A 144179-nucleotide genomic window follows, 5' to 3' on the forward strand; every position below is an offset into this window, starting at 1 on the left:
ATGCGTCTCCAGATCTGGAAATGACTGTTTCTACATTCTCCAAATAAAGGGTTTCTGAACTTCTGCAAACACACATCAGTTTAACTCTGAAAGTTGAATACACTCATTGACAACCATTCTGCTAGATACCTTCGTTTTGGTTTTAGAGCAAGGTATTTCTCTTTACAGCCTGTTCTTCCACCCACTCTGGAATGTCCAAACGCAGCTTTTAGAAGAAACGTGTTTCTACCTCGCTGAATCTAAACGTAAATGCAACTTCCTAAAAGGAACCAACACACAGAAGATCAGTTTGAAGGAAGCGGGTCTTCTATGTTTTAAACGCATTCTTACTGCTAACACTTATATGCGTCTCTAGGGCTGGAAATGACTGTTTCTACATTCTCCAAATAAAGTGTTTCTGAACTGCTGCAAACACACATCAGTTTAACTCTGGAAGTTGAAAACACACATTGACAACCATTCTGCTAGATACCTTCGTTTTGGTTTTAGAGCAAGGTATTTCTCTTTACAGCCTCTTCTCCCATCCACTCTGGAATGTCCAAACGCAGCTTTTAGAAGAAACGTGTTTCTAACTCGCTGAATCTAAACATAGATGCAACTTCCTAAAAGGAACCAACACACAGAAGATCAGTTTGTAGGAAGCGCGTATTCTGTGTTTTAAACTCATTCTTACTGCTAACTCTTATATGAGTCTCTAGATCTGGAAACGACTGTTTCTACATTCTCCAAAGAAAGGGTTTCTGAACTGCTGCAAACTCACATCAGTTTAACTCTGGAAGTTGAATACACACATTGACAACCATTCTGCTAGATAGCTCCGTTTTTTTTTTAGAGCAAGTTATTTTTCTTTACAGCCTGTTTTCCCATCCACTCTGGAATGTCGAAACGCAGCTTTTAGAAAAAACGTGTTTCGACATCGCTGAATCTAAACGTAGATGGAACTTCCTGAAAGAAACCAACACACAGAAGATCAGTTTGTAGGAAGCGGGTCTTCTGTGTTTTAAACGCATTCTTACTCCTAACTCTTATATGTGTCTCCAGATCTGGAAACGACTGTTTCTACATTCTCCAAAGAAAGGGTTTCTGAACTGCTGCAAACAAACATCAGTTTAACTCTGGAAGTTGAATACACACATTGACAACCATTCTGCTAGATAGCTCCGTTTTGGTTTTAGAGCAAGAAATTTCTCTTTACAGCCTTTTCTCCCATCCACTCTGGAATGTCCAAACGCAGCTTTTAGAAGAAACGTGTTTCTACCTCGCTGAATCTAAACGTAGAAGCAACTTCCTAAAAGGAACCAACACACAGAAGATCAGTTTGTAGGAAGCGGTCTTCTGTGTTTAAAGGCATTCTTACTGCTAACTCTTATATGCGTCTCTAGATCGGGAAATGTCTGTTTCTACATTCTCAAAAAGGGTTTCTGAACTGCTGCAAACACACGTCAGTTTAGCTCTGGAATTTGAATACACACATTGACAACCATTCTGCTTGATAGCTCCGTTTTTGTTTTAGAGCAAGGTATTTCTCTTTACAGCCTGTTCTACCATCCACTCTGGAATCCCCAAACGCAGCTTTTAGACGAAACGTGTTTCTACCTCGCTGAATCTAAATATAGATGCAACTTCCTAAAAGGAACCAACACACAGCTGATCAGTTTGTAGGAAGCGGGTCTTCTGTGTTTTAAACACATTCTTACTGCTAACTCTTATAAGCCTCTCTAGATCTGGAAATGACTGTTTCTACATTCTCCAAAGAAAGGGTTTCTGAACTACTGCAAACACACATCAGTTTAACTCCGGAAGGTGAATACACCCATTGACAACCATTCTGATAGATAGCTCCGTTTTGCTTTTAGAGCCTGGTATTTCTCTATACACTGTTCTCCCATCCACTCTGGAATATCCAAACGCAGCTTTTAGAAGAAACGTGTTTCTACCTCCCTGAATCTAAACATAGATGCAACTTCCTAAAAGGTACCAACACACAGAAAATCAGTTTGTAGGAAGCGGGTTTTCTGTGTTTTAAACGCATTCTTAATGCTAACTCTTATATGCGTCTCTAGATCTGGAAATGACTGTTTCTACATTCTCCAAAGAAAGGGTTTCTAAACTGCTGCAAACACACATCAGTTTAACTTCAGAAGTTGAAAACACACATTGACAACCATTCTGCTAGATAGCTCCGTTTTGGTTTTAGAGCAAGATATTTCTCTTTACAGCCTGTTCTCTTTTCCACTCTGGAATGTCCAAACGCAGCTTTTAGAAGAAACGTGTTTCTACCGTGGTGAATCTAAACATAGATGCAACTTCCTGAAGGGAACCAACACACAGAAGATCAGTTTGTAGGAAGCGGGTCTTCTGTGTTTAAACGCATTCTTACTGCTAACTCTTATATGCGTCTCTAGGGCTGGAAATGACTGTTTCTACATTCTCCAGAGAAAGGGTTTCTGAACTGCTGCAAACACACATCAGTTTAACTCTGGAAGTTGAAAACACACATTGACAACCATTATGCTAGATAGCTCCGTTTTGGTTTTAGAGCAAGATATTTCTCTTTACACACTGTTCTCCCTTCCACTCTGGAATGTCCAAACGCAGCTTTTAGAAGAAACGTGTTTCTACCTTGGTAAATCTAAACATAGATGCAACTTCCTAAAGGGAACCAACACACAGAATATCAGTTTGTAGGAAGCCGGTCTTCTGTGTTTTAAACGCATTCTTACTGCTAACTCTTATATGTGTCTCTAGATCTGGAAATGACTGTTTCTACATTCTCCAAAGAAAGGGTTTCTGAACTGCTGCAAACACACATCAGTTTACCTCTGGAATTTGAAAATACACATTGACAACCATTCTGCTAGATAGCTCCGTTTTGGTTTTAGAGCAAGGTATTTCTCTTTACAGCCTGTTCTCCCTTAAACTCTGGAATGTCCAAACGAAGTTTTTAGAGTAAACGTGTTTCTCCCTCGATGAATCTAATCATAGATGCAACTTCCTAAAAGGTACCAACACACAGAAAATCAGTTTGTAGGAAGCGGTTTTCTGTGTTTTAAACGCATTCTTAATGCTAACTCTTATATGCGTCTCTAGATCTGGAAATGACTGTTTCTACATTCTCCAAAGAAAGGGTTTCTAAACTGCTGCAAACACACATCAGTTTAACTCTAGAAGTTGAAAATACACATTGAAACTCATTCTGCTAGATAGCTCCCTTTTGGTTTTAGAGCAAGGTATTTCTCTTTACAGCCTGTTCTCCCTTAAACTCTGGAATGTCCAAACGCAGCTTTTAGAAGAAACGTATTTCTACCTCATTGAATCTAAACATATATGCAACTTCCTAAAAGGTACCAACACACAGAAAATCAGTTTGTAGGAAGCGGGTTTTCTGTGTTTTAAACGCATTCTTACTGCTAACTCTTATATGCGTCTCTAGATCTAGAAATGATTGTTTCTACATTCTCCAAAGAAAGGGTTTCTAAACTGCTGCAAACACACATCAGTTTAACTCTAGAAGTTGAAAACACACATTGACAACCATTCTGCTAGATAGCTCCGTTTTGGTTTTTGAGCAAGATATTTCTCTTTACAGCCTGTTCTCTTTTCCACTCTGGAATGTCCAAACGCAGCTTTTAGAAGAAACGTGTTTCTACCTTGGTGAATCTAAACATAGATGCAACTTCCTAAAGGGAACCAACACACAGAAGATCAGTTTGTAGGAAGAGGTTTTCTGTGTTTTAAACGCATTCCTACTGCTAACTCTTATATGCGTCTCTAGATCTGGAAATGATTCTTTCTACATTCTCCAAAGAAAGGGTTTCTAAACTGCTGCAAACACACATCAGTTGAACTCTGGAAGTTGAAAACACACATTGACAACCATTCTGCTAGATAGCTCCGTTTTGGTTTTCGAGCAAGATATTTCTCTTTATAGCCTGTTCTCTTTTCCACTCTGGGATGTCCAAACGCAGCTTTTAGAAGAAACGTGTTTCTACCTCGCTGCATCTAAACATAGATGCAACTTCCTAAAGGGAACCAACACACAGAAGATCAGTTTGTAGGAAGCGGGTCTTCTGTGTTTTAAACGCATTCTTACTGCTAACTCTTATATGCGTCTCTTGATCTGGAAATGATTGCTTCTAAATTCTCCAAAGAAAGGGTTTCTGAACTGCTGCAAACACACATCAGTTTAACTCTGGAAGTTGAATACACACATTGACAACCATTCTTCTAGATAGCTCCATTTTGGTTTTAGAGCAAGATATTTCTCTTTACAGCCTATTCTCTTTTCCACTCTGGAATGTCCAAACGCAGCTTTTAGAAGAAACGTGTTTCTACCTTGGTGAATCTAAACATAGATGCAACTTCCTAAAGGGAACCAACACACAGAAGATCAGTTTGTAGGAAGCGGGTCTTCTGTGTTTTAAACGCATTCTTACTGCTAACTCTTATATGTGTCTCTAGATCTGGAAATGACTGTTTCTACATTCTCCAAAGAAAGGGTTTCTGAACTGCTGAAAACACACATCAGTTTACCTCTGGAATTTGAAAACACACATTGACAACCATTGTGCTAGATGGCTCCGTTTTGGTTTTAGAGCTAGATATTTCTCTTTACAGCCTGTTCTCCCATCCACTCTGGAATGTCCAAACGCAGCTTATAGAAGAAACCTGTTTCTAACTCGCTGAATCTAAACATAGATGCAACTTCCTAAAAGGTACCAACACACAGAAAATCAGTTTGTAGGAAGCGGGTTTTCTGTGTTTTAAACGCATTCTTACTGCTAACTCTTATATGCGTCTCTATCTGGAAATGACTCTTTCTACATTCTCCAAAGAAAGGGTTTCTAAACTGCTGCAAACACACATCAGTTTAACTCTAGAAGTTGAAAACACACATTGACAACCATTCTGCTAGATAGCTCCGTTTTGGTTTTAGAGCAAGATATTTCTCTTTACAGCCTGTTTTCTTTTCCACTCTGGAATGTCCAAACGCAGCTTTTAGAAGAAACGTGTTTCTACCTTGGTGAATCTAAACATAGATGCAACTTCCTAAAGGGAACCAACACACAGAAGATCAGTTTGTAGGAAGCGGGTCTTCTGTGTTTTAAACGCATTCTTACTGCTAACTCTTATATGCGTCTCTAGATTTGGAAATGACTGTTTCTACATTCTCCAAAGAAAGGGTTTCTGAACTGTTGCAAACACACATCAGTTTAACTCTGGAATTTGAAAACAAACGATGAAAACCTTTCTGCTAGATAGCTCCGTTATGGTTTTAGAGCAAGGTATTTCTCTTTACAGCCTGTTCTCCCATCCACTCTGGAATGTCCAAACGCAGCTTTTATAAGAAACGTGTTTCTACCTCGCTGACTGTAAACATAGATGCAACTTCCTAAAAGGTACCAACAGACAGAAAATCAGTTTGTAGGAAGCGGGTTTTTTCTGTTTTAAACGCATTCTTACTGCTAACTCTTATATTCGTCTCTAAATCTGGAAATGACTGTTTCAACATTCTCCAAAGAAAGGGTTTCTAAACTGCTGTAACCACACATCAGTTTATCTCTGGATGTTGAAAACACACATTGACAACCATTCTGCTAGATAGCTCCGTTTTGGTTTTAGAGCTAGATATTTCTCTTTACAGCCTGTTCTCCCATCCACTCTGGAATGTCCAAATGCAGCTTATAGAAGAAACCTGTTTCTAACTCGCTGAATCGAAACATAGATGCAACTTCCTAAAAGGTACCAACACACAGAAAATCAGTTTGTAGGAAGCGGGTTTTTTGTGTTTTAAACGCATTCTTACTACTAACTCTTATATGTGTCTCTAGATCTGGAAATGACTGTTTCTACATTCTCCAAAGAAAGGGTTTCTGAACTGCTGCAAACACACATCAGTTTAACTCTGGAAGATGAATACACACGTTGACAACCATACTGCTAGATAGCTCCGTTTTGGTTTTAGAGCAAGATATTTCTCTTTACAGCCTGTTCTCCCTTAAACTCTGGAATGTCCAAACGCAGCTTTTAGAAGAAACGTGTTTCTACCTTGGTGAATCTAAACATAGATGCAACTTCCTAAAGGGAACCAACACACAGAAGATCAGTTTGTAGGAAGCGGGTTTTTTTTGTTTTAAACGCATTCTTACTGCTAACACTTATATGCGTCTCTAGGACTGGAAATGACTTTTTCTACATTCTCCAAAGAAAGGGTTTCTGAACTGCTGCAAACACACATCAGTTTAACTCTAGAAGTTGAAAACACACATTGACAACCATTCTGCTAGATAGCTCCGTTTTGGTTTTAGAGCAAGATATTTCTCTTCACAGCCTGTTCTCTTTTCCACTCTGGAATGTCCAAACGCAGCTTTTAGAAGAAACGTGTTTCTACCTTGGTGAATCTAAACATAGATGCAACTTCCTAAAGGGAATCAACACACAGAAGATCAGTATGTAGGAAGCGGTTTTCTGTGTTTTAAACGCATTCCTACTGCTAACTCTTACATGCGTCTCTAGATCTGGAAATGATTGTTTCTACATTCTCCAAGGAAAGGGTTTCGAAACTGCTGCAAACACACATCAGTTGAACTCTGGAAGTTGAAAACACACATTGACAACCATTCTGCTAGATAGCTCCGTTTTGGTTTTCGAGCAAGATATTTCTTTTTATAGCCTGTTCTCTTTTCCACTCTGGAATGTCCAAACGCAGCTTTTAGAAGAATCGTGTTTCTACCTTGGTGAATCTAAACATAGATGCAACTTCCTAAAGGGAACCAACACACAGAATATCAATTTGTAGGAAGCGGGTCTTCTGTGTTTAAACGCATTCTTACTGCTAACTCTTATATGCGTCCCTAGATCTGGAAATTACTGCTTCTACATTCTCCAAAGAAAGGGTTTCTGAACTGCTGCAAACACACATCAGTTTAACTCTGGAAGTTGAATACACAAATTGACAACCATTCTTCTAGATAGCTCCGTTTTGGTTTTAGAGCAAGGTATTTCTCTTTACAGCATGTTCTCCCATGCACTCTGGAATGTCCAAACGCAGCTTTCAGATGAAACGTGTTTCTACCTCGCTGAATGTAAACATAGATGCAACTTCCTAAAAGTAACCAATACACAGACGATTAGTTTGTAGGAAGCGGGTTTTTTGTGTTTTAAACGCATTCTTACTGCTAACACTTATATGCGTCTCTTGGGCTGGAAATGACTGTTTCTACATTCTCCAAAGAAAGGGTTTCTAAACTGCTGCAAACACACATCAGTTTATCTCTGGATGTTGAAAACACACATTGACAACCATTGTGCTAGATAGCTCCGTTTTGGTTTTAGAGCTAGATATTTCTCTTTTCAGCCTGTTCTCCCATCCACTCTGGAATATCCAAACGCAGCTTATAGAAGAAACCTGTTTCTAACTCGCTGAATCTAAACATAGATGCAACTTCCTAAAAGGTACCAACACACAGAAAATCAGTTTGTAGGAAGCGGGTTTTTTGTGTTTTAAACGCATTCTTACTGCTAACACTTATATGCGTCTCTAGATCTGGAAATGACTGTTTCTACATTCTCCAAAGAAAGGATTTCTAAACTGCTGTAAACACACATCAGTTTAACTGTAGAAGTTGAAAACACACATTGACAACCATTCTGCTAGATAGCTCCCTTTTGGTTTTAGAGCAAGATATTTCTGTTTACAGCCTGTTCTCCCATCCACTCTGGAATGTCCAAACGCAGCTTTTCAAGAAACGTGTTTCTACCTCGCTGAATCTAAACATAGATGAAACTCCCTAAAAGGTACCAACACACAGAAAATCAGTTTGTAGGAAGCGGGGTTTCTTGGTTTTAAACGCATTCTTACTGCTAACTCTTATATGCGTCTCTAGGGCTGGAAATGACTATTTCTACATTCTCCAGAGAAAGGGATTCTGAACTGCTGCAAACACACATCAGTTTAACTCTTGAAGTTGAAAACACACATTGACAAGCACTCTGCTAGATAGCTCCGTTTTGGTTTTAGAGCAAGATATTTCACTTTACAGCCTGTTCTCCCTTAAACTCTGGATTGTCCAAACGCAGCTTTTAGAAGAAACGTGTTTCTACCTTTGTGAATCTAAACATAGATGCAACTTCCTAAACGGAACCAACACACAGAAGATCAGTTTGTAGGAAGCGGGTCTTCTGTGTTTTAAACGCATTCTTACTGCTAACTCTTATATGTGTCTCTAGATCTGGAAATGACTGTTTCTACATTCTCCAAAGAAAGGGTTTCTGAACTGCTGCAAACACACATCAGTTTACCTCTGGAATTTGAAAATACACATTGACACTCATTCTGCTAGATAGCTCCGTTTTGGTTTTAGAGCAAGGTATTTCTCTTTACAGCCTGTTCTCCCTTAAACTCTGGAATGTACAAACGCAGCTTTTAGAAGAAACGTGTTTCTACCTCGCTGCATCTAAACTTAGATGCAACTTCCTAAAAGGTACCAACACACAGAAAATCAGTTTGTAGGAAGCGGGTTTTCTGTGTTTTAAACGCATTCTTACTGCTAACTCTTATATGCGTCTCTAGATCTGGAAATGACTGTTTCTACATTCTCCAAAGAAAGGGTTTCTAAACTGCTGCAGACACACATCAGTTAAACTCTAGAAGTTGAAAACACACATTGACAACCATTCTGCTAGAATGCTCCGTTTTGGTTTTAGAGCAAGATATTTCTCTTTACAGCCTGTTCTCTTTTCCACTCTGGAATGTCCAAACGCAGCTTTTAGAAGAAACGTGTTTCTACCTTGGTGAATCTAAACATAGATGCAACTTCCTAAAGGGAACCAACACACAGAAGATCAGTTTGTAGGAAGCGGGTTTTCTGTGTTTTAAACGCATTCCTACTGCTAACTCTTATATGCGTCTCTAGATCTGGAAATGATTGTTTCTACATTCTCCAAAGAAAGGGTTTCTAAACTGCTTCAAACACACATCAGTTAAACTCTGGAAGTTGAAAACACACATTGACAACCATTCTGCTAGATAGCTCCGTTTTGGTTTTAGAGCAAGGTATTTCTCTTTACAGCCTGTTCTCCCATGCACTCTGGAATGTCCAAACGCAGCTTTTAGAAGAAACCTGTTTCTCCCTTGGTGAATGTAAACATAGATGCAACTTCCTAAAAGGAACCAAAACACAGACGATCAGTTTGTAGGAAGCGGGTCTTCTGTGTTTTAAACGCATTCTTCCTGCTAACTCTTATATGCGTCTCTAGTGCTGGAAATGACTGTTTCTACATTCTCCAAAGAAAGGGTTTCTAAACTGCTGCAAACACAAATCAGTTTAACTCTGGAAGTTGAAAACACACATTGACAACCATTCTGCTAGATAGCTCCGTTTTGGGTTTAGAGCTAGATATTTCTCTTTACAGCCTGTTTTCTTTTCCACTCTGGAATGTCCAAACACATCTTTCAGAAGAAACGTGTTTCTGCCTTGGTGAATCTAACCATAGATGCAACTTCCTAAAGGGAACCAACACACAGAAGATCAGATTGTAGGAAGCGGGTCTTCTGTGTTTTAAACGCATTCCTACTGCTAACTCTTATATGCGTCTCTACATCTGGAAATGACTTTTTCTACATTCTCCAAAGAAAGGGTTTCTAAACTGCTGCAAACACACATCAGTTTAACTCTGGAAGTTGAATACACACGTTGACGACCATTCTGCTAGATAGCTCCGTTTTGGTTTTAGAACAATGTATTTCTCTTTACACTGTATTCCCATCCACTCTGGAATGTCCAAACGCAGCTTTTAGAAGAAATGTGTTTCTACCTTGGTGAATCTAAACATAGATGCAACTTCCTAAAGGGAACCAACACACAGAAGATCAGTTTGTAGGAAGAGGGTCTTCCATGTTTAAAACGCATTCTTACTGCTAACTCTTATATGCGTCTCTAGATCTGGAAATGACTGTTCCTACATTCTCCAAAGAAAGGGTTTCTAAACTGCTGCAAACACACATCAGTTTAACTCTGGACGTTGAAAACACACATTGACAACCATTCTGCTAGATAGCTCCGTTTTGGTTTTAGAGCAAGATATTTCTCTTTACAGCCTGTTCTACCATCCACTCTGGAATGTCCAAACGCAGCTTTTAGAAGAAACGTGTTTCTAACTCGCTGAATCTAAACTTAGATGCAACTTCCTAAAAGATACAAACAGACAGAATATCAGTTTGTAGGAAGCGGGTTTTTGTGTTTTAAACGCATTCTTACTACTAACTCTTATATGCGTCTCTAGATCTGTAAATGACTGTTTCTACATTCTCCAAAGAAAGGGTTTCTGAACTGCTGCAAACCCACATCAGTTTAACTCTGGAAGTTGAAAACACACATTGACAACCATTCTGCTAGATAGCTCCGTTTTGATTTTAGAGCAAGGTATTTCTCTTTACAGCCTGTTCTCCCATCCACTCTGGAATGTCCAAATGCAGCTTTTAGAAGAAACGTGTTTCTACCTCGCTTAATGTAAACATAGATGCAACTTCCTAAAAGGAACCAATACACAGAAGATCCGTTTGTAGGAAGCGGGTTTTTTGTGTTTTAAACGCATTCTTACTGCTAAGACTTATTTGCGTCTATAGGGCTGGAAATGACTGTTTCTACATTCTCCAAAGAAAGGGTTTCTAATCTGCTGCAAACACACATCAGTTTAACTCTGGAAGTTGAAAACACCCATTGACAGCCATTCTGCTAGATAGCTCCGTTTTTGGTTTTAGAGCAAAATATTTCTCTTTACACCCTGTTCTCCCTTCACTCTGGAATGTCCAAACGCAGCTTTTAGAAGAAACGAGTTTCTACCTTGGTGAATCTAAACATAGATGCAACTTCCTAAAGGGAACCAACACACAGAAGATCAGTTCATAGGAAGCGGGTCTTCTGTGTTTTAAACGCTTTCTTACTGCTAACTCTTATATGTGTCTGTAGATCTGGAAATGACTGTTTCTACATTCTCCAAAGAAAGGGTTTCTAAACTGCTGCAAACACTCCGCAGTTTAACTCTAGAAGTTGAAAACACACATTGACAACCATTCGGCTAGATAGCTCCGTTTTGGTTTTAGAGCAAGAAATTTCTCTTTACAGCCAGTTCTCTTTTCCACTCTGGAATGTCCAAACGCAGCTTTTAGAAGAAACGTGTTTCTACCTTGGTGAATCTAAAAATAGATGCAACTTCCTAAAGGGAACCAACACAAAGAAGATCAGTTTGTAGGAAGCGGGTCTTCTGTGTTATAATCGCATTCTTACTGCTAACTCTTATATGCGCCTCTAGATCTGGAAATGACTGCTTCTACATTCTCCAAAGAAAGGGTTTCTGAACTGCTGCAAACACACATCAGTTTAACTCTGGAAGTTGAATACACACGTTGACAACCATTCTGCTAGACAGCTCCGTTTTGGTTTTAGAGCAAGGTATTTCTCTTTACAGCCTGTTCTCCCATCCACTCTGGAATGTCCAAACGCAGCTTTTAGAAGAAACGTGTTTCTACGTCGCTGAATCTAAACATAGATGAAACTCCCTAAAAGGTACCAACACACAGAAAATAAGTTTGTAGGAAGCGGGTTTTCTTGGTTTTAAACGCATTCTTACTGCTAACTCTTATATGCGTCTCTGGGGCTGGAAATGACTGTTTCTACATTCTCCAGAGAAAGGGTTTTTGAACTGCTGCAAACACACATCAGTTTAACCCTTAAAGTTGAAAACACACATTGACAATCACTCTGCTAGATAGCTCCGTTATGGTTTTAGAGCAATATATTTCACTTTACAACCTGTTCTCCCTTAAACTCTGGATTGTCCAAACGCAGCTTTTAGAAGAAACGTGTTTCTACCTTTGTGAATCTAAACATAGATGTAACTTCCCAAACGGAACCAACACACAGAAGATCAGTTTGTACGAAGCGGGTCTTCTGTGTTTTAAACGCATTCTTACTGCTAACTCTTATATGCATCTCTAGGGCTGGAAATGACTGTTTCTACATTCTCCAGAGAAAGGGTTTCTGAACTGCTACAAACACACATCAGTTAAACTCTGGAAGTAGAAAACACACATTGACAACCATTCTACTAGATAGCTCTGTTTTCGTTTTAGAGCAAGGTATTTCTCTTTACAGCCTGTTCTCCCATCCACTCTGGAATGTCTGAACGCAGCTTTTAGAAGAAACGTGGTTCTACCTCTCTGAATCTAAACATAGATGAAACTCCCTAAAAGGTACCAACACACAGAAAATCAGTTTGTAGGAAGCGGGTTTTTTGTGTTTTAAACGCATTCTTACTACTAACTCTTATATGCGTCTCTAGATCTGGAAATGACTGTTTCTACATTCTCCAAAGAAAGGGTTTCTGAACTGCTGCAAACCCACATCAGTTTAACTCTGGAAGTTGAAAACAGACATTGACAACCATTCTGCTAGATAGCTCCGTTTTGATTTTAGAGCAAGGTATTTCTCTTTACAGCCTGTTCTCCCATCCACTCTGGAATGTCCAAATGCAGCTTTTAGAAGAAACGTGTTTCTACCTCGCTTAATGTAAACATAGATGCAACTTCCTAAAAGGAACCAATACACAGAAGATCAGTTTGTAGGAAGCGGGTTTTTTGTGTTTCAAACGCATTCTTACTGCTAAGACTTATTTGCGTCTCTAGGGCTGGAAATGACTGTTTCTACATTCTCCAAAGAAAGGGTTTCTAATCTGCTGCAAACACACATGAGTTTAACTCTGGAAGTTGAAAACACCCATTGACAGCCATTCTGCTAGATAGCTCCGTTTTTGGTTTTAGAGCAAAATATTTCTCTTTACACCCTGTTCTCCCTTCACTCTGGAATGTCCAAACGCAGCTTTTAGAAGAAACGAGTTTCTACCTTGGTGAATCTAAACATAGATGCAACTTCCTAAAGGGAACCAACACACAGAAGATCAGTTCGTAGGAAGCGGGTCTTCTGTGTTTTAAACGCTTTCTTACTGCTAACTCTTATATGTGTCTCTAGATCTGGAAATGACTGTTTCTACATTCTCCAAAGAAAGGGTTTCTAAACTGCTGCAAACACTCCTCAGTTTAACTCTAGAAGTTGAAAACACACATTGACAACCATTCTCCTAAATAGCTCCGTTTTGGTTTTAGAGCAAGAAATTTCTCTTTACAGCCAGTTTTCTTTTCCACTCTGGAATGTCCAAACGCAGCTTTTAGAAGAAACGTGTTTCTACCTTGGTGAATCTAAAAATAGATGCAATTTCCTAAAGGGAACCAACACAAAGAAGATCAGTTTGTAGGAAGCGGGTCTTCTGTGTTTTAATCGCATTCTTACTGCTAACTCTTATATGCGCCTCTAGATCTGGAAATGACTGTTTCTACATTCTCCAAAGAAAGGGTTTCTGAACTGCTGCAAACACACATCACTTTAACTCTGGAAGTTGAATACACACGTTGACAACCATTCTGCTAGATATCTCCGTTTTGGTTTTAGAGCAAGGTATTTCTCTTTACAGCCTCTTCTCCCATCCACACTGGAATGTCCAAACGCAGCTTTTAGAAGAAACGTGTTTCTACCTCGCTGAATCTAAACATAGATGAAACTCCCTAAAAGGTACCAAAACACAGAAAATAAGTTTGTAGGAAGCGGGTTTTCTTGGTTTTAAACGCATTCTTACTGCTAACTCTTATATGCGTCTCTGGGGCTGGAAATGACTGTTTCTACATTCTCCAGAGAAAGGGTTTCTGAACTGCTGCAAACACACATCAGTTTAACTCTGGAAGTTGAATACACACATTGACAACCATTCTGCTAGATAGCTTTGTTTTGGTTTTAGAGCAAGGTAATTCTCTTTACATCCTGTTCTCCCATCCACTCTGGAATGTCCAAACGCAGCTTTTAGAAGAAACGTGTTTCTACCTCACTGAATGTAAACATAGATGCAACTTCCTAAAAGGAACCAATACACAGAAGATCAGTTTGTAGGAAGCGGGTTTTTTGTGTTTTAATCGCATTCTTACTGCTAACACTTATATGCGTCTCTAGGGCGGTAAATGACTGTTTCTACATTCTCCAAAGAAAGGGTTTCTAAACTGCTGCAAACACACATCAGTTTAACTCTGGAAGTTGAATACACACGTTGACAACCATTATGCTATATAGCTCCGTTTTGGTTTTAGAGCTAGATGATTCTCTTTACACCCTGTTCTCCCATCCACCCTGGAATGTCCAAACGCAGCTTTTAGAAGAAACGTGTTTCTAACTCGCTGAATCTAAACTTAGATGCAACTTCCTAAAAGGTACCAACACACAGAAAATCACTTTGTAGGAAGCGGGTTTTTTGTGTTTTAAACGCATTCTTACTACTAACTCTTATATGCGTCTCTATATCTGGAAATGACTGTTTCTACATTCTCCAAAGAAAGAGTTTCTGAACTGCTGCAATCACACATCAGTTTAACTCTGGAAGTTGAAAACACACATTGACAATCATTCTGCTAGATAGCTCCGTTTTGGTTTTAAAGCAAGATATTTCTTTTTACATCCTGTTCTCCCTTCCACTCTGGAATGTCCAAACGCAGCTTTTAGAAGATACGTGTTTCTACCTTGGTGAATCTAAACATAGATGAAACTTCCTAAAGGGAACCAACACACAGAAGATCAGTTTGTAGGAAGCGGGTCTTCTGTGTTTTAAACGCATTCTTACTGCTAACTCTTATATGCATCTCTAGGGCTGGAAATGACTGTTTCTACATTCTCCAGAGAAAGGGTTTCTGAACTGCTACAAACACACATCAGTTAAACTCTGGAAGTAGAAAACACACATTGACAACCATTCTGCTAGATAGCTCTGTTTTGGTTTTACAGCAAGGTATTTCTCTTTACAGCCTGTTCTCCCATCCACTCTGGAATGTCTAAACGCAGCTTTTAGAAGAAACGTGTTTCTACCTCTCTGAATCTAAACATAGATGAAACTCCCTAAAAGGTACCAACACACAGAAAATCAGTTTGTAGGAAGCGGGTTTTCTGTGTTTTAAACGCATTCTTACTGCTAACACTTATATGCGTCTCTAGATCTGGAAATGACTGTTTCTACATTCTCCAAAGAAAGGGTTTCTGAACTGCTGCAAACACACATCAGTTTAACTCTGGAAGTTGAATAAACACAATGACAACCATTCTGCCAGATAGCTCCGTTTTGGTTTTAGAACAATGTATTTCTCTTTACACTGTATTCCCATCCACTCTGGAATGTCCAAACGCAGCTTTTAGAAGAAACGTGTTTCTACCTTGGTGAATCTAAACACAGATGCAACTTCCTAAAGGGAACCAACACACAGAAGATCAGTTTGTAGGAAGCGGGTCTTCCATGTTTTAAACGCATTCTTACTGCTAACTCTTATATGCGTCTCTAGATCTGGAAATGACTGTTTCTACATTCTCCAAAGAAAGGGTTTCTGAACTGCTGCAAACACACATCAGTTTAACTCTGGACGTTGAAAACACACATTGACAACCATTCTGCTAGATAGCTCCGTTTTGGTTTTAGAGCAAGATATTTCTCTTTACAGCCTGTTCTACCATCCACTCTGGAATGTCCAAACGCAGCTTTTAGAAGAAAGGTGTTTCTAACTCGCTGAATCTAAACTTAGATGCAACTTCCTAAAAGGTGCAAACACACAGAATATCAGTTTGTAGGAAGCGGGTTTTTGTGTTTTAAACGCATTCTTACTACTAACTCTTATATGCGTCTCTAGATCTGGAAATGACTGTTTCTACATTCTCTAAAGAAAGGGTTTCTGAACTGCTGCAAACACACATCAGTTTAACTCTAGAAGTTGAAAACACACATTGACAACCATTCTGCTAGATAGCTCCGTTTTTGTTTTAGAGCAAGATATTTCTCTTTACAGCCTGTTCTCTTTTCCACTCTGGAATGTCCAAACGCAGCTTTTAGAAGAAACGTGTTTCTACCTTGGTGAATCTAAACATAGATGCAACTTCCTAAAGGGAACCAACACACAGAAGATCAGTTGGTAGGAAGCGGGTCTTCTCTGTTTTAAACGCATTCTTACTGCTAACTATTATATGCATCTCTAGGGCTGGAAATAACTCTTTCTACATTCTCCAGAGAAAGGATTTCTGAACTGCTGCAAACACACATCAGTTAAGCTCTGGAAGTAGAAAACACACATTGAAAACCATTCTGCTAGGTAGCTCCGTTTTGGTTTTAGAGCAAGGTATTTCTCTTTACAGCCTGTTCTCCCATCCACTCTGGAATGTCTAAACGCAGCTTTTAGAAGAATCGTGTTTCTACCTCGCTGAATCTAAACATAAATGCAACTTCCTAAAAAGTACCAACGCACAGAAAATCAATTTGTAGGAAGCGGGTTTTCTGTGTTTTAAACGCATTCTTACTACTAACTCTTATATGCGTCTCTAGATCTGGAAATGACTGTTTCTACATTCTCCAAAGAAAGGGTTTCTGAACTGCTGCAAACACACATCAGTTTAACTCTAGAAGTTGAAAACACACATTGACAACCATTCTGCTGGATAGCTCCGTTTTTGTTTTAGAGCAAGATATTTCTCTTTACAGCCTGTTCTCTTTTCCACTCTGGATGTCCAAAAGCAGCTTTTAGAAGAAACGTGTTTCTACCTTGGTGAATCTAAACATAGATGCAACTTACTAAAGAGAACCAACACACAGAAGATCAGTTTGTAGGAAGCGGGTTTTCTTTGTTTTAAACGCATTCCTACTGCTAACTCTTATATGCGTCTCTAGATCTGGAAATGACTGTTTCTACATTCTCCAAAGAAAGGGTTTCTAAACTGCTGCAAACACACATCAGTTTAACTCTGGAAGTTGAATACACACGTTGACGACCATTCTGCTAGATAGCTCCGTTTTGGTTTTAGAGCAAGGTATTTCTCTTTACAGCCTGTTCTCCCATCCACTCTGGAATGTCCAAACGCAGCTTTTAGAAGAAACGTGTTTCTACCTCGCTGAATCTAAACATAGATGCAACTTCCTAAAAGGTACCAACACACAGAAAATCAGTTTGTAGGAAGCGGGTTTTCTGTGTTTTAAACGCATTCCTACTGCTAACTCTTACATGCGTCTCTAGATCTGGAAATGACTGTTTCTACATTCTCCAAAGAAAGGGTTTCTGAACTGCTACAAACACACATCAGTTTAACTCTGGAAGTTGAAATCAGACATTGAAAACCATTATGCTAGATAGCTCCGTTTTGGTTTTAGAGCTAGATAATTCTCTTTACAGCTTGTTTTCCCATCTACTGTGGAATGTCCAAATGCAGCATTTAGAAGAAACGTGTTTCTACCTCGCTTAATGTAAACATAGATGCAATTTACTAAAAGGAACCAATATACAGAAGAGCAGTTTGTAGGAAGCGGGTTTTTTGAGTTTTAAACGCATTATTTCTACTAACTCTTATAAGCCTCTCTAGATCTGGAAATGACTGATTCTACATTCTCCAAAGAAAGGGTTTCTAAACTGCTGCAAACACACATCAGTTTAACTCTGGAAGTTGAAAACACACATTGACAACCATTCTGCTAGATAGCTCCGTTTTGATTTTAGAGCAAGATATTTCTCTTTACACCCTGTTCTCCCTTCAACTCTAGAATGTCCAAACGCAGCTTTTAGAAGAAACGTGTTTCTTCCTTGGTGAATCTAAACATAGATGCAACTTCCTAAAGGGAACCAACACACAGAAGATCAGTTTGTAGGAAGCGGGTCTTCTGTTTTTAATACGCATTCTTACTGCTAACTCTTATATGCATCTCTAGGGCGGGAAATGACTCTTTCTACATTCTCCAGAGAAAGGGTTTCTGAACTGCTGCAAACACACATCAGTTAAGCTCTGGAAGTAGAAAACACACATTGACAACCATTATGCTAGATAGCTCCGTTTTGGTTTTAGAGCTAGATATTTCTCTTTACAGCTTGTTTTCCCATCCACTAGGAATGTCCAAACGCAGCTTTTAGAAGAAACGTGTTTCTACCTCGCTTAATGTAAACATAGATGCAATTTCCTAAAAGAAACCAATACACAGAAGATCAGTGGGTTGGAAGCGGTTTTTTGTGTTTTAAACGCATTCTTACTGCTAACTATTATATGCTTCTCTAGATCTGGAAATGACTGTTTCTACATTCTCCAAAGAAAGAATTTCTAAACTGCTGCAAACACACATCAGTTTAACTCTGAAAGTTGAAAAAACACATTGACAACCATTCTGCTAGATAGCTCCGTTTTGGTTTTAGAGCAAGATATTTCTCTTTACACCCTGTTCTCCCTTCCACTCTGGATGTCCAAACGCAGCTTTTAGAAGAAACGTGTTTCTACCTTGGTGAATCTAAACATAGATGCAACTTCCTAAAGGGAACCAACACACAGAAGATCAGTTTGTAGGAAGCGGATCTTCTGTGTTTTAAACGCATTCTTACTGCGAACTCTTATATGCATCTCTAGGGCTGGAAATGACTCTTTCTACATTCTCCAGAGAAAGGGTTTCTGAACTGCTGCAAACACACATCAGTTAAGCTCTGGAAGTAGAAAACACACATTGACAACCATTCTGCTAGGTAGCTCCGTTTTGGTTTTAGAGCAAGGTATTTCTCTTTACAGCCTGTTCTCCCATCACTCTGGAATGTCTAAACGCAGCTTTTAGAAGAAACGTGTTTCTACCTCGCTGAATCTAAACATAGATGAAACTCCCTAAAAGGTACCAACACACAGAAAATCAGTTTGTAGGAAGCGGGTTTTTTGTGTTTTAAACGCATTCTTACTACTAACTCTTATATGCGTCTCTAGATATGGAAATGACTATTGTCTACATTCTCCAAAGAAAGGGTTTCTGAACTGCTGCAAACACACATCAGTTTAACTCTGGAAGTAGAAAAAACACATTGACAACCATTCTGCTAGATAGCTCCGTTTTGGTTTTAGAGCAAGATATTTCTCTTTACACCCTGTTCTCCCTTCCACTCTGGATGTCCAAACGCAGCTTTTAGAAGAAACGTGTTTCTACCTTGGTGAATCTCAACATAGATGCAACTTCCTAAAGGGAACCAACACACAGAAGATCAGTTTGTAGGAAGTGGGTTTTCTGTGTATTAAACGCATTCCTACTGCTAACTCTTATATGCGTCTCTAGATCTGGAAATGACTGTTTCTATATTCTCCAGAGAAAGGGTTTCTAAACTGCTGCATACACACATCAGTTTAACTCTGGCAGTTGAAATCACACGTTGACAACCATTCTGCTAGATAGCTCCGTTTTGGTTTTAGAGCAAGGTATTTCTCTTTACAGCCTGTTCTCCCATCCACCCTGGAATGTCCAAGCACAGCTTTTAGAAGAAACGTGTTTCTACCTCGCTGAATCTAAACATAGATGCAACTTCCTAAAAGGTACCAACACACAGAAAATTAGTTTGTAGGAAGCGGATTTTCTGTGTTTTAAACGCATTCCTACTGCTAACTCTTTTATGCGTCTCTGGATCTGGAAATGACTGTTTCTACATTCTCCAAAGAAAGGGTTTCTAAACTGCTGCAAACGCACATCAGTTTAACTCTGGAAGTTGAAAACACACATTGACAACCATTCTGCTAGATAGCTCCGTTTTGGTTTTAGAAGAAGGTATTTCTCTTTACAGCCTGTTCTCCCTTAAACTCTGGAATGTCCAAACGCAGCTTTTAGAAGAAAAGTGTTTCTACCTCGCTGAATGTAAACATAGATGCGACTTCCTGAAAGGAACCAATACACGGAAGATCAGTTTGTAGGAAACGGGTTTTTTGTGTTTTAAACGCATTCTTACTGCTAACACTTATATGCGTCTCTAGGGCTGGAAATGACTGTTTCTACATTTTCCAAAGAAAGGGTTTCTGAACTGCTGCAAACACACATCAGTTTACCTCTGGAAGTTGAATAGACACGTTGACAACCATACTGCTAGATAGCTCCATTTTGGTTTAAGAGCAAGGTATTTCTCTTTAAAGCCTGTTCTCCCATCCACTCTGGAATGTCCAAACGCAGCTTTTAGAAGAAACGTGTTTCTACCTCGCTAAATCTAAACTTAGATGCAACTTCCTAAAAGGAACCAATACACAGAAGATCAGTTTGTAGGAAGCGGGTTTTCTGTGTTTTAAACGCATTCTTACTGCTAACACTTATATGCCTCTCTAGGGCTCGAAATGACTGTTTCTACATTCTCCAAAGAAAGGGTTTCTGAACTGCTGCAAACACACATCAGTTTAACTCTGGAAGTTGAATACACACATTGACAAACATTCTGCTAGATAGCTCCGTTTTGGTTTTAGAGCTAGATATTTCCCTTTACAGCCTGTTCTCCCATCCACTCTGGAATGTCCAAACGCAGCTTTTAGAAGAATCGTGTTTCTACCTCGCTGAATCTAAACATAAATGCATCTGCCTAAAAAGTACCAACACACAGAAAATCAATTTGTAGGAAGCGGGTTTTCTGTGTTTTAAACGCATTCCAACTGCTAACTCTTATATGCATCTCTGGATCTGGAAATGACTGTTTCTACATTCTCCAAAGAAAGGGTTTCTAAACTGCTGCAAACACACATCAGTTTAACTCTGGAAGTTGAAAACACACATTGACAACCATTCGGCTAGATAGCTCAGTTTTGGTTTTAGAACAAGGTATTTCTCTTTACAGCCTGTTCTCCGTTAAACTCTGGAATGTCCAAACGCAGCTTTTAGAAGAAAAGTGATTCTACCTCGTTGAATGTAAACATAGATGCAACTTCCTAAAGGGAACCAACACACAGAAGATCAGTTTGTAGGAAGCGGGTTTTTTTTGTTTTAAACGCATTCTTACTGCTAACACTTATATGCGTCTCTAGGGCTGTAAATGACTTTTTCTACATTCTCCAAAGAAAGGGTTTCTGAACTGCTGCAAACACACATCAGTTTAACTCTGGAAATTGAAAACACACATTGACAATCATTCTGCTAGACAGCTCCGTTTTGGTTTTAAAGCAAGATATTTCTCTTTAGAGCCTGTTCTCCCTTAAATTCTGGAATGTCCAAACGCAGCTTTTAGAAGAAACGTGTTTGTACCTTGGTGAATCTAAAAATAGATGCAACTTCCTAAAGGGAACCAACACAAAGAAGATCAGTTTGTAGGAAGCGGGTCTTCTGTGTTTTAAACGCATTCTTACTGCTAACTCTTATATGCGTCTCTAGATCTGGAAATGACTGTTTCTACATTCTCCAAAGAAAGGGTTTCTGAACTGCTGCAAACACACATCAGTTTAACTCTGGAAGTTGAATAAACACCTTGACAACCATTCTGCCATATAGCTCCGTTTTGGTTTTAGAACAAGGTTTTTCTCTTTACACTGTTCTCCCATCCACTCTGGAATGTCCAAACGCAGCTTTTAGAAGAAACGTGTTTCTCCCTTGGTGAATCTAAACATAGATGCAACTTCCTAAATGGAACCAAAACACAGACGATCAGTTTGTAGGAAGCGGGTCTTCTGTGTTTTAAACGCATTCTTCCTGCTAACTCTTATATGCGTCTCTAGTGCTGGAAATGACTGTTTCTACATTCTCCAAAGAAAGGGTTTCTAAACTGCTGCAAACACAAATCAGTTTAACTCTGGAAGTTGAAAACACACATTGACAACCATTCTGCTAGATAGCTCCGTTTTGGGTTTAGAGCTAGATATTTCTCTTTATAGCCTGTTTTCTTTTCCACTCTGGAATGTCCAAACACATCTTTCAGAAGAAACGTGTTTCTGCCTTGGTGAATCTAACCATAGATGCAACTTCCTAAAGGGAACCAACACACAGAAGATCAGATTGTAGGAAGCGGGTCTTCTGTGTTTTAAACGCATTCCTACTGCTAACTCTTATATGCGTCTCTACATCAGAAAAGGACTTTTTCTACATTCTTCAAAGAAAGGGTTTCTAAACTGCTGCAAACAAACATCAGTTTAACTCTGGAAGTTGAATACACACGTTGACGACCATTCTGCTAGATAGCTCAGTTTTGGTTTTAGAACAAGGTATTTCTTTTTACAGCCTGTTCTCCCATCCACTCTGGAATGTCCAAACGCAGCTTTTAGAAGAAACGTGTTTCTACCTTGGTGAATCTAAAGATAGATGCAACTTCCTAAAGGGAACCAACACACAGAAGATCATTTTGTAGGAAGCGGGTTTTCTGTGTTTTAAACGCATTCCTACTGCTCACTCTTATATTCGTCTCTAGATCTGGAAATCACTGTTTCTACATTCTCCAAAGAAATGGTTTCTAAACTGCTGCAAACACACATCAGTTTAACTCTGGAAGTTGAATACACACGTTGACGACCATTCTGCAAGATAGCCCCGTTTTGGTTTTAGAGCAAGGTATTTCTCTTTACAGCCTGTTCTCCCATCCACTCTGGAATGTCCAAACGCAGCTTTTAGAAGAAACGTGTTTCTACCTCGCTGAATCTAAACATAGATGCAACTTCTTAAAGGTACCAACACACAGAAAATCAGTTTGTAGGAAGAGGGTTTTCTGTGTTTTAAACGCATTCCTACTGCTAACTCTTATATGCGTCTCTAGATCTGGAAATGACTGTTTCTACATTCTCCAAAGAAAGGGTTTCTGAACTGCTGCAAACACACATCAGTTTAACTCTGGAAGTTGAATACACACATTGACAACCATTCTGCTAGATAGCTCCGTTTTGGTTTTAGAGCAAGGTAATTCTCTTTACAGCCTGTTCTCCCATCCACTCTGGAATGTCCAAACGCAGCTTTTAGAAGAAACGTGTTTCTACCTCACGGAATGTAAACATAGATGCAACTTCCTAAAAGGAACCAATACACAGAAGATCAGTTTGTAGGAAGCGGGTTTTTTGTGTTTTAATCGCATTCTTACTGCTAACACTTATATGCGTCTCTAGGGCGGGAAATGACTGTTTCTACATTCTCCAAAGAAAGGGTTTCTAAACTTCTGCAAACACACATCAGTTTAACTCTGGAAGTTGAATACACACGTTGACAACCATTATGCTATATAGCTCCGTTTTGGTTTTAGAGCTAGATGTTTCTCTTTACACCCTGTTCTCCCATCCACCCTGGAATGTCCAAACGCAGCTTTTAGAAGAAACGTGTTTCTAACTCGCTGAATCTAAACATAGATGCAACTTCCTAAAAGGTACCAACACACAGAAAATCAGTTTGTAGGAAGCGGGTTTTTTGTGTTTTAAACGCATTCTTACTACTAACTCTTATATGCGTCTCTAGATCTGGAAATGACTGTTTCTACATTATCCAAAGAAAGGGTTTCTGAACTGCTGCAAACACACATCAGTTTAACTCTGGAAGTTGAAAACACACATTGACAATCATTCTGCTAGATAGCTCCGTTTTGGTTTTAGAGCAAGATATTTCTTTTTACATCCTGTTCTAACTTCCACTCTGGAATGTCCAAACGCAGCTTTTAGAAGAAACATGTTTCTACCTTGGTGAATCTAAACATAGATGCAACTTCCTAAAGGGAACCAACACACAGAAGATCAGTTTGTAGGAAGCGGGTCTTCTGTGTTTTAAACGCATTCTTACTGCTACCTCTTATATGCATCTCTAGGGCTGGAAATGACTGTTTCTACATTCTCCAGAGAAAGGGTTTCTGAACTGCTACAAACACACATCAGTTAAACTCTGGAAGTAGAAAACACACATTGACAACCATTCTGCTAGATAGCTCTGTTTTCGTTTTAGAGCAAGGTATTTCTCTTTACAGCCTGTTCTCCCATCCACTCTGGAATGTCTAAACGCAGCTTTTAGAAGAAACGTGTTTCTACCTCTCTGAATCTAAACATAGATGAAACTCCCTAAAAGGTACCAACACACAGAAAATCTGTTTGTAGGAAGCGGGTTTTTTGTGTTTTAAACGCATTCTTACTGCTAACACTTATATGCGTCTCTAGATCTGGAAATGACTGTTTCTACATTCTCCAAAGAAAGGGTTTCTGAACTGCTGCAAACCCACATCAGTTTAACTCTGGAAGATGAATAAACACATTGACAACCATTCTGCCAGATAGCTCCGTTTTGGTTTTAGAACAATGTATTTCTCTTTACACTGTATTCCCATCCACTCTGGAATGTCCAAACGCAGCTTTTAGAAGAAACGTGTTTCTGCCTTGGTGAATATAAACATAGACGCAACTTCCTAAAGGGAACCAACACACAGAAGATCAGTTTGTAGGAAGCGGGTCTTCAGTGTTTTAAACGCATTCTTCTGCTAACTCTTATATGCGTCTCTAGATCTGGAAATGACTGTTCCTACATTCTCCAAAGAAAGGGTTTCTAAACTGCTGCAAACACACATCAGTTTAACTCTGGACGTTGAAAACACACATTGACAACCATTCTGCTAGATAGCTCCGTTTTGGTTTTAGAGCAAGATGTTTCTCTTTACAGCCTGTTCTACCATCCACTCTGGAATGTCCAAACGCAGCTTTTAGAAGAAACGTGTTTCTAACTCGCTGAATCTAAACTTAGATGCAACTTCCTAAAAGGTACAAACACACAGAATATCAGTTTGTAGGAAGCGGGTTTTTGTGTTTTAAACGCATTCTTACTACTAACTCTTATATGCGTCTCTAGATCTGGAAATGAATGTTTCTACATTCTCCAAAGAAAGGGTTTCTGAACTGCTGCAAACCCACATCAGTTTAACTCTGGAAGTTGAAAACACACATTGACAACCATTCTGCTAGATAGCTCCGTTTTGATTTTAGAGCAAGGTATTTCTCTTTACAGCCTGTTCTCCCATCCACTCTGGAATGTCCAAATGCAGCTTTTAGAAGAAACGTGTTTCTACCTCGCTTAATGTAAACATAGATGCAACTTCCTAAAAGGAACCAATACACAGAAGATCAGTTTGTAGGAAGCGGGTTTTTTGTGTTTTAAACGCATTCTTACTGCTAAGACTTATTTGCGTCTCTAGGGCTAGAAATGACTGTTTCTACATTCTCCAAAGAAAGGGTTTCTAATCTGCTGCAAACACACATGAGTTTAACTCTGGAAGTTGAAAACACCCATTGACAGCCATTCTGTTAGATAGCTCCGTTTTTGGTTTTAGAGCAAAATATTTCTCTTTACACCCTGTTCTCCCTTCACTCTGGAATGTCCAAACGCAGCTTTTAGAAGAAACGAGTTTCTACCTTGGTGAATCTAAACATAGATGCAACTTTCTAAAGGGAACCAACACACAGAAGATCAGTTCGTAGGAAGCGGGTCTTCTGTGTTTTAAACGCTTTCTTACTGCTAACTCTTATATGTGTCTCTAGATCTGGAAATGACTGTTTCTACATTCTCCAAAGAAAGGGTTTCTAAACTGCTGCAAACACTCCTCAGTTTAACTCTAGAAGTTGAAAACACACATTGACAACCATTCTCCTAGATAGCTCCGTTTTGGTTTTAGAGCAAGAAATTTCTCTTTACAGCCAGTTCTCTTTTCCACTCTGGAATGTCCAAACGCAGCTTTTAGAAGAAACGTGTTTCTACCTTGGTGAATCTAAAAATAGATGCAACTTCCTAAAGGGAACCAACACAAAGAAGATCAGTTTGTAGGAAGCGGGTCTTCTGTGTTTTAATCGCATTCTTACTGCTAACTCTTATATGCGCCTCTAGATCTGGAAATGACTGTTTCTACATTCTCCAAAGAAAGGGTTTCTGAACTGCTGCAAACACACATCAGTTTAACTCTGGAAGTTGAATACACACGTTGACAACCATTCAGCTAGATAGCTCCGTTTTGGTTTTAGAGCAAGGTATTTCTCTTTACAGCCTCTTCTCCCATCCACTCTGGAATGTCCAAACGCAGCTTTTAGAAGAAACGTGTTTCTACCTCGCTGAATCTAAACATAGATGCAACTTCTTAAAGGTACCAACACACAGAAAATCAGTTTGTAGGAAGCGGGTTTTCTGTGTTTTAAACGCATTCCTACTGCTAACTCTTATATGCATCTCTAGATCTGGAAATGACTGTTTCTACATTCTCCAAAGAAAGGGTTTCTGAACTGCTGCAAACACACATCAGTTTATCTCTGGAAGTTGAATACACACATTGACAACCATTCTGCTAGATAGCTCCGTTTTGGTTTTAGAGCAAGGTAATTCTCTTTACAGCCTGTTCTCCCATCCACTCTGGAATGTCCAAACGCAGCTTTTAGAAGAAACGTGTTTCTACCTCACTGAATGTAAATATAGATGCAACTTCCTAAAAGGAACCAATACACAGAAGATCAGTTTGTAGGAAGCGGGTTTTTTGTGTTTTAATCGCATTCTTACTGCTAACACTTATATGCGTCTCTAGGGCGGGAAATGACTGTTTCTACATTCTCCAAAGAAAGGGTTTCTAAACTTCTGCAAACACACATCAGTTTAACTCTGGAAGGTGAATACACACGTTGAGAACCATTATGCTATATAGCTCCGTTTTGGTTTTAGAGCTAGATGTTTCTCTTTACACCCTGTTCTCCCATCCAGTCTGGAATGTCCAAACGCAGCTTTTAGAAGAAACGTGTTTCTAACTCGCTGAATCTAAACATAGATGCAACTTCCTAAAAGGTACCAACACACAGAAAATCAGTTTGTAGGAAGCGGGTTTTTTGTGTTTTAAACGCATTCTTACTACTAACTCTTATATGCGTCTCTAGATCTGGAAATGACTGTTTCTACATTCTCTAAAGAAAGGGTTTCTGAACTGCTGCAAACACACATCAGTTTAACTCTGGAAGTTGAAAACACACATTGACAACCATTCTGCTAGATAGCTCCGTTTTGGTTTTAGAGCAAGGTATTTCTCTTTACAGCCTGTTCTCCCATCCACTCTGGAATGTCCAAATGCAGCTTTTAGAAGAAACATGTTTCTACCTCGCTTAATGTAAACATAGATGCAACTTGCTAAAAGGAACCAATACACAGAAGATCAGTTTGTAGGAAGCGGGTTTTTTGTGTTTTAAACGCATTCTTACTGCTAAGACTTATATGCGTCTCTAGGGCTGGAAATGACTGTTTCTACATTCTCCAAAGAAAGGGTTTCTAATCTGCTGCAAACACACATCAGTTTAACTCTGGAAGTTGAAAACACCCATTGACAGCCATTCTGCTAGATAGCTCCGTTTTTGGTTTTAGAGCAAAATATTTCTCTTTACACCCTGTTCTCCCTTCACTCTGGAATGTCCAAACGCTGCTTTTAGAAGAAACGAGTTTCTACCTTGGTGAATCTAAACATAGATGCAACTTCCTAAAGGGAACCAACACACAGAAGATCAGTTTTTAGGATGCGGGTTTTCTGTTTTTTAAACGCATTCCTACTGCTAACTCTTATATGCGTCTCTAGATCTGGAAATGTTTGTTTCTACATTCTCCAAACAAAGGGTTTCTAAACTGCTGCAAACACACATCAGTTTAACTCTGGAAGTTGAAAACACACATTGACAACCATTCTGCTAGATAGCTCCGTTTTGGTTTTAGAGCTAGATATTTCTCTTTACAGCCTGTTTTCCCATCCACTCTGGAATGTCTAAACGCAGCTTTTAGAAGAAACGTGTTTCTAACTCCCTGAATCTAAACATAGATGCAACTTCCTAGAAGGTACCAACACACAGAAAATCAGTTTGTAGGAAGCGGGTTTTTTGTGTTTTAAACGCATTCTTACTACTAACTGTTATATGCGTCTCTAGATCTGGAAGTGACTGTTTCTACATTCTCCAAAGAAAGGGTTTCTGAACTGCTGCAAACACACATCATTTTAACTCTGGAAGTTGAAAACACACATTGACAACCATTCTGCAAAATAACTCCGTTTTAGTTTTAGAGCAAGATATTTCTCCTTACACCCTGTTCTCCATTCCACTCTGGAATGTCCAAACGCAGCTTTTAGAAGAAATGTGATTCTACTTCGCTGAATGTAAACATAGATGCAACTTCCTAAAAGGAAAAAACACACAGAAGATCAGTTTGTAGGAATCGGGTTTTCTGTGTTTTAAACGCATTCTTACTGCTAACTCTTATATGCGTCTCTAGGTCTGGAAATGACTGTTTCTACATTCTCCAAAGAAAGGGTTTCTGAACTGCTGCAAACACACATCAGTTTAACTCTGGAAGTTGAAAACACACATTGACAACCATTCTGCTAGATAGCTCCGTTTTGGTTTTAGAGCAAGGTATTTCTCTTTACAGCCTGTTCTCCCTTAAGCTCTGGAATGTCCAAACGCAGCTTTTAGAAGAAACGTGTTTCTACCTCGCTGAATGTAAACATAGATGCAACTTCCTAAAACGAACCAATACACAGAAGATCAGTTTGTAGGAAGCGGGTTTTTTGTGTTTTAAACTCATTCTTACTGCTAACACTTATATGCGTCTCTAGGGCTGGAAATGACTGTTTCTACATTCTCCAAAGAAAGGGTTTCTGAACTGCTGCAAACACACATCAGTTTACCTCTGGAAGTTGAATACAAACGTTGACAACCATTCTGCTAGATAGCTCCGTTTTGGTTTTAGAGGAAGGTATTTCTCTTTAAAGCCTGTTCTCCCATCCACTCGGGAATGTCCAAACGCAGCTTTTAGAAGAAACGTGTTTCTACCTCGCTGAATCTAAACTTAGATGCAACTTCCTAAAAGGAACCAATACACAGAAGATCAGTTTGTAGGAAGCGGTTTTTTTGTGTTTTAAACGCATTCTTACTGCTAACACTTATATGCATCTCTAGGGCTCAAAATGATTTTTTCTACATTCTCCAAAGAAAGCGTTTCTGAACTGCTGCAAACACACATCAGTTTAACTCTGGAAGTTGAATACACACATTGACAAACATTCTGCTAGATAGCTTCGTTTTGGTTTTAGAGCTGGATATTTCTCTTTACAGCCTGTTCTCCCATCCACTCTGGAATGTCCAAACGCAGCTTTTAGAAGAATCGTGTTTCTACCTCGCTGAATCTAAACATAAATGCAACTTCCTAAAAAGTACCAACGCACAGAAAATCAATTTGTAGGAAGCGGGTTTTCTGTGTTTGAAACGCATTCCTACTGCTAACTCTTATATGCATCTCTGGATCTGGAAATGGCTGTTTCTTCATTCTCCAAAGAAAGGGTTTCTAAACTGCTGCAAACACACATCAGTTTAACTCTGGAAGTGGAAAGCACACATTGACAACCATTCTGCTAGATAGCTCCGTTTTGGTTTTAGAGCTAGATATTTCTCTTTACAGCCTGTTTTCCCATCCACTCTGGAATGTCCAAACGCAGCTTTTAGAAGAAATGTGTTTCTAACTCCCTGAATCTAAACATAGATGCAACTTCCTAGAAGGTACCAACACACAGAAAATCAGTTTGTAGGAAGCGGGTTTTTTGTGTTTTAAACGCATTCTTACTACTAACTCTTATATGCGTCTCTAGATCTGGAAGTGACTGTTTCTACATTCTCCAAAGAAAGAGTTTCTGAACTGCTGCAAACACACATCATTTTAACTCTGGAAGTTGAAAACACACATTGACAACCATTCTGCAAAATAGCTCCGTTTTAGTTTTAGAGCAAGATATTTCTCTTTACACCCTGTTCTCCATTCCACTCTGGAATGTCCAAACGCAGCTTTTAGAAGAAACGTGAAAAATTGAAAGAGCTAGAGGAGCAAGATCAAAAAAACTCAAAACCTAGCAGAAGACAGGAAATAACTAAGATCAGAGCAGAACTGAAGGAAATAGAGACACAAAAAACTCTTCAAAAAATCAATAAATCCAGGAGCTGGTTTTTTGAAAAGATCAACAAAATAGACAGACCACTAGCCAGATTAATAAAAAAGAAAAGAAAGAATAACCAAATTGATGCAATAAAAAACGATAAAGGGGATATCACCACAGATTCCACAGAAATCCAAACCATCATCAGAGATTATTACAAACAACTCTATGCACATAAACTAGTAAACCTGGAAGAAATGGATAAATTCCTGGACACCTGCAACCTCCCAAGCCTAAACCTGGAAGAAGCTGAAACCCTGAATAGACCAATAACATGGTCTGAAGTTGAGGCAGCAATAAAGAGCCTACCACCCAAAAAAAGCCCAGGTCCAGATGGGTTCACAGCTGAATTCTACCAGACATACAAGGAGTAGCTGATACCATTCCTTCTGAAACTATTCCAGACAATCCAAAAAGAGGGAATCCTTCCCAAATCATTTTTCGAGACAAACATCATCCTGATACCAAAACCCGGCAGAGACTCAACAAGAAAAGAAAATTTCAGGCCAATATCCATGATGAACATAGATGCAAAAATCTTCAATAAAATACTGGCAAACCGATTGCAACAGCATATCAAAAAGCTCATCACCATGATCAAGTAGGATTCATCCCGGGGATGCAAGGCTGGTTCAACATACGCAAGTCCATAAACGTAATTCACCACATAAACAGAACCAAAGACAAAAACCACATGATTATCTCGATTGATGCAGAGAAGGCTTTTGACAAAATTCAACAACCCTTTATGCTAAAAACCCTCAATAAACTAGGTATTGACGGAACGTATCTCAAAACAATAAAAGCTATTTACGACAAACCAACAGCCAATATCATACTGAATGGGCAAAAACTGGAAGCATTCCCTTTGAAATCTGGCACTAGACAAGGATGCCCTCTCTCACCACTCCTATTCAATATAGTACTGGAAGTTCTAGCCAGAGCAATCAGGCAAGAAAAAGAAATAAAGGGTATCCAAATTGGAAAGGAGGAAATCAAATTGTCTCTATTTGCAGATGACATGATTGTATATCTGGAAGACCCCATCATCTCAGCCCAAAATCTCCTGAAACTGATAAACAACTTCAGCAAAGTCTCAGGATACAAAATCAACGTGCAAAAATCACAAGCATTCCTATACACCAGTAATAGACTTCAAGAGAGCCAAATCAAGAACGAACTGCCATTCACAATTGCTACAAAGAGAATAAAGTACCTAGGAATACAACTAACAAGGAACGTAAAGGACCTCTTCAAGGAGAACTACAAGCCATTGCTCAACGAAATAAGAGAGGATACAAACAGATGGAGAAACATTCCATGTTCATGGTTAGGAAGAATCAACATCGTGAAAATGGCCATACTGCCCAAAGTAATTTACAGATTCAATGCTATTCCCATCAAGCTACCAATGACCTTCTTCACAGAACTGGAAAAAAACACCTTAAACTTCATATGGAACCAAAAGAGAGCCCGCATAGCCAAGTCAATTCTAAGCAAAAAGAACAAAGCGGGAGGCATCACACTACCGGACTTCAAACTATACTACAAGGCTACAGTAATCAAAACAGCATGGTACTGGTACCAAAACAGAGATATAGACCAATGGAACAGAACAGAGGCCTCACAGGAAATACAACATACCCACAACCATCTGATCTTCGACAAACCTGACAAAAACAAGCAATGGGGAAAGGACTCCCTGTTTAATAAATGGTGTTGGGAAAACTGGCTAGCCATGTGCAGAAAGCAGAAACAGGACCCCTTCCTGACACCTTACACCAAAATTAACTCCAGATGGATTAAAGACTTAAACATCAGACCTAATACCATAAAAACCTTAGAAGAAAATCTAGGCAAAACCATTCAGGACATAGGTGTAGGCAAGGACTTCATGACCAAAACGCCAAAAGCAATGGCAACAAAAGCCAAAATAGACAAATGGGACCTAATCAAACTCCACAGCTTCTGCACGGCAAAAGAAACAGTCAGTAGAGTGAATCGGCAACCAACAGAATGGGAAAAAATTTTTACAGTCTACCCATCTGACAAGGGGCTGATATCCAGAATTTACAAAGAACTAAAGCAGATCTACAAGAAAAAAACCAACAAGCCCATTCAAAAATGGGCAAAGGATATGAACAGATACTTTACAAAAGAAGACATACAGGAGGCCAACAAACATATGAAAAAATGCTCATCATCACTGGTCATCAGAGAAATGCAAATCAAAACCACATTGAGATACCATCTCACACCAGTTAGAATGGCGATCATTAAAAAATCGGGAAACAACAGATGCTGGAGAGGATGTGGAGAAATAGGAACACTTTTACACTGTTGGTGGGAATGTAAATTAATTCAACCATTGTGGAAGACAGTGTGGCGATTCCTCAAGGACTTAAAAATAGAAATCCCATTTGACCCAGCAATCCCATTACTGGGTATATATCCAAAGGATTATAAATCATTCTACTACAAGGACACGTGCACACGAATGTTCATTGCAGCACTGTTTACAATAGCAAAGACCTGGAACCAACCCAAATGCCCAACGATGATAGACTGGATAGGGAAAATGTGGTACATATACACCATGGAATATTATGCAGCCATCAAAAACGATGAGTTCAGGTCCTTTATAGGGACATGGATGAACCTGGAAACCATCATTCTCAGCAAACTGACACAAGAGCAGAAAATCAAACACCGTATATTCTCGCTCATAGGCGGGTGTTGAACAATGAGAACACATGGACACAGGGAGGGGAGCACAACACACTGGGGTCTGTTGGGGGGAAATGGGGGAGGCGCGGGGGGTTGGGAGGTGGTAAGAGATAGCATGGGGAGAAATGACAGATACAGGTGAGGGGACGGAAGGCAGCAAAGCACACTGCCATGTGTGTACCTATGCAACAATCTTGCATGTTCATCACATGTACCCCAAAACCTAAAATGCAATAAAAAAAAAAGAAAAAAAAAAAAAAAGAAGAAGAAACGTGATTCTACTTCGCTGAATGTAAACATAGATGCAACTTCCTAAAAGGAACCAACACACAGAAGATCAGTTTGTAGGAAGCGGGTTTTCTGTGTTTTAAACGCATTCTTACTGCTAACTCTTATATGCGTCTCTAGACCTGGAAATGACTGTTTCTACATTCTCCAAAGAAAGGGTTTCTGAACTGCTGCAAACACACATCAGTTTAACTCTGGAAGTTGAATACACACATTGACAACCATTCTGCTAGATAGCTCCGTTTTGGTTTTAGAGCAAGGTATTTCTCTTTACAGCCTGTTCTGCAATCCACCCTGGAATGTCCAAACGCAGCTTTTAGAAGAATCGTGTTTCTACCTCGCTGAATCTAAACATAGATGCAACTTCCTAAAAGGTACCAACACACAGAAAATCAGTTTGTAGGAAGCGGGTTTTCTGTGTTTTAAACGCATTCCTACTGCTAACTCATTTATGCGTCTCTGGACCTGGAAATGACTGTTTCTACATTCTCCAAAGAAAGGGTTTCTAAACTGCTGCAAACACACATCAGTTTAACTCTGGAAGTTGAAAACACACATTGACAACCATTCTGCTAGATAGCTCCGTTTTGGTTTTAGAACAAGGTATTTCTCTTTACAGACTGTTCTCCCTTAAACTCTGGAATGTCCAAACGCAGCTTTTAGAAGAAACGTGTTTCTACCTCGCTGAATGTAAACATAGATGCAACTTCCTAAAAGGAACCAATACACAGAAGATCAGTTTGTAGGAAGCGGGTTTTTTGTGTTTTAAACGCATTCTTACTGCTAACACTTATATGCGTCTCTAGGGCTGGAAATGACTCTTTCTACATTCTCCAAAGAAAGGGTTTCTGAACTGCTGCAAACACACATCAGTTTAACTCTGGAAGTTGAATACAAACGTTGACAACCATTCTGCTAGATAGCTCCGTTTTGGTTTTAGAGGAAGGTATTTCTCTTTAAAGCCTGTTCTCCCATCCACTCTGGAATGTCCAAACGCAGCTTTTAGAAGAAACGTGTTTCTACCTCGCTGAATCTAAACTTAGATGCAACTTCCTAAAAGGAACCAATACACAGAAGATCAGTTTGTAGGAAGCGGGTTTTTTGTGTTTTAAACGCATTCTTACTGCTAACACTTATATGCATCTCTAGGGCTCGAAATGACTGTTTCTACATTCTCCAAAGAAAGCGTTTCTGAACTGCTGCAAACACACATCAGTTTAACTCTGGAAGTTGAATACACACATTGACAAACATTCTGCTAGATAGCTCGGTTTTGGTTTTAGAGCTAGATATTTCTCTTTACAGCCTGTTCTCCCATCCACTCTGGAATGTCCAAATGCAGCTTTTAGAAGAATCGTGTTTCTACCTCGCTGAATCTAAACATAAATGCAACTTCCTAAAAAGTACCAACGAACAGAAAACCAATTTGTAGGAAGAGGGTTTTCTGTGTTTTAAACGCATTCCTACTGCTAACTCTTATATGCATCTCTGGATCTGGAAATGACCGTTTCTACATTCTCCAAAGAAAGGTTTCTAAACTGCTGCAAACACACATCAGTTTAACTCTGGAAGTTGAAAAAACACATTGACAGCCATTCTGCTAGATAGCTCCGTTTTGGTTTTAGAACAAGGTATTTCTCTTTACAGCCTGTTCTCCCTGAAACACTGGAATGTCCAAACCCAGCTTTTAGAAGAAAAGTGTTTCTACCTCGCTGAATGTAATCATAGATGCAACTTCCTGAAAGGAACCAATACACAGAAGATCAGTTTGTAGGAAACGGGTTTTCTGTGTTTTAAACGCATTCTTACTGCTAACTCTTATATGCGTCTCTAGACCTGGAAATGACTGTTTCTACATTCTCCAAATAAAGGGTTTCTGAACTGCTGCAAACACACATCAGTTTAACTCTGGAAGTTGAATACACACATTGACAACCATTCTGCTAGATAGCTCCGTTTTGGTTTTAGAGCAAGGTATTTCTCTTTACAGCCTGTTCTGCAATCCACCCTGGAATGTCCAAACGCAGCTTTTAGAAGAATCGTGTTTCTACCTCGCTGAATCTAAACATAGATGCAACTTCCTAAAAGGTACCAACACACAGAAAATCAGTTTGTAGGAAGCGGGTTTTCTGTGTTTTAAACGCATTCCTACTGCTAACTCATTTATGCGTCTCTGGACCTGGAAATGACTGTTTCTACATTCTCCATAGAAAGGGTTTCTAAACTGCTGCAAACACACATCAGTTTAACTCTGGAAGTTGAAAACACACATTGACAACCATTCTGCTAGATAGCTCCGTTTTGGTTTTAGAACAAGGTATTTCTCTTTACAGCCTGTTCTCCCTTAAACTCTGGAATGTCCAAACGCAGCTTTTAGAAGAAACGTGTTTCTACCTCGCTGAATGTAAACATAGATGCAACTTCCTAAAAGGAACCAATACACAGAAGATCAGTTTGTAGGAAGCGGGTTTTTTGTGTTTTAAACGCATTCTTACTGCTAACACTTATATGCGTCTCTAGGGCTGGAAATGACTCTTTCTACATTCTCCAAAGAAAGGGTTTCTGAACTGCTGCAAACACACATCAGTTTAACTCTGGAAGTTGAATACAAACGTTGACAACCATTCTGCTAGATAGCTCCGTTTTGGTTTTAGAGGAAGGTATTTCTCTTTAAAGCCTGTTCTCCCATCCACTCTGGAATGTCCAAACGCAGCTTTTAGAAGAAACGTGTTTCTACCTCGCTGAATCTAAACTTAGATGCAACTTCCTAAAAGGAACCAATACACAGAAGATCAGTTTGTAGGAAGCGGGTTTTTTGTGTTTTAAACGCATTCTTACTGCTAACACTTATATGCATCTCTAGGGCTCGAAATGACTGTTTCTACATTCTCCAAAGAAAGCGTTTCTGAACTGCTGCAAACACACATCAGTTTAACTCTGGAAGTTGAATACACACATTGACAAACATTCTGCTAGATAGCTCGGTTTTGGTTTTAGAGCTAGATATTTCTCTTTACAGCCTGTTCTCCCATCCACTCTGGAATGTCCAAATGCAGCTTTTAGAAGAATCGTGTTTCTACCTCGCTGAATCTAAACATAAATGCAACTTCCTAAAAAGTACCAACGAACAGAAAACCAATTTGTAGGAAGCGGGTTTTCTGTGTTTTAAACGCATTCCTACTGCTAACTCTTATATGCATCTCTGGATCTGGAAATGACTGTTTCTACATTCTCCAAAGAAAGGTTTCTAAACTGCTGCAAACACACATCAGTTTAACTCTGGAAGTTGAAAAAACACATTGACAGCCATTCTGGTAGATAGCTCCGTTTTGGTTTTAGAACAAGGTATTTCTCTTTACAGCCTGTTCTCCCTGAAACACTGGAATGTCCAAACCCAGCTTTTAGAAGAAAAGTGTTTCTACCTCGCTGAATGTAATCATAGATGCAACTTCCTGAAAGGAACCAATACACAGAAGATCAGTTTGTAGGAAACGGGTTTTTTGTGTTTTAAACGCATTCTTACTGCTAACACTTATATGCGTCTCTAGGGCTGGAAATGACTGTTTCTACATTCTCCAAAGAAAGGGTTTCTGAACTGCTGCAAACACACATCAGTTTATCTCTGGAAGTTGAAAACACACTTTGGCAACCATTCTGCTAGATAGCTCCGTTTTGGTTTTAGAGCAAGATATTTCTCTTTACACCCTGTTCTTTCTTCCACTCTGGAATGTCCAAACGCAGCTTTTAGAAGAAACGTGTTTCTACCTTGGTGAATCTAAACATAGAGGCAACTTCCTAAAGGGAACCAACACACAGATCAGTTTGTAGGAAGCGGGTCTTCTGTGTTTTAAACGCATTCTTACTGCTAACTCTTATATGCATCTCTAGATCTGGAAATGACTATTTCTACATTCTCCAAAGAAAGGGTTTCTGAACTGCTTCAAACACACATTAGTTTAACTCTGGAAGTTCAATACACACATTGACAACCATTCTGCTAGATAGCTCCGTTTTGGTTTTAGAACAAGGTATTTCTTTTTACAGCCTGTTCTTTCATCCACTCTGGTATGTCATAACGCAGCTTTTAGAAGAAACGTGTTTCTACCTCGCTGAATGTAAACATAGATGCAACTTCCTAAAAGGAACCAACACACAGAAGATCAGTTTGTAGGAAGCGGGTTTTTTGTGTTTTAAACACATTCTTACTGCTAACACTTATATGCGTCTCTAGGGCTGGAAATGACTGTTTCTACATTCTCCAAAGAAAGGGTTTCTTATCTGCTGCAAACACACAACAGTTTAACTCTGGAAGTTGAAAATACACATTGAGAACCATGCTGCTACTTAGCCCGTTTTGGTTTTAGAGCTAGATATTTCTCTTTACAGCCTGTTTTCCCATCCACTCTGGAATGTCCAAATGCAGCTTTTAGAAGAAACCTGTTTCTAACTCGCTGAATCTAAACATAGATGCAACTTCCTAAAAGGAACCAACACACAGAAGATCAGTTTGTAGGAAGCGGGTCTTCTGTCTTTTAAACGCATTCTTACGGCTAACTCTTATATGCGTCTCTAGATCTGGAAATGACTGTTTCTACATTCTCCAAAGAAAGGGTTTCTGAACTGCTGCCAACACACATCAGTTTAACTCTGGAAGTTGAATACACACGTTGACGACCATTCTGCTAGATAGCTCCGTTTTGGTTTTAGAGCAAGGTATTTCTCTTTACAGCCTGTTCTCCCATCCACTCTGGAATGTCCAAACGCAGCTTTTAGAAGAAACGTGTTTCTACCTCGCTGAATCTAAACATAGATGCAACTTCCTAAAAGGTACCAACACACAGAAAATCAGTTTGTAGGAAGCGGGTTTTCTGTGTTTTAAACGCATTCCTACTGCTAACTCATTTATGCGTCTCTGGACCTGGAAATGACTGTTTCTACATTCTCCAAAGAAAGGGTTTCTAAACTGCTGCAAACACACATCAGTTTAACTCTGGAAGTTGAAAACACACATTGACAACCATTCTGCTAGATAGCTCCGTTTTGGTTTTAGAACAAGGTGTTTCTCTTTACAGCCTGTTCTCCCTTAAACTCTGGAATGTCCAAACGCAGCTTTTAGAAGAAACGTGTTTCTACCTCGCTGAATGTAAACATAGATGCAACTTCCTAAAAGGAACCAATACACAGAAGATCAGTTTGTAGGAAGCGGGTTTTTTGTGTTTTAAACGCATTCTTACTGCTAACACTTATATGCGTCTCTAGGGCTGGAAATGACTCTTTCTACATTCTCCAAAGAAAGGGTTTCTGAACTGCTGCAAACACACATCAGTTTAACTCTGGAAGTTGAATACAAACGTTGACAACCATTCTGCTAGATAGCTCCGTTTTGGTTTTAGAGGAAGGTATTTCTCTTTAAAGCCTGTTCTCCCATCCACTCTGGAATGTCCAAACGCAGCTTTTAGAAGAAACGTGTTTCTACCTCGCTGAATCTAAACTTAGATGCAACTTCCTAAAAGGAACCAATACACAGAAGATCAGTTTGTAGGAAGCGGGTTTTTTGTGTTTTAAACGCATTCTTACTGCTAACACTTATATGCATCTCTAGGGCTCGAAATGACTGTTTCTACATTCTCCAAAGAAAGCGTTTCTGAACTGCTGCAAACACACATCAGTTTAACTCTGGAAGTTGAATACACACATTGACAAACATTCTGCTAGATAGCTCGGTTTTGGTTTTAGAGCTAGATATTTCTCTTTACAGCCTGTTCTCCCATCCACTCTGGAATGTCCAAATGCAGCTTTTAGAAGAATCGTGTTTCTACCTCGCTGAATCTAAACATAAATGCAACTTCCTAAAAAGTACCAACGAACAGAAAACCAATTTGTAGGAAGCGGGTTTTCTGTGTTTTAAACGCATTCCTACTGCTAACTCTTATATGCATCTCTGGATCTGGAAATGACTGTTTCTACATTCTCCAAAGAAAGGTTTCTAAACTGCTGCAAACACACATCAGTTTAACTCTGGAAGTTGAAAAAACACATTGACAGCCATTCTGCTAGATAGCTCCGTTTTGGTTTTAGAACAAGGTATTTCTCTTTACAGCCTGTTCTCCCTGAAACACTGGAATGTCCAAACCCAGCTTTTAGAAGAAAAGTGTTTCTACCTCGCTGAATGTAATCATAGATGCAACTTCCTGAAAGGAACCAATACACAGAAGATCAGTTTGTAGGAAACGGGTTTTTTGTGTTTTAAACGCATTCTTACTGCTAACACTTATATGCGTCTCTAGGGCTGGAAATGACTGTTTCTACATTCTCCAAAGAAAGGGTTTCTGAACTGCTGCAAACACACATCAGTTTATCTCTGGAAGTTGAAAACACACTTTGGCAACCATTCTGCTAGATAGCTCCGTTTTGGTTTTAGAGCAAGATATTTCTCTTTACACCCTGTTCTTTCTTCCACTCTGGAATGTCCAAACGCAGCTTTTAGAAGAAACGTTTTTCTACCTTGGTGAATCTAAACATAGAGGCAACTTCCTAAAGGGAACCAACACACAGATCAGTTTGTAGGAAGCGGGTCTTCTGTGTTTTAAACGCATTCTTACTGCTAACTCTTATATGCATCTCTAGATCTGGAAATGACTATTTCTACATTCTCCAAAGAAAGGGTTTCTGAACTGCTTCAAACACACATTAGTTTAACTCTGGAAGTTCAATACACACATTGACAACCATTCTGCTAGATAGCTCCGTTTTGGTTTTAGAACAAGGTATTTCTTTTTACAGCCTGTTCTTTCATCCACTCTGGTATGTCAAAACGCAGCTTTTAGAAGAAACGTGTTTCTACCTCGCTGAATGTAAACATAGATGCAACTTCCTAAAAGGAACCAACACACAGAAGATCAGTTTGTAGGAAGCGGGTTTTTTGTGTTTTAAACACATTCTTACTGCTAACACTTATATGCGTCTCTAGGGCTGGAAATGACTGTTTCTACATTCTCCAAAGAAAGGGTTTCTTATCTGCTGCAAACACACAACAGTTTAACTCTGGAAGTTGAAAATACACATTGAGAACCATGCTGCTACTTAGCCCGTTTTGGTTTTAGAGCTAGATATTTCTCTTTACAGCCTGTTTTCCCATCCACTCTGGAATGTCCAAACGCAGCTTTTAGAAGAAACCTGTTTCTAACTCGCTGAATCTAAACATAGATGCAACTTCCTAAAAGGAACCAACACACAGAAGATCAGTTTGTAGGAAGCGGGTCTTCTGTCTTTTAAACGCATTCTTACTGCTAACTCTTATATGCGTCTCTAGGGCTGGAAATGACAGTTTCTACATTCTCCAGAGAAAGGGTTTCTGAACTGCTGCAAACACACATCAGTTTAACTCTGGAAGTAGAAAACACACATTGACAACCATTGTGCTAGATAGCTCCGTTTTGGTTTTAGAGCTAGATATTTCTCTTTACAGCCTGTTTTCCCATCCACTCTGGAATGTCCAAACGAAGCTTTTAGAAGAAACGTGTTTCTACCTCGCTGAATGTAAACATAGATGCAACTTCCTAAAAGGAACCAAGACACAGAAGATCAGTTTGTAGGTAGCAGGTCTTCTGTGTTTTAAACGCATTCTTACTGCTAACTCTTATATGCGTCTCTAGATCTGTAAATGACTGTTTCTACATTCTCCAAAAAAAGGGTTTCTGAACTGCTGCAAACACAAATCAGTTTACGTCTGGAAGCTGAATACACACGTTGAAAACCATTCTGCTAGATAAGTCCGTCTGGTTTTAGAGCAAGGTATTTCTCTTTACAGCCTGTTCTCCCATCCACTCTGGAATGTCCAAACGCAGCTTTTAGAAGAAACTTGTTGCTAGCTCGCTGAATCTAAACATAGATGCAACTTCCTAAAAGGTACCAACACACAGAAAATCAGTTCGTAGGAAGCGGGTTTTCTGTGTTTTAAACGCATTCTTACTGCTAAATCTTATATTCGTCTCTAGATCTGGAAATGACTGTTTCTACATTCTCCAAAGAAAGGGTTTCTGAACTGCTGAAAACACACATCAGTTTAACTATGGAAGTTGAAAACACACATTGACAATGATTCTGCTAGATAGCTCCGTTTTGGTTTTAGAGCAAGATATTTCTCTTTACAGCCTGTTCTCCCTTCCACTCTGGAATGTCCAAACGCAGCTTATAGAAGAAACGTGTTTCTACCTTGGTGAATCTAAACATAGATGCAACTTCCTAAAAGGTACCAACACACAGAAAAGCAGTTTGTAGGAAGCGGGTTTTCTGTGTTTTAAACGCATTCTTAATGCTAACTCTTATATGCGTCTCTAGATCTGGAAATGACTGTTTCTACATTCTCCAAAGAAAGGGTTTCTGAACTGCTACAAACACACATCAGTTTAACTCTGGAAGTTGAAATCAGACATTGACAACCATTATGCTAGATAGCTCCGTTTTGGTTTTAGAGCTAGATAATTCTCTTTACAGCTTGTTTTCCCATCTACTGTGGAATGTCCAAATGCAGCATTTAGAAGAAACGTGTTTCTACCTCGCTTAATGTAAACATAGATGCAATTTACTAAAAGGAACCAATACACAGAAGAGCAGTTTGTAGGAAGCGGGTTTTTTGTGTTTTAAACGCATTCTTTCTGCTAACTCTTATATGCCTCTCTAGATCTGGAAATGACTGTTTCTACATTCTCCAAAGAAAGGGTTTCTAAACTGCTGCAAATACACATCAGTTTAACTCTGGAAGTTGAAAACACACATTGACAACCATTCTGCTAGATAGCTCCGTTTTGATTTTAGAGCAAGATATTTCTCTTTACACCCTGTTCTCCCTTCAACTCTGGAATGTCCAAACGCAGCTTTTAGAAGAAACGTGTTTCTTCTTTGGTGAATCTAAACATAGATGCAACTTCCTAAAGAGAACCAACACACAGAAGATCAGTTTGTAGGAAGCGGGTCTTCTGTGTTTTAAACGCATTCTTACTGCTAACTCTTATATGCATCTCTAGGGCTGGAAATGACTCTTTCTACATTCTCCAGAGAAAGGGTTTCTGAACTGCTGCAAACACACATCACTTTAACTCTGGAAGGTGAAAACACACATTGACAACCATTCTGCTAGATAGCTCCGTTTTGGTTTTAGAGCTAGATATTTCTCTTTACAGCCTGTTCTCCCATCCACTCTGGAATGTCTAAACGCAGCTTTTAGAAGAAACCTGTTTCTAACTCGCTGAATCTAAACATAGATGCAACTTCCTAAAAAATACCAACACACAGAAAATCAGTTTGTAGAAAGCGGGTTTTTTGTGTTTTAAAAGCATTCTTACTACTAACTCTTATATGTGTCTCTAGATCTGGAAATGACTGTTTCTACATTCTCCAAAGAAAGGGTTTCTGAACTGTTGCAAACACACATCTGTTTAACTCTGGAAGTTGAATAAACACATTGACAACCATTCTGCTAGATAGCTCCGTTTTGGTTTTAGAGCAAGATATTTCTCTTTACACCCTGTTCTGCCTTCCACTCTGGAATGTCTAAACCCAACTTTTAGAAGAAACGTGTTTCTACTTCGCTGAATGTAAACATAGATGCAACTTCCTAAAAGGAACCAACACACAGAAGATCAGTTTGTTCGTAGCGGGTCTTCTGTGTTTTAAACGCATTCTTACTGCTAACTCATATGCGTCTCTAGATCTGGAAATGACTGTTTCTACATTCTCCAAAGAAAGGGTTTCTGAACTGCTGCAAACACACATCAGTTTAACACCGAAGATGAATACACACGTTGACAACCATTCTGCTAGATAGCTCCGTTTTGGTTTTAGAACAAGGTATTTCTTTTTACAGCCTGTTCTCCCATCCACTCTGGAATGTCCAAACGCAGCTTTTAGAAGAAACGTGTTTCTACCTCGCTAAATCTAAACTTAGATGCAACTTCCTAAAAGGAACCAATACACAGAAGATCAGTTTGTAGGAAGCGGGTTTTTTGTGTTTTAAACGCATTCTTACTGCTAATACTTATATGCGTCTCTAGGGCTCGAAATGACTGTTTCTACATTCTCCAAAGAAAGGGTTTCTGAACTGCTGCAAACACACATCAGTTTAACTCTGGAAGTTGAATACACACATTGACAAACATTCTGCTAGATAGCTCCGTTGTGGTTTTAGAGCTAGATATTTCCCTTTACAGCCTGTTCTCCCATCCACTCTGGAATGTGCAAATGCAGCTTTTAGAAGAATCGTGTTTCTACCTCGCTGAATCTAAACATAAATGCATCTTCCTAAAAAGTACCAACACACAGAAAATCAATTTGTACGAAGCGGGTTTTCTGTGTTTTAAACGCATTCCAACTGCTAACTCTTATATGCATCTCTGGATCTGGAAATGACTGTTTCTACATTCTCCAAAGAAAGGGTTTCTAAACTGCTGCAAACACACATCAGTTTAACTCTGGAAGTTGAAAAAACACATTGACAAGCATTCTGCCTGATAGCTCCGTTTTGGTTTTAGAGCAAGGTATTTCTCTTTACAGCCTGTTCTCCCATCGACTATGGAATGTAAAAACGCAGCTTTTAGAAGAAACGTGTTTCTACCTCGCTGAATGTAAACATAGATGCAACTTCCTAAAAGGAACCAAGACAGAGAAAATCAGTTTGTAGGTAGCGGGTCTTCTGTGTTTTAAACGCATTCTTACTGCTAACTCTTATATGCGTCTCTAGATCTGGAAATGACTGTTTCTACATCCTCCAAAGAAAGGGATTCGGAACTGCTGCAAACACACATCAGTTTAACTCTGGAAGTTGAAAAAACACATTGACAACCATTGTGCTAGATAGCTCCGTTTTGGTTTTAGAGCAAGATATTTCTCTTTACAGCCTGTTCTCCCATCGACTCTGGAATGTCCAAACGCAGCTTTTAGAAGAAACGTGTTTCTACCTCGCTAAATGTAAACATGGATGCAACTTCCTAAAAGGAACCAATACACAGAAGATCAGTTTGTAGGAAGCGGGTTTTTTGTGTTTTAAATGCATTCTTACTGCTAACACTTATATGCGTCTCTAGATCGGGAAATGACTGTTTCTACATTCTCCAAAGAAAGGGTTTCTGAACTGCTGCAAACACACATCAGTTTAACTCTGGAAGTAGAAAAAACACATTGACAACCATTCTGCTAGATAGCTCCGTTTTGGTTTTAGAGCAAGATATTTCTCTTTACTCCCTGTTCTCCCTTCCACTCTGGATGTCCAAACGCACCTTTTAGAAGAAACGTGTTTCTACCTTGGTGAATCTAAACATAGTTGCAACTTCCTAAAGGGAACCAACACACAGAAGATCAGTTTGTAGGAAGCGGGTTTTCTGTGTATTAAACGCATTCCTACTGCTAACTCTTATATGCGTCTCTAGATCTGGAAATGACTGTTTCTATATTCTCCAGAGAAAGGGTTTCTAAACTGCTGCATACACACATCAGTTTAACTCTGGAATTTGAAATCACACATTGACAACCATTCTGCTAGATAGCTCCGTTTTGGTTTTAGAGCAAGGTATTTCTCTTTACAGCCTGCTCTCCCATCCACTCTGGAATGTCCGAACGAAGCTTTTAGAAGAAACGTGTTTCTACCTCGCTGAATCTAAACATAGATGAAACTCCCTAAAAGGAACCAACACACAGAAAATCAGTTTGTAGGAAGCGGGTTTTCTGTGTCTTAAACGCATTCCTACTGCTAACTCTTACATGCGTCTCTAGATCTGGAAATGACTGTTTCTACATTCTCCAAAGAAAGGGTTTCTAAACTGCAGCAAGCACACCTCAGTTTAACTCTGGAAGTTGAAAACACACATTGACAACCATTCTGCTAGATAGCTCCGTTTTGGTTTTAGAGCAAGATATTTCTCTATACACCCTGTTCTCCCTTCCACTCTGGAATGTCCAAACGCAGCTTTTAGAAGAAACGTGTTTCTGCCTTGGTGAATCTAAATATAGATGCAACTACCTAAAGGGAACCAAAACACAGAAGATCAGTTTGTAGGAAGCGGGTTTTCTGTGTTTTAAACGCATTTTACTGCTAACACTTATATGCGTCTCTAGGGCTGGAAATGACTGTTTCTACATTCTCCAGAGAAACGGTTTATTAACTGCTGCAAACACACATCAGTTTAACTCTGGAAGTTGAATACAACATTGACAACAATTCTGATATATAGCTCCGTTTTGGTTTTAGAGCAAGGTATTTCTCTTTACAGCCTGTTCTCCCATCCACTCTGGAATGTCCAAACGCAGCTTTTAGAAGAAACGTGTTTCTACCTCGCTGAATGTAAACATAGATGCAACTTCCTAAAAGGAACCAATACACAGAAGATCAGTTTGTAGGAAGCGGGTTTTTGTGTTTAAAACGCTTTCTTACAGCTAACACTTATATGCGTCTCTAGGGCTGGAAATGACTGTTTCTACATTCTCCAAAGAAAGGGTTTCTGAACTGCTGCAAACACACATCACTTTAACTCTGGAAGGTGAAAACACACATTGACAACCATTCTGCTAGATAGCTCCGTTTTGGTTTTAGAGCTAGATATTTCTCTTTACAGCCTGTTCTCCCATCCACTCTGGAATGTCTAAACGCAGCTTTTAGAAGAAACCTGTTTCTAACTCGCTGAATCTAAACATAGATGCAACTTCCTAAAAAATACCAACACACAGAAAATCAGTTTGTAGAAAGCGGGTTTTTTGTGTTTTAAAAGCATTCTTACTACTAACTCTTATATGTGTCTCTAGATCTGGAAATGACTGTTTCTACATTCTCCAAAGAAAGGGTTTCTGAACTGTTGCAAACACACATCTGTTTAACTCTGGAAGTTGAATAAACACATTGACAACCATTCTGCTAGATAGCTCCGTTTTGGTTTTAGAGCAAGATATTTCTCTTTACACCCTGTTCTGCCTTCCACTCTGGAATGTCTAAACCCAACTTTTAGAAGAAACGTGTTTCTACTTCGCTGAATGTAAACATAGATGCAACTTCCTAAAAGGAACCAACACAGAGAAGATCAGTTTGTTCGTAGCGGGTCTTCTGTGTTTTAAACGCATTCTTACTGCTAACTCATATGCGTCTCTAGATCTGGAAATGACTGTTTCTACATTCTCCAAAGAAAGGGTTTCTGAACTGCTGCAAACACACATCAGTTTAACACCGAAGATGAATACACACGTTGACAACCATTCTGCTAGATAGCTCCGTTTTGGTTTTAGAGCAAGGTATTTCTTTTTACAGCCTGTTCTCCCATCCACTCTGGAATGTCCAAACGCAGCTTTTAGAAGAAACGTGTTTCTACCTCGCTAAATGTAAACTTAGATGCAACTTCCTAAAAGGAACCAATACACAGAAGATCAGTTTGTAGGAAGCGGGTTTTTTGTGTTTTAAACGCATTCTTACTGCTAATACTTATATGCGTCTCTAGGGCTCGAAATGACTGTTTCTACATTCTCCAAAGAAAGGGTTTCTGAACTGCTGCAAACACACATCAGTTTAACTCTGGAAGTTGAATACACACATTGACAAACATTCTGCTAGATAGCTCCGTTGTGGTTTTAGAGCTAGATATTTCCCTTTACAGCCTGTTCTCCCATCCACTCTGGAATGTGCAAACGCAGCTTTTAGAAGAATCGTGTTTCTACCTCGCTGAATCTAAACATAAATGCATCTTCCTAAAAAGTACCAACACACAGAAAATCAATTTGTACGAAGCGGGTTTTCTGTGTTTTAAACGCATTCCAACTGCTAACTCTTATATGCATCTCTGGATCTGGAAATGACTGTTTCTACATTCTCCAAAGAAAGGGTTTCTAAACTGCTGCAAACACACATCAGTTTAACTCTGGAAGTTGAAAAAACACATTGACAAGCATTCTGCCTGATAGCTCCGTTTTGGTTTTAGAGCAAGGTATTTCTCTTTACAGCCTGTTCTCCCATCGACTATGGAATGTAAAAACGCAGCTTTTAGAAGAAACGTGTTTCTACCTCGCTGAATGTAAACATAGATGCAACTTCCTAAAAGGAACCAAGACACAGAAAATCAGTTTGTAGGTAGCGGGTCTTCTGTGTTTTAAACGCATTCTTACTGCTAACTCTTATATGCGTCTCTAGATCTGGAAATGACTGTTTCTACATCCTCCAAAGAAAGGGATTCGGAACTGCTGCAAACACACATCAGTTTAACTCTGGAAGTTGAAAAAACACATTGACAACCATTCTGCTAGATAGCTCCGTTTTGGTTTTAGAGCAAGATATTTCTCTTTACAGCCTGTTCTCCCATCGACTCTGGAATGTCCAAACGCAGCTTTTTGAAGAAACGTGTTTCTACCTCGCTAAATGTAAACATGGATGCAACTTCCTAAAAGGAACCAATACACAGAAGATCAGTTTGTAGGAAGCGGGTTTTTTGTGTTTTAAATGCATTCTTACTGCTAACACTTATATGCGTCTCTAGATCGGGAAATGACTGTTTCTACATTCTCCAAAGAAAGGGTTTCTGAACTGCTGCAAACACACATCAGTTTAACTCTGGAAGTAGAAAAAACACATTGACAACCATTCTGCTAGACAGCTCCGTTTTGGTTTTAGAGCAAGATATTTCTCTTTACTCCCTGTTCTCCCTTCCACTCTGGATGTTCAAACGCACCTTTTAGAAGAAACGTGTTTCTACCTTGGTGAATCTAAACATAGTTGCAACTTCCTAAAGGGAACCAACACACAGAAGATCAGTTTGTAGGAAGCGGGTTTTCTGTGTATTAAACGCATTCCTACTGCTAACTCTTATATGCGTCTCTAGATCTGGAAATGACTGTTTCTATATTCTCCAGAGAAAGGATTTCTAAACTGCTGCATACACACATCAGTTTAACTCTGGAATTTGAAATCACACATTGACAACCATTCTGCTAGATAGCTCCGTTTTGGTTTTAGAGCAAGGTATTTCTCTTTACAGCCTGCTCTCCCATCCACTCTGGAATGTCCGAACGAAGCTTTTAGAAGAAACGTGTTTCTACCTCGCTGAATCTAAACATAGATGAAACTCCCTAAAAGGAACCAACACACAAAAAATCAGTTTGTAGGAAGCGGGTTTTCTGTGTCTTAAACGCATTCCTACTGCTAACTCTTACATGCGTCTCTAGATCTGGAAATGACTGTTTCTACATTCTCCAAAGAAAGGGTTTCTAAACTGCAGCAAGCACACCTCAGTTTAACTCTGGAAGTTGAAAACACACATTGACAACCATTCTGCTAGATAGCTCCGTTTTGGTTTTAGAGCAAGATATTTCTCTATACACCCTGTTCTCCCTTCCACTCTGGAATGTCCAAACGCAGCTTTTAGAAGAAACGTGTTTCTGCCTTGGTGAATCTAAATATAGATGCAACTACCTAAAGGGAACCAAAACACAGAAGATCAGTTTGTAGGAAGCGGGTTTTCTGTGTTTTAAACGCATTTTACTGCTAACACTTATATGCGTCTCTAGGGCTGGAAATGACTGTTTCTACATTCTCCAGAGAAACGGTTTATTAACTGCTGCAAACACACATCAGTTTAACTCTGGAAGTTGAATACAACATTGACAACAATTCTGATATATAGCTCCGTTTTGGTTTTAGAGCAAGGTATTTCTCTTTACAGCCTGTTCTCCCATCCACTCTGGAATGTCCAAACGCAGCTTTTAGAAGAAACGTGTTTCTACCTCGCTGAATGTAAACATAGATGCAACTTCCTAAAAGGAACCAATACACAGAAGATCAGTTTGTAGGAAGCGGGTTTTTGTGTTTAAAACGCTTTCTTACTGCTAACACTTATATGCATCTCTAGGGCTGGAAATGACTGTTTCTACATTCTCCAAAGAAAGGGTTTCTGAACTGCTGCAAACACACATCACTTTAACTCTGGAAGGTGAAAACACACATTGACAACCATTCTGCCAGATAGCTCCGTTTTGGTTTTAGAACAAGGTATTTCTCTTTACACTGTACTCCCATCCACTCTGGAATGTCCAAACGCAGCTTTTAGAAGAAATGTGTTTCTACCTTGGTGAATCTAAACATAGATGCAACTTCCTAAAGGGAACCAACACACAGAAGATCAGTTTGTAGGAAGCGGGACTTCTGTGTTTTAAAAGCATTCTTACTGCTAACTCTTATATGCGTCTCTAGATCTGGAAATGACTGTTTCTACATTCTCCAAAGAAAGGGTTTCTAAACTGCTACAAACACACATCAGTTTAACTCTGGAAGTTGAAAACACACATTGACAACCATTCTGCCAGATAGCTCCGTTTTGGTTTTAGAGCAAAATATTTCTCCTTACACCCTGTTCTACCTTCCACTCTGGAATGTCCAAACGCAGCTTTTAGAAGAAACGTGTTTCTACCTTGGTGAAACTAAACATAGATGCAACTTCCTAAAGTGAACCAACACACAGAAGATCAGTTTGTAGGAAGAGGGTTTTCTGTGTTTTAAACGCATTCCTACTTCTAACTCTTATATGCGTCTCTAGATCTGGAAATGACTGTTTCTACATTCTCCAAAGAAAGGTTTTCTGAACTGCTGCAAACACACATCAGTTTAACTCTGGAAGCTGAAATCACACATTGACAACCATTCACTAGATAGCTCCGTTTTGGTTTTAGAGCTAGATATTTCTCCTTACAGCCTGTTCTCCCATCCACTCTGGAATGTCCAAACGAAGCTTTTAGAAGAAACGTGTTTCTACCTCGCTGAATCTAAACATAGATGAAACTCCCTTAAAGGTACCAACACACGGAAAATCAGTTTGTAGGAAGCGGGTTTTCTGTGTTTTAAACGCATTCCTACTGCTAACTCTTAAATGCGTCTCTAGGGCTGGAAATGACTGTTTCTTCATTCTCCAAAGAAAGGGTTTCTAAACTGCTGCAAACACACATCAGTTTAACTCTGGAAGTTGAAAACACACATTGACAACCATTCTGCTAGATAACTCCGTTTTGGTTTTAGAGCAAGATATTTCTCTTTACACCCTGTTCTCCCTTCCACTCTGGAATGTCCAAACGCAGCTTTTAGAAGAAACGTGTTTCTACCTTGGTGAATCTAAACATAGATGCAACTTCCTAAAGGGAACCAAGACACAGAAGATCAGTTTGTAGGAAGCGGGTCTTCTGTGTTTTAAACGCATTCATACTGCTAACTCTTATATCCGTCTCTAGATCTGGAAATGACTGTTTCTACTTTCTCCAAAGAAAGGGTTTCTGAACTGCTGCAAACACACATCAGTTTAACTCTGGAAGTTGAATACACACGTTGACAACCATTCTGCTAGATAGCTCCGTTTTGGTTTTAGAGCAAGGTATTTCTCTTTACAGCCTGTTCTCCCATCCACCCTGGAATGTCCAAGCACAGCTTTTAGAAGAAACATGTTTCTACCTCGCTGAATCTAAACATAGATGCAACTTCCTAAAAGGTACCAACACACAGAAAATCAGTTTGTAGGAAGCGGGTTTTCTGTGTTTTAAACGCATTCCTACTGCTAACTCTTTTATGCGTCTCTGGATCTGGAAATGACTGTTTCTACATTCTCCAAAGAAAGGGTTTCTAAACTGCTGCAAACACACATCAGTTTACCTCTGGAAGTTGAATACAGACGTTGACAACCATTCTGCTAGATAGCTGCGTTTTGGTTTTAGAGCAAGGTATTTCTCTTTAAAGCCTGTTCTCCCATCCACTCTGGAATGTCCAAACGCAGCTTTTAGAAGAAACGTGTTTCTACCTCGCTGAATCTAAACTTAGATGCAACTTCCTAAAAGGAACCAATACAGAGAAGATCAGTTTGTAGGAAGCGGGTTTTTTGTGTTTTAAACGCATTCTTACTGCTAACACTTATATGCGTCTCTCGGGCTCGAAATGACTGTTTCTACATTCTCCAAAGAAAGGGTTTCTGAACTGCTGCAAACACACATCAGTTTAACTCTGGACGTTTAAAATACACATTGACAACCATTCTGCTAGATAGCTCCGTTTTGGTTTTAGAGCTAGATATTTCTCTTTACAGCCTGTTCTCTTTTCCACTCTGGAATGTCCAAACGCAGCTTTTAGAAGAAAAGTGTTTCAACTTCGCTGAATGTAAACATAGATGCAACTTCCTAAAAGGAACCAACACACAGAAGATCAGTTGGTAGGAAGTGGGTCTTCTGTGTTTTAAACGCATTCTTACTGCTAACTCTTAAATGCGTCTCTAGATCTGGAAATGACTGTTTCTACATTCTCCAAAGATAGGGTTTCTGAACTGCTGCAAACACACATCAGTTTAACTCTGGAAGTTGAAAACACACATTGACAACCATTCTGCTAGATAGCTCCGTTTTGGATTCAGAGCAAGATATTTCTCTTTACACCCTGTTCTCCCTTCCACTCTGGAATGTCCAAACGCAGCTTTTATAAGAAACGTGTTTCTACCTTGGTGAATCTAAACATAGATGCAACTTCCTAAAGGGAACCAACACACAGAAGATCAGTTTGTAGGAAGCGGGTCTTCTGTGTTTTAAACGCGTTCTTACTGCTAACTCTTATATGCGTCTCTAGGGCTGGAAATGACTGTTTCTACATTCTCCAAAGAAAGGGTTTCTGAACTGCTGCAAACACACATCAGTTTAACTCTGGAAGATGAATACTCACGTTGACAGCCATTCTGCTAGATAGCTCCGTTTTGGTTTTATAGCAAGTTATTTCTCTTTACAGCCTGTTCTCCCATCAACTCTGGAATGTCCAAACGCAGCTTTTAGAAGAAACGTGTTTCTACCTTTGTGAATCTAAACATAGATGCAACTTCCTAAAGGGAACCAACACACAGAAGATCAGTTTGTAGGAAGCGGGTTTTCTGTGTTTTAAAGGCATTCCTACTGCTAACTCTTACATGCATCTCTAGATCTGGAAATGACTGTTTCTACATTCTCCAAAGAAAGGGTTTCTAAACTGCAGCAAACACACCTCAGTTTAACTCTGGAAGTTGAAAACACACATTGACAACCATTCTGCTAGATAGCTCCGTTTTGGTTTTAGAGCAAGATATTTCTCTATACACCCTGTTCTGCCTTCCACTCTGGAATGTCCAAACGCAGCTTTTAGAAGAAACGTGTTTCTGCCTTGGTGAATCTAAATATAGATGCAACTACCTAAAGGGAACCAACACACAGAAGATCAGTTTGTAGGAAGCGGGTTTTCTGTGTTTTAAACGCATTTTACTGCTAACACTTATATGCGTCTCTAGGGCTGGAAATGACTGTTTCTACATTCTCCAGAGAAAGGGTTTATGAACTGCTGCAAACACACATCAGTTTAACTCTGGAAGTTGAATACAACATTGACAACAATTCTGATATATAGCTCCGTTTTGGTTTTAGAGCAAGGTATTTCTCTTTACAGCCTGTTCTCCCATCCACTCTGGAATGTCCAAACGCAGCTTTTAGAAGAAACGTGTTTCTACCTCGCTGAATGTAAACATAGATGCAACTTCCTAAAAGGAACCAATACACAGAAGATCAGTTTGTAGGAAGCGGGTTTTTGTGTTTTAAACGCATTCTTACTGCTAACACTTATATGTGTCTCTAGGGCTGGAAATGACTGTTTCTACATTCTCCAAAGAAAGGGTTTCTGAACTGCTGCAAACACACATCAGTTTAACTCTGGAAGGTGAAAACACACATTGACAACCATTCTGCTAGATAGCTCCGTTTTGGTTTTATAGCTAGATATTTCTCTTTACAGCCTGTTCTCCCATCCACTCTGGAATGTCTAAACGCAGCTTTTAGAAGAAACCTGTTTCTAACTCGCTGAATCTAAACATAGATGCAACTTCCTAAAAAATACCAACACACAGAAAATCAGTTTGTAGAAAGCGCGTTTTTTGTGTTTTAAAAGCATTCTTACTACTAATTCTTATATGTGTCTCTAGATCTGGAAATGACTGTTTCTACATTCTCCAAAGAAAGGGTTTCTGAACTGCTGCAAACACACATCTGTTTAACTCTGGAAGTTGAATAAACACATTGACAACCATTCTGCTAGATAGCTCCGTTTTGGTTTTAGAGCAAGATATTTCTCTTTACACGCTGTTCTGCCTTCCACTCTGGAATGTCTAAACCCAACTTTTAGAAGAAACGTGTTTCTACTTCGCTGAATGTAAACATAGATGCAACTTCCTAAAAGGAACCAACACACAGAAGATCAGTTTGTAGGTAGCGGGTCTTCTGTGTTTTAAACGCATTCTTACTGCTAACTCTTATATGCGTCTCTAGATCTGGAAATGACTGTTTCTACATTCTCCAAAGAAAGGGTTTCTGAACTGCTGCAAACACACATCAGTTTAACACCGGAAGATGAATACACACGTTGACAACCATTCTGCTAGATAGCTCCGTTTTGGTTTTAGAGCAAGGTATTTCTTTTTACAGCCTGTTCTCCCATCCACTCTGGAATGTCCAAACGCAGCTTTTAGAAGAAACGTGTTTCTACCTCGCTGAAGCTAAACATAGATGCTACTTCCTAAAAGGTACCAACACACAGAAAATCAGTTTGTAGGAAGCGGGTTTTCTGTGTTTTAAACGCATTCCTACTGCTAACTCTTAAATGCGTCTCTAGGGCTGGAAATGACTGTTTCTTCATTCTCCAAAGAAAGGGTTTCTAAACTGCTGCAAACACACATCAGTTTAACTCTGGAAGTTGAAAACACACATTGACAACCATTCTGCTAGATAACTCCGTTTTGGTTTTAGAGCAAGATATTTCTCTTTACACCCTGTTCTCCCTTCCACTCTGGAATGTCCAAACGCAGCTTTTAGAAGAAACGTGTTTCTACCTTGGTGAATCTAAACATAGATGCAACTTCCTAAAGGGAACCAAGACACAGAAGATCAGTTTGTAGGAAGCGGGTCTTCTGTGTTTTAAACGCATTCATACTGCTAACTCTTATATCCGTCTCTAGATCTGGAAATGACTGTTTCTACTTTCTCCAAAGAAAGGGTTTCTGAACTGCTGCAAACACACATCAGTTTAACTCTGGAAGTTGAATACACACGTTGACAACCATTCTGCTAGATAGCTCCGTTTTGGTTTTAGAGCAAGGTATTTCTCTTTACAGCCTGTTCTCCCATCCACCCTGGAATGTCCAAGCACAGCTTTTAGAAGAAACATGTTTCTACCTCGCTGAATCTAAACATAGATGCAACTTCCTAAAAGGTACCAACACACAGAAAATCAGTTTGTAGGAAGCGGGTTTTCTGTGTTTTAAACGCATTCCTACTGCTAACTCTTTTATGCGTCTCTGGATCTGGAAATGACTGTTTCTACATTCTCCAAAGAAAGGGTTTCTAAACTGCTGCAAACACACATCAGTTTACCTCTGGAAGTTGAATACAGACGTTGACAACCATTCTGCTAGATAGCTGCGTTTTGGTTTTAGAGCAAGGTATTTCTCTTTAAAGCCTGTTCTCCCATCCACTCTGGAATGTCCAAACGCAGCTTTTAGAAGAAACGTGTTTCTACCTCGCTGAATCTAAACTTAGATGCAACTTCCTAAAAGGAACCAATACAGAGAAGATCAGTTTGTAGGAAGCGGGTTTTTTGTGTTTTAAACGCATTCTTACTGCTAACACTTATATGCGTCTCTCGGGCTCGAAATGACTGTTTCTACATTCTCCAAAGAAAGGGTTTCTGAACTGCTGCAAACACACATCAGTTTAACTCTGGACGTTTAAAATACACATTGACAACCATTCTGCTAGATAGCTCCGTTTTGGTTTTAGAGCTAGATATTTCTCTTTACAGCCTGTTCTCTTTTCCACTCTGGAATGTCCAAACGCAGCTTTTAGAAGAAAAGTGTTTCAACTTCGCTGAATGTAAACATAGATGCAACTTCCTAAAAGGAACCAACACACAGAAGATCAGTTGGTAGGAAGTGGGTCTTCTGTGTTTTAAACGCATTCTTACTGCTAACTCTTAAATGCGTCTCTAGATCTGGAAATGACTGTTTCTACATTCTCCAAAGATAGGGTTTCTGAACTGCTGCAAACACACATCAGTTTAACTCTGGAAGTTGAAAACACACATTGACAACCATTCTGCTAGATAGCTCCGTTTTGGATTCAGAGCAAGATATTTCTCTTTACACCCTGTTCTCCCTTCCACTCTGGAATGTCCAAACGCAGCTTTTATAAGAAACGTGTTTCTACCTTGGTGAATCTAAACATAGATGCAACTTCCTAAAGGGAACCAACACACAGAAGATCAGTTTGTAGGAAGCGGGTCTTCTGTGTTTTAAACGCGTTCTTACTGCTAACTCTTATATGCGTCTCTAGGGCTGGAAATGACTGTTTCTACATTCTCCAAAGAAAGGGTTTCTGAACTGCTGCAAACACACATCAGTTTAACTCTGGAAGATGAATACTCACGTTGACAGCCATTCTGCTAGATAGCTCCGTTTTGGTTTTATAGCAAGTTATTTCTCTTTACAGCCTGTTCTCCCATCAACTCTGGAATGTCCAAACGCAGCTTTTAGAAGAAACGTGTTTCTACCTTTGTGAATCTAAACATAGATGCAACTTCCTAAAGGGAACCAACACACAGAAGATCAGTTTGTAGGAAGCGGGTTTTCTGTGTTTTAAAGGCATTCCTACTGCTAACTCTTACATGCATCTCTAGATCTGGAAATGACTGTTTCTACATTCTCCAAAGAAAGGGTTTCTAAACTGCAGCAAACACACCTCAGTTTAACTCTGGAAGTTGAAAACACACATTGACAACCATTCTGCTAGATAGCTCCGTTTTGGTTTTAGAGCAAGATATTTCTCTATACACCCTGTTCTGCCTTCCACTCTGGAATGTCCAAACGCAGCTTTTAGAAGAAACGTGTTTCTGCCTTGGTGAATCTAAATATAGATGCAACTACCTAAAGGGAACCAACACACAGAAGATCAGTTTGTAGGAAGCGGGTTTTCTGTGTTTTAAACGCATTTTACTGCTAACACTTATATGCGTCTCTAGGGCTGGAAATGACTGTTTCTACATTCTCCAGAGAAAGGGTTTATGAACTGCTGCAAACACACATCAGTTTAACTCTGGAAGTTGAATACAACATTGACAACAATTCTGATATATAGCTCCGTTTTGGTTTTAGAGCAAGGTATTTCTCTTTACAGCCTGTTCTCCCATCCACTCTGGAATGTCCAAACGCAGCTTTTAGAAGAAACGTGTTTCTACCTCGCTGAATGTAAACATAGATGCAACTTCCTAAAAGGAACCAATACACAGAAGATCAGTTTGTAGGAAGCGGGTTTTTGTGTTTTAAACGCATTCTTACTGCTAACACTTATATGTGTCTCTAGGGCTGGAAATGACTGTTTCTACATTCTCCAAAGAAAGGGTTTCTGAACTGCTGCAAACACACATCAGTTTAACTCTGGAAGGTGAAAACACACATTGACAACCATTCTGCTAGATAGCTCCGTTTTGGTTTTATAGCTAGATATTTCTCTTTACAGCCTGTTCTCCCATCCACTCTGGAATGTCTAAACGCAGCTTTTAGAAGAAACCTGTTTCTAACTCGCTGAATCTAAACATAGATGCAACTTCCTAAAAAATACCAACACACAGAAAATCAGTTTGTAGAAAGCGCGTTTTTTGTGTTTTAAAAGCATTCTTACTACTAATTCTTATATGTGTCTCTAGATCTGGAAATGACTGTTTCTACATTCTCCAAAGAAAGGGTTTCTGAACTGCTGCAAACACACATCTGTTTAACTCTGGAAGTTGAATAAACACATTGACAACCATTCTGCTAGATAGCTCCGTTTTGGTTTTAGAGCAAGATATTTCTCTTTACACGCTGTTCTGCCTTCCACTCTGGAATGTCTAAACCCAACTTTTAGAAGAAACGTGTTTCTACTTCGCTGAATGTAAACATAGATGCAACTTCCTAAAAGGAACCAACACACAGAAGATCAGTTTGTAGGTAGCGGGTCTTCTGTGTTTTAAACGCATTCTTACTGCTAACTCTTATATGCGTCTCTAGATCTGGAAATGACTGTTTCTACATTCTCCAAAGAAAGGGTTTCTGAACTGCTGCAAACACACATCAGTTTAACACCGGAAGATGAATACACACGTTGACAACCATTCTGCTAGATAGCTCCGTTTTGGTTTTAGAGCAAGGTATTTCTTTTTACAGCCTGTTCTCCCATCCACTCTGGAATGTCCAAACGCAGCTTTTAGAAGAAACGTGTTTCTACCTCGCTGAAGCTAAACATAGATGCTACTTCCTAAAAGGTACCAACACACAGAAAATCAGTTTGTAGGAAGCGGGTTTTCTGTGTTTCAAACGCATTCCTACTGCTAACTCTTATATGCGTCTCTACATCTGGAAATGACTGTTTCTACATTCTCCAAAGAAAGGGTTTCTGAACTGCTGCAAACACACATCAGTTTAACTCTGGAAGTTGAAAACACACATTGACAATCATTCTGCTAGATAGCTCCGTTTTGGTTTTAGAGCGAGATATTTCTCTTTAGAGCCTGTTCTCCCTTAAACTCTGGAATGTCCAAACGCAGCTTTTAGAAGAAACGTGTTTCCAACTTGGTGAATCCAAACATAGAGGCAACTTCCTAAAGGGAACCAAGACACAGAAGATCACTTTGTAGGAAGCGGGTCTTCTGTGTTTTAAACGCATTCTTACTGCTAACTCTTATATGCGTCTATAGATCTGGAAATGACTGTTTCTACATTCTCCAGAGAAAGGGTTTATGAACTGCGGCAAACAGACATCAGTTTAACTCTGGAAGTTGAATAAACCCATTGACAACCATTCTGCTAGATAGCTCCGTTTTGGTTTTAGAGCAAGATATTTCTCTTTACACCCTGTTCTCAATTCCACTCTGGAATGTCAAAACGCAGCTTTTAGAAGAAACGTGTTTCAACTTCGCTGAATGTAAACATAGATGCAACTTCCTAAAAGGAACCAAAACACAAAATATCAGTTGGTAGGAAGTGGATCTTCTGTGTTTTAAAAGCATTCTTACTGCTAACTCTTAAATGCGTCTCTAGATCTGGAAATGACTGTTTCTACATCCTCCAAAGATAGGGTTTCTGAACTGCTGCAAACACACATCAGTTTAACTCTGGAAGTTGAAAACACACATTGACAACCATTCTGCTAGATAGCTCCGTTTTGGATTCAGAGCAAGATATTTCTCTTTACACCCTGTTCTCCCTTCCACTCTGGAATGTCCAAACGCAGCTTTTATAAGAAACGTGTTTCTACCTTGGTGAATCTAAACATAGATGCAACTTCCTAAAGGGAACCAACACACAGAAGATCAGTTTGTAGGAAGCGGGTCTTCTGTGTTTTAAACGCGTTCTTACTGCTAACTCTTATATGCGTCTCTAGGGCTGGAAATGACTGTTTCTACATTCTCCAAAGAAAGGGTTTCTGAACTGCTGCAAACACACATCAGTTTAACTCTGGAAGATGAATACTCACGTTGACAGCCATTCTGCTAGATAGCTCCGTTTTGGTTTTATAGCAAGTTATTTCTCTTTACAGCCTGTTCTCCCATCAACTCTGGAATGTCCAAACGCAGCTTTTAGAAGAAACGTGTTTCTACCTTTGTGAATCTAAGCATAGATGCAACTTCCTAAAGGGAACCAACACACAGAAGATCAGTTTGTAGGAAGCGGGTTTTCTGTGTTTTAAAGGCATTCCTACTGCTAACTCTTACATGCATCTCTAGATCTGGAAATGACTGTTTCTACATTCTCCAAAGAAAGGGTTTCTAAACTGCAGCAAACACACCTCAGTTTAACTCTGGAAGTTGAAAACACACATTGACAACCATTCTGCTAGATAGCTCCGTTTTGGTTTTAGAGCAAGATATTTCTCTATACACCCTGTTCTGCCTTCCACTCTGGAATGTCCAAACGCAGCTTTTAGAAGAAACGTGTTTCTGCCTTGGTGAATCTAAATATAGATGCAACTACCTAAAGGGAACCAACACACAGAAGATCAGTTTGTAGGAAGCGGGTTTTCTGTGTTTTAAACGCATTTTACTGCTAACACTTATATGCGTCTCTAGGGCTGGAAATGACTGTTTCTACATTCTCCAGAGAAAGGGTTTATGAACTGCTGCAAACACACATCAGTTTAACTCTGGAAGTTGAATACAACATTGACAACAATTCTGATATATAGCTCCGTTTTGGTTTTAGAGCAAGGTATTTCTCTTTACAGCCTGTTCTCCCATCCACTCTGGAATGTCCAAACGCAGCTTTTAGAAGAAACGTGTTTCTACCTCGCTGAATGTAAACATAGATGCAACTTCCTAAAAGGAACCAATACACAGAAGATCAGTTTGTAGGAAGCGGGTTTTTGTGTTTTAAACGCATTCTTACTGCTAACACTTATATGTGTCTCTAGGGCTGGAAATGACTGTTTCTACATTCTCCAAAGAAAGGGTTTCTGAACTGCTGCAAACACACATCAGTTTAACTCTGGAAGGTGAAAACACACATTGACAACCATTCTGCTAGATAGCTCCGTTTTGGTTTTATAGCTAGATATTTCTCTTTACAGCCTGTTCTCCCATCCACTCTGGAATGTCTAAACGCAGCTTTTAGAAGAAACCTGTTTCTAACTCGCTGAATCTAAACATAGATGCAACTTCCTAAAAAATACCAACACACAGAAAATCAGTTTGTAGAAAGCGCGTTTTTTGTGTTTTAAAAGCATTCTTACTACTAATTCTTATATGTGTCTCTAGATCTGGAAATGACTGTTTCTACATTCTCCAAAGAAAGGGTTTCTGAACTGCTGCAAACACACATCTGTTTAACTCTGGAAGTTGAATAAACACATTGACAACCATTCTGCTAGATAGCTCCGTTTTGGTTTTAGAGCAAGATATTTCTCTTTACACCCTGTTCTCAATTCCACTCTGGAATGTCAAAACGCAGCTTTTAGAAGAAACGTGTTTCAACTTCGCTGAATGTAAACATAGATGCAACTTCCTAAAAGGAACCAAAACACAAAATATCAGTTGGTAGGAAGTGGATCTTCTGTGTTTTAAAAGCATTCTTACTGCTAACTCTTAAATGCGTCTCTAGATCTGGAAATGACTGTTTCTACATCCTCCAAAGATAGGGTTTCTGAACTGCTGCAAACACACATCAGTTTAACTCTGGAAGTTGAAAACACACATTGACAACCATTCTGCTAGATAGCTCCGTTTTGGATTCAGAGCAAGATATTTCTCTTTACACCCTGTTCTCCCTTCCACTCTGGAATGTCCAAACGCAGCTTTTATAAGAAACGTGTTTCTACCTTGGTGAATCTAAACATAGATGCAACTTCCTAAAGGGAACCAACACACAGAAGATCAGTTTGTAGGAAGCGGGTCTTCTGTGTTTTAAACGCGTTCTTACTGCTAACTCTTATATGCGTCTCTAGGGCTGGAAATGACTGTTTCTACATTCTCCAAAGAAAGGGTTTCTGAACTGCTGCAAACACACATCAGTTTAACTCTGGAAGATGAATACTCACGTTGACAGCCATTCTGCTAGATAGCTCCGTTTTGGTTTTATAGCAAGTTATTTCTCTTTACAGCCTGTTCTCCCATCAACTCTGGAATGTCCAAACGCAGCTTTTAGAAGAAACGTGTTTCTACCTTTGTGAATCTAAGCATAGATGCAACTTCCTAAAGGGAACCAACACACAGAAGATCAGTTTGTAGGAAGCGGGTTTTCTGTGTTTTAAAGGCATTCCTACTGCTAACTCTTACATGCATCTCTAGATCTGGAAATGACTGTTTCTACATTCTCCAAAGAAAGGGTTTCTAAACTGCAGCAAACACACCTCAGTTTAACTCTGGAAGTTGAAAACACACATTGACAACCATTCTGCTAGATAGCTCCGTTTTGGTTTTAGAGCAAGATATTTCTCTATACACCCTGTTCTGCCTTCCACTCTGGAATGTCCAAACGCAGCTTTTAGAAGAAACGTGTTTCTGCCTTGGTGAATCTAAATATAGATGCAACTACCTAAAGGGAACCAACACACAGAAGATCAGTTTGTAGGAAGCGGGTTTTCTGTGTTTTAAACGCATTTTACTGCTAACACTTATATGCGTCTCTAGGGCTGGAAATGACTGTTTCTACATTCTCCAGAGAAAGGGTTTATGAACTGCTGCAAACACACATCAGTTTAACTCTGGAAGTTGAATACAACATTGACAACAATTCTGATATATAGCTCCGTTTTGGTTTTAGAGCAAGGTATTTCTCTTTACAGCCTGTTCTCCCATCCACTCTGGAATGTCCAAACGCAGCTTTTAGAAGAAACGTGTTTCTACCTCGCTGAATGTAAACATAGATGCAACTTCCTAAAAGGAACCAATACACAGAAGATCAGTTTGTAGGAAGCGGGTTTTTGTGTTTTAAACGCATTCTTACTGCTAACACTTATATGTGTCTCTAGGGCTGGAAATGACTGTTTCTACATTCTCCAAAGAAAGGGTTTCTGAACTGCTGCAAACACACATCAGTTTAACTCTGGAAGGTGAAAACACACATTGACAACCATTCTGCTAGATAGCTCCGTTTTGGTTTTATAGCTAGATATTTCTCTTTACAGCCTGTTCTCCCATCCACTCTGGAATGTCTAAACGCAGCTTTTAGAAGAAACCTGTTTCTAACTCGCTGAATCTAAACATAGATGCAACTTCCTAAAAAATACCAACACACAGAAAATCAGTTTGTAGAAAGCGCGTTTTTTGTGTTTTAAAAGCATTCTTACTACTAATTCTTATATGTGTCTCTAGATCTGGAAATGACTGTTTCTACATTCTCCAAAGAAAGGGTTTCTGAACTGCTGCAAACACACATCTGTTTAACTCTGGAAGTTGAATAAACACATTGACAACCATTCTGCTAGATAGCTCCGTTTTGGTTTTAGAGCAAGATATTTCTCTTTACACCCTGTTCTCAATTCCACTCTGGAATGTCAAAACGCAGCTTTTAGAAGAAACGTGTTTCAACTTCGCTGAATGTAAACATAGATGCAACTTCCTAAAAGGAACCAAAACACAAAATATCAGTTGGTAGGAAGTGGATCTTCTGTGTTTTAAAAGCATTCTTACTGCTAACTCTTAAATGCGTCTCTAGATCTGGAAATGACTGTTTCTACATCCTCCAAAGATAGGGTTTCTGAACTGCTGCAAACACACATCAGTTTAACTCTGGAAGTTGAAAACACACATTGACAACCATTCTGCTAGATAGCTCCGTTTTGGATTCAGAGCAAGATATTTCTCTTTACACCCTGTTCTCCCTTCCACTCTGGAATGTCCAAACGCAGCTTTTATAAGAAACGTGTTTCTACCTTGGTGAATCTAAACATAGATGCAACTTCCTAAAGGGAACCAACACACAGAAGATCAGTTTGTAGGAAGCGGGTCTTCTGTGTTTTAAACGCGTTCTTACTGCTAACTCTTATATGCGTCTCTAGGGCTGGAAATGACTGTTTCTACATTCTCCAAAGAAAGGGTTTCTGAACTGCTGCAAACACACATCAGTTTAACTCTGGAAGATGAATACTCACGTTGACAGCCATTCTGCTAGATAGCTCCGTTTTGGTTTTATAGCAAGTTATTTCTCTTTACAGCCTGTTCTCCCTTCCACTCTGGAATGTCCAAACGCAGCTTTTAGAAGAAACGTGTTTCTACCTTGGTGAATCTAAACATAGATGCAACTTCCTAAAGGGAACCAAGACACAGAAGATCAGTTTGTAGGAAGCGGGTCTTCTGTGTTTTAAACGCATTCATACTGCTAACTCTTATATCCGTCTCTAGATCTGGAAATGACTGTTTCTACTTTCTCCAAAGAAAGGGTTTCTGAACTGCTGCAAACACACATCAGTTTAACTCTGGAAGTTGAATACACACGTTGACAACCATTCTGCTAGATAGCTCCGTTTTGGTTTTAGAGCAAGGTATTTCTCTTTACAGCCTGTTCTCCCATCCACCCTGGAATGTCCAAGCACAGCTTTTAGAAGAAACATGTTTCTACCTCGCTGAATCTAAACATAGATGCAACTTCCTAAAAGGTACCAACACACAGAAAATCAGTTTGTAGGAAGCGGGTTTTCTGTGTTTTAAACGCATTCCTACTGCTAACTCTTTTATGCGTCTCTGGATCTGGAAATGACTGTTTCTACATTCTCCAAAGAAAGGGTTTCTAAACTGCTGCAAACACACATCAGTTTACCTCTGGAAGTTGAATACAGACGTTGACAACCATTCTGCTAGATAGCTGCGTTTTGGTTTTAGAGCAAGGTATTTCTCTTTAAAGCCTGTTCTCCCATCCACTCTGGAATGTCCAAACGCAGCTTTTAGAAGAAACGTGTTTCTACCTCGCTGAATCTAAACTTAGATGCAACTTCCTAAAAGGAACCAATACAGAGAAGATCAGTTTGTAGGAAGCGGGTTTTTTGTGTTTTAAACGCATTCTTACTGCTAACACTTATATGCGTCTCTCGGGCTCGAAATGACTGTTTCTACATTCTCCAAAGAAAGGGTTTCTGAACTGCTGCAAACACACATCAGTTTAACTCTGGACGTTTAAAATACACATTGACAACCATTCTGCTAGATAGCTCCGTTTTGGTTTTAGAGCTAGATATTTCTCTTTACAGCCTGTTCTCTTTTCCACTCTGGAATGTCCAAACGCAGCTTTTAGAAGAAAAGTGTTTCAACTTCGCTGAATGTAAACATAGATGCAACTTCCTAAAAGGAACCAACACACAGAAGATCAGTTGGTAGGAAGTGGGTCTTCTGTGTTTTAAACGCATTCTTACTGCTAACTCTTAAATGCGTCTCTAGATCTGGAAATGACTGTTTCTACATTCTCCAAAGATAGGGTTTCTGAACTGCTGCAAACACACATCAGTTTAACTCTGGAAGTTGAAAACACACATTGACAACCATTCTGCTAGATAGCTCCGTTTTGGATTCAGAGCAAGATATTTCTCTTTACACCCTGTTCTCCCTTCCACTCTGGAATGTCCAAACGCAGCTTTTATAAGAAACGTGTTTCTACCTTGGTGAATCTAAACATAGATGCAACTTCCTAAAGGGAACCAACACACAGAAGATCAGTTTGTAGGAAGCGGGTCTTCTGTGTTTTAAACGCGTTCTTACTGCTAACTCTTATATGCGTCTCTAGGGCTGGAAATGACTGTTTCTACATTCTCCAAAGAAAGGGTTTCTGAACTGCTGCAAACACACATCAGTTTAACTCTGGAAGATGAATACTCACGTTGACAGCCATTCTGCTAGATAGCTCCGTTTTGGTTTTATAGCAAGTTATTTCTCTTTACAGCCTGTTCTCCCATCAACTCTGGAATGTCCAAACGCAGCTTTTAGAAGAAACGTGTTTCTACCTTTGTGAATCTAAACATAGATGCAACTTCCTAAAGGGAACCAACACACAGAAGATCAGTTTGTAGGAAGCGGGTTTTCTGTGTTTTAAAGGCATTCCTACTGCTAACTCTTACATGCATCTCTAGATCTGGAAATGACTGTTTCTACATTCTCCAAAGAAAGGGTTTCTAAACTGCAGCAAACACACCTCAGTTTAACTCTGGAAGTTGAAAACACACATTGACAACCATTCTGCTAGATAGCTCCGTTTTGGTTTTAGAGCAAGATATTTCTCTATACACCCTGTTCTGCCTTCCACTCTGGAATGTCCAAACGCAGCTTTTAGAAGAAACGTGTTTCTGCCTTGGTGAATCTAAATATAGATGCAACTACCTAAAGGGAACCAACACACAGAAGATCAGTTTGTAGGAAGCGGGTTTTCTGTGTTTTAAACGCATTTTACTGCTAACACTTATATGCGTCTCTAGGGCTGGAAATGACTGTTTCTACATTCTCCAGAGAAAGGGTTTATGAACTGCTGCAAACACACATCAGTTTAACTCTGGAAGTTGAATACAACATTGACAACAATTCTGATATATAGCTCCGTTTTGGTTTTAGAGCAAGGTATTTCTCTTTACAGCCTGTTCTCCCATCCACTCTGGAATGTCCAAACGCAGCTTTTAGAAGAAACGTGTTTCTACCTCGCTGAATGTAAACATAGATGCAACTTCCTAAAAGGAACCAATACACAGAAGATCAGTTTGTAGGAAGCGGGTTTTTGTGTTTTAAACGCATTCTTACTGCTAACACTTATATGTGTCTCTAGGGCTGGAAATGACTGTTTCTACATTCTCCAAAGAAAGGGTTTCTGAACTGCTGCAAACACACATCAGTTTAACTCTGGAAGGTGAAAACACACATTGACAACCATTCTGCTAGATAGCTCCGTTTTGGTTTTATAGCTAGATATTTCTCTTTACAGCCTGTTCTCCCATCCACTCTGGAATGTCTAAACGCAGCTTTTAGAAGAAACCTGTTTCTAACTCGCTGAATCTAAACATAGATGCAACTTCCTAAAAAATACCAACACACAGAAAATCAGTTTGTAGAAAGCGCGTTTTTTGTGTTTTAAAAGCATTCTTACTACTAATTCTTATATGTGTCTCTAGATCTGGAAATGACTGTTTCTACATTCTCCAAAGAAAGGGTTTCTGAACTGCTGCAAACACACATCTGTTTAACTCTGGAAGTTGAATAAACACATTGACAACCATTCTGCTAGATAGCTCCGTTTTGGTTTTAGAGCAAGATATTTCTCTTTACACGCTGTTCTGCCTTCCACTCTGGAATGTCTAAACCCAACTTTTAGAAGAAACGTGTTTCTACTTCGCTGAATGTAAACATAGATGCAACTTCCTAAAAGGAACCAACACACAGAAGATCAGTTTGTAGGTAGCGGGTCTTCTGTGTTTTAAACGCATTCTTACTGCTAACTCTTATATGCGTCTCTAGATCTGGAAATGACTGTTTCTACATTCTCCAAAGAAAGGGTTTCTGAACTGCTGCAAACACACATCAGTTTAACACCGGAAGATGAATACACACGTTGACAACCATTCTGCTAGATAGCTCCGTTTTGGTTTTAGAGCAAGGTATTTCTTTTTACAGCCTGTTCTCCCATCCACTCTGGAATGTCCAAACGCAGCTTTTAGAAGAAACGTGTTTCTACCTCGCTGAAGCTAAACATAGATGCTACTTCCTAAAAGGTACCAACACACAGAAAATCAGTTTGTAGGAAGCGGGTTTTCTGTGTTTCAAACGCATTCCTACTGCTAACTCTTATATGCGTCTCTACATCTGGAAATGACTGTTTCTACATTCTCCAAAGAAAGGGTTTCTGAACTGCTGCAAACACACATCAGTTTAACTCTGGAAGTTGAAAACACACATTGACAATCATTCTGCTAGATAGCTCCGTTTTGGTTTTAGAGCGAGATATTTCTCTTTAGAGCCTGTTCTCCCTTAAACTCTGGAATGTCCAAACGCAGCTTTTAGAAGAAACGTGTTTCCAACTTGGTGAATCCAAACATAGAGGCAACTTCCTAAAGGGAACCAAGACACAGAAGATCACTTTGTAGGAAGCGGGTCTTCTGTGTTTTAAACGCATTCTTACTGCTAACTCTTATATGCGTCTATAGATCTGGAAATGACTGTTTCTACATTCTCCAGAGAAAGGGTTTATGAACTGCGGCAAACAGACATCAGTTTAACTCTGGAAGTTGAATAAACCCATTGACAACCATTCTGCTAGATAGCTCCGTTTTGGTTTTAGAGCAAGATATTTCTCTTTACACCCTGTTCTCAATTCCACTCTGGAATGTCAAAACGCAGCTTTTAGAAGAAACGTGTTTCAACTTCGCTGAATGTAAACATAGATGCAACTTCCTAAAAGGAACCAAAACACAAAATATCAGTTGGTAGGAAGTGGATCTTCTGTGTTTTAAAAGCATTCTTACTGCTAACTCTTAAATGCGTCTCTAGATCTGGAAATGACTGTTTCTACATCCTCCAAAGATAGGGTTTCTGAACTGCTGCAAACACACATCAGTTTAACTCTGGAAGTTGAAAACACACATTGACAACCATTCTGCTAGATAGCTCCGTTTTGGATTCAGAGCAAGATATTTCTCTTTACACCCTGTTCTCCCTTCCACTCTGGAATGTCCAAACGCAGCTTTTATAAGAAACGTGTTTCTACCTTGGTGAATCTAAACATAGATGCAACTTCCTAAAGGGAACCAACACACAGAAGATCAGTTTGTAGGAAGCGGGTCTTCTGTGTTTTAAACGCGTTCTTACTGCTAACTCTTATATGCGTCTCTAGGGCTGGAAATGACTGTTTCTACATTCTCCAAAGAAAGGGTTTCTGAACTGCTGCAAACACACATCAGTTTAACTCTGGAAGATGAATACTCACGTTGACAGCCATTCTGCTAGATAGCTCCGTTTTGGTTTTATAGCAAGTTATTTCTCTTTACAGCCTGTTCTCCCATCAACTCTGGAATGTCCAAACGCAGCTTTTAGAAGAAACGTGTTTCTACCTTTGTGAATCTAAGCATAGATGCAACTTCCTAAAGGGAACCAACACACAGAAGATCAGTTTGTAGGAAGCGGGTTTTCTGTGTTTTAAAGGCATTCCTACTGCTAACTCTTACATGCATCTCTAGATCTGGAAATGACTGTTTCTACATTCTCCAAAGAAAGGGTTTCTAAACTGCAGCAAACACACCTCAGTTTAACTCTGGAAGTTGAAAACACACATTGACAACCATTCTGCTAGATAGCTCCGTTTTGGTTTTAGAGCAAGATATTTCTCTATACACCCTGTTCTGCCTTCCACTCTGGAATGTCCAAACGCAGCTTTTAGAAGAAACGTGTTTCTGCCTTGGTGAATCTAAATATAGATGCAACTACCTAAAGGGAACCAACACACAGAAGATCAGTTTGTAGGAAGCGGGTTTTCTGTGTTTTAAACGCATTTTACTGCTAACACTTATATGCGTCTCTAGGGCTGGAAATGACTGTTTCTACATTCTCCAGAGAAAGGGTTTATGAACTGCTGCAAACACACATCAGTTTAACTCTGGAAGTTGAATACAACATTGACAACAATTCTGATATATAGCTCCGTTTTGGTTTTAGAGCAAGGTATTTCTCTTTACAGCCTGTTCTCCCATCCACTCTGGAATGTCCAAACGCAGCTTTTAGAAGAAACGTGTTTCTACCTCGCTGAATGTAAACATAGATGCAACTTCCTAAAAGGAACCAATACACAGAAGATCAGTTTGTAGGAAGCGGGTTTTTGTGTTTTAAACGCATTCTTACTGCTAACACTTATATGTGTCTCTAGGGCTGGAAATGACTGTTTCTACATTCTCCAAAGAAAGGGTTTCTGAACTGCTGCAAACACACATCAGTTTAACTCTGGAAGGTGAAAACACACATTGACAACCATTCTGCTAGATAGCTCCGTTTTGGTTTTATAGCTAGATATTTCTCTTTACAGCCTGTTCTCCCATCCACTCTGGAATGTCTAAACGCAGCTTTTAGAAGAAACCTGTTTCTAACTCGCTGAATCTAAACATAGATGCAACTTCCTAAAAAATACCAACACACAGAAAATCAGTTTGTAGAAAGCGCGTTTTTTGTGTTTTAAAAGCATTCTTACTACTAATTCTTATATGTGTCTCTAGATCTGGAAATGACTGTTTCTACATTCTCCAAAGAAAGGGTTTCTGAACTGCTGCAAACACACATCTGTTTAACTCTGGAAGTTGAATAAACACATTGACAACCATTCTGCTAGATAGCTCCGTTTTGGTTTTAGAGCAAGATATTTCTCTTTACACGCTGTTCTGCCTTCCACTCTGGAATGTCTAAACCCAACTTTTAGAAGAAACGTGTTTCTACTTCGCTGAATGTAAACATAGATGCAACTTCCTAAAAGGAACCAACACACAGAAGATCAGTTTGTAGGTAGCGGGTCTTCTGTGTTTTAAACGCATTCTTACTGCTAACTCTTATATGCGTCTCTAGATCTGGAAATGACTGTTTCTACATTCTCCAAAGAAAGGGTTTCTGAACTGCTGCAAACACACATCAGTTTAACACCGGAAGATGAATACACACGTTGACAACCATTCTGCTAGATAGCTCCGTTTTGGTTTTAGAGCAAGGTATTTCTTTTTACAGCCTGTTCTCCCATCCACTCTGGAATGTCCAAACGCAGCTTTTAGAAGAAACGTGTTTCTACCTCGCTGAAGCTAAACATAGATGCTACTTCCTAAAAGGTACCAACACACAGAAAATCAGTTTGTAGGAAGCGGGTTTTCTGTGTTTCAAACGCATTCCTACTGCTAACTCTTATATGCGTCTCTACATCTGGAAATGACTGTTTCTACATTCTCCAAAGAAAGGGTTTCTGAACTGCTGCAAACACACATCAGTTTAACTCTGGAAGTTGAAAACACACATTGACAATCATTCTGCTAGATAGCTCCGTTTTGGTTTTAGAGCGAGATATTTCTCTTTAGAGCCTGTTCTCCCTTAAACTCTGGAATGTCCAAACGCAGCTTTTAGAAGAAACGTGTTTCCAACTTGGTGAATCCAAACATAGAGGCAACTTCCTAAAGGGAACCAAGACACAGAAGATCACTTTGTAGGAAGCGGGTCTTCTGTGTTTTAAACGCATTCTTACTGCTAACTCTTATATGCGTCTATAGATCTGGAAATGACTGTTTCTACATTCTCCAGAGAAAGGGTTTATGAACTGCGGCAAACAGACATCAGTTTAACTCTGGAAGTTGAATAAACCCATTGACAACCATTCTGCTAGATAGCTCTGTTTTGGTTTTAGAGCAAGATATTTCTCTTTACACCCTGTTCTCAATTCCACTCTGGAATGTCAAAACGCAGCTTTTAGAAGAAACGTGTTTCAACTTCGCTGAATGTAAACATAGATGCAACTTCCTAAAAGGAACCAAAACACAGAATATCAGTTGGTAGGTAGTGGATCTTCTGTGTTTTAAAAGCATTCTTACTGCTAACTCTTAAATGCGTCTCTAGATCTGGAAATGACTGTTTCTACATCCTCCAAAGATAGGGTTTCTGAACTGCTGCAAACACACATCAGTTTAACTCTGGAAGTTGAAAACACACATTGACAACCATTCTGCTAGAAAGCTCCGTTTTGGTTTTAGAGCTAGATATTTCTCTTTAAGCCTGTTCTCCCATACACTCTGGAATGTCCAAAAGCAGCATTTAGAAGAAACCTGTTTCTAACTCGCTGAATATAAACATAGATGCAACTTCCTAAAAACTACCAACACACAGAAAATCAGTTTGTAGAAAGCGGGTTTTTTGTGTTTTAAGCGCATTCCTACTACTAACTCTTATATGTGTCTCTAGATCTGGAAATGACTGTTTCTACATTCTCCAAAGAAAGGGTTTCTGAACTGCTGCAAACACACATCAGTTTAACTCTGGAAGTTGAATAAACACATTGACAACCATTCTGCTAGATAGCTCCGTTTTGGTTTTAGAGCAAGATATTTCTCTTTACACCCTGTTCTCCCTTCCACTCTGGAATGTCCAAACGCAGCTTTTAGAAGAAACGTGTTTCAACTTCGTTGAATGTAAACATAGATGCAACTTCCTAAAAGGAACCAAAAAACAGAAGATCAGTTGGTAGGAAGCGGGTCTTCTGTGTTTTAAACGCATTCTTACTGCTAACTCTTAAATGCGTCTCTAGATCTGGAAATGACTGTTTCTACATTCTCCAAAGATAGGGTTTCTGAACTGCTGCAAACACACATCAGTTTAACTCTGGAAGTTGAAAACACACATTGACAACCATTCTGCTAGATAGCTCCGTTTTGGTTTTAGAGCTAGATATTTCTCTTTATAGGCTGTTCTCCCATCCACTCTGGAATGTCCAAACGCAGGTTTTAGAAGAAAAGTGTTTCTACCTCCGTGATTCTAAACTTAGATGCAACTTTTTAAAAGGAACCAATACACATAATATCAGTTTGTAGGAAGCGGGTTTTTTGTATTTTAAACGCATTCTTACTACTAACTTTTATATGCGTCTCTAGATCTGGAAATGACTGTTTCTATATTCTCCAAAAAAAGGGTTACTGAACTGCTGTAAACACACATCAGTTTAACTCTGGAAGTTGAAAACACACATTGACAACCATTCTGCTAGATAGCTCCGTTTTGGTTTTAGAGCTAGATATTTCTCTTTATAGGCTGTTCTCCCATTCACTCTGGAATGTCCAAACGCAGCTTTTAGAAGAAACGTGTTTCTACCTTGGTGAATCTAAACGTAGATGCAACTTTCTAAAGGGAACCAACACACAGAAGATCAGTTTGTAGGAAGCGGTCTTCTGTGTTTTAAACGCATTTTTCCTGCTAACTCTTATATGCGTCTCTAGTGCTGGAAATGACTGTTTCTACATTCTCCAAAGAAAGGGATTCTGAACTGCTGCAAACACATCAGTTTAACTCTGGAAGTTGAAAACGCACATTGACTACCATTCTGCTAGATAGCTCCGTTTTGGTTTTAGAGCATGATATTTCTCTTTACAGCCTGTACTCTTTTCCACTCTGGAATGTCCAAACGCAGCTTTTAGAAGAAACGTGTTTCAACCTTGGTGAATCTAAACATAGATGCAACTTCCTAAAGGGAACCAACACACAGAAGATCAGTTTGTAGGAAGCGGGTCTTCTGTGTTTTAAACGCATTCTTATTGCTAACTCTTATATGCGTCTCTAGATCTGGAAATGACTGTTTCTACATTCTCCAAAGAAAAAGTTTCTGATCTGCTGCAAACACACATCAGTTTAACTCTGGAAGATGAATACACACGTTGACAACCATTCTGCTATATAGCTCCGTTTTGGTTTTAGAACAAGTTATTTCTCTTTACAACCTGTTCTCCCATCCACTCTGGAATGTCCAAACGCAGCTTTTAGAAGAAACGTGTTTCTACCTCGCTGAAGCAAAACATAGATGCTACTTCCTAAAAGGTACCAACACACAGAAAATCAGTTTGTAGGAAGCGGGTTTTCTGTGTTTTAAACGCATTCCTACTGCTAACTCTTATATGCGTCTCTAGATCTGGAAATGACTGTTTCTACATTCTCCAAAGAAAGGGTTACTAAATTTCTGCAAACACACATCAGTTTAACTCTGGAAGTTGAAAACAAACATTGACAACCATTCTGCTAGATAGCTCCGTTTTGGTTTTAGAGCAAGATATTTCTCTTTACACCCTGTTCTCCCTTCCACTCTGGAATGTCGAAATGCAGCTTTTAGAAGAAACGTGTTTCTACCTTGGTGAATCTAAATATAGATGCAACTACCTAAAGGAACCAACACACAGAAGATCAGTTTGTAGGAAGCGGGTTTTTTGTGTTTTAAACGCATTTTACTGCTAACACTTATATGGGTCTCTAGGGCTGGAAATGACTGTTTCTACATTCTCCAGAGAAAGGGTTTCTGAACTGCTGCAAACACACATAAGTTTAACTCTTGAAGTTGAAAACACACATTGACAATCATTCTGCTAGATAGCTCCGTTTTTGTTTTAGAGCAAGATATTTCTCTTTACAGCCTGTTCTCCCATAAACTCTGGAATGTCCAAATGCAGCTTTTAGAAGAAACGTGTTTCTAACTTTTTGAATCTAGACATAGATGCAACTTCCTAAACGGAACCAACACACAGAAGAAAAGTTTGTAGGAAGCGGGTCTTCTGTGTTTTAAACGCATTCTTACTGCTAACTCTTATATGCGTCTCTAGATCTGGAAATGACTGTTTCTACATTCTCCAAAGAAAGGGTTTCTGAACTGCTGCAAACACACCTCAGTTTAACTCTGGAAGTTGAATACACACATTGACAACCATTCTGCTAGATAGCTCCGTTTTGGTTTTAGAGCAAAGTATTTCTCTTTACAGCCTGTTCTCCCATCCAATCTGGAATGTCCAAACGCAGCTTTTAGAAGAAACGTGGTTCTACCTCGCTGAATGTAAATATAGATGCAACGTCCTAAAAGGAACCAATACATAGAAGATCAGTTTGTAGGAAGCGGGTTTTTTGTGTTTTAAACCCATTGTTACTGCTAACACTTATATGCGTCTCTAGGGCTGGAAATGACTGTTTCCACATTCTCCAAAGAAAGGGTTCCTGAACTGCTGCAAACACATCAGTTTAACTCTGGAAGTTGAAAACACACATTGACAGCCATTCTGCTAGATAGCTCCGTTTTGGTTTTAGAGCTAGATATTTCTCTTTACACCCTTTTCTCCCATCCACACTGGAATGTCCAAACGCAGCTTTTAGAAGAAACGTGTTTCTAACTCGCTGAATCTAAACATAGATGCAACTTCCTAAAAGGTACCAACACACAGAAAATCACTTTGTAGGAAGCTGGTTTTTTGTGTTTTAAACGCATTCTTACTACTAACTCTTATATGCGTCTCTAGATCTGGAAATGACTGTTTCTACATTCTCCAAAGAAAGGGTTTCTGAACTGCTGCAAACACACATCAGTTTAACTCTGGAAGTTGAAAACACACATTGACAACCATTCTGCTAGAAAGCTCCGTTTTGGTTTTAGAGCTAGATATTTCTCTTTACACCCTGTTCTCCCTTCTACTCTGGAATGTCCAAACGCAGCTTTTAGAAGAAAAGTGTTTCTACCTCGCTGAATCTAAACATAGATGCAACTTCCTAAAAGGTACCAACACACAGAAAATCAGTTTGTAGGAATCCGGTTTTCTGTGTTTTAAACGCATTTCTACTGCTAACACTTATATGCATCTCTAGATCTGGAAATGACTGTTTCTACATTCTCTAAAGAAAGGGTTTCTAAACTGCTGCAAACACACATCATTTTAACTCTGGAAGTTGAAAACACACATTGAGAACCATTCTGCTAGATAGCTCCGTTTCGGTTTTAGAGCAAGATATTTATCTTTACACCCTGTTTTCCCTTCCACTCTGGAATGTCCAAACGCAGCTTTTAGAAGAAACGTGATTCTACCTCGCTGAATCTAAACATAGAGGCAACTTCCTAAAGGGAACCAACACACAGAAGATCAGTTTGTAGGAAGCGGGTCTTCTGTGTTTTAAACGCATTCTTACTGCTAACTCTTATATGCGTCTCTAGATCTGGAAATGACTTTTTCTACATTCTCCAAAGAAACGGTTTCTGAACTGCTGCAAACACACATCAGTTTAACTCTGGAAGTTGAATACACACATTGACAACCATTCTGCTAGATAGCTCCGTTTTTGTTTTAGAGCAAGATATTTCTCTTTACAGCCTGTTCTCCCATAAACCCTGGAATGTCCAAATGCAGCTTTTAGAAGAAACGTGTTTCTACCTTTGTGAATCTAAACATAGATGCAACTTCCTAAAGGGAACCAACACACAGAAGATCAGTTTGTAGGAAGCGGGTCTTCTGTGTTTTAAACGCATTCTTACTGCTAACTCTTATATGCGTCTCTAGATCTGGAAATGACTCTTTCTACATTCTCCAAAGAAAGGGTTTCTGAACTGCTGCAAACACACATCAGTTGAAATCTGGAAGTTGAATACACACATTGACAACCATTCTGCTAGATAGTTCCGTTTTGGTTTTAGAGCAAGGTATTTCTCTTTACAGCCTGTTCTCCCATCCACTCTGGAATGTCCAAACGGAGCTTTTAGAAGAAACGTGTTTCTAACTCGCTGAATCTAAACTTAGATGCAACTTCCTGAAAGGTACCAACGCACAGAAAATCAGTTTGTAGGAAGCGGGTTTTTTGTGTTTTAAACGCATTCTTACTACTTACTTTTATATGCGTCTCTAGATCTGGAAATGACTGTTTCTACATTCTCCAAAGAAAGGGTTTCTGAACTGCTGCAAACACACATCAGTTTAACTCTGGAAGTTGAAAACACACATTGACAACCATTCTGCTAGATATCTCCGTTTTGGTTTTAGAGCAAGGTATTTATCTTTACACCCTGTTCTCCCTTCCACTCTAAAATGTCCAAACGCAGCTTTTAGAAGAAACGTGTTTCTACCTTGGTGAATCTAAACATAGATGCAACTTCCTAAAGGGAACCAATACACAGAAGATCAGTTTGTAGGAAGCGGGTCTTCTGTGTTTTAAACGCATTCTTACTGCTAACGCTTATATGCATCTCTAGATCTGGAAATGACTGTTTCTACATTCTCCAAAGAAAGGGTTTCTGAACTGCTGCCAACACACATCAGTTTAACTCTGGAAGTTGAATACACACGTTGACAACCATTCTGCTAGATAGCTCCGTTTTGGTTTTAGAGCAAGGTACTTCTCTTTACAGCCTGTTCTCTTTTCCACTCTGGAATGTCCAAACGCAGCTTTTAGAAGAAACGTGTTTCTACCTCGCTGAATCTAAACATAGATGCAACTTCTTAAAACTTACCAACACAGAGAAAATCAGTTTGTAGGAAGCGGGTTTTCTGTGTTTTAAACGCATTCTTACTGTTAACTCTTATATGCATCTCTAGATCTGGAAATGACTGTTTCTACATTCTCCAAAGAAAGGGTTTCTAAACTGCTGCAAACACACATCAGTTTAACTCTAGAAGTTTAAAACACACATTGACAACCATTCTGCTAGATACCTCCGTTTTGGTTTTACAGCAAGATATTTCTCTTTACAGCCTGTTCTCTTTTCCACTCTGGAATGTCCAAACGCAGCTTTTAGAAGAAACGTGTTTCTACCTTGGTGAATCTAAACATAGATGCAACTTCCTAAAGGGAACCAACACACAGAAGATCAGTTTGTAGGAAGCGGGTCTTCTGTGTTTTAAACGCATTCTTACTGCTAACTCTTACATGCGTCTCTAGATCTGGAAATTACTGCTTCTCCATTCTCCAGAGAAAGGGTTTCTGAACTGCTGCAAACACACATCAGTTTACCTCTGGAAGTTGAAAACACACATTGACAATCATTCTGCTAGACAGCTCCGTTTTGGTTTTAGAGCAAGATATTTCTCTTTACACCCTGTTCTCCCTTCCACTCAGGAATGTCGAAACGCAGCTTTTAGAAGAAACGTGTTTCTACCTTGGGGAATCTAAACATAGAGGCAACTTCCTAAAGGGAACCAACACACAGAAGATCAGTTTGTAGGAAGCGGGTCTTCTGTGTTTTAAACGCATTCTTACTGCTAACTCGTATATGCGTCTCTAGATCTGGAAATGACTTTTTCTACATTCTCCAAAGAAACGGTTTCTGAACTGCTGCAAACACACATCAGTTTAACTCTGGAAGATGAATACACACATTGACAACCATTCTGCTAGATAGCTCCGTTTTGGTTTTAGAGCAAGGTATTTCTCTTTACAGCCTGTTCTCCCATCTACTCTGGAATGTCTAAACGCAGCTTTTAGAAGAAACGTGTTTCTAACTCGCTGAATCTAAACATAGATGAAACTCCCTAAAAGATACCAACACACAGAAAATCAGTTTGTAGGAAGCCGGTTTTTAGTGTTTTAAACGCATTGTTACTGCTAACTCTTATATGCGTCTCTAGATCTGGAAATGACTGTTTCTACATTCTCCAAAGAAAGTGTTTCTGAACTGCTGCAAACACACATCAGTTTATCTCTGGAAGTTGAATAAACACATTGACAACAATTCTGCCAGATAGCTCCGTTTTGGTTTTAGAACAAAGTATTTCTATTTACACTGTACTCCCATCCATTCTCGAATGTCCAAACGCAGATTTTAGAAGAAACGTGTTTCTACCTTGGTGAATCTAAGCATACATGCAACTTCCTACAGGGAACTAACACACAGAAGATCTGTTTGTAGGAAGCGGGTCTTCTTTGTTTTAAACGAATTCTTACTGCTAACTCTTATATGCGTCTCTAGATCTGGAAATGACTGTTTCTACATTCTCCATAGAAAGGGTTTCTGAACTGCTGCAAACACACATCAGTTTAACTCTGGAAGTTGAATACACACATTGACAACCATTCTGCCAGATAGCACCGTTTTGGTTTTAGAGCAAGTATTTCTCTTTACAGCCTGTTCTCCCATCCACCCTAGAATGTCCAAACGCAGCTTTTAGAAGAAACGTGTTTCTACCTCGCTGAATCTAAACATAAATGCAACTTCCTCAAAGGTACCAACACACAGATTATCAGTTTGTAGGAAGCGGGTTTTTTGTGTTTTAAACGCATTCTTACTACTAACTCTTATATGCGTCTCTAGATCTGGAAATGACTGTTTCTACATTCTCCAAAGAAAGGGTTTCTGAACTGCTGCAAACACACATCAGTTTAACTCTGGAAGTTGAAAACACACATTGACAACCATTCTGCTAGATAGCTCCGTTTTGGTTTTAGAGCAAGATATTTCTCTTTACACCCTGTTCTCCCTTCCACTCTGGATTGTCCAAACGCAGCTTTTAGAAGAAACGTGTTTCTACCTTGGTGAATCTAAACATAGATGAAACATCCTAAAGGGATCCAAGACACAGAAGATAAGTTTGTAGGAAGCGGGTCTTCTGTGTTTTAAACGCATTCCAACTGCTAACTCTTAAATGCGTCTCTAGATCTGGAAATGACTGTTTCTACATTCTCCAAAGAAAGGGTTTCTGAATTGCTGCAAACACTCATCAGTTTAACCCTGGAAGTTGAAAGAACACATTGACAAACATTCTGCTAGATAGCTCCGTTTTGGTTTTAGAGCAAGATATTTCTCTTACAGCCTGTTCTGTTTTCCACTCTGGAATTTCCAAACGCAGCTTTTAGAAGAAACGTGTTTCTACCATGGTGAATCTAAACTTAGATGCAACTTCCTAAAGGGAACCAAAACACAGAAGATCAGTTTGTAGGAAGCGGGTTTTTTGTGTTTTAAACGCATTCTTACTGCTAACACTTATATGGGTCTCTAGGGCTAGAAATGACTGTTTCTACATTCTCCAAAGAAAGGGTTTCTGAACTGCTGCAAACACACATCAGTTTAACTCTGGAAGTTGAATATGCACATTGCCAACCATTCTGCTAGATAGCTCCGTTTTTGTTTTAGAGCAAGGTATTTCTCTTTACACCGTGTTCTCCTATCCAGTCTGGAATGTCCAAACGCAGCTTTTAGAAGAAACGTGTTTCTAACTCGCTGAATCTAAACTTAGGTGCAACTTCCTAAAAGGTACCATCACACAGAAAATCAGTTTGTAGGAAGCGGGTTTTTTGTGTTTTAAACGCATTCTTACTACTAACTCTTATATGCGTCTCTAGATCTGGAAATGACTGTTTCTACATTCTCCAAAGAAAGGGTTTCTGAACTGCTGCAAACACACATCAGTTTAACTCTGGAAGTTGAAAACACACATTGACAATCATTCTGCTAGATAGCTCCGTTTTGGTTTTAGAGCAAGATATTTCTCTTTACAGCCTGTTCTCTTTTCCACTCTGGAATGTGCAAACGCAGCTTTTAGAAGAAACGTGTTTCTACCTTGGTGAATCTAAACATAGATGCAACTTCCTAAAAGGAACCAACACACAGAAGATCAGTTTGTAGGAAGCGTGTCTTCTGTGTTTTAAACGCATTCTTACTGCTAACTCTTACATGCGTCTCTAGATCTGGAAATTACTGCTTCTACATTCTCCAAAGAAAGGGTTTCTGAACTGCTGCAAACACACATCAGTTTAACTCTGGAAGTTGAATACACACATTCATAACAATTCTGTTAGAGAGCTCCGTTTTGGTTTTAGAGCAAGGTATTTCTCTTTACAGCCTGTTCTCCCATGCACTCTGGAATGTATAAACGCAGCTTTTAGAAGAAACGTGTTTCTACCTCGCTGAATATAAACATAGATGCAACTTCCTAAAAGGAACCAATACACAGAAGATCAGTTTGTAGGAAGCGGGTTTTTTGTGTTTTAAACGCATTCTTACTGCTAACACTTATATGGGTCTCTAGGGCTAGAAATGACTGTTTCTACATTCTCCAAAGAAAGGGTTTCTGAACTGCTGCAAACACACATCAGTTTATCTCTGGAAGTTGAAAACACACATTGACAATCATTCTGCTAGATAGCTCCGTTTTGGTTTTAGAGCAAGATATTTTTCTTTACACCCTGTTCTCCCTTCCACTCTGGATGTCCAAACGCAGCTTTTAGGAGAAACATGTTTCTACCTTGGTGAATCTAAACATAGATGCATCTACCTAATGGAACCAACAAACAGAAGATCAGTTTGTAGGAAGCGGGTTTTTTGTGTTTTAAACGCATTCTTACTGCTAACACTTATATGCGTCTCTAGGGCTGGAAACCACTGTTTCTACATTCTCCAAAGAAAGGGTTTCTGAACTGCTGCAAACACACATCAGTTTAACTCTGGAAGTTGAAAACACACATTGCCAACCATTCTGCTAGATAGCTCCGTTTTGGTTTTAGAGCAAGATATTTCTCTTTACAGCCTGTTCTCTTTTCCACTCTGGAATGTGCAAACGCAGCTTTTAGAAGAAACGTGTTTCTACCTTGGTGAATCTAAACATAGATGCAACTTCCTAAAGGGAACCAACACACAGAAGATCAGTTTGTAGGAAGCGGGTCTTCTGTGTTTTAAACGCATTCTTACTGCTAACTCTTATATGCGTCTCTAGATCTGGAAATGACTGTTTCTACATTCTCCAAAGAAAGGGTTTCTGAACTGCTGCAAACACACATCAGTTTAACTCTGGAAGTTGAATATGCACATTGACAACCATTCTGCTAGATAGCTCCGTTTTGGTTTTAGAGCAAGGTATTTCTCTTTACATAATGTTCTCCCATCCAGTCTGGAATGTCCAAACGCAGCTTTTAGAAGAAACGTGTTTCTAACTCGCTGAATGTAAACATAGATGCAACTTCCTAAAAGGAACCAATACACAGAGGATCAGTTTGTAGGAAGCGGGTTTTTTGTGTTTTAAACGCATTCTTACTGCTAACACTTATATGCGTCTCTAGGGCTGGAAATGACTGTTTCTACATTCTCCAAAGAAAGGGTTTCTGAACTGCTGCAAACACACATCAGTTTAACTCTGGAAGTTGAATATGCACATTGCCAACCATTCTGCTAGATAGCTCCGTTTTGGTTTTAGAGCAAGGTATTTCTCTTTACACCGTGTTCTCCTATCCAGTCTGGAATGTCCAAACGCAGCTTTTAGAAGAAACGTGTTTCTAACTCACTGAATCTAAACTTAGGTGCAACTTCCTAAAAGGTACCATCACACAGAAAATCAGTTTGTAGGAAGCGGGTTTTTTGTGTTTTAAACGCATTCTTACTACTAACTCTTATATGCGTCTCTAGATCTGGAAATGACTGTTTCTACATTCTCCAAAGAAAGGGTTTCTGAACTGCTGCAAACACACATCAGTTTAACTCTGGAAGTTGAAAACACACATTGACAATCATTCTGCTAGATAGCTCCGTTTTGGTTTTAGAGCAAGATATTTCTCTTTACAGCCTGTTCTGTTTTCCACTCTGGAATGTCCAAACGCAGCTTTTAGAAGAAACGTGTTTCTACCTTGGTGAATCTAAACATAGATGCAACTTCCTAAAGGGAACCAACACACAGAAGATCAGTTTGTAGGAAGCGGGTTTTCTGTGTTTTAAACGCATTCATACTGCTAACTCTTATATGAGTCTCTAGGTCTGCAAATGATTGTTTCTACATTCTCCAAAGAAAGGGTTTCTAAACAGCTGCAAACACACATCTGTCGAACTCTGGAAGTTGAAAACACACACTCATAACCATTCTGCTAGATAGCTCCTTTTTGGTTTTAGAGCAAGATATTTCTCTTTACAGCCTGTTCTCTTTTCCACTCTGGAATGTGCAAACGCAGCTTTTAGAAGAAACGTGTTTCTACCTTGGTGAATCTAAACATAGATGCAACTTCCTAAATTGAACCAACACACAGAAGATCAGTTTGTAGGAAGCGTGTCTTCTGTGTTTTAAACGCATTCTTACTGCTAACTCTTACATGCGTCTCTAGATCTGGAAATTACTGCTTCTACATTCTCCAAAGAAAGGGTTTCTGAACTGCTGCAAACACACATCAGTTTAACTCTGGAAGTTGAATACACACATTCATAACAATTCTGTTAGAGAGCTCCGTTTTGGTTTTAGAGCAAGGTATTTCTCTTTACAGCCTGTTCTCCCATGCACTCTGGAATGTATAAACGCAGCTTTTAGAAGAAACGTGTTTCTACCTCGCTGAATGTAAACATAGATGCAACTTCCTAAAAGGAACCAATACACAGAAGATCAGTTTGTAGGAAGCGGGTTTTTTGTGTTTTAAACGCATTCTTACTGCTAACACTTATATGCGTCTCTAGGGCTGGAAATGACTGTTTCTACATTCTCCAAAGAAAGGGTTTCTGAACTGCTGCAGACACACATCAGTTTAACTCTGGAAGTTGAAAACACACATTGACAATCATTCTGCTAGATAGCTCCGTTTTGGTTTTAGAGCAAGATATTTCTCTTTACACCCTGTTCTCCCTTCCACTCTGGAATGTCCAACCGCAGCTTTTAGAAGAAACGTGTTTCTACCTTGGTGAATCTAAACATAGATGCAACTTCCTAAAGGGAACCAACACACAGAAAATCAGTTTGTGGGAAGCGGGTCTTCTGTGTTTTAAACGCATTCTTACTGCTAACTCTTATATGCGTCTCTAGATCGGGAAATGACTGTTTCTACATTCTCCAAAGAAAGGGTTTCTGAACTGCTGCAAACACACATCAGTTTAACTCTGGAATTTGAAAACACACATTGACAACCATTCTGCTAGATAGCTCCGTTTTGGTTTTAGAGCAAGGTATTTCTCTTTACAGCCTGTTCTCTAATCCACTCTGGAATGTCCAAACGCAACTTTTAGAAGAAAAATGTTTCTAAATCTCTGAATGTAAACACAGATGCAACATCCTAAAAAAAACCAATTCACAGAAGATCAGTTTGTAGGAAGCGGGTTTTTTGTGTTTTAAACGCATTCTTACTGCTAACACTTATATGCGTCTCTAGGGCTGGAAATGACTGTTTCTACATTCCGCAAAGAGAGGGTTTCTAAACTGCTGCAAACACACATCAGTTTAACTCTGGAAGTTGAAAACACACATTGACAACCATTCTGCTAGATAGCTCCGTTTTGGTTTTAGAGCAAGATATTTCTCTTTACAGCCTGTTCTCTTTTCCACTCTGGAATGTCCAAACGCAGCTTTTAGATGAAACGTGTTTCTACCTTGGTGAATCTAAACATAGATGCAACTTCCTAAAGGGAACCAACACACAGAAGATCAGTTTGTAGGAAGCGGGTTTTCTGTGTTTTAAACTCATTCCTACTGCTAACTCTTATATGAGTCTCTAGGTCTGGAAATGATTGTTTCTACATTCTCCAAAGAAAGGGTTTCTAAACTGCTGCAAACACACATCTGTTGAACTCTGCAAGTTGAAAACACACACTCACAACCATTCTGCTAGATAGCTCCTTTTTGGTTTTAGAGCAAGATATTTCTCTTTACAGCCTGTTCTCTTTTCCACTCTGGAATGTGCAAACGCAGCTTTTAGAAGAAACGTGTTTCTACCTTGGTGAATCTAAACATAGATGCAACTTCCTAAAGGGAACCAACACACAGAAGATCAGTTTGTAGGAAGCGTGTCTTCTGTGTTTTAAACGCATTCTTACTGCTAACTCTTATATGGGTCTCTAGATCTGGAAATTACTGCTTCTACATTCTCCAAAGAAAGGGTTTCTGAACTGCTGCAAACACACATCAGTTTAACTCTGGAAGTTGAATACACACATTCACAACCATTCTGTTAGAGAGCTCCGTTTTGGTTTTAGAGCAAGGTATTTCTCTTTACAGCCTGTTCTCCCATGCACTCTGGAATGTATAAACGCAGCTTTTAGAAGAAACGTGTTTCTACCTCGCTGAATGTAAACATAGATGCAACTTCCTAAAAGGAACCAATACACAGAAGATCAGTTTGTAGGAAGCGGGTTTTTTGTGTTTTAAACGCATTCTTACTGCTAACACTTATATGGGTCTCTAGGGCTAGAAATGACTGTTTCTACATTCTCCAAAGAAAGGGTTTCTGAACTGCTGCAAACACACATCAGTTTATCTCTGGAAGTTGAAAACACACATTGACAATCATTCTGCTAGATAGCTCCGTTTTGGTTTTAGAGCAAGATATTTTTCTTTACACCCTGTTCTCCCTTCCACTCTGGAATGTCCAAACGCAGCTTTTAGAAGAAACGTGTTTCTACCTTGGTGAATCTAAACATAGATGCATCTACCTAATGGAACCAACACACAGAAGATCAGTTTGTAGGAAGCGGGTTTTTTGTGTTTTAAACGCATTCTTACTGCTAACACTTATATGCGTCTCTAGGGCTGGAAACCACTGTTTCTACATTCTCCAAAGAAAGGGTTTCTGAACTGCTGCAAACACACATCAGTTTAACTCTGGAAGTTGAAAACACACATTGCCAACCATTCTGCTAGATAGCTCCGTTTTGGTTTTAGAGCAAGATATTTCTCTTTACAGCTTATTCTGTTTTCCACTCTGGAATGTCCAAACGCAGCTTTTAGAAGAAACGTGTTTCTACCTCGCTGAATCTAAACATAGATGCAACTTCCTAAAAGGAACCAATACACAGAAGATCAGTTTGTAGGAAGCGGGTTTTCTGTGTTTTAAACGCATTCTTACTGCTAACACTTATATGCGTCTCTAGGGCTGGAAATGACTGTTTCTACATTCTCCAAAGAAAGGGTTTCTGAACTGCTGCAGACACTCATCAGTTTAACTCTGGAAGTTGAAAAAACACATTGACAATCATTCTGCTAGATAGCTCCGTTTTGGTTTTAGAGCAAGATATTTCTCTTTACACCCTGTTCTCCCTTCCACTCTGGAATGTCCAAACGCAGCTCTTAGAAGAAACGTGTTTCTACCTTGGTGAATCTAAACATAGATGCAACTTCCTAAAGGGAACCAACACACAGAAAATCAGTTTGTAGGAAGCGGGTCTTCTGTGTTTTAAACGCATTCTTACTGCTAACTCTTATATGCGTCTCTAGATCGGGAAATGACTGTTTCTACATTCTCCAAAGAAAGGGTTTCTGAACTGCTGCAAACACACATCAGTTTAACTCTGGAAGTTGAATACAAACATTGACAACGACTCTGCTAGATAGCACCGTTTTGGTTTTAGAGCAAGGTATTTCTCTTTACAGCCTGTTCTCCAATCCACTCTGGAATGTCCAAACGCAACTTTTAGAAGAAAAGTGTTTCTAAATCTCTGAATGTAAACACAGATGCAACACCCTAAAAGGAACCAATTCACAGAAGATCAGTTTGTAGGAAGCGGGTTTTTTGTGTTTTAAACGCATTCTTACTGCTAACACTTATATGCGTCTCTAGAGATGGAAATGACTGTTTCTACATTCCGCAAAGAGAGGGTTTCTAAACTGCTGCAAACACACATCAGTGTAACTCTAGAAGTTGAAAGCACACATTGACAACCATTCTGCTAGATAGCTCCGTTTTGGTTTTAGAGCAAGATATTTCTCTTTACAGCCTGTTCTCTTTTCCACTCTGGAATGTCCAAACGCAGCTTGTAGATGAAACGTGTTTCTACCTTGGTGAATCTAAACATAGATGCAACTTCATAAAGGGAACCAACACACAGAAGATCAGTTTGTAGGAAGCGGGTTTTCTGTGTTTTAAACGCATTCCTACTGCTAACTCTTATATGAGTCTCTAGGTCTGGAAATGATTGTTTCTACATTCTCCAAAGAAAGGGTTTCTAAACTGCTGCAAACACACATCTGTTGAACTCTGGAAGTTGAAAACACACACTCACAACCATTCTGCTAGATAGCTCCTTTTTGGTTTTAGAGCAAGATATTTCTCTTTACAGCCTGTTCTCTTTTCCACTCTGGAATGTGCAAACGCAGCTTTTAGAAGAAACGTGTTTCTACCTTGGTGAATCTAAACATAGATGCAACTTCCTAAAGGGAACCAACACACAGAAGATCAGTTTGTAGGAAGCGGGTCTTCTGTGTTTTAAACGCATTCTTACTGCTAACTCTTATATGCGTCTCTAGATCTGGAAATGACTGTTTCTACATTCTCCAAAGAAAGGGTTTCTGAACTGCTGCAAACACACATCAGTTTAACTCTGGAAGTTGAATATGCACATTGACAACCATTCTGCTAGATAGCTCCGTTTTGGTTTTAGAGCAAGGTATTTCTCTTTACATAATGTTCTCCCATCCAGTCTGGAATGTCCAAACGCAGCTTTTAGAAGAAACGTGTTTCTAACTCGCTGAATGTAAACATAGATGCAACTTCCTAAAAGGAACCAATACACAGAGGATCAGTTTGTAGGAAGCGGGTTTTTTGTGTTTTAAACGCATTCTTACTGCTAACACTTATATGCGTCTCTAGGGCTGGAAATGACTGTTTCTACATTCTCCAAAGAAAGGGTTTCTGAACTGCTGCAAACACACATCAGTTTATGTCTGGAAGTTGAAAACACACATTGCCAACCATTCTGCTAGATAGCTCCGTTTTGGTTTTAGAGCAAGATATTTCTCTTTACATCTTGTTCTCTTTTCCATTCTGGAATGTCCAAACGCAGCTTTTAGAAGAAACGTGTTTCTACCTTGGTGAATCTAAACATAGGTGCAACTTCCTAAAGGGAACCAACACACATAATATCAGTTTGTAGGAAGCGGGTCTTCTGTGTTTTAAAGGCATTCTTACTGCTAACTCTTATATGCGTCTCTAGATCTGGAAATGACTGTTTCTACATTCTCCAAAGAAAGGGTTTCTGAACTGCTGCAAACACACATCAGTTTAACTCTGGAAGTTGAAAACACACATTGCCAACCATTCTGCTAGATAGCTCCGTTTTGGTTTTAGAGCAAGATATTTCTCTTTACAGCTTGTTCTCTTTTCCACTCTGGAATGTCCAAACGCAACTTTTAGAAGAAACGTGTTTCTACCTTGGTGAATCTAAACATAGATGCAACTTCCTAAAGGGAACCAACACACATAATATCAGTTTGTAGGAAGCGGGTCTTCTGTGTTTTAAACGCATTCTTACTGCTAACTCTTATATGCATCTCTAGATCTGGAAATGACTGTTTCTACATTCTCCAAAGAAAGGGTTTCTGAACTGCTGCAAACACACATCAGTTTAACTCTGGAAGTTGAATATGCACATTGCCAACCATTCTGCTAGATAGCTCCGTTTTGGTTTTAGAGCAAGGTATTTCTCTTTACACCGTGTTCTCCTATCCAGTCTGGAATGTCCAAACGCAGCTTTTAGAAGAAACGTGTTTCTAACTCGCTGAATCTAAACTTAGGTGCAACTTCCTAAAAGGTACCATCACACAGAAAATCAGTTTGTAGGAAGCGGGTTTTTTGTGTTTTAAACGCATTCTTACTACTAACTCTTATATGCGTCTCTAGATCTGGAAATGACTGTTTCTACATTCTCCAAAGAAAGGGTTTCTGAACTGCTGCAAACACACATCAGTTTAACTCTGGAAGTTGAAAACACACATTGACAATCATTCTGCTAGATAGCTCCGTTTTGGTTTTAGAGCAAGATATTTCTCTTTACAGCCTGTTCTGTTTTCCACTCTGGAATGTCCAAACGCAGCTTTTAGAAGAAACGTGTTTCTACCTTGGTGAATCTAAACATAGATGCAACTTCATAAAGGGAACCAACACACAGAAGATCAGTTTGTAGGAAGCGGGTTTTCTGTGTTTTAAACGCATTCATACTGCTAACTCTTATATGAGTCTCTAGGTCTGGAAATGATTGTTTCTACATTCTCCAAAGAAAGGGTTTCTAAACAGCTGCAAACACACATCTGTCGAACTCTGGAAGTTGAAAACACACACTCATAACCATTCTGCTAGATAGCTCCTTTTTGGTTTTAGAGCAAGATATTTCTCTTTACAGCCTGTTCTCTTTTCCACTCTGGAATGTGCAAACGCAGCTTTTAGAAGAAACGTGTTTCTACCTTGGTGAATCTAAACATAGATGCAACTTCCTAAAAGGAACCAACACACAGAAGATCAGTTTGTAGGAAGCGTGTCTTCTGTGTTTTAAACGCATTCTTACTGCTAACTCTTACATGCGTCTCTAGATCTGGAAATTACTGCTTCTACATTCTCCAAAGAAAGGGTTTCTGAACTGCTGCAAACACACATCAGTTTAACTCTGGAAGTTGAATACACACATTCATAACAATTCTGTTAGAGAGCTCCGTTTTGGTTTTAGAGCAAGGTATTTCTCTTTACAGCCTGTTCTCCCATGCACTCTGGAATGTATAAACGCAGCTTTTAGAAGAAACGTGTTTCTACCTCGCTGAATATAAACATAGATGCAACTTCCTAAAAGGAACCAATACACAGAAGATCAGTTTGTAGGAAGCGGGTTTTTTGTGTTTTAAACGCATTCTTACTGCTAACACTTATATGGGTCTCTAGGGCTAGAAATGACTGTTTCTACATTCTCCAAAGAAAGGGTTTCTGAACTGCTGCAAACACACATCAGTTTATCTCTGGAAGTTGAAAACACACATTGACAATCATTCTGCTAGATAGCTCCGTTTTGGTTTTAGAGCAAGATATTTTTCTTTACACCCTGTTCTCCCTTCCACTCTGGATGTCCAAACGCAGCTTTTAGGAGAAACGTGTTTCTACCTTGGTGAATCTAAACATAGATGCATCTACCTAATGGAACCAACAAACAGAAGATCAGTTTGTAGGAAGCGGGTTTTTTGTGTTTTAAACGCATTCTTACTGCTAACACTTATATGCGTCTCTAGGGCTGGAAACCACTGTTTCTACATTCTCCAAAGAAAGGGTTTCTGAACTGCTGCAAACACACATCAGTTTAACTCTGGAAGTTGAAAACACACATTGCCAACCATTCTGCTAGATAGCTCCGTTTTGGTTTTAGAGCAAGATATTTCTCTTTACAGCCTGTTCTCTTTTCCACTCTGGAATGTGCAAACGCAGCTTTTAGAAGAAACGTGTTTCTACCTTGGTGAATCTAAACATAGATGCAACTTCCTAAAGGGAACCAACACACAGAAGATCAGTTTGTAGGAAGCGGGTCTTCTGTGTTTTAAACGCATTCTTACTGCTAACTCTTATATGCGTCTCTAGATCTGGAAATGACTGTTTCTACATTCTCCAAAGAAAGGGTTTCTGAACTGCTGCAAACACACATCAGTTTAACTCTGGAAGTTGAATATGCACATTGACAACCATTCTGCTAGATAGCTCCGTTTTGGTTTTAGAGCAAGGTATTTCTCTTTACATAATGTTCTCCCATCCAGTCTGGAATGTCCAAAAGCAGCTTTTAGAAGAAACGTGTTTCTAACTCGCTGAATGTAAACATAGATGCAACTTCCTAAAAGGAACCAATACACAGAGGATCAGTTTGTAGGAAGCGGGTTTTTTGTGTTTTAAACGCATTCTTACTGCTAACACTTATATGCGTCTCTAGGGCTGGAAATGACTGTTTCTACATTCTCCAAAGAAAGGGTTTCTGAACTGCTGCAGACACACATCAGTTTAACTCTGGAAGTTAAAAACACACATTGACAATCATTCTGCTAGATAGCTCCGTTTTGGTTTTAGAGCAAGATATTTCTCTTTACACCCTGTTCTCCCTTCCACTCTGGAATGTCCAACCGCAGCTTTTAGAAGAAACGTGTTTCTACCTTGGTGAATCTAAACATAGATGCAACTTCCTAAAGGGAACCAACACACAGAAAATCAGTTTGTGGGAAGCGGGTCTTCTGTGTTTTAAACGCATTCTTACTGCTAACTCTTATATGCGTCTCTAGATCGGGAAATGACTGTTTCTACATTCTCCAAAGAAAGGGTTTCTGAACTGCTGCAAACACACATCAGTTTAACTCTGGAATTTGAAAACACACATTGACAACCATTCTGCTAGATAGCTCCGTTTTGGTTTTAGAGCAAGGTATTTCTCTTTACAGCCTGTTCTCTAATCCACTCTGGAATGTCCAAACGCAACTTTTAGAAGAAAAATGTTTCTAAATCTCTGAATGTAAACACAGATGCAACATCCTAAAAAAAACCAATTCACAGAAGATCAGTTTGTAGGAAGCGGGTTTTTTGTGTTTTAAACGCATTCTTACTGCTAACACTTATATGCGTCTCTAGGGCTGGAAATGACTGTTTCTACATTCCGCAAAGAGAGGGTTTCTAAACTGCTGCAAACACACATCAGTTTAACTCTGGAAGTTGAAAACACACATTGACAACCATTCTGCTAGATAGCTCCGTTTTGGTTTTAGAGCAAGATATTTCTCTTTACAGCCTGTTCTCTTTTCCACTCTGGAATGTCCAAACGCAGCTTTTAGATGAAACGTGTTTCTACCTTGGTGAATCTAAACATAGATGCAACTTCCTAAAGGGAACCAACACACAGAAGATCAGTTTGTAGGAAGCGGGTTTTCTGTGTTTTAAACTCATTCCTACTGCTAACTCTTATATGAGTCTCTAGGTCTGGAAATGATTGTTTCTACATTCTCCAAAGAAAGGGTTTCTAAACTGCTGCAAACACACATCTGTTGAACTCTGCAAGTTGAAAACACACACTCACAACCATTCTGCTAGATAGCTCCTTTTTGGTTTTAGAGCAAGATATTTCTCTTTACAGCCTGTTCTCTTTTCCACTCTGGAATGTGCAAACGCAGCTTTTAGAAGAAACGTGTTTCTACCTTGGTGAATCTAAACATAGATGCAACTTCCTAAAGGGAACCAACACACAGAAGATCAGTTTGTAGGAAGCGTGTCTTCTGTGTTTTAAACGCATTCTTACTGCTAACTCTTATATGGGTCTCTAGATCTGGAAATTACTGCTTCTACATTCTCCAAAGAAAGGGTTTCTGAACTGCTGCAAACACACATCAGTTTAACTCTGGAAGTTGAATACACACATTCACAACCATTCTGTTAGAGAGCTCCGTTTTGGTTTTAGAGCAAGGTATTTCTCTTTACAGCCTGTTCTCCCATGCACTCTGGAATGTATAAACGCAGCTTTTAGAAGAAACGTGTTTCTACCTCGCTGAATGTAAACATAGATGCAACTTTCTAAAAGGAACCAATACACAGAAGATCAGTTTGTAGGAAGCGGGTTTTTTGTGTTTTAAACGCATTCTTACTGCTAACACTTATATGGGTCTCTAGGGCTAGAAATGACTGTTTCTACATTCTCCAAAGAAAGGGTTTCTGAACTGCTGCAAACACACATCAGTTTATCTCTGGAAGTTGAAAACACACATTGACAATCATTCTGCTAGATAGCTCCGTTTTGGTTTTAGAGCAAGATATTTTTCTTTACACCCTGTTCTCCCTTCCACTCTGGAATGTCCAAACGCAGCTTTTAGAAGAAACGTGTTTCTACCTTGGTGAATCTAAACATAGATGCATCTACCTAATGGAACCAACACACAGAAGATCAGTTTGTAGGAAGCGGGTTTTTTGTGTTTTAAACGCATTCTTACTGCTAACACTTATATGCGTCTCTAGGGCTGGAAACCACTGTTTCTACATTCTCCAAAGAAAGGGTTTCTGAACTGCTGCAAACACACATCAGTTTAACTCTGGAAGTTGAAAACACACATTGCCAACCATTCTGCTAGATAGCTCCGTTTTGGTTTTAGAGCAAGATATTTCTCTTTACAGCTTATTCTGTTTTCCACTCTGGAATGTCCAAACGCAGCTTTTAGAAGAAACGTATTTCTACCTCGCTGAATCTAAACATAGATGCAACTTCCTAAAAGGAACCAATACACAGAAGATCAGTTTGTAGGAAGCGGGTTTTCTGTGTTTTAAACGCATTCTTACTGCTAACACTTATATGCGTCTCTAGGGCTGGAAATGACTGTTTCTACATTCTCCAAAGAAAGGGTTTCTGAACTGCTGCAGACACTCATCAGTTTAACTCTGGAAGTTGAAAAAACACATTGACAATCATTCTGCTAGATAGCTCCGTTTTGGTTTTAGAGCAAGATATTTCTCTTTACACCCTGTTCTCCCTTCCACTCTGGAATGTCCAAACGCAGCTCTTAGAAGAAACGTGTTTCTACCTTGGTGAATCTAAACATAGATGCAACTTCCTAAAGGGAACCAACACACAGAAAATCAGTTTGTAGGAAGCGGGTCTTCTGTGTTTTAAACGCATTCTTACTGCTAACTCTTATATGCGTCTCTAGATCGGGAAATGACTGTTTCTACATTCTCCAAAGAAAGGGTTTCTGAACTGCTGCAAACACACATCAGTTTAACTCTGGAAGTTGAATACAAACATTGACAACGACTCTGCTAGATAGCACCGTTTTGGTTTTAGAGCAAGGTATTTCTCTTTACAGCCTGTTCTCCAATCCACTCTGGAATGTCCAAACGCAACTTTTAGAAGAAAAGTGTTTCTAAATCTCTGAATGTAAACACAGATGCAACACCCTAAAAGGAACCAATTCACAGAAGATCAGTTTGTAGGAAGCGGGTTTTTTGTGTTTTAAACGCATTCTTACTGCTAACACTTATATGCGTCTCTAGAGATGGAAATGACTGTTTCTACATTCCGCAAAGAGAGGGTTTCTAAACTGCTGCAAACACACATCAGTGTAACTCTAGAAGTTGAAAGCACACATTGACAACCATTCTGCTAGATAGCTCCGTTTTGGTTTTAGAGCAAGATATTTCTCTTTACAGCCTGTTCTCTTTTCCACTCTGGAATGTCCAAACGCAGCTTGTAGATGAAACGTGTTTCTACCTTGGTGAATCTAAACATAGATGCAACTTCATAAAGGGAACCAACACACAGAAGATCAGTTTGTAGGAAGCGGGTTTTCTGTGTTTTAAACGCATTCCTACTGCTAACTCTTATATGAGTCTCTAGGTCTGGAAATGATTGTTTCTACATTCTCCAAAGAAAGGGTTTCTAAACTGCTGCAAACACACATCTGTTGAACTCTGGAAGTTGAAAACACACACTCACAACCATTCTGCTAGATAGCTCCTTTTTGGTTTTAGAGCAAGATATTTCTCTTTACAGCCTGTTCTCTTTTCCACTCTGGAATGTGCAAACGCAGCTTTTAGAAGAAACGTGTTTCTACCTTGGTGAATCTAAACATAGATGCAACTTCCTAAAGGGAACCAACACACAGAAGATCAGTTTGTAGGAAGCGGGTCTTCTGTGTTTTAAACGCATTCTTACTGCTAACTCTTATATGCGTCTCTAGATCTGGAAATGACTGTTTCTACATTCTCCAAAGAAAGGGTTTCTGAACTGCTGCAAACACACATCAGTTTAACTCTGGAAGTTGAATATGCACATTGACAACCATTCTGCTAGATAGCTCCGTTTTGGTTTTAGAGCAAGGTATTTCTCTTTACATAATGTTCTCCCATCCAGTCTGGAATGTCCAAACACAGCTTTTAGAAGAAACGTGTTTCTAACTCGCTGAATGTAAACATAGATGCAACTTCCTAAAAGGAACCAATACACAGAGGATCAGTTTGTAGGAAGCGGGTTTTTTGTGTTTTAAACGCATTCTTACTGCTAACACTTATATGCGTCTCTAGGGCTGGAAATGACTGTTTCTACATTCTCCAAAGAAAGGGTTTCTGAACTGCTGCAAACACACATCAGTTTATGTCCGGAAGTTGAAAACACACATTGCCAACCATTCTGCTAGATAGCTCCGTTTTGGTTTTAGAGCAAGATATTTCTCTTTACATCTTGTTCTCTTTTCCATTCTGGAATGTCCAAACGCAGCTTTTTGAAGAAACGTGTTTCTACCTTGGTGAATCTAAACATAGGTGCAACTTCCTAAAGGGAACCAACACACATAATATCAGTTTGTAGGAAGCGGGTCTTCTGTGTTTTAAACGCATTCTTACTGCTAACTCTTATATGCGTCTCTAGATCTGGAAATGACTGTTTCTACATTCTCCAAAGAAAGGGTTTCTGAACTGCTGCAAACACACATCAGTTTAACTCTGGAAGTTGAAAACACACATTGACAACCATTCTGCTAGATAGCTCCGTTTTGGTTTTAGAGCAAGATATTTCTCTTTACAGCTTGTTCTCTTTTCCACTCTGGAATGTCCAAACGCAACTTTTAGAAGAAACGTGTTTCTACCTTGGTGAATCTAAACATAGATGCAACTTCCTAAAGGAAACCAACACACATAATATCAGTTTGTAGGAAGCGGGTCTTCTGTGTTTTAAACGCATTCTTACTGCTAACTCTTATATGCATCTCTAGATCTGGAAATGACTGTTTCTACATTCTCCAAAGAAAGGGTTTCTGAACTGCTGCAAACACACATCAGTTTAACTCTGGAAGTTGAATATGCACATTGCCAACCATTCTGCTAGATAGCTCCGTTTTGGTTTTAGAGCAAGGTATTTCTCTTTACACCGTGTTCTCCTATCCAGTCTGGAATGTCCAAACGCAGCTTTTAGAAGAAACGTGTTTCTAACTCGCTGAATCTAAACTTAGGTGCAACTTCCTAAAAGGTACCATCACACAGAAAATCAGTTTGTAGGAAGCGGGTTTTTTGTGTTTTAAACGCATTCTTACTACTAACTCTTATATGCGTCTCTAGATCTGGAAATGACTGTTTCTACATTCTCCAAAGAAAGGGTTTCTGAACTGCTGCAAACACACATCAGTTTAACTCTGGAAGTTGAAAACACACATTGACAATCATTCTGCTAGATAGCTCCGTTTTGGTTTTAGAGCAAGATATTTCTCTTTACAGCCTGTTCTGTTTTCCACTCTGGAATGTCCAAACGCAGCTTTTAGAAGAAACGTGTTTCTACCTTGGTGAATCTAAACATAGATGCAACTTCATAAAGGGAACCAACACACAGAAGATCAGTTTGTAGGAAGCGGGTTTTCTGTGTTTTAAACGCATTCATACTGCTAACTCTTATATGAGTCTCTAGGTCTGGAAATGATTGTTTCTACATTCTCCAAAGAAAGGGTTTCTAAACAGCTGCAAACACACATCTGTCGAACTCTGGAAGTTGAAAACACACACTCATAACCATTCTGCTAGATAGCTCCTTTTTGGTTTTAGAGCAAGATATTTCTCTTTACAGCCTGTTCTCTTTTCCACTCTGGAATGTGCAAACGCAGCTTTTAGAAGAAACGTGTTTCTACCTTGGTGAATCTAAACATAGATGCAACTTCCTAAAAGGAACCAACACACAGAAGATCAGTTTGTAGGAAGCGTGTCTTCTGTGTTTTAAACGCATTCTTACTGCTAACTCTTACATGCGTCTCTAGATCTGGAAATTACTGCTTCTACATTCTCCAAAGAAAGGGTTTCTGAACTGCTGCAAACACACATCAGTTTAACTCTGGAAGTTGAATACACACATTCATAACAATTCTGTTAGAGAGCTCCGTTTTGGTTTTAGAGCAAGGTATTTCTCTTTACAGCCTGTTCTCCCATGCACTCTGGAATGTATAAACGCAGCTTTTAGAAGAAACGTGTTTCTACCTCGCTGAATATAAACATAGATGCAACTTCCTAAAAGGAACCAATACACAGAAGATCAGTTTGTAGGAAGCGGGTTTTTTGTGTTTTAAACGCATTCTTACTGCTAACACTTATATGGGTCTCTAGGGCTAGAAATGACTGTTTCTACATTCTCCAAAGAAAGGGTTTCTGAACTGCTGCAAACACACATCAGTTTATCTCTGGAAGTTGAAAACACACATTGACAATCATTCTGCTAGATAGCTCCGTTTTGGTTTTAGAGCAAGATATTTTTCTTTACACCCTGTTCTCCCTTCCACTCTGGATGTCCAAACGCAGCTTTTAGGAGAAACGTGTTTCTACCTTGGTGAATCTAAACATAGATGCATCTACCTAATGGAACCAACAAACAGAAGATCAGTTTGTAGGAAGCGGGTTTTTTGTGTTTTAAACGCATTCTTACTGCTAACACTTATATGCGTCTCTAGGGCTGGAAACCACTGTTTCTACATTCTCCAAAGAAAGGGTTTCTGAACTGCTGCAAACACACATCAGTTTAACTCTGGAAGTTGAAAACACACATTGCCAACCATTCTGCTAGATAGCTCCGTTTTGGTTTTAGAGCAAGATATTTCTCTTTACAGCCTGTTCTCTTTTCCACTCTGGAATGTGCAAACGCAGCTTTTAGAAGAAACGTGTTTCTACCTTGGTGAATCTAAACATAGATGCAACTTCCTAAAGGGAACCAACACACAGAAGATCAGTTTGTAGGAAGCGGGTCTTCTGTGTTTTAAACGCATTCTTACTGCTAACTCTTATATGCGTCTCTAGATCTGGAAATGACTGTTTCTACATTCTCTAAAGAAAGGGTTTCTGAACTGCTGCAAACACACATCAGTTTAACTCTGGAAGTTGAATATGCACATTGACAACCATTCTGCTAGATAGCTCCGTTTTGGTTTTAGAGCAAGGTATTTCTCTTTACATAATGTTCTCCCATCCAGTCTGGAATGTCCAAACGCAGCTTTTAGAAGAAACGTGTTTCTAACTCGCTGAATGTAAACATAGATGCAACTTCCTAAAAGGAACCAATACACAGAGGATCAGTTTGTAGGAAGCGGGTTTTTTGTGTTTTAAACGCATTCTTACTGCTAACACTTATATGCGTCTCTAGGGCTGGAAATGACTGTTTCTACATTCTCCAAAGAAAGGGTTTCTGAACTGCTGCAAACACACATCAGTTTATGTCCGGAAGTTGAAAACACACATTGCCAACCATTCTGCTAGATAGCTCCGTTTTGGTTTTAGAGCAAGATATTTCTCTTTACATCTTGTTCTCTTTTCCATTCTGGAATGTCCAAACGCAGCTTTTTGAAGAAACGTGTTTCTACCTTGGTGAATCTAAACATAGGTGCAACTTCCTAAAGGGAACCAACACACATAATATCAGTTTGTAGGAAGCGGGTCTTCTGTGTTTTAAACGCATTCTTACTGCTAACTCTTATATGCGTCTCTAGATCTGGAAATGACTGTTTCTACATTCTCCAAAGAAAGGGTTTCTGAACTGCTGCAAACACACATCAGTTTATGTCTGGAAGTTGAAAACACACATTGCCAACCATTCTGCTAGATAGCTCCGTTTTGGTTTTAGAGCAAGATATTTCTCTTTACATCTTGTTCTCTTTTCCATTCTCGAATGTCCAAACGCAGCTTTTAGAAGAAACGTGTTTCTACCTTGGTGAATCTAAACATAGGTGCAACTTCATAAAGGGAACCAACACACATAATATCAGTTTGTAGGAAGCGGGTCTTCTGTGTTTTAAAGGCATTCTTACTGCTAACTCTTATATGCGTCTCTAGATCTGGAAATGACTGTTTCTACATTCTCCAAAGAAAGGGTTTCTGAACTGCTGCAAACACACATCAGTTTAACTCTGGAAGTTGAAAACACACATTGCCAACCATTCTGCTAGATAGCTCCGTTTTGGTTTTAGAGCAAGATATTTCTCTTTACAGCTTGTTCTCTTTTCCACTCTGGAATGTCCAAACGCAACTTTTAGAAGAAACGTGTTTCTACCTTGGTGAATCTAAACATAGATGCAACTTCCTAAAGGGAACCAACACACATAATATCAGTTTGTAGGAAGCGGGTCTTCTGTGTTTTAAACGCATTCTTACTGCTAACTCTTATATGCATCTCTAGATCTGGAAATGACTGTTTCTACATTCTCCAAAGAAAGGGTTTCTAAACTGCTGCAAACACACATCAGTTTAACTCTGGAAGTTGAATATGCACATTGCCAACCATTCTGCTAGATAGCTCCGTTTTGGTTTTAGAGCAAGGTATTTCTCTTTACACCGTGTTCTCCTATCCAGTCTGGAATGTCCAAACGCAGCTTTTAGAAGAAACGTGTTTCTAACTCGCTGAATCTAAACTTAGGTGCAACTTCCTAAAAGGTACCATCACACAGAAAATCAGTTTGTAGGAAGCGGGTTTTTTGTGTTTTAAACGCATTCTTACTACTAACTCTTATATGCGTCTCTAGATCTGGAAATGACTGTTTCTACATTCTCCAAAGAAAGGGTTTCTGAACTGCTGCAAACACACATCAGTTTAACTCTGGAAGTTGAAAACACACATTGACAACCATTCTGCTAGATAGCTCCATTTTGGTTTTTGAGCTAGATATTTCTCTTTACAGCCTGTTTTCCCATCCACTCTGGAATGTCCAAACGCAGCTTTTAGAAAAAATCTGCTTCTAACTCGCTGAATCTAAACAGAGATGCAACTTCCTAAAAGGAACCAACACACAGAAGATCAGTGTGTAGGAAGCGGGTCTTCTGTGTTTTAAACTCATTCTTACTGCTAATTCTTATATACGTCTCTAGATCTGGAAATGACTGTTTCTACATTCTCCAAAGAAAGGGTTTCTGAACTGCTGCAAACACACATCAGTTTACCTCTGGAAGTTGAATAAACACATTGACAAACATTCTCCCAGATAGCTCCGTTTTTGTTTTAGAGCAAGGTATTTTTCTTTACAGCCTGTTTTCCCATCCACTCTGGAATGTCCAAACGCAGCTTTTAGAAGAAACGTGTTTCTACCTCGCTGAAACTAAACATAGATGCAACTTCCTAAAGGGAAACAACACACAGAAAATCAGTTTGTAGGAAGCGGGTCTTCTGTGTTTTAAACGCATTCTTACTGCTAACTCTTATATGCATCTCTAGATCGGGAAATGACTGTTTCTACATTCTCCAAAGAAAGGGTTTCTGAACTGCTGCAAACACACATCAGTTTAACTCTGGAAGGTGAAAACACACATTGACAACCATTGTGCTAGATAGCTCCGTTTTGGTTTTAGAGCTAGATATTTCTCTTTACAGCCTGTTCTCCCTTAAACTCTGGAACCTCCAAACGCAGCTTTTAGAAGAAACGTGTTTCTACCTCGCTGAATCTAAACATAGATGCAACTTCCTAAAAGGTACCAACACACAGGAAATCTGTTTGTAGGAAGCGGGTTTTCTGTGTTTTAAACGCATTCTTAATGCTACCTCTTATATGCGTCTCTAGATCAGGAAATGACTGTTTCTACATTCCCCAAAGAGAGGGTTTCTAAACTGCTGCAAACACACATCAGTTTAACTCTAGAAGTTGAAAACACACATTGACAACCATTCTGCTAGATAGCTCCGTTTTGGTTTTAGAGCAAGATATTTCTCTTTACAGCCTGTTCTGTTTTCCACTCTGGAATGTCCAAACGCAGCTTTTAGAAGAAACGTGTTTCTACCTTGGTGAATCTAAACATAGATGCAACTTCCTAAAGGGAACCAACACAAAGAAGACCAGTTTGTAGGAAGCGGGTTTTCTGTGTTTTAAACGCATTCTTACTGCTAACTCTTATATGAGTCTCTAGATCTGGAAATGATTGTTTCTACATTCTCCAAAGAAAGGGTTTCTAACTGCTGCAAACACACACCTGTTGAACTCTGGAAGTTGAAAACACACACTCACAACCATTCTGCTAGATAGCTCCTTTTTGGTTTTAGAGCAAGATATTTCTCTATACAGCCTGTTCTCTTTTCCACTCTGGAATGTGCAAACTCAGCTTTTAGAAGAAACGTGTTTCTACCTTGGTGAATCTAAACATAGATGCAACTTCCTAAAGGGAACCAACAAACAGAAGATCAGTTTGTAGGAAGCGGGTCTTCTGTGTTAAACGCATTCTTACTGCTAACTCTTATATGCGTCTCTAGATCTGGAAATTACTGCTTCTACATTCTCCAAAGAAAGGGTTTCTGAACTGCTGCAAACACACATCAGATTAACTCTGGAAGTTGAATACACACATTGGCAACCATTCTGCTAGATAGCTCCGTTTTGGTTTTGAGCAAGGTATTTCTCTTTACAGCCTGTTCTCCCATGCACTCTGGAATGTATAAACGCAGCTTTTAGAAGAAACGTGTTTCTACCTCGCTGAATGTAAACATAGATGCAACTTCCTAAAAGGAACCAATACACAGAAGATCAGTTTGTAGAAAGCTTGTTTTTTGTGTTTTAAACGCATTCTTACTGCTAACACTTATATGCGTCTCTAGGGCTGGAAATGACTGTTTCTACATTCCCCAAAGAGAGGGTTTTTAAGCTGCTGCAAACACACATCAGTTTAACTCTAGAAGTTGAAAACACACATTGACAACCATTCTGCTAGATAGCTCCGTTTTGGTTTTAGAGCAAGATATTTCTCTTTACAGCCTGTTCTGTTTTCCACTCTGGAATGTCCAAACGCAGCTTTTAGAAGAAACGTGTTTCTACCTTGGTGAATCTAAACATAGATGCAACTTCCTAAAGGGAACCAACACACAGAAGATCAGTTTGTAGGAAGCGGGTTTTCTGTGTTTTAAACGCATTCCTACTGCTAACTCTTATATTAGTCTCTAGGTCTGGAAATTGTTGTTTCTACATTCTCCAAAGAAATGGTTTCTAAACTGCTGCAAACACACATCTGTTGAACTCTGGAAGTTGAAAACACACACTCACAACCATTCTGCTAGATAGCTCCGTTTTGGTTTTAGAGCAAGATATTTCTCTTTACAGCTTGTTCTCTTTTCCACTCTGGAATGTCCAAACGCAGCTTTTAGAAGAAACGTGATTCTACCTTGGTGAATCTAAACATAGATGCAACTTCCTAAAGGGAACCAACACACAAAATATCAGTCTGTAGGAAGCGGGTCTTCTGTGTTTTAAACGCATTCTTACTGCTAACTCTTAAATGCGTCTCTAGATCTGGAAATGACTGTTTCTACATTCTCCAAAGAAAGGGTTTCTGAACTGCTGCAAACACACATCAGTTTAACTCTGGAAGTTGAAAACACACATTGACAACCATTCTCCTAGATAGCTCCGTTTTGGTTTTAGAGCAAGGTATTTCTCTTTACAGCCTGTTCTCCCATCCAGTCTGGAATGTCCAAACGCAGCTTTTAGAAGAAACGTGTTTCTAACTCGCTGAATCTAAACATAGTTGCAACTTCCTAAAAGGTACCAACACACAGAAAATCAGTTTGTAGGAAGCGGGTTTTCTGTGTTTTAAACGCATTCTTACTCCTAACTCTTATATGCGTCTCTAGATCTGGAAATGACTGTTTCTACATTCTCCAAAGAAAGGGTTTCTGAACTGCTGCAAACACACATCAGTTTAATTCTAGAAGTTGAAAACACACATTGACAACCATTCTGCTAGATAGCTCCGTTTTGGTTTTAGAGCAAGATATTTCTCTTTACAACCTGTTCTCTTTTCCACTCTGGAATGTCCAAACGCAGCTTTTAGAAGAAACGTGTTTCTAACTCGCTGAATCTAAACTTAGGTGCAACTTCCTAAAAGGTACCAACACACAGAAAATCAGTTTGTAGGAAGCGGGTTTTTTGTGTTTTAAACGCATTCTTACTACTAACTCTTATATGCGTCTCTAGATCTGGAAATGACTGTTTCTACATTCTCCAAAGAAAGGGTTTCTGAACTGCTGCAAACACACATCAGTTTAACTCTAGAAGTTGAAAACACACATTGACAATCATTCTGCTAGATAGCTCCGTTTTGGTTTTAGAGCTAGATATTTCTCTTTACAGCCTGTTCTCCCTTAAACTCTGGAATCTCCAAACGCAGCTTTTAGAAGAAACGTGTTTCTACCTCGCTGAATCTAAACATAGATGCAACTTCCTAAAAGGTACCGACACACAGAAAATCTGTTTGTAGGAAGCGGGTTTTCTGTGTTTTAAACGCATTCTTAATGCTAACTCTTCTATGAGTCTCTAGATCTGGAAATGACTGTTTCTACATTCCCCAAAGAGAGGGTTTCTAAACTGCTGCAAACACACATCAGTTTAACTCTAGACGTTGAAAACACACATTGACAACCATTCTGCTAGATAGCTCCGTTTTGGTTTTAGAGCAAGATATTTCTCTTTACAGCCTGTTCTGTTTTCCACTCTGGAATGTCCAAACGCAGCTTTTAGAAGAAACGTGTTTCTACCTTGGTGAATCTAAACATAGATGCAATTTCCTAAAGGGAACCAACACACAGAAGATCAGTTTGTAGGAAGCGGGTTTTCTGTGTTTTAAACGCATTCCTACTGCTAACTCTTATATGAGTCTCTAGGTCTGGAAATGATTGTTTCTACATTCTCCAAAGAAAGGGTTTCTAAACTGCTGCAAACACACATCTGTTGAACTCTGGAAGTTGAAAACACACACTCACAACCATTCTGCTAGATAGCTCCTTTTTGGTTTTAGAGCAAGATATTTCTCTTTACAGCCTTTTCTCTTTTCCACTCTGGAATGTGCAAACGCAGCTTTTAGAAGAAACGTGTTTCTACCTTGGTGAATCTAAACATAGATGCAACTTCCTAAAGGGAACCAACACACAGAAGATCAGTTTGTAGGAAGCGGGTCTTCTGTGTTTTAAACGCATTCTTACTGCTAACTCTTACATGCGTCTCTAGATCTGGAAATTACTGCTTCTACATTCTCCAAAGAAAGGGTTTCTGAACTGCTGCAGACACACATCAGTTTAACTCTGGAAGTTGAAAATACACATTGACAATCATTCTGCTAGATAGCTCCGTTTTGGTTTTAGTGCAAGATATTTCTCTTTACACCCTGTTCTCCCTTCCACTCTGGAATGTCCAAACGCAGCTTTTAGAAGAAACGTGTTTCTACCTTGGTGAATCTAAACATAGATGCAACTTCCTAAAGGGAACCAACACACATAATATCAGTTTGTAGGAAGCGGGTCTTCTGTGTTTTAAACGCATTCTTACTGCTAACTCTTATATGCGTCTCTAGATCTGGAAATGACTGTTTCTACATTCTCCAAAGAAAGGGTTTCTGAACTGCTGAAAACACACATCAGTTTAACTCTGGAAGTTGAATATGCACATTGACAACCATTCTGCTAGATAGCTCCGTTTTGGTTTTAGAGCAAGGTATTTCTCTTTACAGCCTGTTCTCCCATCCAGTCTGGAATGTCCAAACGCAGCTTTTAGAAGAAACGTGTTTCTAACTCGCTGAATCTAAACTTAGGTGCAACTTCCTAAAAGGTACCATGACACAGAAAATCAGTTTGTAGGAAGCGGGTTTTTTGTGTTTTAAACGCATTCTTACTACTAACTCTTTTATGCGTCTCTAGATCTGGAAATGACAGGTTCTACATTCTCCAAAGAAAGGGTTTCTGAACTGCTGCAAACACACATCAGTTTAACTCTGGAAGTTGAAAACACACATTGACAATCATTCTGCTAGATAGCTCCGTTTTGGTTTTAGAGCAAGATATTTCCCTTTAGAGCCTGTTCTCCCATAAACTCTGGAATGTCCAAACGCAGCTTTAAGAAGAAACGTGTTTCTACCTGGCTGAATGTAAACATAGATGCAACTTCCAAAAAGGAACCAACACACAGAAGATCAGTTTGTAGGAAGCAGGTTTTTTGTGTTTTAAAAGCATTCTTACTGCTAACACTTATATGCGTCTCTAGGGCTCGAAATGACTGCTTCTACATTCTCCAAAGAAAGGGTTTCTGAACTGCTGCAAACACACATCAGTTTAACTCTGGAAGTTGAAAACACACATTGACAACCATTCTGCTAGATAGCTCCATTTTGGTTTTAGGGCTAGATATTTCTCTTTACAGCCTGTTTTCCCATCCACTCTGGAATGTCCAAACGCAGCTTTTAGAAGAAACCTGCTTCTAACTCGCTGAATCTAAACATAGATGCAACTTCCTAAAAGGAACCAACACACAGAAGATCAGTGTGTAGGAAGCGGGTCTTCTGTGTTTTCAACGCATTCTTACTGCTAACTCTTATATACGTCTCTAGATCTGGAAATGACTGTTTCTACATTCTCCAAAGAAAGGGTTTCTGAACTGCTGCAAACACACATCAGTTTAACTCTGGAAGTTGAATAAACGCATTGACAAACATTCTCCCAGATAGCTCCGTTTTGGTTTTAGAGCAAGGTGTTTTTCTTTACAGCCTGTTTTCCCATCCACTCTGGAATGTCCAAACGCAGCTTTTAGAAGAAACGTGTTTCTACCTCGCTGAAACTAAACATAGATGCAACTTCCTAAAGGGAAACAACACACAGAAAATCAGTTTGTAGGAAGCGGGTCTTCTGTGTTTTAAACGCATTCTTAATGCTAACTCTTATATGCGTCTCTAGATCGGGAAATGACTGTTTCTACATTCTCCAAAGAAAGGGTTTCTGAACTGCTGCAAACACACATCAGTTTAACTCTGGAAGTTGAAAACACACATTGACAACCATTCTGCTAGATAGCTCCGTTTTGGTTTTAGAGCTAGATATTTCTCTTTACAGCCTGTTCTCCCTTAAACTCTGGAATCTCCAAACGCAGCTTTTAGAAGAAACGTGTTTCTACCTCGCTGAATCTAAACATAGATGCAACTTCCTAAAAGGTACCAACACACAGGAAATCTGTCTGTAGGAAGCGGGTTTTCTGTGTTTTAAACGCATTCTTAATGCTAACTCTTATATGCGTCTCTAGATCTGGAAATGACTGTTTCTACATTCCCCAAAGAGAGGGTTTCTAAACTGCTGCAAACACACATCAGGTTAACTCTAGAAGTTGAAAACACACATTGACAACCATTCTGCTAGATAGCTCCGTTTTGGTTTTAGAGGAAGATATTTCTCTTTACAGCCTGTTCTGTTTTCCACTCTGGAATGTCCAAACGCAGCTTTTAGAAAAAACGTGTTTCTACCTTGGTGAATCTAAACATAGATGCAACTTCTTAAAGGGAATCAACACAAAGAAGATCCGTTTGTAGGAAGCGGGTTTTCTGTGTTTTAAACGCATTCCTACTGCTAACTCTTATATGAGTCTCTAGATCTGGAAATGATTGTTTCTACATTCTCCAAAGAAAGGGTTTCTAAACTGCTGCAAACACACATCTATTGAACTCTGGAAGTTAAAAACACACACTCACAACCATTCTGCTAGATAGCTCCTTTTTGGTTTTAGAGCAAGATATTTCTCTATACAGCCTGTTCTCTTTTCCACTCTGGAATGTGCAAACTCAGCTTTTAGAAGAAACGTGTTTCTACCTTGGTGAATCTAAACATAGATGCAACTTCCTAAAGGGAACCAACAAACAGAAGATCAGTTTGTAGGAAGCGGGTCTTCTGTGTTAAACGCATTCTTACTGCTAACTCTTATATGCGTCTCTAGATCTGGAAATTACTGCTTCTACATTCTCCAAAGAAAGGGTTTCTGAACTGCTGCAAACACACATCAGATTAACTCTGGAAGTTGAATACACACATTGGCAACCATTCTGCTAGATAGCTCCGTTTTGGTTTTGAGCAAGGTATTTCTCTTTACAGCCTGTTCTCCCATGCACTCTGGAATGTATAAACGCAGCTTTTAGAAGAAACGTGTTTCTACCTCGCTGAATGTAAACATAGATGCAACTTCCTAAAAGGAACCAATACACAGAAGATCAGTTTGTAGAAAGCTTGTTTTTTGTGTTTTAAACGCATTCTTACTGCTAACACTTATATGCGTCTCTAGGGCTGGAAATGACTGTTTCTACATTCCCCAAAGAGAGGGTTTTTAAGCTGCTGCAAACACACATCAGTTTAACTCTAGAAGTTGAAAACACACATTGACAACCATTCTGCTAGATAGCTCCGTTTTGGTTTTAGAGCAAGATATTTCTCTTTACAGCCTGTTCTGTTTTCCACTCTGGAATGTCCAAACGCAGCTTTTAGAAGAAACGTGTTTCTACCTTGGTGAATCTAAACATAGATGCAACTTCCTAAAGGGAACCAACACACAGAAGATCAGTTTGTAGGAAGCGGGTTTTCTGTGTTTTAAACGCATTCCTACTGCTAACTCTTATATGAGTCTCTAGGTCTGGAAATTGTTGTTTCTACATTCTCCAAAGAAAGGGTTTCTAAACTGCTGCAAACACACATCTGTTGAACTCTGGAAGTTGAAAACACACACTCACAACCATTCTGCTAGATAGCTCCGTTTTGGTTTTAGAGCAAGATATTTCTCTTTACAGCTTGTTCTCTTTTCCACTCTGGAATTTCCAAACGCAGCTTTTAGAAGAAACGTGTTTCTAACTTGGTGAATCTAAACATAGATGCAACTTCCTAAAGGGAACCAACACACATAATATCAGTTTGTAGGAAGCTTGTCTTCTGTGTTTTAAACGCATTCTTACTGCTAACTCTTATATGCGTCTCTAGATCTGGAAATGACTGTTTCTACATTCTCCAAAGAAAGGGTTTCTGAACTGCTGCAAACACACATCAGTTTAACTCTTGAAGTTGAAAACACACATTGAAAACCATTCTGCTAGATAGCTCCGTTTTGGTTTTAGAGCAAGGTATTTCTCTTTACAGCCTGTTCTCCCATCCACTCTGGAATGTCCAAACGCAGCTTTTAGAAGAAACGTGTTTCTAACTCGCTGAATCTAAACATAGTTGCAACTTCCTAAAAGGTACCAACACACAGAAAATCAGTTTGTAGGAAGCGGGTTTTCTGTGTTTTAAACGCATTCTTACTGCTAACTCTTATATGCGTCTCTAGATCTGGAAATGACTGTTTCTACATTCTCCAAAGAAAGGGTTTCTGAACTGCTGCAAACACACATCAGTTTAATTCTAGAAGTTGAATAAACACATTGACAACCATTCTGCTAGATAGCTCCGTTTTGGTTTCAGAGCAAGATATTTCTCTTTACAACCTGTTCTCTTTTCCACTCTGGAATGTCCAAACGCAGCTTTTAGAAGAAACGTGTTTCTAACTCGCTGAATCTAAACTTAGGTGCAACTTCCTAAAAGGTACCATCACACAGAAAATCAGTTTGTAGGAAGCGGGTTTTTTGTGTTTTAAACGCATTCTTACTACTAACTCTTATATGCGTCTCTAGATCTGGAAATGACTGTTTCTACATTCTCAAAAGAAAGGGTTTCTGAACTGCTGCAAACACACATCAGTTTAACTCTAGAAGTTGAAAACACACATTGACAATCATTCTGCTAGATAGCTCCGTTTTGGTTTTAGAGCTAGATATTTCTCTTTACAGCCTGTTCTCCCTTAAACTCTGGAATCTCCAAACGCAGCTTTTAGAAGAAACGTGTTTCTACCTCGCTGAATCTAAACATAGATGCAACTTCCTAAAAGGTACCGACACACAGAAAATCTGTTTGTAGGAAGCGGGTTTTCTGTGTTTTAAATGCATTCTTAATGCTAACTCTTCTATGCGTCTCTAGATCTGGAAATGACTGTTTCTATATTCCCCAAAGAGAGGGTTTCTAAACTGCTGCAAACACACATCAGTTTAACTCTAGACGTTGAAAACACACATTGACAACCATTCTGCTAGATAGCTCCGTTTTGGTTTTAGAGCAAGATATTTCTCTTTACAGCCTGTTCTGTTTTCCACTCTGGAATGTCGAAACGCAGCTTTTAGAAGAAACGTGTTTCTACCTTGGTGAATCTAAACATAGATGCAACTTCCTAAAGGGAACCAACACACGGAAGATCAGTTTGTAGGAAGCGGGTTTTTTGTGTTTTAAACGCATTCCTACTGCTAACTTTTATATGAGTCTCTAGGTCTGGAAATGATTGTTTCTACATTCTCCAAAGAAAGGGTTTCTAAACTGCTGCAAACACACATCCGTTGAACTCTGGAAGTTGAAAACACACATTGACAATCATTCTGCTAGATAGCTCCGTTTTGGTTTTAGAGCAAGATATTTCCCTCTAGAGCCTGTTCTCCCATAAACTCTGGAATGTCCAAACGCAGCTTTAAGAAGAAACGTGTTTCTATCTCGCTGAATGTAAACATAGATGCAACTTCCAAAAAGGAACCAACACACAGAAGATCAGTTTGTAGGAAGCGGGTTTTTTGTGTTTTAAAAGCATTCTTACTGCTAACACTTATATGCGTCTCTAGGGCTCGAAATGACTGCTTCTACATTCTCCAAAGAAAGGGTTTCTGAACTGCTGCAAACACACATCAGTTTAACTCTGGAAGTTGAAAACACACATTGACAACCATTCTGCTGGATAGCTCCATTTTGGTTTTAGAGCAAGATATTTCTCTTTACAGCCTGTTCTCTTTTCCACTCTGGAATGTCCAAACGCAGCTTTTAGATGAAACGTGTTTCTAACTTGGTGAATCTAAACATAGATGCAACTTCCTAAAGGGAACCAACACACAGAAGATCAGTTTGTAGGAAGCGGGTTTTCTGTGTTTTAAACGCATTCCTACTGCTAACTCTTATATGAGTCTCTAGGTCGGAAATGATTGTTTCTACATTCTCCAAAGAAAGGGTTTCTAAACTGCTGCAAACACACATCTGTTGAACTCTGGAAGTTGAAAACACACACTCACAACCATTCCGCTAGATAGCTCCTTTTTGGTTTTAGAGCAAGATATTTCTCTTTACAGCCTGTTCTCTTTTCCACTCTGGAATGTGCAAACGCCCCTTTTAGAAGAAACGTTTTCCTACCTTGGTGAATCTAAACATAGATGCAACTTCCTAAAGGGAACCAACACACAGAAGATCAGTTTGTAGGAAGCGGGTCTTCTGTGTTTTAAACGCATTCTTACTGCTAACTCTTATATGCGTCTCTAGATCTGGAAATGACTGCTTCTACATTCTCCAAAGAAAGGGTTTCTGAACTGCTGCAAACACACATCAGTTTAACTCTGGAAGTTGAATACACACATTCACAACCATTCTGTTAGAGAGCTCCGTTTTGGTTTTAGAGCAAGGTATTTCTCTTTACAGCCTGTTCTCCCATGCACTCTGGAATGTACAAACGCAGCTTTTAGAAGAAACGTGTTTCTACCTCGCTGAATGTAAACATAGATGCAACTTCCTAAAAGGAACCAATACACAGAAGATCAGTTTGTAGGAAGCGGGTTTTTTGTGTTTTAAACGCATTCTTACTGCTAACACTTATATGCGTCTCTAGGGCTGGAAATGACTGTTTCTACATTCTCCAAAGAAAGGGTTTCTGAACTGCTGCAAACACACATCAGTTTATCTCTGGAAGTTGAAAACACACATTGACAATCATTCTGCTAGATAGCACCGTTTTGGTTTTAGAGCAAGTTATTTCTCTTTACACCCTGTTCTCCCTTCAACTCTGGAATGTCCAAACGCAGCTTTTAGAAGAAACGTGTTTCTACCTTGGTGAATCTAAACATAGATGCATCTACCTAAAGGAACCAACACACAGAAGATCAGTTTGTAGGAAGCGGGTTTTTTGTGTTTTAAACGCATTCTTACTGCTAACACTTATATGCGTCTCTAGGGTTGGAAATCACTGTTTCTACATTCTCCAAAGAAAGAGTTTCTGAACTGCTGCAAACAAACATCTGTTGAACTCTGGAAGTGAAAAACACACATTGCCAATCATCCTGCTAGATAGCTCCGTGTTGGTTTTAGAGCAAGATATTTCTCTTTACAGCTTGTTCTCTTTTCCACTCTGGAATGTCCAAACGCAGCTTTTAGAAGAAACGTGTTTCTACCTTGGTGAATCTAAACATAGAGCAACTTCCTAAAGGGAACCAACACACATAATATCAGTTTGTAGGAAGCGGGTCTTCTGTGTTTTAAACGCATTCTTACTGCTAACTCTTATATGCGTCTCTAGATCTGGAAATGACTGTTTCTACATTCTCCAAAGAAAGGGTTTCTGAACTGCTGCAAACACACGTCAGTTTACCTCTGGAAGTTGAATATGCACATTGACAACCATTCTGCTAGATAGCTCCGTTTTGGTTTTAGAGCAAGGTATTTCTCTTTACAGCCTGTTCTCCCATCCAGTCTGGAATGTCCAAACGCAGCTTTTAGAAGAAATGTGTTTCTACCTCGCTGAATCTAAACCTAGATGCAACTTCCTAAAAGGTACCAACACACAGAAAATCTGTTTGTAGGAAGCGGGTTTCTGTGTTTTAAACGCATTCTTAATGCTAACTCTTCTATGCGTCTCTAGATCTGGAAATGACTGTTTCTACATTCTCCAAAGAAAGGGTTTCTGAACTGCTGCAACACACGTCAGTTTACCTCTGGAAGTTGAATATGCACATTGACAACCATTCTGCTAGATAGCTCCGTTTTGGTTTTAGAGCAAGTAATTTCTCTTTACAGCCTGTTCTCCCATCCAGTCTGGAATGTCCAAACGGAGCTTTTAGAAGAAACGTGTTTCTACCTCGCTGAATGTAAACATAGATGCAACTTCCTAAAAGGTACCAACACACAGAAAATCTGTTTGTAGGAAGCGGGTTTTCTGTGTTTTAAACGCATTCTTAATGCTAACTCTTCTATGCGTCTCTAGATCTGGAAATGACTGTTTCTACATTCCCCAAAAAGAGGGTTTCTAAACTGCTGCAAACACACATCAGTTTAACTCTAGAAGTTGAAAACACACATTGACAACCATTCTGCTAGATAGCTCCGTTTTGGTTTTAGAGCAAGATATTTCTCTTTACAGCCTGTTCTGTTTTCCACTCTGGAATGTCCAAACGCAGCTTTTAGAAGAAACCTGTTTCTACCTTGGTGAATCTAAACATAGATGCAACTTCCTAAAGGGAACCAACACACAGAAGATCAGTTTGTAGGAAGCGGGTTTTCTGTGTTTTAAACTCATTCCTACTGCTAACTCTTATATGAGTCTCTAGGTCTGGAAATGATTGTTTCTACATTCTCCAAAGAAAGGGTTTCTAAACTGCTGCAAACACACATCTGTTGAAATCTGGAAGTTGAAAACACACACTCACAACCATTCTGCTAGATAGCTCCTTTTTGGTTTTAGAGCAAGATATTTGTCTTTACAGCCTGTTCTCTTTTCCACTCTGGAATGTGCAAACGCAGCTTTTAGAAGAAACGTGTTTCTACCTTGGTGAATCTAAACATAGATGCAACTTCCTAAAGGGAACCAACACACAGAAGATCAGTTTGTAGGAAGCGGGTCTTCTGTGTTTTAAACGCATTCTTACTGCTAACTCTTATATTCGTCTCTAGATCTGGAAATGACTGTTTCTACATTCTCCAAAGAAAGGGTTTCTGAACTGCTGCAAACACACATCAGTTTAACTCTGGAAGTTGAATACACACATTCACAAACATTCTGTTAGAGAGCTCCGTTTTGATTTTAGAGAAAGGTATTTCTCTTTACAGCCTGTTCTCCCATCCACTCTGGAATGTCCAAACGCAGCTTTTAGAAGAAACCTGCTTCTAACTCGCTGAATCTAAACCTAGATGCAACTTCCTAAAAGGAACCAACACACAGAAGATCAGTGTGTAGGAAGCGGGTCTTCTGTGTTTTAAACGCATTCTTACTGCTAACTCTTATATACGACTCTAGATCTGGAAATGACTGTTTCTACATTCTCCAAAGAAAGGGTTTCTGAACTGCTGCAAACACACATCAGTTTAACTCTGGAAGTTGAATAAACACATTGACAAACATTCTCCCAGATAGCTCCGTTTTGGTTTTAGAGCAAGGTATTTTTCTTTACAGCCTGTTTTCCCATCCACTCTGGAATGTCCAAACGCAGCTTTTAGAAGAAACGTGTTTCTACCTCGCTGAAACTAAACATAGATGCAACTTCCTAAAGGGAAACAACACACAGAAAATCAGCTTGTAGGAAGCGGGTCTTCTGTGTTTTAAACGCATTCTTACTGCTAACTCTTATATGCGTCTCTAGATTGGGAAATGACTGTTTCTAAATTCTCCAAAGAAAGGGTTTCTGAACTGCTGCAAACACACATCAGTTTAACTCTGTAAGTTAAAAACACACATTGACAATCAATCTGCTAGATAGCTCCGTTTTGGTTTTAGAGCAAGATATTTCCCTTTAGAGCCTGTTCTCCCATAAACTCTGGAATGTCCAAACGCAGCTTTAAGAAGAAACGTGTTTCTACCTCGCTGAATGTAAACATAGATGCAACTTCCAAAAAGGAAACAACACACAGAAGATCAGTTTGTAGGAAGCGGGTTTTTTGTGTTTTAAACGCATTCTTACTGCTAACACTTATATGCGTCTCTAGGGCTCGAAATGACTGCTTCTACATTCTCCAAAGAAAGGGTTTCTGAACTGCTGCCAACACACATCAGTTTACCTCTGGAAGTTGAAAACACACATTGACAACCATTCTGCTAGATAGCTCCATTTTGGTTTTAGAGCTAGATATTTCTCTTTACAGCCTGTTCTCCCATACACTCTGGAATGTCCAAACGCAGCTTTTAGAAGAAACCTGTTTCTAACTCGCTGAATCTAAACATAGATGTAACATCCTAAAAGGAACCAACACACAGAAGATCAGTGTGTAGGAAGCAGGTCTTCTGTGTTTTAAACGCATTCTTACTGCTAACTGTTATATGCGTCTCTAGATCTGGAAATGACTGTTTCTACATTCTCCAAAGAAAGGGTTTCTGAACTGCTGCAAACAAACATTAGTTTAACTCTGGAAGTTGAATAAACACATTGACAGTCATTCTCCCAGATAGCTCCGTTTTGGTTTTAGAGCAAGGTATTTTTCTTTACAGCCTGTTTTCCCATCCACTCTGGAATGTCCAAACGCAGCTTTTAGAAGAAACGTGTTTCTACCTTGGTGAATCTAAACGTAAATGCAACTTCCTAAAGGGAACCAACACAGATAATATCAGTTTGTAGGAAGCGGGTCTTCTGTGTTTTAAACGCATTCTTACTGCTAACTCTTATATGCGTCTCTAGATCTGGAAATGACTGTTTCTACATTCTCCAAAGAAAGGGTTTCTGAACTGCTGCAAACACACATCAGTTTAACTCTGGAAGTTGAATACGCACATTTACAACCATTCTGCTAGATAGCTTCGTTTTGGTTTTAGAGCAAGGTATTTCTCTTTACAGCCTGTTCTCCCATCCAGTCTGGAATGTCCAAACGCAGCTTTTAGAAGAAACGTGTTTCTAACTCGCTGAATCTAAACATAGTTGAAACTTCCTAAAAGGTACCAACACACAGAAAATCAGTTTGTAGGAAGTGGGTTTTTTGTGTTTTAAACGCATTCTTACTACTAACTCTTTTATGCGTCTCTAGATCTGGAAATGACTGTTTCCACATTCTCCAAAGAAAGGGTTTCTGAACTGCTGCAAACACACATCAGTTTGACTCTGGAAGTTGAATACACACATTCACAACCATTCTGCTAGATAGCTCCCTTTTGGTTTTAGAGCAAGATATTTCTCTTTACAGCCTGTTCTCTTTTCCACTCTGGAATGTGCAAACGCAGCTTTTAGAAGAAACGTGTTTCTACCTTGGTGAATCTAAACATAGATGCAACTTCCTAAAGGGAACCAACACACAGAAGATCAGTTTGAAGGAAGCGTGTCTTCTGTGTCTTAAACGCATTCTTACTGCTAACTCTTATATGCGTCTCTAGATCTGGAAATGATTGCTTCTACATTCTCCAAAGAAAGGGTTTCTGAACTGCTGCAAACACACATCAGTTTAACTCTGGAAGTTGAACACACACATTCACAACCATTCTGTTAGAGAGCTCCGTTTTGGTTTTAGAGCAAGGTATTTCTCTTTACAGCCTGTTCTCCCATGCACTCTGGAATGTATAAACGCAGCTGTTAGAAGAAACGTGTTTCTACCACGCTGAATGTAAACATAGATGCAACTTCCTAAAAGGAACCAATACACAGAAGATCAGTTTGTAGGAAGCGGGTTTTTTGTGTTTTAAACGCATTCTTACTGCTAACTCTTTTATGCGTCTCTAGATCTGAAAATGACAGGTTCTACATTCTCCAAAGAAAGGGTTTCTGAACTGCTGCAAACACACATCAGTTTAACTCTGGAAGTTGAATACACACATTGACCATCATTCTACAAGATAGCTCCGTTTTGGTTTTAGAGCAAGATATTTCCCTTTAGAGCCTTTTCTCCCATAAACTCTGGAATGTCCAAACGCAGCTTTAAGAAGAAACGTGTTTCTACCTCGCTGAATGTAAACATAGATGCAACTTCCAAAAAGGAACCAACACACAGAAGATCAGTTTGTAGGAAGCGGTTTTTTTGTGTTTTAAAAGCATTCTTACTGCTAACACTTATATGCGTCTCTAGGGCTCGAAATGACTGCTTCTACATTCTCCAGAGAAAGGGTTTCTGAACTGCTGCAAACACACATCAGTTTAACTCTGGAAGTTGAAAACACACATTGACAACCATTCTGCTAGATAGCTCCATTTTGGTTTTAGAGCTAGATATTTCTCTTTACAGCCTGTTTTCCCATCCACTCTGGAATGTCCAAACGCAGCTTTTAGAAGAAACCTGCTTCTACTCGCTGAATCTAAACATAGATTCAACTTCCTAAAAGGAACCAACACAGAGAAGTTCAGTGTGTAGGAAGCGGGTCTTCTGTGTTTTAAACGCATTCTTACTGCTAACTCTTATATGCGTCTCTAGATCGGGAAATGACTGTTGCTACATTCTCCAAAGAAAGGGTTTCTGAACTGCTGCAAACACACATCAGTTTAACTCTGGAAGTTGAAAACACACATTGACAACCATTCTGCTAGATAGCTCCGTTTTGGTTTTAGAGCTAGATATTTCTCTTTACAGCCTGTTCTCTTTTCCACTCGGGAATGTGCAAATGCAGCTTTTAGAAGAAACGTGTTTCTACCTCGCTGAATGTAAACATAGATGCAACTTCCTAAAAGGAACCAATACACAGAAGATCAGTTTGTAGGAAGCTTGTTTTTTGTGTTTTAAACGCATTCTCACTGCTAACACTTATATGCGTCTCTAGGGCTGGAAATGACTGTTTCTACATTCCCCAAAGAGAGGGTTTCTAAGCTGCTGCAAACACACATCAGTTTAACTCTAGAAGTTGAAAACACACATTGACAACCATTCTGCTAGATAGCTCCGTTTTGGTTTTAGAGCAAGATATTTCTCTTTACAGCCTGTTCTGTTTTCCACTCTGGAATTTCCAAACGCAGCTTTTAGAAGAAACGTGTTTCAACCTTGGTGAATCTAAACATAGATGCAACTTCCTAAAGGGAACCAACACACAGAAGATCAGTTTGTAGGAAGCGGGTTTTCTGTGTTTTAAACGCATTCCTACTGCTAAATCTTATATGAGTCTCTAGGTCTGGAAATTGTTGTTTCTACATTCTCCAAAGAAAGGGTTTCTAAACTGCTGCAAACACACATCTGTTGAACTCTGGAAGTTGAAAACACACACTCACAACCATTCTGCTAGATAGCTCCGTTTTGGTTTTAGAGCAAGATATTTCTCCTTACAGCTTGTTCTCTTTTCCACTCTGGAATGTCCAATCGCAGCTTTTAGAAGAAACGTGTTTCTACCTTGGTGAATCTAAACATAGATGCAACTTCCTAAAGGGAACCAACACACATAATATCAGTTGGTAGGAAGCGGGTCTTCTGTGTTTTAAACGCATTCTTACTGCTAACTCTTATATGCGTCTCTAGATCTGGAAATGAGTGTTTCTACATTCTCCAAAGAAAGGGTTTCTGAACTGCTGCAAACACACATCAGTTTAACTCTGGAAGTTGAAAAAGCACATTGACAACCATTCTGTTAGAGAGCTCCGTTTTGGTTTTAGAGCAAGGTATTTCTCTTTACAGCCTGTTCTCCCATGCACTCTGGAATGTATAAACGCAGCTTTTAGAAGAAACGTGTTTCTACCTCGAAGAATGTAAACATAGATGCAACTTCCTAAAAGGAACCAATACACAGAAGATCAGTTTGTAGGAAGCGGGTTTTTTGTGTTTTAAACGCATTCTTACTGCTAACACTTATATACTTCTCTAGGGCTGGAAATGACTGTTTCTACATTCTCCAAAGAAAGGGTTTCTGAACTGCTGCAGACACACATCAGTTTAACTCTGGAAGTTGAAAACACACATTGACAATCATTCTGCTAGATAGCTCCGTTTTGGTTTTAGAGCAAGATATTTCTCTTTACAACCTGTTCTCTTTTCCACTCTGGAATGTCCAAACGCAGCTTTTAGATGAAACGTGTTTCTACCTCGCTGAATGTAAACATAGATGCAACTTCCTAAAAGGAACCAATACACAGAAGATCAGTTTGTAGGAAGCGGGTTTTTTGTGTTTTAAACGCATTCTTACTGCTAACACTTATATGCGTCTCTAGGGCTGGAAATGACTGTTTCTACATTCTCCAAAGAAAGGGTTTCTGAACTGCTGCAGACACACATCAGTTTAACTCTGGAAGTTGAAAACACACATTGACAATCATTCTGCTAGATAGCTCCGTTTTGGTTTTAGAGCAAGATATTTCTCTTTACACCCTGTTCTCCCTTCCACTCTGGAATGTCCAAACGCAACTTTTAGAAGAAACGTGTTTCTAACTCGCTGAATCTAAACATAGATGCAACTTCCTAAAGGGAACCAACATACATAATATCAGTTTGTAGGAAGCGGGTCTTCTGTGTTTTAAACGCATTCTTACTGCTAACTCTTATATGCGTCTCTAGATCTGGAAATGACTGTTTCTACATTCTCCAAAGAAAGGATTTCTGAACTGCTGCAAACACACATCAGTTTAACTCTGGAAGTTGAATATGCACATTGACAACCATTCTGCTAGATAGCTCCGTTTTGGTTTTAGAGCAAAGTATTTCTCTTTACATCCTGTTCTCCCATCCAGTCTGGAATGTCCAAACGCAGCTTTTAGAAGAAACGTGTTTCTAACTCGCTGAATCTAAACTTAGGTGCAACTTCCTAAAAGGTAACATGACACAGAAAATCAGTTTGTAGGAAGCGGGTTTTTTTGTGTTTTAAACGCATTCTTACTACTAACTCTTTTATGCGTCTCTAGATCTGGAAATGACAGGTTCTACATTCTCCAAAGAAAGGGTTTCTGAACTGCTGCAAACACACGTCAGTTTAACTCTGGAAGTTGAAAACACACTTTGACAATCATTCTGCTAGATAGCTCCGTTTTGGTTTTAGAGCAAGATATTTCCCTTTAGACACTGTTCTCCCATAAACTCTGGAATGTCCAAACGCAGCTTTAAGAAGAAATGTGTTTCTACCTCGCTGAATGTAAACATAGATGCAACTTCCAAAAAGGAACCAACACACAGAAGATCAGTTTGTAGGAAGCGGGTTTTTTGTGTTTTAAAAGCATTCTTACTGCTAACACTTATATGCGTCTCTAGGGCTCGAAATGACTGCTTCTACATTCTCCAAAGAAAGGGTTTCTGAACTGCTGCAAACACACATCAGTTTAACTCTGGAAGTTGAAAACACACATTGACAACCATTCTTCTAGATAGCTCCATTTTGGTTTTAGAGCTAGATATTTCTCTTTACAGCCTGTTTTCCCATCCACTCTGGAATGTCCAAACGCAGCTTTTAGAAGAAACCTGCTTCTACTCGCTGAATCTAAACATAGATGCAACTTCCTAAAAGGAACCAACACACAGAAGATCAGTGTGTAGGAAGCGGGTCTTCTGTGTTTTAAACGCATTCTTACTGCTAACTCTTATATGCCTCTCTAGATCTGGAAATGACTGTTTCTACATTCTCCAAAGAAAGGGTTTCTGAACTGCTGCAAACACACGTCAGTTTACCTCTGGAAGTTGAATATGCACATTGACAACCATTCTGCTAGATAGCTCCGTTTTGGTTTTAGAGCAAGGTATTTCTCTTTACAGCCTGTTCTCCCATCCAGTCTGGAATGTCCAAACGCAGCTTTTAGAAGAAACGTGTTTCTACCTCGCTGAATCTAAACATAGATGCAACTTCCTAAAAGGTACCAACACACAGAAAATCTGTTTGTAGGAAGCGGGTTTTCTGTGTTTTAAACGCATTCTTAATGCTAACTCTTCTATGCGTCTCTAGATCTGGAAATGACTGTTTCTACATTCCCCAAAGAGAGAGTTTCTAAACTCCTGCAAACACACATCAGTTTAACTCTGGAAGTTGAAAACACACATTGACAACCATTCTGCTAGATAGCTCCGTTTTGGTTTTAGAGCAAGATATTTCTCTTTACAGCCTGTTCTCTTTTCCACTCTGGAATGTCCAAACGCAGCTTTTAGAAGAAACCTGTTTCTACCTTGGTGAATCTAAACATAGATGCAACTTTCTAATGGGAACCAACACACAGAAGATCAGTTTGTAGGAAGCGGGTTTTCTGTGTTTTAAACTCATTCCTACTGCTAACTCTTATATGAGTCTCTAGGTCTGGAAATGATTGTTTCTACATTCTCCAAAGAAAGGGTTTCTAAACTGCTGCAAACACACATCTGTTGAACTCTGGAAGTTGAAAACACACACTCACAACCATTCTGCTAGATAGCTCCTTTTTGGTTTTAGAGCAAGATATTTCTCTTTACAGCCTGTTCTCTTTTCCACTCTGGAATGTGCAAACGCAGCTTTTAGAAGAAACGTGTTTCTACCTTGGTGAATCTAAACATAGATGCAACTTCCTAAAGGGAACCAACACACAGAAGATCAGTTTGTAGGAAGCGGGTCTTCTGTGTTTTAAACGCATTCTTACTGCTAACTCTTACATGCGTCTCTAGATCTGGAAATTACTGCTTCTACATTCTCCAAAGAAAGGGTTTCTGAACTGCTGCAAACACATATCAGTTTATCTCTGGAAGTTGAATACACACATTCACAACCATTGTGTTAGAGAGCTCCGTTTTGGTTTTAGAGCAAGGTATTTCTCTTTACAGCCTGTTCTCCCATGCACTCTGGAATGTATAAACGCAGCTTTTAGAAGAAACGTGTTTCTACCTCGCTGAATGTAAACATAGATGCAACTTCCTAAAAGGAACCAATACACAGAAGATCAGTTTGTAGGAAGCGGGTTTTTTGTGTTTTAAACGCAATTTTACTGCTAACACTTATATGTGTCTCTAGGGCTGGAAATGACTGTTTCTACATTCTCCAAATAAAGGGTTTCTGAACTGCTGCAGACACACTTCAGTTTAACTCTGGAAGTTGAAAACACACATTGACAATCATTCTGCTAGAGAGCTCCGTTTTGGTTTTAGAGCAAGATATTTCTCTTTACACCCTGTTCTTTCTTCCACTCTGGAATGTCCAAACGCAGCTTTTAGAAGAAACGTGTTTCTACCTTGGTGAATCTAAATATAGATGCAACTTCCTAAAGGGAACCAACACACATAATATCAGTTTGTAGGAAGCGGGTCTTCTGTGTTTTAAACGCATTCTTACTGCTAACTCTTATATGCCTCTCTAGATCTGGAAATGACTGCTTCTACATTCTCCAAAGAAAGGGTTTCTGAACTGCTGCAAACACATATCAGTTTATCTCTGGAAGTTGAAAACACACATTGACAACCATTCTGCTAGATAGCTCCGTTTTGGTTTTAGAGGTAAATATTTCTCTTTACATCCTGTTCTCCCATCCAGTCTGGAATGTCCAAACGCAGCTTTTAGAAGAAACGTGTTTCTAACTCGCTGAATCTAAACTTAGGTGCAACTTCCTAAAAGGTACCATGCCACAGAAAATCAGTTTGTAGGAAGCGGGTTTATTGTGTTTTAAACGCATTCTTACTATAACTCTTTTATGCGTCTCTAGCTCTGGAAATGACAGGTTCTACATTCTCCAAAGAAAGGGTTTCTGAACTGCTGCAAACACACATCAGTTTAACTCTGGAAGTTGAAAACACACATTGACAATCATTCTGCTAGATAGCTCCGTTTTGGTTTTAGAGCAAGATATTTCCCTTTAGAGCCTGTTCTCCCATAAACTCTGGAATGTCCAAACGCAGCTTTAAGAAGAAACGTGTTTCTACCTCGCTGAATCTAAAGATAGATGCAACTTCCAAAAAGGAACCAACACACAGAAGATCAGTTTGTAGGAAGCGGGTTTTTTGTGTTTTAAATGCATTCTTACTGCTAACACTTATATGCGTCTCTAGGGCTCGAAATGACTGCTTCTACATTCTCCAAAGAAAGGGTTTCTGAACTGCTGCAAACACACATCAGTTTAACTCTGGAAGTTGAAAACACACATTGACAACCATTCTGCTGGATAGCTCCATTTTGGTTTTAGACCTAGATATTTCTCTTTACAGCCTGTTTTCCCATCCACTCTGGAATGTCCAAACGCAGCTTTTAGAAGAAACCTGCTTCTAACTCGCTGAATCTAAACATAGATGCAACTTCCTAAAAGGAACCAACACACAGAAGATCAGTGTGTAGGAAGTGGGTCTTCTGTGTTTTAAACGCATTCTTACTGCTAACTCTTATATACGGCTCTAGATCTGGAAATGACTGTTTCTACATTCTCCAAAGAAAGGGTTTCTGAACTGCTGCAAACACACATCAGTTTAACTCTGGAAGTTGAATAAACACATTGACAAACATTCTCCCAGATAGCTCCGTTTTGGTTTTAGAGCAAGGTATTTTTCTTTACAGCCTGTTTTCCCATCCACTCTGGAATGTCCAAACGCAGCTTTTAGAAGAAACGTGTTTCTACCTCGCTGAAACTAAACATAGATTCAACTTCCTAAAGGGAAACAACACACAGAAAATCAGTTTGTAGGAAGCGGGTCTTCTGTGTTTTAAACGCATTCTTACTGCTAACTCTTATATGCGTCTCTAGATTGGGAAATGACTGTTTCTACATTCTCCAAAGAAAGGGTTTCTGAACTGCTGCCAACACACATCAGTTTAACTCTGGAAGTTGAAAAAACACATTGACAATCAATCTGCTAGATAGCTCCGTTTTGGTTTTAGAGCAAGATATTTCCCTTTAGAGCCTGTTCTCCCATAAACTCTGGAATGTCCAAACGCAGCTTTAAGAAGAAACGTGTTTCTACCTCGCTGAATGTAAACATAGATGCAACTTCCAAAAAGGAAACAACACACAGAAGATCAGTTTGTGGGAAGCGGGTTTTTTGTGTTTTAAACGCATTCTTACTGCTAACACTTATATGCGTCTCTAGGCCTCGAAATGACTGCTTCTACATTCTCCAAAGAAAGGGTTTCTGAACTGCTGCCAACACACATCAGTTTACCTCTGGAAGTTGAAAACACACATTGACAACCATTCTGCTAGATAGCTCCATTTTGGTTTTAGAGCTAGATATTTCTCTTTACAGCCTGTTCTCCCATACACTCTGGAATGTCCAAACGCAGCTTTTAGAAGAAACCTGTTTCTAACTCGCTGAATCTAAACATAGATGCAACTTCCTAAAAGGAACCAACACACAGAAGATCAGTGTGTAGGAAGCGGGTCTTCTGTGTTTTAAACGCATTCTTACTGCTAACTCTTATATGCGTCTCTAGATCTGGAAATGACTGTTTCTACATTCTCCAAAGAAAGGGTTTCTGAACTGCTGCAAACACACATCAGTTTAACTCTGGAAGTTGAATAAACACATTGACAATCATTCTCCCAGATAGCTCCGTTTTGGTTTTAGAGCAAGGTATTTTTCTTTACAGCCTGTTTTCCCATCCACTCTGGAATGTCCAAACGCAGCTTTTAGAAGAAACGTGTTTCTACCTTGGTGAATCTAAACATAGATGCAACTTCCTAAAGGGAACCATCACACATAATATCAGTTTGTAGGAAGCGGGTCTTCTGTGTTTTAAACGCATTCTTACTGCTAACTCTTATATGCGTCTCTAGATCTGGAAATGACTGTTTCTACATTCTCCAAAGAAAGGGTTTCTGAACTGCTCCAAACACACATCAGTTTAACTCTGGAAGTTGAATATGCACATTGACAACCATTCTGCTAGATAGCTCCGTTTTGGTTTTAGAGCAAGGTATTTCTCTTTACAGCCTGTTCTCCCATCCAGTCTGGAATGTCCAAACGCAGCTTTTAGAAGAAACGTGTTTCTACCTCGCTGAATCTAAACATAGATGCAACTTCCTAAAAGGTACCAACACACAGAAAATCTGTTTGTAGGAAGCGGGTTTTCTGTGTTTTAAACGCATTCTTAATGCTAACTCTTCTATGCGTCTCTAGATCTGGAAATGACTGTTTCTACATTCTCCAAAGAAAGGGTTTCTGAACTGCTGCAAACACACGTCAGTTTACCTCTGGAAGTTGAATACGCACATTGACAACCATTCTGCTAGATAGCTCCGTTTTGGTTTTAGAGCAAGGTATTTCTCTTTACATCCTGTTCTCCCATCCAGTCTGGAATGTCCAAACGCAGCTTTTAAAAAAACGTGTTTCTACCTCGCTGAATCTAAACATAGATGCAACTTCCTAAAAGGTACCAACACACAGAAAATCTGTTGAAGGAAGCGGGTTTTCTGTGTTTTAAACGCATTCTTAATGCTAACTCTTCTATGCGTCTCTAGATCTGGAAATGACTGTTTCTACATTCCCCAAAGAGAGGGTTTCTAAACTGCTGCAAACACACATCAGTTTAACTCTGGAAGTTGAAAACACACATTGACAACCATTCTGCTAGATAGCTCCGTTTTGGTTTTAGAGCAAGATATTTCTCTTTACAGCCTGTTCTGTTTTCCACTCTGGAATGTCCAAACGCAGCTTTTAGAAGAAACGTGTTTCTACCTTGGTGAATCTAAACATAGATGCAACTTCTTAAAGGGAACCAACACACAGAAGATCAGTTTGTAGGAATCGGGTTTTCTGTGTTTTAAACTCATTCCTACTGCTAACTCTTATATGAGTCTCTAGGTCTGGAAATGATTGTTTCTACATTCTCCAAAGAAAGGGTTTCTAAACTGCTGCAAACACACATCTGTTGAACTCTGGAAGTTGAAAACACACACTCACAACCATTCTGCTAGATAGCTCCTTTTTGGTTTTAGAGCAAGATATTTCTCTTTACAGCCTGTTCTCTTTTCCACTCTGGAATGTCCAAACGCAGCTTTTAGAAGAAACGTGTTTCTACCTTGGTGAATCTAAACATAGATGCAACTTCCTAAAGGGAACCAACACACATAATATCAGTTTGTAGGAAGCGGGTCTTCTGTGTTTTAAACGCATTCTTACTGCTAACCCTTACATGCCTCTCTAGATCTGGAAATGACTGTTTCTACATTCTCCAAAGAAAGGGTTTCTGAACTGCTGCAAACACACATCAGTTTAACTCTGGAAGTTGAATATGCACATTGACAACCATTCTGCTAGATAGCTCCGTTTTGGTTTTAGAGCAAGGTATTTCTCTTTACATCCTGTTCTCCCATCCAGTCTGGAATGTCCAAACGCAGCTTTTAGAAGAAACGTGTTTCTAACTCGCTGAATCTAAACTTAGGTGCAACTTCCTAAAAGGTACCATGCCACAGAAAATCAGTTTGTAGGAAGCGGGTTTTTTGTGTTTTAAACGCATTCTTACTATAACTCTTTTATGCGTCTCTAGCTCTGGAAATGACAGGTTCTACATTCTCCAAAGAAAGGGTTTCTGAGCTGCTGCAAACACACATCAGTTTAACTCTGGAAGTTGAAAACACACATTGACAATCATTCTGCTAGATAGCTCCGTTTTGGTTTTAGAGCAAGATATTTCCCTTTAGAGCCTGTTCTCCCATAAACTCTGGAATGTCCAAACGCAGCTTTAAGAAGAAACGTGTTTCTACCTCGCTGAATGTAAAGATAGATGCAACTTCCAAAAAGGAACCAACACACAGAAGATCAGTTTGTAGGAAGCGGGTTTTTTGTGTTTTAAAAGCATTCTTACTGCTAACACTTATATGCGTCTCTAGGGCTCGAAATGACTGCTTCTACATTCTCCAAAGAAAGGGTTTCTGAACTGCTGCAAACACACATCAGTTTAACTCTGGAAGTTGAAAACACACATTGACAACCATTCTGCTAGATAGCTCCATTTTGGTTTTAGAGCTAGATATTTCTCTTTACAGCCTGTTCTCCATCCACTCTGGAATGTCCAAACGCAGCTTTTAGAAGAAACCTGCTTCTAACTCGCTGAATCTAAACATAGATGCAACTTCCTAAAAGGAACCAACACACAGAAGATCAGTGTGTAGGAAGCGGGTCTTCTGTGTTTTAAACGCATTCTTACTGCTAACTCTTATATACGTCTCTAGATCTGGAAATGACTGTTTCTACATTCTCCAAAGAAAGGGTTTCTGAACTGCTGCAAACACACATCAGTTTAACTCTGGAAGTTGAATAAACACATTGACAAACATTCTCCCAGATAGCTCCGTTTTGGTTTTAGAGCAAGGTATTTTTCTTTACAGCCTGTTTTCCCATCCACTCTGGAATGTCCAAACGCAGCTTTTAGAAAAACGTGTTTCTACCTCGCTGAAACTAAACATAGACGCAACTTCCTAAAGGGAAACAACACACAGAAGATCAGTTTGTAGGAAGCGGGTCTTCTGTGTTTTAAACGCATTCTTACTGCTCACTCTTATATGCGTCTCTAGATTGGGAAATGACTGTTTCTACATTCTCCAAAGAAAGGGTTTCTGAACTGCTGCAAACACACATCAGTTTAACTCTGGAAGTTGAAAACACACATTGACAATCAATCTGCTAGATAGCTCCGTTTTGGTTTTAGAGCAAGATATTTCCCTTTAGAGCCTGTTCTCCCATAAACTCTGGAATGTCCAAACGAAGCTTTAAGAAGAAACGTGTTTCTACCTCGCTGAATGTAAACATAGATGCAACTTCCAAAAAGGAAACAACACACAGAAGATCAGTTTGTAGGAAGCGGGTTTTTTGTGTTTTAAACGCATTCTTACTGCTAACACTTATATGCGTCTCTAGGGCTCGAAATGACTGCTTCTACATTCTCCAAAGAAAGGGTTTCTGAACTGCTGCCAACACACATCAGTTTAACTCTGGAAGTTGAATAAACACATTGACAATCATTCTCCCAGATAGCTCCGTTTTGGTTTTAGAGCAAGGTATTTTTCTTTACAGCCTGTTTTCCCATCCACTCTGGAATGTCCAAACGCAGCTTTTAGAAGAAACGTGTTTCTACCTCGCTGAATCTAAACATAGATGCAACTTCCTAAAGGGAACCAACACACATAATATCAGTTTGTAGGAAGCGGGTCTTCTGTGTTTTAAACGCATTCTTACTGCTAACTCTTATATGCGTCTCTAGATCTGGAAATGACTGTTTCTACATTCTCCAAAGAAACGGTTTCTGAACTGCTGCAAACACACATCAGTTTAACTCTGGAAGTTGAATATGCACATTGACAACCATTCTGCTAGATAGCTCCGTTTTGGTTTTAGAGCAAGGTATTTCTCTTTACAGCCTGTTGTCCCATCCAGTCTGGAATGTCCAAACGCAGCTTTTAGAAGAAACGTGTTTCTAACTCGCTGAATATAAACATAGTTGCAACTTCCTAAAAGGTACCAACACACAGAAAATTAGTTTGTAGGAAGCGGGTTTTCTGTGTTTTAAAGGCATTCTTACTGCTAACTCTTATATGCGTCTCTAGATCTGGAAATGACTGTTTCTACATTCTCCAAAGAAAGGGTTTCTGAACTGCTGCAAACACACATCAGTTTAATTCTAGAAGTTTAAAACACACATTGACAACCATTCTGCTAGATAGCTCCGTTTTGGTTTTAGAGCAAGATATTTCTCTTTACAACCTGTTCTCTTTTCCACTCTGGAATGTCCAAACGCAGCTTTTAGATGAAACGTGTTTCTACCTTGATGAATCTAAACATAGATGCAACTTCCTACAGGGAACCAACACACAGAAGATCAGTGTGTAGGAAGCGGGTCTTCTGTGTTTTAAACGCATTCTTCCTGCTAACACTTATATGCGTCTCTAGGGCTGGAAATGACTGTTTCTACATTCTACAAAGAAAGAGTTTCTGAAATGCTGCAAACACATCAGTTTGACTCTGGAAGTTGAATACACACATTCACAACCATTCTGCTAGATAGCTCCCTTTTGGTTTTAGAGCAAGATATTTCTCTTTACAGCCTGTTCTCTTTTCCACTCTGGAATGTGCAAACGCAGCTTTTAGAAGAAAAGTGTTTCTACCTTGGTGAATCTAAACATAGATGCAACTTCCTAAAGGGAACCAACACACAGAAGATCAGTTTGTAGGAAGCGTGTCTTCTGTGTTTTAAACGCATTCTTACTGCTAACTCTTATATGCGTCTCTAGATCTGGAAATGACTGTTTCTACATTCTCCAAAGAAATGGTTTCTGAACTGCTGCAAACACACATCAGTTTAACTCTGGAAGTTGAATAAACACATTGACAATCATTCTCCCAGATAGCTCCGTTTTGGTTTTAGAGCAAGGTATTTTTCTTTACAGCCTGTTTTCCCATCCACTCTGGAATGTCCAAACGCAGCTTTTAGAAGAAACGTGTTTCTACCTTGGTGAATCTAAACATAGATGCAACTTCCTAAAGGGAACCAACACACAGAAAATCAGTTTGTAGGAAGCGGGTCTTCTGTGTTTTAAACGCATTCTTACTGCTAACTCTTATATGCGTCTCTAGATCGGGAAATGACTGTTTCTACATTCTCCAAAAAAAGGGTTTCTGAACTGCTGCAAAAACACATCAGTTTAAGTCTGGAAGTTGAATACACACATTGACAACGATTCTGCTAGATAGCACCGTTTTGGTTTTAGAGCAAGGTATTTCTCTTTACAACCTGTTCTCCAATCCACTCTGGAATGTCCAAACGCAACTTTTAGAAGAAAAGTGTTTCTACTTCGCTGAATGTAAACACAGATGCAACATCCTAAAAGGAACCAATTCACAGAAGATCAGTTTGTGGAAAGCTTGTTTTTTGTGTTTTAAACGCATTCTTACTGCTAACACTTATATGCGTCTCTAGGGCTGGAAATGACTGTTTCTACATTCCCCAAAGAGAGGGTTTCTAAACTGCTGCAAACAAACATCAGTTTAACTCTAGAAGTTGAAAACACACATTGACAACCATTCTGCTAGATAGCACCGTTTTGGTTTTAGAGCAAGATATTTCTCTTTACAGCCTGTTCTGTTTTCCACTCTGGAATGTCCAAACGCAGCTTTTAGAAGAAACGTGTTTCTACCTTGGTGAATCTAAACATAGATGCAACTTCCTAAAGGGAACCAACACACATAATATCAGTTTGTAGGAAGCGGGTCTTCTGTGTTTTAAACGCATTCTTACTGCTAACTCTTATATGCGTCTCTAGATCTGGAAATGACTGTTTCTACATTCTCCAAAGAAAGGGTTTCTGAACTGCTGCAAACACACATCAGTTTAATTCTTGAAGTTGAAAACACACATTGACAACCATTCTGCTAGATAGCTCCGTTTTGGTTTTAGAGCAAGATATTTCTCTTTACAACCTGTTCTCTTTTCCACTCTGGAATATCCAAACGCAGCTTTTAGATGAAATGTGTTTCTACCTTGGTGAATCTAAACATAGATGTAATTTCCTAAAGGGAACCAACACACAGAAGATCAGTTTGTAGGAAGCGGGTCTTCTGTGTTTTAAACGCATTCTTACCGCTAACACTTATATGCCTCTCTAGATCTGGAAATGATTGCTTCTACATTCTCCAAAGAAAGGGTTTCTGAACTGCTGCAAACACAAATCAGTTTAACTCTGGAAGTTGAACACACACATTCACAACCATTCTGTTAGAGAGCTCCGTTTTGGTTTTAGAGCAAGGTATTTCTCTTTACAGCCTTTTCTCCCATGCACTCTGGAATGTATAAACGCAGCTGTTAGAAGAAACGTGTTTCTACCTCGCTGAATGTAAACATAGATGCAACTTCCTAAAAGGAACCAATACACAGAAGATCAGTTTGTAGGAAGCGGGTTTTTTGTGTTTTAAACGCATTCTTACTGCTAACTCTTATATGCGTCTCTAGGGCTGGAAATTACTGTTTCTACATTCTTCAAAGAAAGGGTTTCTGAACTGCTGCAAACACACATCAGTTTAACTCTGGAAGTTGAAAACACACATTGACAATCATTCTGCTAGATAGCTCCGTTTTGGTTTTAGAGCAAGATATTTCTCTTTACACCCTGTTCTCCCTTCCACTCTGGAATGTCCAAACGCAGCTTTTAGAAGAAACGTGTCTCTACCTTGGTGAATATAAACATAGATGCATCTACCTAAAGGAACCAACACACAGAAGATCAGTTTGTAGAAAGCGGGTTTTTTGTGTTTTAAACGCATTCTTACTGCTAACACTTATATGCGTCTCTAGGGCTGGAAATCACTGTTTCTACATTCTCCAAAGAAAGGGTTTCTGAACTGCTGCAAACACACATCAGTTTAACTCTGGAAGTTGAAAACACACATTGCCAACCATTCTGCTAGATAGCTCCGTTTTGGTTTTAGAGCAAGATATTTCTCTTTACAGCTTGTTCTCTTATCCACTCTGGAATGTCCAAACGCAGCTTTTAGAAGAAACGTGTTTCTGCCTTGGTGAATCTAAACATAAATGCAACTTCCTAAGGGGAACCAACACACATAATATCAGTTTGTAGGAAGCGGGTCTTCTGTGTTTTAAACGCATTCTTACTGCTAACTCTTATATGCGTCTCTAGATCTGGAAATGACTGTTTCTACATTCTCCAAAGAAATGGTTTCTGAACTGCTGCAAACACACATCAGTTTAACTCTGGAAGTTGAATAAACACATTGACAATCATTCTCCCAGATAGCTCCGTTTTGGTTTTAGAGCAAGGTATTTTTCTTTACAGCCTGTTTTCCCATCCACTCTGGAATGTCCAAACGCAGCTTTTAGAAGAAACGTGTTTCTACCTTGGTGAATCTAAACATAGATGCAACTTCCTAAAGGGAACCAACACACATAATATCAGTTTGTAGGAAGCGGGTCTTCTGTGTTTTAAACGCATTCTTACTGCTAACTCTTATATGCGTCTCTAGATCTGGAAATGACTGTTTCTACATTCTCCAAAGAAAGGGTTTCTGAACTGCTGCAAACACACATCAGTTTAACTCTGGAAGTTGAATATGCACATTGACAACCATTCTGCTAGATAGCTCCGTTTTGGTTTTAGAGCAAGGTATTTCTCTTTACAGCCTGTTGTCCCATCCAGTCTGGAATGTCCAAACGCAGCTTTTAGAAGAAACGTGTTTCTAACTCGCTGAATCTAAACATAGTTGCAACTTCCTAAAAGGTACCAACACACAGAAAATTAGTTTGTAGGAAGCGGGTTTTCTGTGTTTTAAACGCATTCTTACTGCTAACTCTTATATGTGTCTCTAGATCTGGAAATGACTGTGTCTACATTCTCCAAAGAAAGGGTTTCTGAACTGCTGCAAACACACATCAGTTTAATTCTAGAAGTTTAAAACACACATTGACAACCATTCTGCTAGATAGCTCCGTTTTGGTTTTAGAGCAAGATATTTCTCTTTACAACCTGTTCTCTTTTCCACTCTGGAATGTCCAAACGCAGCTTTTAGATGAAACGTGTTTCTACCTTGGTGAATCTAAACATAGATGCAACTTCCTACAGGGAACCAACACACAGAAGATCAGTGTGTAGGAAGCGGGTCTTCTGTGTTTTAAACGCATTGTTCCTGCTAACACTTATATGCGTCTCTAGGGCTGGAAATGACTGTTTCTACATTCTACAAAGAGAGAGTTTCTGAACTGCTGCAAACACATCAGTTTGACTCTGGAAGTTGAATACACACATTCACAACCATTCTGCTAGATAGCTCCCTTTTGGTTTTAGAGCAAGATATTTCTCTTTACAGCCTGTTCTCTTTTCCACTCTGGAATGTGCAAACGCAGCTTTTAGAAGAAACGTGTTTCTGCCTTGGTGAATCTAAACATAGATGCAACTTCCTAAGGGGAACCAACACACATAATATCAGTTTGTAGGAAGCGGGTCTTCTGTGTTTTAAACACATTCTTACTGCTAACTCTTATATGCGTCTCTAGATCTGGAAATGACTGTTTCTACATTCTCCAAAGAAAGGGTTTCTGAACTGCTGCAAACACACATCAGTTTAATTCTAGAAGTTGAAAACACACATTGACAACCATTCTGCTAGATAGCTCCGTTTTGGTTTTAGAGCAAGATATTTCTCTTTACAACCTGTTCTCTTTTCCACTCTGGAATATCCAAACGCAGCTTTTAGATGAAACGTGTTTCTACCTTGGTGAATCTAAACATAGATGTAATTTCCTAAAGGGAACCAACACACAGAAGATCAGTTTGTAGGAAGCGGGTCTTCTGTGTTTTAAACGCATTCTTACTGCTAACACTTATATGCCTCTCTAGATCTGGAAATGATTGCTTCTACATTCTCCAAAGAAAGGGTTTCTGAACTGCTGCAAACACAAATCAGTTTAACTCTGGAAGTTGAACACACACATTCACAACCATTCTGTTAGAGAGCTCCGTTTTGGTTTTAGAGCAAGGTATTTCTCTTTACAGCCTTTTCTCCCATGTACTCTGGAATGTATAAACGCAGCTGTTAGAAGAAACGTGTTTCTACCTCGCTGAATGTAAACATAGATGCAACTTCCTAAAAGGAACCAATACACAGAAGATCAGTTTGTAGGAAGCGGGTTTTTTGTGTTTTAAACGCATTCTTACTGCTAACTCTTATATGCGTCTCTAGGGCTGGAAATGACTGTTTCTACATTCTCCAAAGAAAGGGTTTCTGAACTGCTGCAAACACACATCAGTTTAACTCTGGAAGTTGAAAACACACATTGACAATCATTCTGCTAGATAGCTCCGTTTTGGTTTTAGAGCAAGATATTTTTCTTTACACCCTGTTCTCCCTTCCACTCTGGAATGTCCAAACGCAGCTTTTAGAAGAAACGTGTTTCTACCTTGGTGAATCTAAACATAGATGCATCTACCTAAAGGAACCAACACACAGAAGATCAGTTTGTAGAAAGCGGGTTTTTTGTGTTTTAAACGCATTCTTACTGCTAACACTTATATGCGTCTCTAGGGCTGGAAATCACTGTTTCTACATTCTCCAAAGAAAGGGTTTCTGAACTGCTGCAAACACACATCAGTTTAACTCTGGAAGTTGAAAACACACATTGCCAACCATTCTGCTAGATAGCTCCGTTTTGGTTTTAGAGCAAGATATTTCTCTTTACAGCTTGTTCTCTTTTCCACTCTGGAATGTCCAAACGCAGCTTTTAGAAGAAACGTGTTTCTGCCTTGGTGAATCTAAACATAGATGCAACTTCCTAAGGGGAACCAACACACATAATATCAGTTTGTAGGAAGCGGGTCTTCTGTGTTTTAAACGCATTATTACTGCTAACTCTTATATGCGTCCCTAGATCTGGAAATGACTGTTTCTACATTCTCCAAAGAAATGGTTTCTGAACTGCTGCAAACACACATCAGTTTAACTCTGGAAGTTGAATAAACACATTGACAATCATTCTCCCAGATAGCTCCGTTTTGGTTTTAGAGCAAGGTATTTTTCTTTACAGCCTGTTTTCCCATCCACTCTGGAATGTCCAAACGCAGCTTTTAGAAGAAACGTGTTTCTACCTTGGTGAATCTAAACATAGATGCAACTTCCTAAAGGGAACCAACACACATAATATCAGTTTGTAGGAAGCGGGTCTTCTGTGTTTTAAACGCATTCTTAATGCTAACTCTTATATGCGTCTATAGATCTGGAAATGACTGTTTCTACATTCTCCAAAGAAAGGGTTTCTGAACTGCTGCAAACACACATCAGTTTACCTCTGGAAGTTGAATATGCACATTGACAACCATTCTGCTAGATAGCTCCGTTTTGGTTTTAGAGCAAGGTATTTCTCTTTACAGCCTGTTGTCCCATCCAGTCTGGAATGTCCAAACGCAGCTTTTAGAAGAAACGTGTTTCTAACTCGCTGAATCTAAACATAGTTGCAACTTCCTAAAAGGTACCAACACACAGAAAATTAGTTTGTAGGAAGCGGGTTTTCTGTGTTTTAAACGCATTCTTACTGCTAACTCTTATATGTGTCTCTAGATCTGGAAATGACTGTTTCTACATTCTCCAAAGAAAGGGTTTCTGAACTGCTGCAAACACACATCAGTTTAATTCTAGAAGTTTAAAACACACATTGACAACCATTCTGCTAGATAGCTCCGTTTTGGTTTTAGAGCAAGATATTTCTCTTTACAACCTGTTCTCTTTTCCACTCTGGAATGTCCAAACGCAGCTTTTAGATGAAACGTGTTTCTACCTTGGTGAATCTAAACATAGATGCAACTTCCTACAGGGAACCAACACACAGAAGATCAGTGTGTAGGAAGCGGGTCTTCTGTGTTTTAAACGCATTGTTCCTGCTAACACTTATATGCGTCTCTAGGGCTGGAAATGACTGTTTCTACATTCTACAAAGAAAGAGTTTCTGAACTGCTGCAAACACATCAGTTTGACTCTGGAAGTTGAATACACACATTGACAACCATTCTGCTAGATAGCTCCCTTTTGGTTTTAGAGCAAGATATTTCTGTTTACAGCCTGTTCTCTTTTCCACTCTGGAATGTGCAAACGCAGCTTTTAGAAGAAACGTGTTTCTGCCTTGGTGAATCTAAACATAGATGCAACTTCCTAAGGGGAACCAACACACATAATATCAGTTTGTAGGAAGCGGGTCTTCTGTGTTTTAAACACATTCTTACTGCTAACTCTTATATGCGTCTCTAGATCTGGAAATGACTGTTTCTACATTCTCCAAAGAAATGGTTTCTGAACTGCTGCAAACACACATCAGTTTAACTCTGGAAGTTGAATAAACACATTGACAATCATTCTCCCAGATAGCTCCGTTTTGGTTTTAGAGCAAGGTATTTTTCTTTACAGCATGTTTTCCCATCCACTCTGGAATGTCCAAACGCAGCTTTTAGAAGAAACGTGTTTCTACCTTGGTGAATCTAAACATAGATGCAACTTCCTAAAGGGAACCAACACACATAATATCAGTTTGTAGGAAGCGGGTCTTCTGTGTTTTAAACGCATTCTTACTGCTAACTCTTATATGCGTCTCTAGATCTGGAAATGACTGTTTCTACATTCTCCAAAGAAAAAGTTTCTGAACTGCTGCAAACACACATCAGTTTAACTCTGGAAGTTGAATATGCACATTGACAACCATTCTGCTAGATAGCTCCGTTTTGGTTTTAGAGCAAGGTATTTCTCTTTACAGCCTGTTGTCCCATCCAGTCTGGAATGTCCAAACGCAGCTTTTAGAAGAAACGTGTTTCTAACTCGCTGAATCTAAACATAGTTGCAACTTCCTAAAAGGTACCAACACACAGAAAATTAGTTTGTAGGAAGCGGGTTTTCTGTGTTTTAAACGCATTCTTACTGCTAACTCTTATATGTGTCTCTAGATCTGGAAATGACTGTTTCTACATTCTCCAAAGAAAGGGTTTCTGAACTGCTGCAAACACACATCAGTTTAATTCTAGAAGTTTAAAACACACATTGACAACCATTCTGCTAGATAGCTCCGTTTTGGTTTTAGAGCAAGATATTTCTCTTTACAACCTGTTCTCTTTTCCACTCTGGAATGTCCAAACGCAGCTTTTAGATGAAACGTGTTTCTACCTTGGTGAATCTAAACATAGATGCAACTTCCTACAGGGAACCAACACACAGAAGATCAGTGTGTAGGAAGCGGGTCTTCTGTGTTTTAAACGCATTCTTCCTGCTAACACTTATATGCGTCTCTAGGGCTGGAAATGACTGTTTCTACATTCTACAAAGAGAGAGTTTCTGAACTGCTGCAAACACATCAGTTTGACTCTGGAAGTTGAATACACACATTCACAACCATTCTGCTAGATAGCTCCCTTTTGGTTTTAGAGCAAGATATTTCTCTTTACAGCCTGTTCTCTTTTCCACTCTGTAATGTGCAAACGCAGCTTTTAGAAGAAAAGTGTTTCTACCTTGGTGAATCTAAACATAGATGCAACTTCCTAAAGGGAACCAACACACAGAAGATCAGTTTGTAGGAAGCGTGTCTTCTGTGTTTTAAACGCATTCTTACTGCTAACTCTTATATGCGTCTCTAGATCTGGAAATGATTGCTTCTACATTCTCCAAAGAAAGGGTTTCTGAACTGCTGCAAACACACATCAGTTTAACTCTGGAATTTGAATACACACATTCACAACCATTCTGTTAGAGAGCTCCGTTTTGGTTTTAGAGCAAGGTATTTCTCTTTACAGCCTGTTCTCCCATGCACTCTGGAATGTATAAACGCAGCTGTTAGAAGAAACGTGTTTCTACCTCGCTGAATGTAAACATAGATGCAACTTCCTAAAAGGAACCAATACACAGAAGATCAGTTTGTAGGAAGCGGGTTTTTTGTGTTTTAAACGCATTCTTACTGCTAACACTTATATGCGTCTCTAGGGCTGGAAATGACTGTTTCTACATTCTCCAAAGAAAGGGTTTCTGAACTGCTGCAAACACACATCAGTTTAACTCTGGAAGTTGAAAACACACGTTGACAATCATTCTGCTAGAGAGCTCCGTTTTGGTTTTAGAGCAAGATATTTCTCTTTACAACCTGTTCTCTTTTCCACTCTGGAATATCCAAACGCAGCTTTTAGATGAAACGTGTTTCTACCTTGGTGAATCTAAACATAGATGTAATTTCCTAAAGGGAACCAACACACAGAAGATCAGTTTGTAGGAAGCGGGTCTTCTGTGTTTTAAACGCATTCTTACTGCTAACTCTTATATGCGTCTCTAGATTGGGAAATGACTGTTTCTACATTCTCCAAAGAAAGGGTTTCTGAACTGCTGCAAACACACATCAGTTTAACTCTGGAAGTTGAAAACACACATTGACAATCAATCTGCTAGATAGCTCCGTTTTGGTTTTAGAGCAAGATATTTCCCTTTAGAGCCTGTTCTCCCATAAACTCTGGAATGTCCAAACGCAGCCTTAAGAAGAAACGTGTTTCTACATCGCTGAATGTAAATATAGATGCAACTTCCAAAAACGAAACAACACACAGAAGATCAGTTTGTAGGAAGCGGGTTTTTTGTGTTTTAAACGCATTCTTACTGCTAACACTTATATGCGTCTCTGGGGCTCGAAATGACTGCTTCTACATTCTCCAAAGAAAGGGTTTCTGAACTGCTGCCAACACACATCAGTTTACCTCTGGAAGTTGAAAACACACATTGACAACCATTCTGTTAGATAGCTCCATTTTGGTTTTAGAGCTAGATATTTCTTTTTACAGCCTGTTCTCCCATTCACTCTGGAATGTCCAAACGCAGCTTTTAGAAGAAACCTGTTTCTAACTCGCTGAATCTAAACATAGATGCAACTTCCTAAAAGGAACCAACACACAGAAGATCAGTGTGTAGGAAGCGGGTCTTCTGTGTTTTAAACGCATTCTTACTGCTAACTCTTATATGCGTCTCTAGATCTGGAAATGACTGTTTCTACATTCTCCAAAGAAATGGTTTCTGAACTGCTGCAAACACACATCAGTTTAACTCTGGAAGTTGAATAAACACATTGACAATCATTCTCCCAGATAGCTCCGTTTTGGTTTTAGAGCAAGGTATTTTTCTTTACAGCCTGTTTTCCCATCCACTCTGGAATGTCCAAACGCAGCTTTTAGAAGAAACGTGTTTCTACCTTGGTGAATCTAAACATAGATGCAACTTCCTAAAGGGAACCAACACACATAATATCAGTTTGTAGGAAGCGGGTCTTCTGTGTTTTGAACGCATTCTTACTGCTAACTCTTATATGCGTCTCTAGATCGGGAAATGACTGTTTCTACATTCTCCAAAGAAAGGGTTTCTGAACTGCTGCAAACACACATCAGTTTAACTCTGGAAGTTGAATACACACATTGACAACGATTCTGCTGGATAGCACCGTTTTGGTTTTAGAGCAACGTATTTCTCTTTACAGCCTGTTCTCCAATCCACTCTGGAATGTCCAAACGCAACTTTTAGAAGAAAAGTGTTTCTAAATCTCTGAATGTAAACACAGATGCAACATCCTAAAAGGAACCAATTCACAGAAGATCAGTTTGTAGGAAGCGGGTTTTTTGTGTTTTAAACGCATTCTTACTGCTAACACTTATATGCCTCTCTAGGGCTGGAAATGACTGTTTCTACATTCTCCAAAGAAAGGGTTTCTGAACTGCTGCAAACACACATCAGTTTAACTCTGGAAGTTGAAAACACACGTTGACAATCATTCTGCTAGAGAGCTCCGTTTTGGTTTTAGAGCAAGATATTTCTCTTTACAACCTGTTCTCTTTTCCACTCTGGAATATCCAAACGCAGCTTTTAGATGAAACGTGTTTCTACCTTGGTGAATCTAAACATAGATGTAATTTCCTAAAGGGAACCAACACACAGAAGATCAGTTTGTAGGAAGCGGGTCTTCTGTGTTTTAAACGCATTCTTACTGCTAACTCTTATATGCGTCTCTAGATCTGGAAATGACTGTTTCTACATTCTCCAAAGAAAGGGTTTCTGAACTGCTGCAAACACACATCAGTTTAACTCTGGAAGTTGAATACGCACATTGACAACCATTCTGCTAGATAGCTCAGTTTTGGTTTTAGAGCAAGATATTTCCCTTTAGAGCCTGTTCTCCCATAATCTCTGGAATGCCCAAACGCAGCTTTAAGAAGAAACGTGTTTCTACCTCGCTGAATGTAAACATACATGCAACTTCCAAAAAGGAACCAACACACTGAAGATCAGTTTGTAGGAAGCGGGTTTTTTGTGTTTTAAACGCATTCTTACTGCTAACACTTATATGCGTCTCTAGGGCTCGAAATGACTGCTTCTACATTCTCCAAAGAAAGGGTTTCTGAACTGCTGCAAACACACATCAGTTTAACTCTGGAAGTTGAAAACACACATTGACAACCATTCTGCTAGATAGCTCCATTTTGGTTTTAGAGCTAGATATTTCTCTTTACAGCCTGTTTTCCCATACACTCTGGAATGTCCAAACGCAGCTTTTAGAAGAAACCTGTTTCTAACTTGCTGAATCTAAACATAGATGCAACTTCCTAAAAGGAACCAACACACAGAAGATCAGTGTGTAGGAAGCGGGTCTTCTGTGTTTTAAACGCATTCTTACTGCTAACTCTTATATGCGTCTCTAGATCTGGAAATGACTGTTTCTACATTCTCCAAAGAAAGGGTTTCTGAACCGCTGCAAACACACATCAGTTTAACTCTGGAAGTTGAATAAACACATTGACAATCATTCTCCCAGATAGCTCCGTTTTGGTTTTAGAGCAAGGTATTTTTCTTTACAACCTGTTTTACCATCCACTCTGGAATGTCCAAACGCAGCTTTTAGAAGAAACGTGTTTCTACCTCGCTGAAACTAAACATAGATGCAACTTCCTAAAGGGAACCAACACACAGAAGATCAGTTTGTAGGAAGCGTGTCTTCTGTGTTTTAAACGCATTCTTACTGCTAACTCTTATATGCGTCTCTAGATCTGGAAATGATTGCTTCTACATTCTCCAAAGAAAGGGTTTCTGAACTGCAGCAAACACACATTAGTTTATCTCTGGAAGTTGAACACACACATTCACAACCATTCTGTGAGAGAGCTCCGTTTTGGTTTTAGAGCAAGGTATTTCTGTTTACAGCCTGTTCTCCCATGCACTCTGGAATGTATAAACGCAGCTGTTAGAAGAAACGTGTTTCTACCTCGCTGAATGTAAACATAGATGCAACTTCCTAAAAGGAACCAATACACAGAAGATCAGTTTGTAGGAAGCGGGTTTTTTGTGTTTTAAACGCATTCTTAATGCTAACTCTTATATGCGTCTCTAGGGCTGGAAATTACTGTTTCTACATTCTCCAAAGAAAGGGTTTCTGAACTGCTGCAAACACACATCAGTTTAACTCTGGAAGTTGAAAACACACATTGACAATCATTCTGCTAGATAGCTCCGTTTTGGTTTTAGAGCAAGATATTTCTCTTTACACCCTGTTCTCCCTTCCACTCTGGAATGTCCAAACGCAGCTTTTAGAAGAAACGTGTTTCTACCTTGGTGAATCTAAACATAGATGCATCTACCTAAAGGAACCAACACACAGAAGATCAGTTTGTAGAAAGCGGGTTTTTTGTGTTTTAAACGCATTCTTACTGCTAACACTTATATGCGTCTCTAGGGCTGGAAATCACTCTTTCTACATTCTCCAAAGAAAGGGTTTCTGAACTGCTGCAAACACACATCAGTTTAACTCTGGAAGTTGAAAACACACATTGCCAACCATTCTGCTACATAGCTCCGTTTTGGTTTTAGAGCAAGATATTTCTCTTTACAGCTTGTTCTCTTTTCCACTCTGGAATGTCCAAACGCAGCTTTTAGAAGAAACGTGTTTCTACCTTGGTGAATCTAAACATAGATGCAACTTCCTAAACGGAACCAACACACAGAAGATCAGTTTGTAGGAAGCGGGTCTTCTGTGTTTTAAACGCATTCTTACTGCTAACTCTTATATGCGTCTCTAGATCTGGAAATGACTGTTTCTACATTCTCCAAAGAAAGGGTTTCTGAACTGCTGCAAACACACATCAGTTTAACTCTGGAAGTTGAATATGCACATTGACAACCATTCGGCTAGATAGCTCCGTTTTGATTTTAGAGCAAGGTATTTCTCTTTACAGAATGTTCTCCCATCCAGTCTGGAATGTCCAAACGCAGCTTTTAGAAGAAACGTGTTTCTAACTCGCTGAATCTAAACTTAGGTGCAACTTCCTAAAAGGTACCATGCCACAGAAAATCAGTTTGTAGGAAGCGGGTTTTTTGTGTTTTAAACGCATTCTTACTATAACTCTTTTATGCGTCTCTAGCTCTGGAAATGACAGGTTCTACATTCTCCAAAGAAAGGGTTTCTGAGCTGCTGCAAACACACATCAGTTTAACTCTGGAAGTTGAATAAACACATTGACAAACATTCTCCCAGATAGCTCCGTTTTGGTTTTAGAGCAAGGTATTTTTCTTTACAGCCTGTTTTCCCATCCACTCTGGAATGTCCAAACGCAGCTTTTAGAAGAAACGTGTTTCTACCTCGCTGAAACTAAACATAGATGCAACTTCCTAAAGGGAAACAACATACAGAAAATCAGTTTGTAGGAAGCGGGTTTTTTGTGTTTTAAACGCATTCTTACTATAACTCTTTTATGCCTCTCTAGCTCTGGAAATGACAGGTTCTACATTCTCCAAAGAAAGGGTTTCTTAGCTGCTGCAAACACACATCAGTTTAACTCTGGAAGTTGAAAACACACATTGACAATCATTCTGCTAGATAGCTCCGTTTTGGTTTTAGAGCAAGATATTTCCCTTTAGAGCCTGTTCTCCCATAAACTCTGGAATGTCCAAACGCAGCTTTAAGAAGAAACGTGTTTCTACCTCGCTGAATGTAAACATAGATGCAACTTCCAAAAAGGAACCAACACACAGAAGATCAGTTTGTAGGAAGCGGGTCTTCTGTGTTTTAAACGCATTCTTACTGCTAACTCTTATATACTTCTCTAGATCTGGAAATGACTGTTTCTACATTCTCCAAAGAAAGGGTTTCTGAACTGCTGCAAACACACATCAGTTTAACTCTGGAAGTTGAATAAACACATTGACAAACATTCTCCCAGATAGCTCCGTTTTGGTTTTAGAGCAAGGTATTTTTCTTTACAGCCTGTTTTCCCATCCACTCTGGAATGTCCAAACGCAGCTTTTAGAAGAAACGTGTTTCTAACTCGCTGAATCTAAACATAGTTGCAACTTCCTAAAAGGTACCAACACACAGAAAATTAGTTTGTAGGAAGCGGGTTTTCTGTGTTTTAAACGCATTCTTACCGCTAACTCTTATATGCGTCTCTAGATCTGGAAATGACTGTTTCTACATTCTCCAAAGAAAGGGTTTCTGAACTGCTGCAAACAAACATCAGTTTAATTCTAGAAGTTTAAAACACACATTGACAACAATTCTGCTAGATAGCTCCGTTTTGGTTTTAGAGCAAGATATTTCTCTTTACAACCTGTTCTCTTTTCCACTCTGGAATGTCCAAACGCAGCTTTTAGATGAAACGTGTTTCTACCTTGGTGAATCTAAACATAGATGCAACTTCCTACAGGGAACCAACACACAGAAGATCAGTGGGTAGGAAGCGGGTCTTCTGTGTTTTAAACGCATTCTTCCTGCTAACACTTATATGCGTCTCTAGGGCTGGAAATGACTGTTTCTACATTCTACAAAGAAAGAGTTTCTGAACTGCTGCAAACACATCAGTTTGACTCTGGAAGTTGAATACACACATTCACAACCATTCTGCTAGATAGCTCCCTTTTGGTTTTAGAGCAAGATATTTCTCTTTACAGCCTGTTCTCTTTTCCACTCTGGAATGTGCAAACGCAGCTTTTAGAAGAAATGTGTTTCTACCTTGGTGAATCTAAACATAGATGCAACTTCCTAAACGGAACCAACACACAGAAGATCAGTTTGTAGGAAGCGTGTCTTCTGTGTTTTAAACGCATTCTTACTGCTAACTCTTATATGCCTCTCTAGATCTGGAAAGGATTGCTTCTACATTCTCCAAAGAAAGGGTTTCTGAACTGCTGCAAACACACATCAGTTTAACTCTGGAATTTGAATACACACATTCACAACCATTCTGTTAGAGAGCTCCGTTTTGGTTTTAGAGCAAGGTATTTCTCTTTACAGCCTGTTCTCCCATGCACTCTGGAATGTATAAACGCAGCTTTAAGAAGAAACGTGTTTCTACCTCGCTGAATGTAAACATAGATGCAACTTCCTAAAAGGAACCAATACACAGAAGATCAGTTTGTAGGAAGCGGGTTTTTTGTGTTTTAAACGCATTCTTACGGCTAACACTTATATGCGTCTCTAGGGCTCGAAATGACTGCTTCTACATTCTCCAAAGAAAGGGTTTCTGAACTGCTGCAAACACACATCAGTTTAACTCTGGAAGTTGAAAACACACATTGACAACCATTCTGCTAGATAGCTCCATTTTGGTTTTAGAGCTAGATATTTCTCTTTACAGCCTGTTTTCCCATACACTCTGGAATGTCCAAACGCAGCTTTTAGAAGAAACCTGTTTCTAACTCGCTGAATCTAAACATAGATGCAACTTCCTAAAAGGAACCAACACACAGAAGATCAGTGTGTAGGAAGCGGGTCTTCTGTGTTTTAAACGCATTCTTTCTGCTAACTCTTATATGCGTCTCTAGATCTGGAAATGACTGTTTCTACATTCTCCAAAGAAAGGGTTTCTGAACTGCTGCAAACACACATCAGTTTAACTCTGGAAGCTGAATAAACGCATTGACAAACATTCTCCCAGATAGCTCCGTTTTGGTTTTAGAGCAAGGTATTTTTATTTACAGCCTGTTTTCCCATCCACTCTGGAATGTCCAAACGCAGCTTTTAGAAGAAACGTGTTTCTACCTCGCTGAAACTAAACATAGATGCAACTTCCTAAAGGGAAACAACACACAGAAAATCAGTTTGTAGGAAGCGGGTCTTCTGTGTTTTGAACGCATTCTTACTGCTAACTCTTATATGCGTCTCTAGATCGGGAAATGACTGTTTCTACATTCTCCAAAGAAAGGGTTTCTGAACTGCTGCAAACACACATCAGTTTAGCTCTGGAAGTTGAATACACACATTGACAACGATTCTGCTAGATAGCACCGTTTTGGTTTTAGAGCAACGTATTTCTCTTTACAGCCTGTTCTCCAATCCACTCTGGAATGTCCAAACGCAACTTTTAGAAGAAAAGTGTTTCTAAATCTCTGAATGTAAACACAGATGCAACATCCTAAAAGGAACCAATTCACAGAAGATCAGTTTGTAGGAAGCGGGTTTTTTGTGTTTTAAACGCATTCTTACTGCTAACACTTATATGCGTCTCTAGGGCTGGAAATGACTGTTTCTACATTCTCCAAAGAAAGGGTTTCTGAACTGCTGCAAACACACATCAGTTTAACTCTGGAAGTTGAAAACACACGTTGACAATCATTCTGCTAGAGAGCTCCGTTTTGGTTTTAGAGCAAGATATTTCTCTTTACAACCTGTTCTCTTTTCCACTCTGGAATATCCAAACGCAGCTTTTAGATGAAACGTGTTTCTACCTTGGTGAATCTAAACATAGATGTAATTTCCTAAAGGGAACCAACACACAGAAGATCAGTTTTTAGGAAGCGGGTCTTCTGTGTTTTAAATGCATTCTTACTGCTAACTCTTATATGCGTCTCTAGATCTGGAAATGACTGTTTCTACATTCTCCAAAGAAAGGGTTTCTGAACTGCTGCAAACACACATCAGTTTAACTCTGGAAGTTGAAAACACACATTGACAATCATTCTGCTAGATAGCTCCGTTTTGGTTTTAGAGCAAGATATTTCCCTTTAGAGCCTGTTCTCCCATAAACTCTGGAATGTCCAAACGCAGCTTTAAGAAGAAACGTGTTTCTACCTGGCTGAATGTAAACATAGATGCAACTTCCAAAAAGGAACCAACACACAGAAGATCAGTTTGTAGGAAGCAGGTTTTTTGTGTTTTAAAAGCATTCTTACTGCTAACACTTATATGCGTCTCTAGGGCTCGAAATGACTGCTTCTACATTCTCCAAAGAAAGGGTTTCTGAACTGCTGCAAACACACATCAGTTTAACTCTGGAAGTTGAAAACACACATTGACAACCATTCTGCTAGATAGCTCCATTTTGGTTTTAGGGCTAGATATTTCTCTTTACAGCCTGTTTTCCCATCCACTCTGGAATGTCCAAACGCAGCTTTTAGAAGAAACCTGCTTCTAACTCGCTGAATCTAAACATAGATGCAACTTCCTAAAAGGAACCAACACACAGAAGATCAGTGTGTAGGAAGCGGGTCTTCTGTGTTTTCAACGCATTCTTACTGCTAACTCTTATATACGTCTCTAGATCTGGAAATGACTGTTTCTACATTCTCCAAAGAAAGGGTTTCTGAACTGCTGCAAACACACATCAGTTTAACTCTGGAAGTTGAATAAACGCATTGACAAACATTCTCCCAGATAGCTCCGTTTTGGTTTTAGAGCAAGGTGTTTTTCTTTACAGCCTGTTTTCCCATCCACTCTGGAATGTCCAAACGCAGCTTTTAGAAGAAACGTGTTTCTACCTCGCTGAAACTAAACATAGATGCAACTTCCTAAAGGGAAACAACACACAGAAAATCAGTTTGTAGGAAGCGGGTCTTCTGTGTTTTAAACGCATTCTTAATGCTAACTCTTATATGCGTCTCTAGATCGGGAAATGACTGTTTCTACATTCTCCAAAGAAAGGGTTTCTGAACTGCTGCAAACACACATCAGTTTAACTCTGGAAGTTGAAAACACACATTGACAACCATTCTGCTAGATAGCTCCGTTTTGGTTTTAGAGCTAGATATTTCTCTTTACAGCCTGTTCTCCCTTAAACTCTGGAATCTCCAAACGCAGCTTTTAGAAGAAACGTGTTTCTACCTCGCTGAATCTAAACATAGATGCAACTTCCTAAAAGGTACCAACACACAGGAAATCTGTCTGTAGGAAGCGGGTTTTCTGTGTTTTAAACGCATTCTTAATGCTAACTCTTATATGCGTCTCTAGATCTGGAAATGACTGTTTCTACATTCCCCAAAGAGAGGGTTTCTAAACTGCTGCAAACACACATCAGGTTAACTCTAGAAGTTGAAAACACACATTGACAACCATTCTGCTAGATAGCTCCGTTTTGGTTTTAGAGGAAGATATTTCTCTTTACAGCCTGTTCTGTTTTCCACTCTGGAATGTCCAAACGCAGCTTTTAGAAAAAACGTGTTTCTACCTTGGTGAATCTAAACATAGATGCAACTTCTTAAAGGGAATCAACACAACGAAGATCCGTTTGTAGGAAGCGGGTTTTCTGTGTTTTAAACGCATTCCTACTGCTAACTCTTATATGAGTCTCTAGATCTGGAAATGATTGTTTCTACATTCTCCAAAGAAAGGGTTTCTAAACTGCTGCAAACACACATCTATTGAACTCTGGAAGTTAAAAACACACACTCACAACCATTCTGCTAGATAGCTCCTTTTTGGTTTTAGAGCAAGATATTTCTCTATACAGCCTGTTCTCTTTTCCACTCTGGAATGTGCAAACTCAGCTTTTAGAAGAAACGTGTTTCTACCTTGGTGAATCTAAACATAGATGCAACTTCCTAAAGGGAACCAACAAACAGAAGATCAGTTTGTAGGAAGCGGGTCTTCTGTGTTAAACGCATTCTTACTGCTAACTCTTATATGCGTCTCTAGATCTGGAAATTACTGCTTCTACATTCTCCAAAGAAAGGGTTTCTGAACTGCTGCAAACACACATCAGATTAACTCTGGAAGTTGAATACACACATTGGCAACCATTCTGCTAGATAGCTCCGTTTTGGTTTTGAGCAAGGTATTTCTCTTTACAGCCTGTTCTCCCATGCACTCTGGAATGTATAAACGCAGCTTTTAGAAGAAACGTGTTTCTACCTCGCTGAATGTAAACATAGATGCAACTTCCTAAAAGGAACCAATACACAGAAGATCAGTTTGTAGAAAGCTTGTTTTTTGTGTTTTAAACGCATTCTTACTGCTAACACTTATATGCGTCTCTAGGGCTGGAAATGACTGTTTCTACATTCCCCAAAGAGAGGGTTTTTAAGCTGCTGCAAACACACATCAGTTTAACTCTAGAAGTTGAAAACACACATTGACAACCATTCTGCTAGATAGCTCCGTTTTGGTTTTAGAGCAAGATATTTCTCTTTACAGCCTGTTCTGTTTTCCACTCTGGAATGTCCAAACGCAGCTTTTAGAAGAAACGTGTTTCCACCTTGGTGAATCTAAACATAGATGCAACTTCCTAAAGGGAACCAACACACAGAAGATCAGTTTGTAGGAAGCGGGTTTTCTGTGTTTTAAACGCATTCCTACTGCTAACTCTTATATGAGTCTCTAGGTCTGGAAATTGTTGTTTCTACATTCTCCAAAGAAAGGGTTTCTAAACTGCTGCAAACACACATCTGTTGAACTCTGGAAGTTGAAAACACACACTCACAACCATTCTGCTAGATAGCTCCGTTTTGGTTTTAGAGCAAGATATTTCTCTTTACAGCTTGTTCTCTTTTCCACTCTGGAATTTCCAAACGCAGCTTTT

Source organism: Saimiri boliviensis, chromosome 7, assembly GCF_048565385.1.
Source record: "Saimiri boliviensis isolate mSaiBol1 chromosome 7, mSaiBol1.pri, whole genome shotgun sequence".
Lineage (NCBI taxonomy): Eukaryota > Metazoa > Chordata > Mammalia > Primates > Cebidae > Saimiri > Saimiri boliviensis.